The sequence below is a fragment of the Xiphias gladius genome, chromosome 6 (genome assembly GCF_016859285.1).
Source record: "Xiphias gladius isolate SHS-SW01 ecotype Sanya breed wild chromosome 6, ASM1685928v1, whole genome shotgun sequence".
NCBI lineage: Eukaryota > Metazoa > Chordata > Actinopteri > Istiophoriformes > Xiphiidae > Xiphias > Xiphias gladius.
In genome coordinates, this window is record NC_053405.1 from 20,887,627 (window position 1) to 21,031,805 (window position 144,179).

The window sequence follows — 144,179 nt, forward strand, 5'->3', positions numbered from 1 at the left end:
CTTGTCTTGCCTTGAGACGCATATCTGATCTTTGCAGTTACACAAAACTTTGCATTTCAACACCACCAAACCAAGATATAGGTGATAGGCACTTTAGCAAGTGGACTAGTGTTTCATGTATTTTGCAATAAGAACATGCCTTGCAGAAAGATTTCAGTTTGAAGATTTGCAAAGGCGTTTTGTAATTGGAAACAACATGGTAAAGCATGCTCGGTTGAACACCGGTTAAATACAGAGCTGCTGATGTTTTACAGAGCTATAACAGGAATAAAACAATACTATGATAAAATATTGCAATTTTTTCCTCCAAATTAGTGTAGAACATTTTCCTTTTCAATCTGTTTTGGCCTTCCATTCATACCAAAGTGGTGTTTTCATCCCTCCAAAACAATTCACTCTTCGTTGATACACATTTGCTTTTCTTTACATTGATTATGCAATGCAGATATCTGACAACACAGCATGAACTACTTGTGTTAGCTGTTATTGACACAAAAAGATGTGATGACAAAGGGAGCTTTAACCAAACTAATTATTTATTGTATTGTTTTGGCAAATCACTATGAACAGAATTTTTGTAGAAAATAAACCCTGACGTAGATGGCTTCACATTTGGCACAAAAGCAGCATTTTCAAACTTGTCCCCATTCGCGTGAACATTACGCAAGTCTCCCCTGAAGATGCAGAAAAAACAGCTAACATGTTGAGTTACAATCCCTAAGGCCTTTGTTTCTGAATGTCCACTTTCCCAGATGGATGGGTTCCCCTTTAAAAATCAATCCCTCCCCTCCTCGTACTGTAAGTCCTGTGTACTCTCATATCAACTGAGGCGGCCTGGCTGGAGAGGCTGTTAGCCTGGGTGCTGTTATGTGGTTAGAAGCTAGTGCAGACTTCATCTTTCCTTTCATGGTCTATCAAATGGCCTTTTATAGAGCTGGGATTTCTTTTCTTAAATCCTTACATTCAGTGTGACCAGCTTAAACAAGATTGATAGACATTTCCATTTTCGTGTTGTTGGCCATTACTTTATACACTCCGATGGAAACTGGGCAACATGTTAGATCTACTGATGCTGGAATGTATAAGGCAGAATTTCTTTGCATCTGTTGAACTATTGAGCAAACTAACTATGGAGAGGTATATGTCTTGCAAGCTCACAACCTGGGAGGTATCTTGTACAAAATGCACTGTTTTATAATTTGTCTCTAAAATAAAACAGGACACACACACGGGAATTTTTGTTTTTGGGTTTACTTTGTGAGAAAGCCATTGGCCTCTGTTATCCAGTCTCTGATCTATCTTGTTCCAGACTGTAATATTCTTTCATAAAATGTCCCACGTCTGTTTTCGAGGGAGGACCATAGAGTACAGTATGTCCATTTAAGAGTACTGTTATGGACACGTGCAGATCAGTGAGGCTTGAAGTATCCATGAGAGGAAAACTACGACTTAGTTTGGGTCAGGGATGGAATCTGCAGCAGCATCTGTCAGTCCTTTTGATAGCAACAGATGGGAACAGGCTTAATGACTCCCTGGGCCACTTTCAACTTCAATGTTCCAACAACAGTTTCTTTCTCTTTTACTTTCTCTCTAATGGGCCCTTGTTGCTAGCATTTTCTTGGCCAAACTTTGATCCAAATGGGTTTTTAACACACCTGAATCCATGCATCATGTATTGGGTGACTATGTCAACTGATTTTTTTTTAACAAACCGTAATCTCTGGGAAGATTTTTCTAAGATTTATCTAAAAAGTTTCTTTTCTATTCTTTGCCTGCAAAAGTACAAAGAGTTGTGTTTAATTTTCTTTGTTTCATCTGGCTAAATGGGTAGTTGCTTTCATGGCTCACAAGGCGTAATAAATAGCCAGTTTTTGGTCTGGTGGAGTCAAAGTTGTTGTTTGTTGCTGGTCTTTGGAGACCTCAGGGTTGAATATGAATAACATGTTGATGTGAGGGAGCTTGATCTTTTTCCGAGGGTCTGGTATGTAGACGTCTGAAAACTGCGGGAGCGATTATTGGTCTGTGAGTAGAACGCTGTGTCCTGTGTCATGTTTTATAGGTATGGTGTCTGTGTGTGTGTTTGTGTGTGCTTGCGCGTGTTCTTATTTTTATCAGTGCTGTATGCAGGTTTGTGAGCTTCTTGTCTCTCTCTCTCTCTACTACTCTCTCTCTAATCTACACGACTGATTCAGAGATGGTATTTGCGGTTTTTACTTTTGTTTTCGGCTTCATGAATGAAGTAAGTGTTTTTATTGTTTTTCAATGTTTGTTGTTTTTTAATAAATTGTTTTCAACGTCAAATTTCTCTATTTCTCAGTTAATTTCTAAAAATCTTTATTGGCATGCATTTTGTTCAAAAAGCATGTACCTAAGCAGAGTGACAGCATTAGGTAAATAAAGACAATACACAAAAAAAGGCAATGGAATTAAAACGATTAACAGATTTAGATATACTAGAACGAGGAAAGAACAAAAATCTATTTATTGCTCTCTCTCTTTAAGTGACATTGTGACTTCTATATCTCTATCTCAACAGGTATTGGATGGATTGCCATGAAATTTTACACAGACATTCATGATCCCCAAAAGATGAATCCTACTGACTTTGGTGATCCCCTGATGTTTCCTTTAGCACTGCCACGAGACTGACGTTTTTCCCTTTATTGCCACAATTATTAAGTATATTATCCATGGTGCCCAGAGAATGAAAGCTAATTACTTTGGTGATCTCTTGAACTTTAAAATAGCAGGACCAATTGGTCAAAGTTTGACTTTTTTGAAATATTTTGTTTATGACCAGATATCTTCAAAACTAAGGACATTTCCAGCAGCCTCTGCGGTACTTTGTGTTTACCACTAATTAACTAATGTTAGTATGCTAATAGACCAAAAATTAAACATAATACCTGCTAAACAGTAGCATGTTAACATTATTATTGTGAGCATGTTAGCATGTTGACATTAGCATCTAGCTGAAATCATCTCTGTGCCAGAGGAATACTGGCTCACAGAGCTGCTAGCATGGCTGCAGACACTTATGAGACTCTTTATGGAGAAGGAAAAGCAGAAAGAAAATGTTTCATGCACACCTGCCAGATGTTGTCTAGACTGTAATGTTTACATTGTATAAATACTATATATTGTAGCCTGAAATGGCAACAGTGTAGGTTGTAGCGGTGAGATTGTATAACCTCAGCACAGTTTGCAAGTTGTGGTTACTTAAAATCATGAAGTATCGTGTGGTATAGTTGTGTATTATGATTATTTATCCACTTACCATGAACTGATCTCCGGACTTCCTGAAAACTACACATTGCCTACTCAACGGCATATACCTTATCCTATTTCCTCCAATCAACACAATATATCAACACAACCCAACATAGACCATATGGCACGCCGGAAAACCATCATCATAGGCACGTTATGACAGCTACACATCTGCATTTTCAGATGGTGAACTCCTGCCTCACTCTTCAGACCCTACCTCCCCTAACAGTCCGTGTGCTAAGCTAGGAACCTTGAGGAACAAGACGTATTGCGTCTGGATATAATCAGCACTGAGGACATGGAGGAAGGAATGTAACATAGTCTGATCTGTCCTGCAGACATGTATGCCGAGGAGGTGAAGAGAGGGGGGAAGACTTTACAGAGAGTGACTCAGTGGCTCGATGTCATGCCCTTGCTGTTTCATGGGTACAATTAAATGATCTCTTTCCTCTACAAACTGGTTAGAGAAAAACATTCTAAGGTCTATGATGCATGCAGGTCAAAGAAGGTGCACTTTACTGAACGATGCCTTCTAGAAAATTGGCCTGAATCTTGGTCTCAGTCCCCCATATTGTCAGACTGTTCCTTAATACTACACCTAAGGAAATTATGCTGTACAGCATTACTTCATATCACCTTTATGCTGTCAGATTACATCTCCAGGAGAACAGCTCCCTGTATCTATATGTCAGCACTAACCTTTATACTTGTGAAATAACTTTGGTAAGCAACATTTAGAATGTCAAGGTGAGTTTGCAGAGAGAAGTATGTTGAAAGGTTGAGAAAGTAGACTGTGACAGAAAGAAGAGTAGGAAGTATCTGCGTTCACTTACATTTCAACACCATTAATGGCACTAATATGATTGAACTCACAAAGGCCAACCTCGTGAGAAGCAAACAAGACCATCAATCATTATTTCAAACTTTTCTTTCTTATGCTCTGTTTAAATTTTGATCCACACAAGGAATCTGGAATGATAGAGGTAGGGAAAATAACCACAGCAACACATAAAAAATTACCTTGAAGTAGCTAAATCACAGTAATAAATCAGTCTTCATGTGTCACATGTTAAATCGATTGCCAATTAGCAGCAAGAGGTCTGCTCATTGTCCTGTTTTCTGGAAGTTTCCATAATTCAGACGTAAATTTGGTCCAATGAGTAATTTCGCCTTTCACCCTTTTTCCTTCACTCAGGCAGGCTTTATGTTTGGAAAAAGCCAAAGGATGCCTTCAGTCTGCATTGACTGTTGCCAACAGTTTAATATTGTGGATCTGTAAAGGTGTGAGTAGACATCTTGTGTCATTAGATCTGATTATTGCTTTGCATGGTCATATAACAGTCAACAAATTAGACTATTTTACAGGTCCAAATGGTGCAAACACTGTTCCCTAACCATGATCCTGCTTTCCAAGAGCCTGATGCGTCCATAAACACTGCTAAACAAATCAGAGGATGGTCTCATGAACACTATTAAAACCAAGATCCTTCCAAAGCCTCCCCAGTAACCAGATTTAAACATCATCGAATATTCATAAGATCTGGAGCAGAAGGTGTAGAGTTGCCTCCCTCCATCCCATCCCTCACAGAAGTGGAGGATAATCCAGTATGCCACTGCACTTATTCTAGGATTTGTGTGGCTTCCTTCCAAGGAGAGTTAAAGCTATTTTCTTATTATCTGGTCTTTTTATTGTATTGTCCACCCCCTGGATGTAAGACTTGGTATGGAGTGTGGACTCTTTGTGGGGGTGTCCTACAGCACAGGAGGCCCAGTCCTAATTTTAACCTCAGCCCAAAGCACTGAACCCTCTCAAACTTTGATTAACATCGCCTGTGTGGTCAGTATTTTCGTTCTTTGTCTTTCAGTTTTATTTCACTGCCAATCTACTGTTCCCCACTTCTCTCCAGTAGGTGATCAGAATAAACTCTTCAGTGTTGGAGGGTGCAGTGGCTCAAAATGCTTCATGGGACAGCACTTGGTGAAATCCCATATTACCTGGGCCAGAGGCATTTCTAAGTGCCACCAATTTGTGAGACTGATGTAGTTTAAATTTGTGTTCTTTCTTTAAACTGAATGTTTCACTGAATCTAAATGTCTAGACTTCCCTGCATTTGTGGACTCGCCAACAAGCTGAGGGCTATCCACAATTCATCAAGTCCACGAATGGCTTCAATTGGAATTTCTGCTGACTTCCATAGAGTCTGTTTGGGGTGCCATCCGACTACCCATAGTTCATAGGAATATGGATTTGAAAATATAAAAGAAAGCAATTACAATAACAGCAATCTGCTTATTTGAACACATCTTCTTTTTTCACTTTTGGATGTATACATTTATTGATTTAGTAAGATTTGATATTGTAAACACAAATAATAAGAATAATCTCCCCTGTGGATGTGAGAGACTTAAAAAACTTGTGACATTGTGTGACGGTGGAATTGTTCTTCTCCCTGCTTCTCCCCCTGTACCCACGCAGAGAAGGGTGTTATGGGTAACTGCAGGTTACAGAGACTTACAAAGGAGCTAACAAGCATACCTCGAAAAAAGAAAAGAGTATATAAGAAACATAAACGTACTGGAGGGACCTGTGTGCATGCTCACCTACATGCAGCCCGGAGAAGTATAATTCCAGCTTTCATATAATATAAGCAGTGTTAAGCACCTCATGTAAATGGAAACTTTTACGGAGCACATCAACCATCTATATCTCATAAGTAAAACAGCAGACCCTGTGCATATGCTGCATGAATTGCCAAAGTCAGTACCGTTAGGATCCATTGAGACAAATACCATGAAATGGGTTACAGGATTAGAAACTTGATTCATCAGCATGAAAATAAGTGAGGTCTCAAGTCCTGTCTCATCGCACATTTTATCCATTTGTGGTCTAGAGCCCTCACAGACATGACATGAGGATGGTGAACACATCACAGTATGTATGACTGAAGTCTGTGAGGAATCAGTCTGCAAGCCTAGAGGACGGACATTTGGTTTCAGCCTCTGTTGCTCACTTCCTGAATATAATAATAATAGCCTATATTTATTAGTAATATTAGTCATAAGTACAGTAAGAAGAGACCTTGCTTGCTGCTACACGTAAAACTCACACTTGATCATTTCAGACATCTCCATTTTTAGCATTAGAAGGCTATGAATTGCAATTATTCCCTGAAGCTGCAACATTGCAGACTTCCTTGGTATCCGTAAAAAGCTCAGAAAGTTTATGAAAGGGCCCTCAACCACTTATCGTTTTCACAGTAGGGCAGCGCTGAACCTTGGGGCTTATTGGGAATGCAGGTCTGCGAGTCTGTGAGGGCAGACATTGGGACTAGGCTGAGGAGCCAGTTGTGGCTTCAGTTTCCTGTCCACTAAACATGAAAGTTGAGTCTGGATTTGCATTTGAAGTGACATAATGACATTATGGCTATTCATGATCCAAAGTTATAGAGGACATCAAGTGCCAAGCAAACAATAGTGTTATCCTTATACTGTATGAGCTCCTGATTCGAGCCTTAAATCACTCTGTCCTCATATCGGTGCATGAAACCAGAAGCACTTGGATGAGAAGATCTGTTAGAACAAGAAGCAAAGCGAGCAGGTAGCGGTGTTTTGAGTTCAGCCAAAGCATTTGCTTAGCTGATGAAAACCGCACTGGCTGGAGAGCCTTGGCCAATGAGTTAAGAGACTTTTGAGGGTGGTTGCTGGGATGTGGACAAGACGAGGCTAATGATGGATGAGTTTGGGCTCCACTTTCAGTCTAATATCTCATCTGAGCCAGACTTTCTCTACCAAATTTTGCCCCATGCAAATAGTTACACTGTCCAGTGGTCAGAGTGCTGCAATGAGAAGTCAAAGAAATTTATGGACATGGCAATACTCCTGTGATCGTTTTGGCCTGTTTCTCACTGTCAGCAGCTTTGTTTAATAATTCCATCCAGCCTGCTGATTCAAATTTTCCACAACACATCATTTTGATTTCTATAATTATATGTATTCTTTCTATCTAATAACTCAAATCACTTGGAGCTCACTTAATTAGATTCACTGTGTTTGCACAGCAAGGTTTCTCACCTTTCAGCATGCCAAAGCAGAGCTGTTGATGATGACTGTCAGTACCACCTCAAACTTGCAGACTGTTCACTTCACTGCACAGCTTTTTGGTTGAAATTCTCCGTGATCCATCTCATAACCTCATGACTCCACCCTGTCATAAGTAACACTTGGCTGCACTGCTAAAAATAAACACCTTTGGTCATTTTCCAATCTAATCTGCTGTATGAGTTGAGGCTGCATGATTCAAGCCGACCTGTGATAATCAGCATGCCAAAATATTCCCAGCTGTGTGTCATTGCTGGTTATTTGGGTTTTATTATAGGTATTTAAACTGAAATGCTATAATGACGTACTGTTAAACTCTTGCTGAAGTTAACTGAAAGTCATGAAATATTTAATTTTTCATGCTCAATAACTGTCATTAGCCAGTCATGCTTTAAATAAATTGGTCCTCTATCTGTTTGAATATTACTAATTGCTAAACTGTTTGAAAAAAAACCTACATTGTTGTTATATTTTATATATTTAGGGCAGTGTTTTTGAGATATTACACACTGAAAGCAAAAAATAATCACAACGGTACAAAGTCATACTGAGCAACTGAGAAGACAGAGCAAATGTATCAACCAATTGATGTTTACAGGGAAATCTCTGCAAGAACAACACACAAAAGACCACAATACTATTACATTAAATGATAGTCCTTTACATTTAGATTTCATTCCAAACTATTGGCATGTACAAGTTTTTTCTGGACACGCCTCATCAGACTTCACACTTAATACTTAGAAGAGAAGAGAATGAGTTATGATGACAATAACCTTTCTATCAGTCTGTTTAAGCTGTTATCTTAGCACACAACACGCTTGAGAATTTGGTCACTTAGCTCAGGTTTCTTTACACTGGCTTTCCCTATTCTTCAGTGATTTGACCTCACATTTACTTTTGCTGGGATCCAACTTCTGACAAGAGGCAGTGGCATTCGTTCTCCCTGACCGTGACACGTTTTCACGCCATTACAGCTCTAATCTGTGCTCACGCTGCAGCCTTACATAAGTCAGTTTCTCAAAGTCAGGAGTCAGAACAAGTGGCCTCTGTTATGCATCACTCCAGTCTAGACAGTAACTCACATTACTTACAGGCTACACTGGCTGCAGCATTATTACTGGCACAATTAAGTGATGGAGACAAAGTGAATAAAAGCTGAAGAAACACAGATCATCATTTAGGTATTTTTGTTTTTTGCAATTTGCCAATTGGACAAATTTGTAGGTGGCACACAGCTCAACTTCAATGCCACTGGAAAAGTCAGTTTTATACACTGGAGATAATTCTGAGTCATTAATATTCTTTGATCATAAACAGATGGCTGACATACACAAATATAAAAGGTCTCATTGAGGTTAAACTGACAGAAGCTGGAGGTCCTTTTTACAGTGTATCTCTCTGAGGTTTGGTTTGATCTCTCCTATTAACTTTTATGTGCTAAAGTACTTCTGCCTGAGAGGGACTTTTGTTTGCAGTGAGAGACAGTGTCATCTAAAATACTGGCGGAGACACGGAGTTCACGAACAATTTGGTAGTAACGCTAAGAAAGTGTACTGTGGAAAAAAAACTCAGCCTGACGGAATCAGGCAAATACCTGTCTGGAGCACAGAACAGTGTGGAGTCTGCCACGAGAGAACAATAACTGGCTTTATAACTGATAATTTGCACAGTGCATAAAAAAGTAATGTTCCACATTTACCACATACTGCGGGAACAAGTCCAACATCCCGTATATTTAAGTGTTCTCCATAAACTCAGTAGGCCACCAAGATGGCCCAGAGAATGGGTATATTTGCAGAGTTGCATTGTTTGAACATGAAACGGTGAGTTAATGCCACAGATTGACCCTGGTCAAAGACCAGGACGGGTCTGTCTGGGTCCATTCAGAGCTAAACATGCGTTTATCATGGGCATCGGTCCCCACGTTAAGATCTTTGCTAAAGGTTTAACGTGTGTGGCTCACGGTTCACAGACTGCAGCTCGCGGAGCTTTGGGTTCCAGAGCAGCCGCACATTTTCATGTGCAAGTGATAGACCCTTGCTGTGTGTATCTATTTATTTATTGTGAGCACTATGCGTGCTGCTCATTTATTATCTGTGTCAGGCGTCCATTCGCATCTACAGTAGCTCAGAGGGAGAGCGGCGTCACTCGTGCACTGCGTTGCCTCGGTGTCCCGGCTGTCCCCGGCAGTCCGCGGCTCGGATTGGGGGGCATCTTGGTCCGCACGGTTGACCGTGATACCAGTCGGCCCGCTGGTGAACATGGGATATTTACAAAGCGAGCTGCCAAGCGCGCTTGCAGCAGCGGGATAAAGGAAGCCCTGTAGTAGCACAAGCTAGAAAGGCAGTTCATTTTCGCCGTCCTCCATGGCTTCGGGCTCCGGAGACGAGGAGCGCAACGCGGAAGGGGTTTTATGGAGACTCATAGGCCCGACGTCGGAGCTCTCCAAGAGGCGCTGCCGTCTAATGTACTCCTCCCTCGGCTACGACTCTGATGTCTGCCTGTTCTATGTGAAGGGGGAGTTTTTTGCCATGGATGCCCGCTGTTCACACTCCGGTAAAGCCACAACCTGTCAACACCAGAACCCATAATCGCCTAGATTTAACCCTTTAGACGAATTGATCACAATGTGTCCCGTTGTGCGTGCAGCAGCGCGTTGAGCATAGTAGGAAACGGAGCCAACTGCAAATGCATCTGTTGATCACTGTAACTGTACCTACATCAACAGTGGAGGCTCTCGGTGACGATCTTGACGAAGACAAAACGGACAAAAAAACAAAACGAAAACGGGAGCGTCAGTTTGACACCATGTTATGCCATGTTATGAGGAGAAACTGTGTTTTCCTGTCTCCCTCAGGAGGTCCTCTGTGTGAGGGGGACATCGAGGAAGCCGACGGAGTCCTGCGGGTCTTCTGTCCCTGGCATGACTATGACTTTGACCTCAGGACTGGGAAATCAGGGACCTCATTACAGGTCAGCGATGAACTGTGTCCTTCTTGTTTCGTAATAATGTATTATTTTTCCCCCAGAATATCCAAATGTCTCATTATGCTCTGTGTAAACACATAAAATGCTCATTTTAATCTTTAGTAGTGAAAAACATTCATCAGACCTGCTCTCCTGCTGCAAAGGTGCCCATATATGATCATTTTTGAATCTCCTGACATTATCTGAACTCTTCAGCAGGTCAATAAAAAATATGAAAACTTAATTGTGTACCCAAGAGGCAGGAAGCTTCAGTTACCGACTGCAGCTGGGAGTTGATGTGAACAGTCACACTGTAATTCAGCCAAATCATCCACTTTTATTAGTTGTAGGGAGTTCTACCAATTGAAATGAGTCAGAGTTAAGATTCTGTTCCCTTTTTGTTTTATCGAACATTTTTTCATCCCCTCTTCTGCTGTTTGGATGAGTGAATCAATGAACAGTCCAAACAAGAGCCTCACTTTCCATCAACATCTCATCCTTGTTTCCACAAATCATTTTTTTAATAAACTGTTGTGTTCCACTATGATGAAATATAACAGCTAACGTTCTGTTGTCATTGAAGTCATTTTCACAGGAGCATTTAATACCTTTTTATCTTGAATACACTGTTAGATTACCTACTGTAGCTTGCTGCAATTGTTCTTACTGCTTACTCAGCAGCTCTAAGTGGTGTGTTTCTTTTCCATCTTCCAGCTCTTATGTCTTTGCTTTGATTCTTTCAGCAACAAGTGTATGAAGTCAAACTGGAGGACGGCAACGTGTATGTGAAACATTCCAGTCATCTCTCCTTACTGCCTTTTCCTGTAGATCAGAAAAGCTGAACAACCTCAGCCCATCTGCTTCATCCTTCAGCCCTTGGTAAAGCCGCAGATTGCCTGATTACGGAGCCTCCTGACTGTAGCGCACTCACTCGGGCTATTTTTAAGACTTGTTCCACAAACCCAAGCCATCCGAAACATTTCTGAGCCTTATCTGTCATTTTCTCAGAACTGTTTCTACTTTGATTGCTGTGAACTCAGGATGATATCAAGAAGACTGTCTGAAGAGGACATGACTTCATTAAATTGTTTCAGAGTTTTTCTTGCTGGCATTCCAGGTAGAGACTCTGAAGACAGACACTGAACATGAGGAGCTGTGAGTTCACTGCTGACCTTGATAACGCACCAAACTCTGGAAAATATGCAAAATAAAAACACAAAATTTTACCTTTTTCAGCAGATGCTATAGAACTAACCAGCATCTTTGATTATTGGCAGTATAAAAGTTATTTGTCTACTGATAATTTTTCTAGATTTTAGGGATTCCTAAAGAAGATAATATTATCATATCTGATGGAAATATTACAGTGTGAATATGTTTTGAAGTGACTGCTTTTTTCTTACATCTGCGCAGTCAAATTTGCAGTAGCCATTATATCTTTTAATGAAACCCACTTAACTTCCAAAGGGGATCTGAACATTTTTCATCTCAGTTTTCAAACTGTTCTTGTCCATCTGTTGCCAGTCTGAAATGAGTGCGGCCGGAAAAGAAGCCTATATGTTTTGCTGTCTTATTAAAGGTATTGGAGGTCATTAGAATACATGCAACATGCAGTTACAATGACTTGTAAACGTAATTGAAATAGACAATATGGATAAAAATGAGTAGTAGTGATCAATAAAATCGGAAGAGTGCCATTTTGTTGTCTTGACAAGACCTGCAGATGCAAATTATCACTTTGGTATGTCATGGAATGTGGAGGTCCAAAAAATGAGAACCACTGTATTTTAATAAGCAATACAAGTCTCCTTTTAAGAGTATAAACCTTCCACATATTTTCAGCGGAAGACTTTGTATGTAACCATGAAATAATGAAGTATAGTGACAGTTTCTTTCAACCACTACTAAACTAAACTGTCTCATTACATCCTATGATGGTTTTCCTTGTCCTCAACAGGCATTACCTGTAGTCTCAAACTGTTTAACTCACAGAAAATTAGTCTCACTTGCTGAGTCGTGGCCTTTGGATAAATTGAGACACTTATTCCAGTGACATCACGCAACAGAAACTCCTTCTCAGAATTTGAGTTTCTCGATTGTTTTTTAACCCAAATAGAGTTTCAGCACGTAGAAGACACATGAAGGGCACTGCAATTGCGACTGGTGGCAGTCCTGGTGTTAAGATGTCTCCATCAACATTTTGCTCCATTCCTGGCCTGTACACAGACAGGTTTGTCTGTTACTGACGCAATGGGATTTAAAAGAAACAGTTAGCAAGGCGCCAGAGGAAGGTTCACGGGCTGAAATGGACCATTGACTCAAGAAAAATTTATTTTTTCTAGCTTTCAGTGTGTGTGCCCTGATGCAAGTGTGTTTTCTTTATTCCTTAGTGGTCAGAGCAGTCACTCGTTATATTTTCTGTCAGCTCTGTTTTCTGGCAGACACAGAGAGCCCAGTCAAGAAGGTGTCAGTGACAGTGTGGCTCAATACTCCCTGATGTGTTCCCTGTTGTGCAGCTTTATTACAATCATAATTCCTCTGCCTAAAAATGTCTGTTATGTGCTTCAGAGGTCTCACTGTGTGCATTATAACTCATCACCTGGAGGGTAATGGGAATGCACAATGGAGTTGAAGCTTTTTTCGTGTCAGTAGAAAGGTCAGAGTAAACACTGTTCAGAATTCCGCAAAAGCCAAGAGTGGTCTTTGCAACATCTCACAAGTGTCCTACGACACAGACGGAGTCACCATTCATGTCAGACTTTTGCTATATGTTTCCTGAATTATTTCTCATATGTTCAGATAATTTTAATCTGTTTGTTCCTTTCTTGTTTCTTGTGTGAACTATGTATCTGGCCTCTATGTTAAAAATATCTGCAGACTACATACACTGTAACTAGTGGCACATTTCAATTCAGCTACCTATCAGCTGTAAGTTGGCATCGTTGTATTTGACTGTGTTTATTCTAATTTACACAAAGCTGAAAATTCTGTTTATCTGTATTATGTATTTCACAAAATAAATTATTTTGTTAGAATCATTGTGATGGATTTTATATAAAATAGACCAAAACTCATTTTTCTCATCTTAAGAAATGTGAACTTGTTGAACTTTGTTGATTTTTTAGTGTATCCTGAATACATAATACACAACTCATAAAATAATATGACTCAAAAGTGTACACAAAATCATTTATTTACAGTTTCTTTCTCGTACATTATAGTAGATTCCATACAAAACACAATTTACACATTAGAACTTAATTCTGAGGAAAACAAAGAGATTGGCACTACCATGCATTAGAAAAGCGTTTAGAGAGGACTACCAAGAGTTTGTTTATGTAATTCTTTTACTGGAGCACAGTGGCAAATGTAAAACTCTCTTCTTATACTCCAGAAAGTAGTGGAAAAGTTCGACAACCTCCTGAATAAATTATAATCTCCCTGAGACCAGCTGGACTGAACAGAGGAGAAAATGGGTGACTGTGTTCATGCTTGAGTTACCGTTAAATTGTTGGTGGTTTTTCATGGATTGAGTTCTGTGCTATTCTGCCGTTAAGTTAAATAGTTCCATTTAGCATTACATACACGCACTGAAATGCTGTTACACAGAGGCAAAATCAGTCAAAGGGTTTTTGAAAAGAAATAAATTTCAGATTCTTTTTTTCAATTCTCAATCATTACAAAAACAGAATTTTCCCTTCAGTACAGCTGCTATTGTAACAATATATATAGTGTATATTGTAATCAGTAAAAGAAATCATTTGCTTTCTTACCAAGAATTAGATTAGAAGATCAATAGCACTATCAGGTTTCAAGTCTTTATGCTAAACTAAGCTAACCGACTGTTGACTGCAGCTTCATATTTACTGGAAATATGAGAGTGTTATCACTAATGTCATCTAACTCTTGGCTAGTAAGCAAATAAGCACATTTCCCAAAATGATGAACTATTCCTTTAAAGGCGTTAAACAAAAATACATGAAGCTCCATTAATCTGTATTTGTGATGTTAACACTGAGTGACTCCCTGTAAAATGAAACGGTTGTTACGATTACTGTTATTCCCGCAGCGGTTCATTGAGATAAACATGTTCTTTCCATTAAAAATGACTCTTTGTGATGTGTTTTATCGGTCGGATTCAGGCTGAAACTCCATTTAATTGATTCTAAAGACTTTGGAAACTTTTTCTTCAGTCATTAAACCAAACATTACAGAGGTTCTTTAATCTCCTCTGAAGTTCCCGAGAAGACAAAGCAACTGTTTGGAGAGCCCAGCTTACTTTCCCATGCAAAGCCTTACATAATGGTTACTCAGCCTATTATTGTTACCTTGTCCTTCAACCTCCCCTGATAACTTCTCCTCATGAATAAGCCAATTCTCCTGTCAAAGCATTCTCCCCCAGAAAACCTGCATTCTTCCATGTGCAACCACTTTCAAAGCCAGAGACTTTGTAAGTGATGGACTGTGAGGCCAAAAACCACTAATATTTTCCCTTCCTTTTTTCCTTTTACCAAACAGTACCCCAAAATGATTAATCCATCACTAAATAATCTTGCTCCTCTTTATCTTGATGTCTTTGGGCTAACATTTCCTCCAGTTGCTCTACAGCTGTTGGGCCTCCTCAGCTGACTTCACACACCATTGCATTTTTATGGGACTTATCTCTTCCCACACCTGGATTCAATCATCATCTTTCTTAGAGGTTGGATACCACTTCTGCTGTAGGGAGATGTGTGTATTAATCTGGAGATCTGAAGTGTTCAACCTGTAGAAAGCCTGCAGGCCTATGATTAGAGAGGTCAGCGATAATAGTGAAGGTATCACAAGTTGTCACTCTATATTTTTCTGTTTTCTGGAGTGTGCTACTCAGTACATAAAGGAAAGAGACTGTTCTTCAAAGGGCCAAGTTCAAGTGTAGGTTTGGTTCTCATATGGAAAACTTCACAACTTGCACCTTTTATCACATAAATAAACTGTTGCCTTTTGCTAGGAATATAAAAGTAGCGAGGCTTAAATGGATTTAGCTGAAACACCTTTACGAGTTAACTGCACTGTGGGCTGGATGCCATTTTGATGGTAAATATGTTTGACCATGATCCTCTTAAGCCCAGTATAATGTTCATTACTTGGCTTCATCCTTTTTTTCCTGGAAATGAACTTGTTTGCATGTTTGTGAGAGTCAGGGCCAAACTGTTTTATTACTTCTCAAGTGAATATGTAATTTATTTTCTAATTAACAGTAGGCTTATATTTACTTGTCAGCTTCTCCTAGTTTCTTCATGGACCACAGTCCACCTTATTTGGTTTTGGATTAGTTCAGCTTGATAAGCTTTTCCCATGGGTCTGCAAGAGCCCAATTTGCAGATAAACAAGTCTGGAGCTTTTATCACTGAGTGAAGTTTCTTCCTATTACTGACTTCAATTCAAATACCCTGTTATTCTTCTATCTAATTATAATAATGTATCTGTGTGAAAATCTTTCAAAATTTATACTTAAAATTTACTGATACTATTGCTCATACTGTCAAAGTGCCTGTAAATTCATAAGTATGGAACTATGGCACAGATATCATGTAGTGGGTTTTATTAATGAGGAGAAGGCACCACTTAGAGTTTTTAACTTACAGTAACAAGATCGCTCTCTGGAGTTGAAAAGATTACTGGGGTGTACAAACTGTAAAATCAACTGAGTCATGCAGCAAAGCATGAACAGGTTAATAGATTTTATGCAGCTCAGAATGCCAAAAAATGATTACATAGCAGTTAAATTATTTGCTGAAAATTACTCAAAATGAGTCCTGTGCAAGATCTCTTACAAACACCCTAACCATACTGCCGGCTGGATGTACTGAAAAAATTGTTTTTTCATTCACCAGAAGCATTTTTCATGCATTGTAATATTTTGTTACATGCTGATTTTTAATAACTCTCAAGTTAAATTATACCACACAGTTATTGCACTTCATGATATAAAGGCAGCTCAAAAACACATTACCCAAAAAGGTTAATTTAGACCCTGAATGAGCCTCTGTAACAGTTTCTAAGAAAATGAAATATTGGGTAACATATATATTTTTGAGTGACATTTTGTTTGGTGATGTGCTAATTTGGAATGTGCAGAGTACAAAAGGAAATTATGTCATACCTTGCAATTAATTATCCTGATTTTATACTTCTGCTACTAGTGAGATCCATGCCTGTCTTGGTGCAGGCCTTGGTCTTGCACATTCTAAGTAGGACATTTAGCTGAATCACTGTTGGCAATGTGGCATGCTAATGAAAAACATTAAGAAGCATGACTGAAAACATCCTTTGTTCCCAGGATGGCATGCCACACCCCACTGTCTCCTTCGAGTGTGTGTCCCATTGGTGGAGAGAGAATCCCAGTTTGTAGAAAAAGGGCTCAGTGTCTGCTGCAGACAACAAGACCTCATGTTTTATTCATTCTGATCTTGAAGAGAAGTATGAGTTCAGTGGAAAGCAATGGCCAATTATGGAGTGTTTGGGGCCTGGCATAGTATTTACAGTTTTTGAAGGTTTGGTTTCAACTCAAGTATGGAAAGACATCAGCAAAAACAACCACCATGGGGAAAGTGGAATGCCACAAATGAGGTCTAATAAAAGTTACATTCTCAACTGTCAATTTATTCCATTAATTTCAGAAAGTTAGAACAAAGCCAATTAAATAACTGCCAATCACTTTGTTAGGTATAAAAAAAATGATGTCTGTCTTTTAGGAAAGAAGGAAGAAATGAATATATCAATCCCTTCAAGTTTAAGACTAATGAATATCTTCATCAACTTGATGATATTGCTGAATTGCTGAATTGCCTTATGCCTTGGTTTTGAGTTTCATCAAGAGGGAGTTCATACTCATAAACAGATGGACAACTTTTACTTCCTCGACATGATGCCGTCATATCAGTCTCAACAGAATACCTATAAATGAAAAGGAAAGAAAATATAAATCATTCTGATACTACACTCAGTGTAAACATACGTCAAATTATTTTATCTAAACCTACCCCACTATCTCTATTGGCGCTGCTGTGTGCGAATGGACATTCTCCTCCTGGTTGTAGAGCTGACTCTGCGACTCTGGGTCCTGCCCTGCTGCTCTGAAGGATAGGCCACCACCTGGGTGGATGATCTCTGCACCTGTAGACCTTCCAGCTCCCGCATATCCCTTGCCATCTGAGCTAGTGTCTGACCTGGATTGGTCTGCAGGCGCTGGAAGAGGCTTTCTCTGTTAATTTTCCTCTCAGGACAGCTGAAGGTCAATGCTACTCCAGAGTCTGACTTCATCTCCCTGGAGAAACCATCTGAAGTGCCATCAAAGCAGCGCCCAATGGCAATCTCCTTGGCCACCCTGGGATTCTGGTCTGTGACTGTGTAGATGCCATAGTTGTGTCCCAGAGGATCAACAGGAGCTAGCATAGTGAATGCATGGGACTCATTGTTTTGAGCAACTGGTGGATGTTTGATGAGATACTCCTGTAGGAGGCTGTTGGTGCTGATCTTGCGACAGTTCCCTTGTGGAAGGACCGATATGAGGGATCTGTCCACCTCAGCTTGATCAAACAACATGCCGCTGCATTTGAACTCCACACAGGCCGCCGAGGTGTTGGCCTCTCGCATGTCCCGGGTGCTGCGAATGTCTCTAATGCCGTAAAGTTTGCCTTTTGTTTCTCTGTGTGTCCCTCCCAGATTCTTTGACCTGACCATCACCTCCTTCTGTCCATGGATCTTAACCTTAATGAAGCATGCTCTGAACTCCTGTGGATTTGGCCACCAGGAGAGGTAGTCTCCTGTCCAGGTCGTCAAATCATTCTCCTCAAAGGGAACAACATTGTATTCGTACTTGTCCTTTTCCACTCTGAAGAATCTGAAATGATTTGCATTAACAGGGGCATTTTCACAAGCTATTAAATTCTGATACGGGTATATGGGCCCATTGGTCTCATCAAGATTGTTTTGGTTAGGCTTGGCCAAGTTGATTCTAAAGGCTGTTTTCTTCAGAGCTGGATCCTCATGGTCTGAACGCTGATAGTCTATTTTATCCAGATATGGCTGAGACACTCCAATGATGTTTGGATTCATCTTGGGAGAGGAAGGAGCCGCCTCAAGTTCTTCCCCACCCATCATTGCAGTAACATAAGCTGTGTAAGCATCAGGCCTCTGGGCATCACAGAAAGCTGGTAAACAGGCCCCATTGGATCCAGTTATGACACTGTCGAATCGGCCCCATGCTCTAGGATTAGATGAATATCCAGGCTTGGGCTCCAAGTTTATCAGGCTGATCACAACACCTTCCAGCTGTTCGCTCGGAAGGAACTTGTCACTCATGTAGGCCCGGACTTTGACGTAGCAGCGTCTGTTTTCGGGCACATCTAAGTTAAAGAGTCTACGTTCTCTGATCTCCATGTTGCCTATGAGGAATGTGCGCTCCTCTCGTTTGCTCCGCCCATGACCTCCGGTAGTTGTTTTGGTGTACGAAAAGTCACTCTCCTCTTCCCAGACTCCCGTGTCTGGGTTTAAAGACCACAGTTTCATTTTGGGAATATGCTCTTGCATTTTGACGTGCTGTGTGTCAAGGAGGACTTGTACAGCTCCAGCTCCAAGTACTTCCTTGTTGGTCTCATCTCTGAAGTCTACGGAGAACATGCCATAGGTCCTCAAAGGTAGCATATCACCCTCATCGTCCACAAAGTTGAGATCGCCAGGCGTTGCAGCAGCCATGGTGATGTTTCTAGGGTCAATGAATGTGACGCTGGCTTTTACAGTCCCCTCATAGATTTCTCCATTGTCCTTATGGAAGGAATTGGGCGGAATAACCAACTGCCCTATGGGGTCTTCCCCTTTAATTTCTCCGAGATTAATAGAGTTGGTCTCTCCTGCATCGATATCAATTGGTGTCTGCTTTCTCATCACCTTCACGTCATGGTAGATGGATCCACCTTTCTTGTCAAAGATGAACACCTTAGGAGTGTCAAGAAACTTCTGACTGGGGTCAACAAAATTTACGACTAATCTCTGTGTATCAGGAGAAATTTGTAATGTGAAGCCTCCTTGGTATCCAGTGGTGCCGACTCTCTCTTTACCGATGTAGATGTGCCCAAAACGCAGAGGCTCATCATTGTCAGCTGTGACTACTCTGCCACGAACAAGCACAGTCGGCTGCACACACTCCTGACAGCTGCACTGTGTCACAGCCCGGATAGGGAGATTGTAACTCCCACAGTCAATGATTCGACTTTCCATATTTTGGACCCCACAGCAGAATCCGGCTCCATCTCTGCAGCGTATATCAAAGTCTAGGGAGCCAGCACATTTGTTGTGAAGGCAGCGACCAGCATTGTAGTGCTTGGAGTCAGTTCCGGGTTGAACACAGTCCATAGGCAGTCTGATGAGATGCATCTCAGGGGTGGAATTGCATGCTGGTGTTCCTTTTGCTGTCAATTAGACAATATATTACATTAAGGTACGGTTGATATGACACATATAAGAGAGAAAATAGTAATCTTATATACAGTACTTAAAACATGAAAGATAAGTTTTTCTCAATGCAAAAGAAACTGTACAAATGACTGCTGTGAAGTGTCATTTTGCCGCTGCTTTCATTATAGAAATAAAAGCAGAGTTCCCATGCTGAAGAAATAGCTGTTGAAGTTCTGCTTTCTCAAATATACCCTAACTGCTTTTGGAAGCCTGTCAAATTTATTAAGATTTTAATTATAAAATTGTCAGTTACTGGGTTATTGTATAACAATGCATCAGTGGAATAAGAGAGTATAGTGAATAAATTGGAATTTACAAGTGGAGCATTTAAAAATATAATTTCAATTTCTCCCTTTCTTTTTTCACACATGGACACACAGACGCACATATGATGTATTTATACACACAGACGCACACACACACACAATGTCTGCATGGCCTGACGGTACCTAAGAATATCCAAGTGGGACGGTGAAATGTGCATGAAAGGGTAATTAGATGTAAAGTTTATTTACCAACCATCCAGATGGGAGATGGAAAGGAAGAATGCTTGTTCACCCAGACATTGGCAGAATAATTAATATGCATCTTGGTTGAGTTTATAGTCAAGTATCCTTGTTAAGCTCCCCATCTCCCGAGTCAGTAATTGCAGACACATGGAGCAGTGCAATTCGTATGAGATATCATTACTGTGCTGCTGATGGCTTTACTAAGAAATCTGAGTTTCCTTTGATAATGAAGTATGTGACTTCCATTGACCTGAATATATTTTATGGGAAATTAAATTAAATGTCTGCTTAATGTAAAATGTGAAAAACAATGTTTATCGGGGTAAGGGAGTCAGGCATGTTTGTAATCCAGCTCTGAAACACAGGTGTTGTACTGCACACATACAGTGTCTGCTGCCATAGTGACTTTTGGAGTGCAGGGATTTGTCTGCGGCCTGGGATAGATTGCTTTAGCACTCTTCCATAAAAACCCTGTTTTTTAATCGGTGTCTTAGCTCACAATCACCTGGAGGATATAAGCAATGTGTAACTCTTGCAAACAGATGTGAAAACACATACTTGTCTGACTCTGAGAGAGAAAAGAAACAGTTTTTATTGACAATCTTGGATTTCAGTTAAACACTGGGTGTTATGGAGAAACTGGGTTTGAGGTTTTACAGCGTCCAGAGCCATCTCACACATTAAAGAATCCCTGTTTAGAAAGCCATAGCTTCAACCAATTTAAACATAATAAAAACAAACTCCTCTAAGTGCAGCCAGATTCTGCAAGCCCCAATATTTTATTTTTACAATTTTCTTTGCATGTAATGTTTGATTTTTTTTTCAAATGACAGATAGTCTATTAACTGACTTTTCTCTCGCCCTTAGTTGTAGGACACTGTGGTTTTGTTTGAATCCTCTTAATGCATGGACATGATTCGTGGATTACTTAGTTGGAGTTCAGCGCTGACATTCCTCTTGAAGTGTGTATTCAATCTCCGAGGCAGCTGTTCTTCATACAGTGAAATGAATTGCGGTTGTTTGCTTTTTGTCAGTGGTCTTACTTGAATCTGTGACTAAATACGTCATTGCCAAATACACTGGGATAGCAGCCATCCTTAAATATAATCCCCGTGTGCTGCTTGCTATCATCATAGTAAATTATTTTCTCTCATGGCTGATGATGATGAATTACGGTTTACATTACATCACTGTGACATTTACTAGAAGGGAGTTTTTGTATCTTTTTCACTCTGAGAAAAGTGTTTTTTTAGCATGAGTATACTGTATGTCATCACAGCTGCCTCCAAACCAGCAGATTAATGTGGAATGTCCTGTCCTGCACATTGCATCTTTAACTATATGACTGGGTTTATCTGATTGTTTAAGCCTTTAAAGTACTACTCTTGTGTTCAGATACTTTATTCAATTAGAAGCGCTAGATTATACATACCAATCACAGTGAGGGAGGCTGGGGAGGACTTGATGCTGCCTGCGGGGCTGCTGGTTTTGCAGTAATACTCTCCTGACTGCTCTAGTTTCAGGTCCCGCAGTACAAGGTCCTCTTCATACTTGTACACCTTCCTGTCCAGCAGAGTCCCATTGTGGTACCTTGAAAAATAGTGACAGAAATGAAGAAATAAAGAGAATTTAAAAAATAAAAAAAAAGTTAACAATATATTTAAATAATGTGTGTAAAAATGTATGTTCAACGTTTTGATAGAACCAATCTTAGTTAGAAATATGTTAATTTTTCTCATAGTTTTGATATTGAAAGCTGCACTAATTAGTAAGTAAGTAATTTATATTACCAATGGATCAAATGAATACATATAATATGAAAGGGGTTGCCTGTAGTGATGAACCCCCCGAGAATTATCACCCGCAGTTCGCCTCAGCCTTACGGAGCAATTATAGTGTAAATATAGCTTCTTTGGAATCATTGTTTTGGTTTTACAAGTCGGAGCCTCACTGTTTTGGTTCACTGTCACCGCTCTCATTAGTGTAATTTCCAACCACAGTAGATCACAGTAGCAGCTCTTTTCACCTAAAAGGTTTTGAAAACCTAAACGGCATATGGGACTAAGCTACTAGCTGGTGAACGGTTTCAAGTAACTGCCTTAATAATAAGAAATCTGCCTCCATAAGTATCTTGATAAGGGAGATTTGATTTTTGATTTTTTTGATTTTTTATATTTCTCCACATATAAATTTCAGCATATGAAGAAGTAACCTCTTAGATTGTAGTTATTTCTTGGTGTTATACTGTGATTAATAACATGCCAACACTGGTATTCATCTCACCAGTAATATTTGTCAGGTACTGGTGATCCCGTTGCCTTGCAGCAAAACAGCACCCGTCCTCCCTCATATCGCACTTTGTCCTCTGGGTGCTTCACAATGTACGGCTTTTCTGTGGAAGGCAGAAAGGAGCACACTCTTAAGACCTCACTCGGACTGTTGTGAATGGTGCTGCCGAGTATTGAGACCTCATAAAAGTCAGTCAAACTTTTCAATTTATTCTCACATTGGTCTTTTTGCCTATGGAAAATGATTTCAAAAGCAGCATAGGTCTATTTTCATTTGGTTTCCATGCAACAAAATAAGTTAGTGTTCCAGACTGTGTGAAGTCTTACAATAGGCCAGACTGTTTACGTTATAGTTTTGTCAATTTAAATATAATTTATTGGCTCTGTGGAATAATAATAATGAGAATCAGGATACATTTTCTTATAATAATAGCTCTTCCAAGGGTAACTGTACTTATACTTATCGGCACTCACCAGCTGATTTGAGGACGGCCCGTACCCAGGACAACCCAGTGGCATTACTGTAGGTGGAGACAGTGATCGGGGCAAACTTCTCCTTCCTCATGATGATCAAGGTTGAGCTGGAGGAGCAAAATCCTGTGAGCCTGAACTGACCTTTGGCATCTGTACGAGCACGGACAACCTTGGGCTGGCTGGCCAGTGCCACCCAAACATCTGCCACAGGGACACCAGTCACACTATGGACTTCTCCATGCAGCACATGGCCGTCACACACACAGCGGCTGCAGTCCTCACTGGGATGACCCTCGGTGCACACACGCTGACATTTGGCTGCAGGGAGAAAGACACAGAGATGTGAGCATAGACTGATAAAGACACCGGTATAGAGAAAGACATTTGCATTACTAAACTTAATCAAACCTGGGCATGGACTCTTCCCACACTTCTGTATTTCAACAGGCCGTCCAGTACACTGCACTGTTACGGAGGTCCTCACACAGGTCCTCCTCCTAATCCTGCGACCTCCACCACAGGTCACTGAACATGTCCCCCACTGACCCCACGGACTCCACTTGGCTGATCACACAGAGAGCCAGAAACAATGTGAGTTTGAAATTAAACAAGTAATTAAAATTGTTAGTTTCATTTAAATTAATTAATCCAATCATTCGAACTTTACAAAGAGTGGTCTAATGAGTGTTATTAAGTTTCTTGTGCATGGGTGCCCCGTGTACACAAGACAGTAAATGAGTTATGTAATGGTGCAATTCTGCAAAAATGAGGGCATAAAAAAATAAAAAAGAAAGCTGATTAAATAGCAACAACTGAAAGACTGTTGATTACAAGCAGCTCAATCAAGAACACTTGAACTAATGGTTACAAAGGGTTTTTTAGCAGAAGTTTTGCTCTGGAGGGTGCTGCTTGAGAACACAGCAGAAAATGGCACATACACATTTTGTCAGACAACCCAGCCGCTTGTTGTTTCATTTGTGTTCCTACTGTATCGTATAACTTGCAATACTGTCATAAAAGGGCTGGTAAATCTTGTCATTCTCACCTGAACATGGAGGGGTGGAGCACTCCCTCCTCTCTGAATGGTGCCCCTGGCATGCTGGCACCAACAGGAGAGGCATCGGCTGGGTACTGACACATTTCCTCTGGCGGACTTGGATCCCTACATCATTACAAGCCATGGCTGAACAGGGACCCCACTCACTCCAGTCTGTCCAATAGCTCTGCACTAAACAAACAAATTGAAGAACAGAGTGTCACATCCTGAGCAAAGTTGGCATAATGTGTGGCAGAGAGTAAACAGCTAAGAGGGTTTATCACTGTTGAGTCCTCCCTGTAGCCAGTGCTTATAAGCTTTTGAAATGTGTATTCATGCATGTGTTTGACTGCATATTCAAAATGTGAAGTGACAGCTTGTACAGCCCTGAGCCGCTGTCACCATAGGTACCTGGAGGACACTGAAAGCGGACATGGTAGTTGGAGCAGACATGTCCATGGGGCTGTTCCTTGTTGATGCACCAGAAGCCCTTATCTAGACTGGAGTGGACGACTTCCCCAGTGTCTGATGCTGCCACCCAATCTGTAGTGCGAGCCTCCATGGCCATGGGCCGTGCACAAACTCTCTCTCTGTAATAGAAACGAATCGCTTCCAGCCGCTCATAGTCTCCATTGCCCCCGGGATGGTCGATGTTGAACCAAGATGTCCACTCTGTCAAGCCTGGAGGCACATGGAGGGTAGACATGTATGGAAACCAAAAGAATAGAATGCTTATAAAAAGTCTGAAAGAAAGAAAACAATTCAGCACAGGATCCAGGAATAATAAAGGGGGGGGGGGTTGGAGCTGGTCTTACATGGAGGGGAGACGTGTCAGAACGAAGAAAAAGTGAGCAGGAGGAAAACAGTGGAGATGAGATACAAACTTTAAGAGATCTGCTACTGCCATTTGAATCTGACTTCATACACCCCAGGGAGCTTTGCATTGTCCAGGTTCTTTCCAAACCCCTGGCTTGACTGATGAGGCATATCGTCTAGTTTTTTAGTCTGCTGCATGTTCTGAAACCTGAGTATTTCCTCAGGAGAAATATGAGTAATTGAAAATAAAAGGAATGCATTTGCAACATACAAAGGGAGTATTTTCACAGTAACATAGTAACACATTACTTCACTCTAATAAATAAAGTCCTTTGGTGAAATGCAGGAAATGACTGAAGGGACAAGTGCTGCAGGCAGCATTATGGATGCAGACTAATATTGGTGCTTTTTTTGTTCAAGTAAAAAATGGTTAAGACATCAAAATATTATGCTTTTCAACCCCACAATGACAAGACAGTTGATTCTAATTTTCTTTGTCTGTGTCTGTTAGATCACGTCACACAGGCCACTGGCTTGGACACACAGAAGGTATCTTTCCAGCCTAATTAGATGCTTCTGTGTCAGTGCTATTTGGTCTTGTAATACAGTAAAAATCCTAAAGTTATTATGGTGAAAAAACATCTCAGCCATATGTCTTTGGAACAGGAAGGTCATAGGTTTGTAATGTCCACAGTGTGGATTAGAGACGGGGTAGTGTAACTCATGGGTCTTGGGTTTTCAAAGTCTGACTCTGTGGTCCCCCCTCAGACAAAACTGAGATAACCCTGTCCCTGTGTCACCTCTTATCTACATATCAATGAATATTATTATTCTTTGTTTTACTTTGATTCTGGGGATAATCATGCACTATGTTTTCAAACTACAAAGCTGGCGGCTTTGGGGGGATGTAAACAGGAAACATTTTGTTGTCATGGAGTCAGCTATGTTCTAAAATTTAAGCTGTTTTTTGGCCTACATTTGTTTACATTTTTGGCAAATTGCAACCATTAAAAATATTGCGAATGAGCTTTTAGCAGTTCATGTTTGCAACGTACCGATGGATATATAGACAACTATTGCTCGATTACTTTGACACTGATGAAAACATAAAAACTTTTGGAGTTGTAAAGCACGTCTTTTTTCTATGATTTCTGGACATTTACTTGCGATTCACATTGCAGTTGATGAGCCCCCAGAAAGTGTAAGTCACACTGAATCTTAAAGTTTGTGTATCATAACTGTGTGTGTTAATTTTATTGAGTTACAACTTCAAGAAAGAGCGCAATAGTTGACACAAATTACGGCAATTGGACCCTAAGGGTTTTAAAGTACCTTACCTGCCTCCATGAGCTGTGTCACAGCCACTGCTGCTGCTGCTGCTGCAAGTGTTCACTGGGTTGATAAGCGGGCCAACCCAGCAGGTCAAACTACAACAACTGATCCCAGTGTTGTTTTAAGAACACAGGCATAGACCTGTCCTGACCTCATGAAGTATCTTTGCCTCACGTCTCTCCCGCTGCCCTCTCCTTCAACTCTCACAGCCTGAAAACCTCTGCCATAGAATCAGCTGTAAATATCACTGTTGCATTCAGTACCTGTTGTCTGTGTGTCAGTAAAGGTGTTGAGGACCCCTCTCCTGCTCCTGTCTGACTGGCTCCTGGTCCTCACAGATCCTGCAAACAGGAAGAAAACATCTGGATATGAAGCAAAGAGCAAATAGACTTATTCAGTCATTAGGTTTACATTCTTGAATTTATACATTTCTCCCCTCATGCTTTCAAAACTCGAGTTTCAGTACAATTGATCTAACAAAATACATGATTAAACACTCAGTTGCGAGTTTATTAGATACACCTACCTAAAACTAATGAACTCTAATACAAAAGTCCTGTGGAAAATACTACCTTCGTTAAGTCTGACTTAGCTTTACTGAATGTTATAGTTTACAGTTTGTGTGTGTGTGTGTGTGTGTGTGTTTGTGTGTAGTATTTACCACACAACCATGTGTACACACACACACACACACACACACACACACACACACACACACACACACACACACACACACACACACACACACACACACACACACACACTCTTACACAGAGTAATGCAGTCTTAGCACTTTTGCTCTTTCTTCACAGCAAGAAGGCTCTTCTAATTACATGCCTTTCCTAGGCCCTTTACTTTTTATTCTCTCGTTTTTATTTCACCGTGCTTTTTAGGCGCAGGCCATCTGTCTCTTTTTATGTGCTGAAAAAATAGCTAGACTTCTGGGATTACAAAAACAGTGGCACATGGCTTCTCTTCTTCTTTCTTCTTTCTTTCATCTATCTAATTTCTCTTTTTACATCTCCTCTTCCTTCTCCCTCTGTTTCCCCTCTCACTCATCCTCCTCTATTTGCTCCTTCTCAATCTCTAACTGTAGATTTTTCTCAATGCTGCTCCTCCTGCTTCGGCAACACCCCCCTCTTCATTAAAACTTAGGAGCATCCTCTCCATCCATCATCTCCCCCATGCTATTTGTCATATGTTTTTTCATCCTTCCGCTTGTTGTCTCCCCTTCTGCTTGTCCTCCTCCTGTCCTTCCGTCTACTCTTGCTCTTTCAACAAGCAACCACTGCTGCGGTGAGACAAATCAGTGCACGCAGAGTCATCGGTTAAGCGGCGGCCGAGCCTGCAAACTTCACTTTAACTTGCTTCATCACCTCTCACACACTGCGCGCACACACACACACACACACACATTTTTATGCAGCAATTTTTTACCAATTTCTTTTTTGATCTTAATGATATGATTATAATTTATACACATACTTTACACACACTGAGCATGCCTGTGTGACTGAGTCATTCTTATATCATCATCATTATATTTCATGCATGTGCTGCACACACAACAGCACAACAGTGAGTGTAAGAGGAAAGCAAATGTTGCTATATTAGAAAAAGAAAGATACTCAACCTGGCATTCATTGTAAATTTGGCTCTTTGATTTATTAAACAGGCATGACTTGTTCTCCCTTGTGCTTTGAAGTGTAATGATTCATTTTCCTACGATGCTAATTTTTGATGTTTTCAAAAACGTTATTTCGGTTGACATTTCATTGCTGAGGTTCACTCGGGCTGTGTGGGGAAAAATGAATGTCATGGTCTGTGACTTAAACAAAAAGTAGCTTATGTAGCCTCAGTTTGTGTGTGCGTGTGTGTGTGTGTGTGTGTGTGTGTGTGTGTGTGTGTGTGTGTGTGTGTGTGTGTGTGTGTGTGTGTGTGTGTGTGTAATATGTGCAAGCACTTAGCACTTTCGGAGAGACACCGCTGAGTTTACGAGCAGAGACTCCCGGCACAGAGGCCAGTATTGATCCCAGTCCCTGATGGTTTTATGGCTCTCTTCAACTCTTTATTGTTATGCCAGTACATTTCTTTTCAACCCCTAACGTTTTTGATAGATTTAACAAAAGAAGCATAGTAGCTCCATAGAACAAAGGTCTACTGTCCAAAAATGTATTACATAAGTTTTAGGGTAGGCATCTGACCTTCATGATTGTTATTCTTTCTTTCAGCACCTGTCTTTAAAAACCATTGGGAGGCTTCCATATCGACTTTGTCTTGAAAGGCTGGATAAACAGAAGCAAATGCTTTCACACTGATCTGCCGGGGAGATGTGGTTCCGCTTGTGGGTTTAGTTTATTAAATCAAATCAAATAGTTTTCGACCATTGTTCTTTTGTCTCCTGAATTTTGTCTGTGCTGATTGAATTCTAAATGCAATTGAGAGAGAGCGTTTTCTACCACTGGACAAATTATTTCTGTTAATATGACACTAATTCAGTCTGGATTTGTCTGTGCAAAGTACTAGCTCTCATCCAGAACTTCAAAAGATCTTTTTTTGTAGAAAGTACACAACGAGGGATAACAAACAAGCTTTTTGTTTCGCTTAATTAACATTGAGTTACAAACTGGTGGCAAATTAGTTACATTCCCTACTCTTAAGTGCAGCCATGTATTTTCCAAGAAATCATAAAGCACGTTTTCTCCTCTTGTTACATAAAATTTCCTCCTCATTCTCACAACAAAGGGAATTCAAAGCAGAACCATTTGGCTCCTGATTATCATTTAAAGATGTTCGATAATGAAAACGAAATAGTAAAAGATTCTTAGAGTTTTATAGGGTGACTAATAGTTCTAGAGAGTTAAAAAGAGGAAACCCGGATTAGCTACAGCAGAAGGCGAATGTTAGAGTAGTGACCTCGGTTGTGGCAGGTATGAACTGGCCCGACTCCCATGGCACAACTCACAGAGCTCATTGTGCCTTTGAGTGGCATGTTAACACTTTATGAATTTTAAAAGCCAGGAGATTTTATTGGGCCACTGGTTCATGCGGCTGGTATGTGAGTGAATTTAACTTATTGAAAAAGCAAGTAACACATGTTTGTCAAGCCAGAGGGAGCAAGGTTAGAATTTATGATTTCCCCTTGAGTGCTAAAAAAAAATCCACCATTAAGTGCCCCAATGGTACAGTATATCTTGTTTCTCATTGTTCATGTGCTCTTTGTGGGTTTAGTTTTTTTGTTTCGGTCACACAGCTAATGTAATAGAAGAAGTCCTCCAAATTAAACAACAAAATACATCATTTGTCCATGCCCCCTAGAACAATACCAGGACTTGTTTCCTGATCTATTCACAGGATGACATTATTTGTTGTGCCTGCCACAACCCTTACAAATCTCATCAAATCAATCAATCAAGCTATTTTTAAGGTTTGTTTAGGTTTAGGCACCAAAACAACTTGGTTAGGTTTATGGAAAATTTCTGGTTTGGGTTAAAAAAAGAGACTGTCCTAATAGGTTTCCTTAAGCGGCCCACAAATGTTTAAGATAAAGTGATAAAGCCCTCTAGCGGCGGTAGTAATTATGACAAGAGCAAAAGGGGAAGTCAGCTGATGTTACAGAGTGACAATCTGACTTTAGCTTGGGAATCCTGTGTTCATTTCCCATTTTTGCCTTTGTAAAGACTCACCACGATCATTCCCATTCTAAAGCATGTGTTTATTACAGTAACCATGACGACAAAGGTACCCTAACCTTAACAAAGTACTTCTTTTAACCCAAACCATGATTTGGTTGTCGTTTTTGTGCATAAATGTGAACAAACCTCAACCATGGCGTCGTCACATCATAAAAACAGATTTATTTTTCAGTAGTGATTTTATAGCTATTTTGAAAGGAAGAGGCAAATTTTTTTGTGCGCTCGAAATGGTAGTCAGATCAGAAAATGCTTTTATGTTTCTTTTTTGAGGGCGTGGAGAAATTGTGGAGGATTTGTTCAAGTAAAATTACTACTTAAAAATTACTACCTGAAAATTAGGGGACCTTCATGATGATTGTGTTCACGCTTGACTGTCGGTTTGAAGTGGGAAACAAACAGCAGTCTCCCGTGTTAAAGTCCGATGTTTTGTGGACCAAATCCTCCACCCTGAACTCCTCCCTAAGTCAACTCGGTCGCGCTACAATAGCTTGACTTGACTTACTTCTTTGCTCACGTGATAATCCTAAAGTTCTTAGAGGGCTTTGTCACTTAAACTGAAACATTTGTCGTTTCAGTTCCCTTTCAGTTTCACCTCTGACATGAACCCTGCCGCGTGACTGTTGTTATAAACCTCAGCCAGCCTCATCATGACCCTCATAAACCCTGGACAACAGGTAACAAGATACATTAGAGTGGCTCCAGTATATTAAGGAAGACTTCCATCTGCAGGCTGTTTAGCATCTAGTTCCACATATAGCCACATGGCAAGCACCTGAATTCCAGTCTATGTCGGTTACATGCCTAAAACATAGCTTCTGGATTACTTTTCATCCCACATTGCGGTCACTGCCGTCTTTACCCTTCTTGAGTTTGATGCAACAACTCCAAATCTTATTTTAGAGGACTAGCTTCAGACTTAACGATTTACGGCACAGCGGTTCTTTCTGAAACACAGCAGCTGTACTTATAGCCAGGATACAAAGGCAAAAAATCCTTCTATTAATAATCAGCAGTGCCTTTGCAAAGGACAGCCTCTCTCTACTTCACGTTCTGAGTGGGAGTTTTCTGCCTTCACCAGAATCTAACAAAAAAGCTGCCAAAGAGAGGAAGAGGAAGGAAAATGCGGAACTTTATGAAGTTGCCCCCATAATGGCTTTGGTCATCTTAGAGAGGTATGGTTGTGGCACATGTATGTTGGCGGAGAGACGGGGCTTAAATAGAAGGTCTGGATCCTGTTTATAATATTCCAGATCCTTACAAGAAGGAGAAGACATGAAAACACCAGCCCCCTCCCCATGTTATGAAACCTATCAAACAAAGTTAACACAACAAGCTTGCACAATATTTGCCGATGCATGTACTTAAGAACAAGATCAGGAGTGTGTGCTGAAGCATCTGTCACATAAGTCTAGCCATGTTTAAATTTACCTTAACCAGAGGATTCATGGATGTGAGTGTATGTTTTTTTTCTGTGTGTGTGTGTGTGTGTGTGTGTGTGTGTGTGTGTGTGTGTGTGTGTGTGTGTGTGTGTGTGTGTGTGTGTGTGTGTGTGTGTGTGATCTGTTTGCCATGTCATATGGAAGCTGTTTTTGCATTTGGCTAGCTTCTTAGCTGAGGTGTTTGTGATTTCCAAAGAGTCTGCTCTCTCTCTCTGCATCCATCTCTCTCTTTACCCCGACGCTTCTTATTCTCAAAAATCCAAGTCTGATTCCTAAAACATCTGCAGCTCATTAAAATCAGCACATTTGTGCCTGACTAATAATTAACTTAACTGATGATACAAGTCAACCAGATGATTTAGGGATTTACAAAGGTATAACAAAGGTTTATGATACTAGTAAAAACACAACTGGGCAGTGAAATCCTCACTTGAACCTCTGCACCTGTGCACAGGGACAGAGCCAGGAGCTCGAAATAGCTCAATTGAAAGCAGCTAATTAGTCCTGCAATAAATGACATACTGGCACATCCGCATATCTATTTACACATAATTACACAGAGAGAAGATAAGGAAAGAAAGGCTTGAAGGTTGTCATTAATGGGAATTTACACCTTTTCCTTTGATCCATTGTAATCCCTGGTCAGCTGGCCAGACAGCTAACCAGTGTGTGGAGTAGACAGTGGACAGCATCTGGAGAACTAGCCCCTGTGTCTGCAGCTGCTCACATACACCAGCTAGCTTTCCCTGAACATTATGCAACAAGAGAAGAGAAGATTGGAAGTCTCTGATGATGTACCATACTGTTGGGTTAATCAGGCCTAATTACCGTAACTGAAAAAAGCCATGGAGCTAGACTTATGCTAAGGGGTGGTAATGCCACAGTGTTCCCCAGTGAGTTACAATTCAGCAACAGCTGCTGCCTTCAAATAGGAAAACAGCTCATAAATCTGTAAGCTCTAAGGTGTGTGGAGAGAGTGACAGAGAAGAGAGAGAGGGAGTGTTTGATGGAGCAGGGCAGAGAGAAATAGGTGGAGAAAGGAAAAGGAGGGAGTTTGATGGAATGAGGCAGAGACAGAAGAGAGAAAGGTGGGGAAAGTATTTATGGAGAAATAGCTGAGGGAGATCAAGATTAGAAACAAAACACGAACAGATGAAAAAGAATGGACCGATAGAGACATACACTCAATACCTTAGTGGTGGAGTGAATGTACTGAGGGGGACTGAGTGGGCCATACAAAAGGAAAAGGGAAAGAGTGACAAGCTGGCCAATTTGACGGGGAAAAGAAGACAGTTAAGTCATTTAACCTGTGCTCTTTATTCCTCTTTTTATTCCATTTTCTCATTTATTCGAGCACAAACCCAGCAGTTGGGAAAGTGGGTCACTTGGTTGGTGATTATTGCTTCTTGTTTCCAAGGTGACTGGGTTTACATCTTTAGGGACTGCTGGCACTGCATTTAACGGTGAAATGAGGACGAAATGCATCACCTTACTGTAAGATGTGGATGCACTGCTGAAGGAGTATAGCACAAAACATAAAATTATACTATCCAAGGTGAGCGTTCACTCGTGGCTGTAACACAGTGTACTCTTTCAGCAAGAGTCAATCTGAATCGCCATGTCCACATTTACCTTCTATCCACTGCAAACTGTCAGCTAATCGTATAATATAGTCATCAGTAAATGGCACAAAGCCTCTGAAAGAGATTTACGACTCTGAGGCCTCTGAGTCCAACAAGATATGGAGACCATTAAGGTTTATTCACACTCATTTGCTTTTATGAACTGCCAGCTCCTTTTCTTTAGGAAAAAAAAAGTTGTTGGGGAGCAGCTGTAAGGCAGACAGAAAGTGACAGCTTTGGAAAAAGTGCTGCTACTGGTGTCATTCGGGAGGAGTGGTGAGCTTTCAAAGGATGATAAGAGTGCAATCTTGGGACAAAAAGTTGTAATCTGGAAGAAAGAGGTCATTGGGCTTATGTATGTATGTAGCTGACAGTCCACCAGTAAAAACAGGGAATTAAATAGAGTAACTATGAGGAAAAAAGGAAGAACTGGCTTTTCGTCATGTCACAAAAGCCAGTTGGGCACTTTAGCTGCACTGAGACTGCAATCGCAGGCCTTCTGTTAGCTGATAATGGCAGCTACTGAACTGCAGCTTGTCATTATGGAAACGAAACGGTGCCACCAGCACCTTTTGTCATCGACAGAACTTTTTCTTTGATTAAACTACAGCCCAGAGTGACGGAATGCAGAGTTTTCACTGCACATGACCTCCTCCTCCTCCTTCTGTTAACGTCCTCTTCTATCATCATCACATGTTGTTGACTAGCCTGGTGGTGAAACGTTCTGGTGACTTAACATCAGAGATTAGGAACTACTGAGGAGGTCTCCAAAATAACACCCACACGAACAGACACACACAGCCATACACAGCCACACACATAGCCGTATCATATGAGCTCACCACCAGGTATTTCTCTTGAGTCCTCCACTAGTCCTGCTATCCATGACATCCAGAGGGAAATGCCGTCAACTTAGAAAACTCTACAGTTATGTCAGTTGCAGTGCACATGTGCAAGTAGTCATACAGTGACCCTCTGTTCGCACGGTTTGTGATTAGTAAAAATGACAAGAGAGATTAAAAATTGTTCGATTCAATACAAAATTTATCTTAAAAATTGTCTCTATTTCAGATATATCGTTCAGGTCTTCTTTTCAAGCTGTTTCCTGTGACTGTGTTGTTCTGGCATTCACATCTGAAAATAGAAATGATCACTCTTCACTTACCTTGGCCCAGAGCAGCTGAAGCCAGGAAAGACAGCAGGAGTGCCACCTTATTCAATTCCAACATGGTGCCACACTTTCGGATACAGATGACCTTTGTTATTCTACAGCACTGACACAAACTTAAGAGAAAAAGACTACTTGATTCTTGAGCTTTCAGCTGAGTGATACAGCTGAGTGCAACCACTTCAGTCTCTCAGGTGTGAGTGATGCTGCTGGTCGAGCAGAGTCTCGCCCCTGCTCATTTCATGTGAGTTGACTTGCTGAGTTTGAGACAGGAGCTCATGCCTTTTTAAAGAATGGGCATCGGGAGTACACACCAATCCAGCCCCTTTCTGCTCGCCATTGGCCAGTGAAATGTAACATCTGGGTCCCCCAGATCACTTTCCAAAAAAAAGGTGAGGGTATGGTGGGGGTAAAGAGAGAGGGAGACACCCACACACAGACAGAGAGAGTGCGGCAGAGAGTGGGTGCTGTTACTCGAAATAAGGGGGTGTTTTCCTCTTTTTCCAACCAAAGTCTCAGTCAGTTCAGTCGTATTTTCAACAATATTTCTTTGCTTTGTAATCCGAATCTACAGTGTAAATATCTTAATCCAAACAGCAGGTGTGTCTGGTCATCCTTACATTTGTTTCTCTGCTTCTGTGTGTTTCACATCCAAAATAGCATACAGTACTTTCAGATGCTTGAGAAACACATTTTATTTTAATCATTTATTATGTTTTATCTGCTGTTGCTTTTCCATTCAACACATAAGAAACTAGTTTGAAACAAGCTTTTTTTGTCATTCATGATAACAACTTAAGGCTTTGCTAGCTCTTTATTCTGTATTAACTGAAGGACGACACTTCTAATCATCTTCTGTAAAATGCCATGTCTTTCAACCCCCCACACATTCACACACACACACACACACACACACACACACACACACACACACACACACACACACACAGACACGCACACACACACACATGACCCCCACTCCTCCATTTGTCTTTCTATGCCTCAATCTCTGTATCTGTCTCTCCAACAGACACAGGACAGTGCCAGATGTTGCTATCCCCCTGGTGCGACTTCTGGTTCAGTTTTGTAACTTTTTTTTTTCTTTAACAGTCGCTGATTGCAGGCCGATGCACTGCCAGAGAGTGGAAGTGGCGTCATATGGCATGCCATTCAGGAAAAACTCCTCACAACAGAGACACGAGACGTGCTTATGAAGTGCAATGTACCCAGGCTAATTTGCAGCATGTGAATTGTTGGTATTTAGTAATGACGCTTGTAAAATCCTTGGAAATTAAAAACGGTATGTACATTCAACTCTTTTACAGATCCCTCTAGATTGAAAATAAAAAAGGTGTTAAACAGTGACTTTTGAAAGCAGTTCTTTTCATAATAAATGCACCTCTTGAAAAAGATGTTCATACATTTACTTATCGTATATTGAATACCTGTCCTCATCTTGATAAATGTTGGTGTGAAAATGATGGAAATAAATCCAGGGTTTTATTTGTCAATCCCTGACAACGTTTTCACAATCCAGTGGTGGAAAATAACTAAGTACATTTACTAAAGTATTGTATTTAAGTACTATTTTGGGGTACTTGTACTTTACTTGAGCATTTACACTTTAATGGTACTTTTTACTTCTGCTCCAATATAGTTCAAAGAGAAATATAATTTTTACTCCACTACATTTACCTCAGAGCCATAGTTGCTGGTTACCTTTTAGATTAGGATTTTACGTATGTATGTATATGATATATGGTACAACACACAGTTAAATATTAAACCGGTGTTGCCAACCTTTTTGGCCTGTGAACCCTTACAAAAAAGAAGCATCTGGTCAGGTCCCTTTGTTAACTTTCAGATGTCTTGTCATTGTTAGCAGTTACACCAAAGAGACAATTCACCTCTAAACCTCTCATTTGGTTTCATTTAAATAAAATTTCCGATATTTCACACAAAATGCAAAGATTACAAAAAAGTCTGCAAACTTAAAACGGATTTGTGTAGCAAAACGTTTTTCCTTCTTTCTTCTCCTACTAGATTAAGTAAATAATCATCCAACTATCCCTCAGGTTTAACTTGTGACCCTTTGGAGGGACAGACCCCTAGGTTGGGAACCACTGGACTAAACTAGCTGACTTTATATAAAGTAGTTCAAACTAGCTCCACCTTGACAAGCTACAAATGCAAAATGATACTTACACAATTATGCATCAGTATTAACAATCTAATAATGTCATATATAATAATATATCAGTCACTGGAAACACAATTTCCTGCATAATGAGTACTTTTACTTTTGATACTTTAAGTACATTTTGCTGATAATACTTCTGTCCTTTTACTTAAGTAGGATTTTGAATGTGGTGCCTGTACTTGTACATATAATGTAGTATTTTTACATCGTAAAGACTCTTTATTTAAGTAAAGAATCTGAGTATTTCTTCCACCTCTGTCACAATTAAAGGTCACAAGAAGCTTCAATAATATTCAAGCCACTCAAGATGACACATAATCATGCAATTAATATTTTGGATAGGAAGACTATAAGATCTGCTGTGTTCTCGAGGAGCTAAATAAGTCTCATTTCGTTGAATTTGCTAATAATAACAATCAAAAGCACTAAAGTCCTTCAGTTACACTGAGAAAAATTTAGCTTTTGTGTGATGTACAGTGTAACCACTGGATTAATATTTCTGCCTCACTGCTGTTCTCTCTAAATCTTTTGACCACGTTCTCCATGTAAGACTATCTCTCACTGGATATTACAATAAGTGCTGCTGTCAGTTATGACTGTTCAATTCTACAGGCGACCGGCAACTCAAAAAGCTCATTACTCAGCCGCTCTCATGAGAAGCACAAACGACAATGTGGTTACAAGTCGCTGTTTCCTGACAGGGATTGGACGGGCATGAAAGACAAGTCCGCTGAGCGATCAGACATGTTTCTATAACCCTCCTCACCTCTCCTCCGAAAGATTTAATACCACCGAGCAAATGAACGGATTGACATTCCTTTTCAGTGACTTTCTACACCCACACACACATGTGCACACACTCTGGGCATTAGTGAATTAGTATTCCGAAGAAGCTCCTGTGTGTCGTGTAAATACACATTACCTCACCCATAAACAGCACAGCAGCCTCTCTTAGTCATTCTCATTGGAGCCTGCAGCCCTGGGCTCCAAAATAAGAGACCTTGCTCTACAGCTGATTATAGTCCGATCAGACCTGCTTATGGCTTTCATTACCCAATCCATTCCCAGTTGGGAAACAATAAACAAAAGTAACAGTGTGCGCTCATCTAAGAAGCGCAACAATTAAATGCATGTGATCTGCATATAACACAGCTCGGTGGCCTGGTGATTTGTGACAAAACAAGCTGTGTTCCGGGCTAGTTTTGAGGTCTTTGAGCAAGCAAGTGTGGAATCACAACCATTTCACCACAAGGGTAATATATACTCCAGTTTTGAAGATGAATAAATCATTCAAATAAATTAGATTTGTCGGAAACTTGCCACGTGTGGTAGTATGCAGGTTAGCAGCTAAAAGCACGTATAAGAAATGTCTCTTTGTGTCTGAGTTTCTTAAAAGCCTCCTTAACTGAGTTTTCTGGCCACATGGGGGCAGTGAAACAAGCTGAAAACATAACTTAATGACATACTGTAACTTAAACGCCCTATCAGAGATTGTCAGTCATTCTACTATACATAGTTAGCCATTTTATAGTCATCTTAGTAATGGTTAATATAAAATAATGTTTATTGCTCATTGCAGCTGCAAGTCAAGGAAAAGAAAACACCAGGGACCGAACCATTCTTTAAACTGAACTTATTTTTTATTGGACAATGTCTGGACCTTTTGTCACAGCTAATGAAATAACTGAAACAAAAGTAATGCAGAGGTGCAGGCTGACCAACCAAACTAAAAACACATGAAGAGAAAATTTGGAATTGCCAACCCACACCAACTCACCTCAGCAACACACTTCAGTAGAAAGTTAAACATAGGAACGTAAAAGCATCAGAGCATGAACATTTAAAAAAGTGTTGAAAATAAAAATCCAGTGATTGGCATAATAGAAAATTCCTCTTTCTTTGCTTTCTGTGGAAAAAGAAATTTTTGTCTTTTCAAAAGTAATCAGAAAACAGTGTAATGCTACAACTTTTATAAGTAGACTGACACACAAAATCTTCATGCCATTCCCTAAACAGACATGACTCAAACCACAGATTCTAAATATTATCCTTCCACTGTAGCTCAACGGCACATTTGGCCAAGGTGTAACCTCTTCCACACAACTTAGATGTTGACATTAAACCACATGAACAATCTATAAAATACAAAACAAGAGAATTGATTAAATGTACGTTTTTCAAAATGAGGAGAGGCTGCACCGGCCCTTACATTTCCCGTGTGTTACAATTCTATGAGACAGTCTGTGCCAGGGTAGTCTGGGAGGTTAAGCTCGTATTTTTTCTGAATGTCATAGGGCAGGAAGCGTCCGGCCAAGAAATGCTTCCCTGAGAAACCCATGGCGCATTTCTTTGGCGCTGTAAGTGAGATGAGAACTTCTGGGTTTATCCCGTCCTGACATGGTTCTTCTACATCCCAACCTGAGGAAGACAGAAAGAGGCATTTAAGGATAGGAGCTTTGTGATAATTTTCTGCCTGTTGTGCTCACACTCAGCAGGGAGTGTATTTGGGTTAAGATGAGCTCACAATGAGCTGACTGTAGCATAAGATTTATCCTCCGCACGTACTGCCAAATTTGGAAAAGCCTGGGAGCCAAGGCTCCTAGGGAGCTGCCAGGGGGTTCATTTATCATGTTGTGTTTCTGAGCCTCCAGCCTGATATCTACCATTTTGTAAGAAAACTTACCTGAAGGCACATCCACACTGGCAATGGGGATCTTGACTTGCTTCAGGGTGACCAGAATACCAGAGTAAGGTTCCTTAATGTCGGCACAGTCTGCCTCTGGGCCCAGCATGGCATCAATGACAAGGTTGTAGGCATCATTTATGAGCTGCACCTGAACAGAACACACCTTAGTATGCATAAATGAAAAAAACAGTTTACTTCCTCCAAAACAGATGTTCCCAACATTGGGGTGGTGACCCCTCCACACCAGTTGGTCACAAGAAAAATCTGAGGGGTCAAAAGATGATTAAAGTCTTTCATAAAACAATACTCACATGCCCATATATGCATTGTAAGATGTATTGTTTGTTGTAACTGCTCCTGATCTCCATACAGCCTGTATAGAGCTGCCTTCAAAAAGCCCCTACACTCTAAGAGGTGGGGCCAAAATCCTCAGTACAGTAATCATTCTGTCCGAAAATGCATTATAATGTTCAGCTGAAGCTAATGTGAGTCTCCAGCCATCTGAGTTAGCCAAAGCAAATGTGTATCTTCCAAACTTACAGTCTTTCCTGTGCAGGATTTCTTCTTTGTGTTTCCTTGCAGGGCTGCAGTGGAGGGTAACATTGGAAAATACCCGCTCTCTTTGACTACCTCTGCAGATAAACTGTTAAATCCTCATATTAGCTGTGGCTAATATTTTTTGCAGAGAAAGAGGGACTGGATTTTGTCCCATTTCTTCTGTTGGAATCACAGTAGGAGGGGATCTGTTTTCCCAGCCAGAATGGAGAGGAGGAACTATTACAGTGACCAATAACTCTTTCATTCTACATACTCGTATGTGAGTATTGTTTCAAGACCGACTTAAAAAAATGCGAACCTATCCTTTAACAGCAAAGGAATGAGAAGATCCGTTTTTCAGACGGTTCTCTACACCTTGATCTTTTTTCTTAAAACACTAGTGAGTTTTACCTCTGCTGGCCTATGATTATTGCGCAGATTGAACAATATGAGATTTGGGCGAAATGCTCAAATGTCAAGTAGACATTTCTTCATTTTCAGTGACCACAAACTGAAAAAGGTGAGGAACTGCCGGTCAAAGTTGAGTCCACAGTTTAATCAACGCACCACAAACAAACTGCACAGCATATAAAAATAGTACTGAGGTCCTTGTGAAATGTGCTAAAATGTGTTATTCTGTAAAAATGCTGCTGACCTCAGTGGGGAGATAGGAGAGGAAAGGGATGTCCATCTTCTCACATTGAACTGTGATATCCTGGTGTAGACTGTGAGAGGAGCGTTTAGGGTGGTAGATGGTAGGCTCATATTCCTACATGAGATGAGGCAACAGAGAATAAGAGGAGGGGGGCATGAACGAGGAGAGAAAAACACAAAAATACAGACAAGGTTACATAATATCTACACTATAGCCAGTGATTTCAGCCAACGTTCACATCACTGAGTGTGGCTGATGCATCAATGTACATTTGGCCAGGAGTTCACAACAAGTGAAATTACTGTTAACCAGTGATCAAAAGTTATGTTTTTCTACTGTTTTAAAATTCCTTTAAGTGCAAGCTGAGAAGAGAAGAAACCCAGACACTTGCAGACTGAAAGGTCTGTGTTGCTCAGCAGGAAGTATCTGTGATCCATGACCTTTACACAGTCACACATCCTAAAACCTGGGACCCACCGTCAGTAGTGTTTGTGTGTGCGTGTGTGTGTGTGTGTGTGTGTGTGTGTGTGCGTGTGTGTGCATATGTTTGCATGTTTGATCATGTTACTTAAGTAAGATCTGCAGTGCAGGACTTTTACTTGTAATGGAATATTTTTACAATTTTGTATTAGTACTTTTCCTCAAGTAAAGGATCTGAATACTTCAGGAACTGCTGTTGTAGTTCTAAAGCGCTGTGAGTTCCATTCACCTTTGTTGTAATAGGGAGGAGACCGAAATCATAGAGAGACGGTTTCGCAAAAACCTTGTACATGGCTCGATACCCAATTAGATGATATGTTATATGAGGCTATATGTTGTATCTTTGATTCAAAAGGGATTGCATATTATGTCTTAACATATAGCCAGTGAATCTGCATGAATCTTTCGCTTTTTAAGCCAAATAACTATTTCGCAGACATCACATAAACAAATAAATAACTAGAGATTGTTCTTTCAAGCGTGGGTGAGCTGCCCTACAAGGGACGTGATCTTTCAGTTCAGACAGAGCGCTGCTTCCTTGGGGATCCTAAACCAATCAAACTGCCACAGCCACCCATCACCTGACATCATCTCCATCATGATCTCTGCAGAGCAGAGAGCGAGCAGCTGAGCCAAATAAAACCTACTGTGTGTGCGTGTGTGTGTGTGTGTGTGTGTGTGTGTGTGTGTGTGTGTGTGTGTGTGTGTGTGTGTGTGTGTGTGTGTGTGTGTGTGTGTGTATATGTGTGGTGTGTGTTTGTGTGTGTCCGCCTCAGGGTTTGGCCTTGACCTCATCTGCAGTTACACCATCACACCATGTGAAACTAAGGAAGAGCTCTCAATGGCTGTGAGTGTCACTGAGCATGAACAGAAATGAGCCATGAGAAACAAACAAGCAAAGGGTACAGACAGGGTCTTTTTCCAGGTAATGCCCACGTTTAACAGAGTTACACCTCTTCTCATTTAGGCTTGATGTTGTCTCGTAGTACTGTTTTTTTACACACAGCCCATTAGGAATGAAAGAAAACATCCACAGCACAATAAAGTGACTTTGAAGATTTGTGTCAAAATGTTAATTTTTAAATCAATTAAAATGTAAGTGTCTAATTTGTGTGCTCCACTCTGTTTGATTCAGATTTTTAATCCTATACAATGACAAAGCTGTGATGGTCTATAATAAAATATTGTTGCATTTGGTTCTTGCCATTTATAATGTGACTGGCATCAGAAATGTGAAGTTTCCATGCAGCGACTGTCTATAGAGCTCATGCAGTGAGCCAAACATAAAATCATGTCCACTTGTTTTATAGTAATACGAACAATACACCTGAACTAATGTGCATAGGACTTGTTTTTTTATACTCATTCAACATTAGTTTTGATCAAGGAATATCTGTCTCTTCTGGTATGCAGCAATATTTTTTCTGTACACCTATCGGCGGAAAAAGATGCATGACTGACTCAGACACGACCTGATTTTGCGAACACGGACATCTTGGAGTGACGTGAGAAGCAAGTCGGCCTGTTCGCCTGCAGCTGATCATTCATTTCTATGCTCTGTCTAATCACATTCACAGCTCTGCATCAGGGGCTCAAGGCTGCATATGTGTGCATTTACGTGTGTGTGTGTTTATGTGTGTGTGTGTGTGTGTGTGTGTGTGTGTGTGTGTGTGTGTGTGTGTGTGTGTGTGTGTGTGTGTGTGTGTGTGTGTGTGTGTGTGTTGATGTTCCTGTCTCACGTGTGCTTGCATGTCTTCCTGCTGACAGGGATCACATCACACCATGAAAAACATACATTCTTACACCTGATTCACAGTTCAAAGTAGGTACTCAAGTTTCTGCAGCTAGAGCAAACTCAGACAAGTGTGGTCCCAATCAGCCTACTGTAGTGTGCAGTCACTGAAAAAAAAAATTGAATATTATTTATATAGCACATTTCAAAAATACACAAGAAATGGCAGATGTGGAAGGTAAAACATTAGACACAACGCGAAAGGGAGATAAAACAGCAGACAAAACACATAAAAGATATATTTAAACGAGGGAATCAATGCCTAACTGTTTCACGTTTTTTGAGGTTACGTTTTTGAGAAGCTCCTTTTTCATTTCTGGAATGCGAGGGTAAAATATATCTCCCACAGAGTTGACCTCTGACCTCATCCTTGGCCTTTAGAGGGAAAAAGGCAGAGAGTGGGAGGGGAGAGGGGAGAGAAAGACTCCACAGAGAGCCATCAGCCTGCTTAAACAAAGTCTGTCTAACATGGTTTTAATCAGGACTATCAATGCACTGTAAATCTAGCATGTCAGGCACATGTGGTAAAGTGCAAACAGATGCATTCTTTTCTAAACCAAATTCTAAACCAAATTATTTCCATTCCAATAAAGTCATAGACTGGGGCAGGACTACAGCACAGAGCACTTAAATGAACTGCGCTGTCTAAAAAAAAGACTCTCAGCTCCGATCATGATCTGTAATGAGTTTGGAGAGGATGAGTCCTGCCTCCAAAAGCAATTTGTCGTGAAGTGTCAGTCAGTATGTGGCCTGAGAGGCAGACATCATGGTCATGACATCATGTCGTAGGACGCAGACGGCTTTAACGAGAATAACGATAGCATGACATCATGGCTGTCTGAGTGCCACTGCAGAGAGGCTAATGGGATAACTACTCTGAGCTATTTACAGGAGCTGACATTAAATTATGTAAGATTGTTTCTTTTACTTTGGTATCACCTCCGCTGAAAAGTTGCTTCCGTGCACTGTATTACTGGCTACACTACAGTAGTTTACTTACAAATATGCGCAGGTGTCGGGCACACACCAGGCCAATGGAGCCATTTTGATCTGGACCACAAATCACCAGCACCGTTGGCTGCTTCTTTGCTAGAGAGCTGAGAGGGTAGGCCTGGTGGAGAGACAAAAAGAGAAGAAGACAAAGAGGTAGAAATGAGCTGATGACTGAGTGAATGGAAACTGAGTAGGACTGAGGGATAGAAGAGATGTACAGAAGAGGAAATAGAAAGGGTTATTGAGAGACAACAATAGTGAGACCAAAACAAGAGGAAGATAGATGGTCATCAGTATTCAGTATTATCCCTTGGACTTCAGGGTTCTTATTCAGGGCAGGTCATCTGATCTGTGCCTCGGCCTCTCCATCATACTCAGAGTGCCTTGCCACAGCATGCCAGACATGCCAGACGAGGGTGGAAATGGCACCAGCTCCATTGTCTCTTCCGTCTATGAGAAAAAGGTCCAATCTCATTAAAATAACCCTGGCAGCAGTGGACAAAATACCAGTGTCCTCGCCATGGGATGCTTACGTATATATAAAACACTTTCCGTCTCTGCCCTGGCTGCAGCAGGCTGTTGGCAACTACCTCGTTTACTGGCCACAAATTCTCTTGTAAATCACCTGACAGGAATACGCCTACGGAACTGTCAACCTGAATGGCTAATCTTCCATCTCCAACACCTAAACATGTGGTGTTGTGTGTGTGTGTGTGTGTGTGTGTGTGTGTGTGTGTGTGTGTGTGTGTGTGTGCGTGCGTGTGCACTCAGTCATGATCATTACTGAAAGCCCCAAAGGGGCCTGGCTTCATTTTGGAAAGGATTCTTCAAAGCACAAAACTCATTGCCACATTATGGATTGTTAGCTGATGCTCCTAGGGGTTTTTGTTTATTTTAACTGAGAGACAGCATTATTATATTATACAAGAATGATAGTTCATGACTGTAAAGGTCACAGCATAACTTCCTAAACTAGAAGAAGAACTTGAGCTGAGGAAGACAGTTCATGCAGACTTCTGGAAATCCTGTCCAATTAGAGGCCAATAAATGTGTGTCAGAGCACAAGTCGCAAGACGAATTAGCCCAGTTTTATCACTGTCATAAATAATCGGGGACAGCAGTTCACAGTAGATTACAGCCCACAAATTATAGTGAAAGTATTTTTTAATTGGACACATATAAATGAATTACTGGATAATGTGTTAATAGAACAAAGCAATAAGTCCTAACCTATTGTGTATTCATTGGGAACATATAAATGAATATTTATGTAACTCTTTTTACTTAGTGGATACTCATTTAATAATTATGGGGCACAGTAATATAGTTGTGATTGATCCAAAGACTATAATGTGGTATGCCTTTGAATCTATACATGTAATTTACCCCATCTAATAGGTCAGCTACACCTTTTGTTTTGTTTTCCTATAAGATTTTATAGGCTCTTCAAAATAGAAAATAGCATTTTTTGTGTTTTCTCATAACAACATCACTGTACCCAGTAATTAGTGTCCTTTAATTCAAAAATGAGTAGTAGTAGTATCGTTATTATTATCACTATTATCAATATTATTATTATAAGTGTACCATAATTACAAAATAGTTATCGCTATGATGCTATAATTTGCAGGCTGTAATATAAAGCGCTACATAATTCAAATTAAAACTTTTTGAGCTACTTCATCCAACAGTATTGATGCTTGGCCTTGAGATGAGCCTGAAATAGGCCGAAATGCTTCCACTGTGCATAAAACCCATTAGCTTCCACTTCCACTAATGTATTCAAAACAAGATAAAGTTCATATGGAGAAATAGGCCAGTCCCCATTGGATAATTGAACATAACAAGACTCAGAGCGCTTTATCTGGAGCAATGAATCCAGAAGAAGAGACATCAGCCGTTATCTCCATCATAACAGCTCAGCTGAGAAATCATCAGACAAACTCAATGAGATGGAGAAGAGAGTGTTATGGTCACTGAGGGCCACGGGGCTGATGGTAATATTAGGAAAGAGGAGCAGGGATTGACTGAGAGGAAATGAGAGACAGGAGGTAGAAACTAAAACTGGAGGAGTAAAACAGGACAGTGACTTTCATTTTCATATCTAATGAGACAGAGGCCCTTAGTGAGATTCACATTGTGTAACCTGGTCTTAATGACACATCTCACTGAGTTAATTTACAGCGGCACTCCCTGTGAATATGTGTATGTAGTCTATGCATGTACGGTACAATGTCAGACTTTCTGTGCTAACCTGCTCTGTAGAGGGAAATGCCGACTGTCGTTACTGCAACCAGCTATTAAAGACTAACCATATCTGATAGCGCTGTCCCCTGCTGTGAACTCAACCATATACAACAGTCAATGGCAGTATTGTTTAGGTTTACAATATTGTTTATTGTTTACAATATTGGCAGTATTGTACTAGGCTAAAATAAAACATCAAGATATTAAAAAAGCAGAGAGGTGGATGAGTTAAAGTTGCACCAATCAATATTTTTAATGTTGATAAAGGGGCTCAAATAACTGTGTGCAATGTTAAAGGGGTCTATTCAAATGTTCCCACAGAGAATTATCACCTGACTATGCGGTTCCTAACAGATCTATGTAGCATGTTTTGGTTAATTTTTGGACCATTGCTTTGGTTTTCGGGCCCACAATTCCACTCTCATCAACCATTGTTCCAAAGGCAGCAGGAAGCGATTTTCAGCAAATTTCATCCAATACACACCATATGCTTTTTGCTCAATGCCAAGTATCAGACAGAAAAAGTTAGTGATTAGATTAAAGTTGTTTTCCTCAGGAGTTGATGGAAACCACAACAGAACTAAAAGGAGAGTGAATATTGGACTTAAATTCATCTGGTGGAACGAAACTCAACTCAGAATCAATTCTAATGTTGCTCCGTGTCTGCTTGATATCTTCATGAGTTTCAGCATACACAAATTCCCATTAGAAGTTTTAATGGCCTCTTTTCTGAATGTTGAGGACCTGTGAGGAGGAGAGAGGCGGATCGGTGACAGCAGTACTGGAGCCATTTTATGCTGCTGGAGAAACCATTAGAGCCACACACTGTTGAAGGTGAGCAGCTATAAAGGGAGCAGGCTGGAATAATCCAGGCAGCGCTCTGATATGTTTTCAAGCATTTGTCTCATCTCAATTGCAGCAAAAGTCATTTTCTCTGATAGTGGGCCTTAAAACTGACAATTGATTGGGTGTAGGCAATTAGTAAAAGAGGAGATGGAGACCATTTCTATTCGGTTCCTGTCTATGGTGTCTGTGTTGTTGGAGCGCTCCTTTGTTTGTTTTTTCTTGCATAAACAAGGACTGCCAGGGCAATCTTCACGCAAATACTGAATTTCATAACAACTTTAATCACTGTATAGAAAACACCTCACAAGGATGACCTAATTCCTCGTGCTTTTTGATGTGTTATACACTAAAAAAGCCCAACAGCATGGCCAAAACACACCAAAGTAGTGTGGATTTTTAACCAATAGTGATGAAAGCGTCACCCCTTTCTCAAGTGAAAATCAAGTGAAATATATTGATATAAGTCCATGATAAACTTTATTCCGTAATAATGTCACTTGTTTTAATAACATTTAAACTGCCTTGGAAGCAGATGGCACGTAATGGCAGTATTGTTTTAGAAAAACAATACTGCCATTGACTCTGCTTCAGGCTAACAAACTTGTTCAAATGCTTTCCAGTGTTTGAGATATTTATGATATTTTTGATGTGTAGGAGATTCCTACAAGTGCAGACAGATGGTTTGTTGCATCTGTTGAGCAGGTTTGCGATCTGGTTGACTCTTTTCATGTGCTCTCCTGTAGAACTTCTGACATGTTGTTTTAGTTTGTTGTAAAGTGGTTTTCAGGAGAGCTTGTAGAATGACATTTAAGTCCCACAGCGAACCGAAAGGATTACATTTTTGAAATATGTTTTCTATATATCCATAGTTGTAACTTAAAAATGCATTTTAGAAGAGGTCATACATATTTGTTATCGTAACTTTATTTTAGGAAGGGCTCCAATTAGTAGAGAGGTTGGAAGAGTGGAGGGTCTAAAAAAGAGCACTGCTAGGACCCCCTCACACACACTCTTTCCCACACACTCACACATACCTTAAAAACATAGCTATCTTGATTGCAATAAGGTCTCTAAGGGAATGCCCCTTTGAAATAAATGTTAAAGACACATGCGCCTTCACCCCCAATCAACCTGAAACACACAGTGAGCCCGAGAAAACATTATCAGGGTCCTAAAAACCCAAATATACTCACATATGCAGAAAAAATATTGCCTTTAATATAGGGCTAGAAGATCAAACTAAAGTCCAGGGGCTCCTGTAAATTGTAGGCTAATTTATTGCTGTATGGTAACAAAAACATCTCCTGTCTCCACTCAGGTGATAAAAAGCCTCAGACTGATACAGAAACACACACACACACAGTCTGGACCTGGTGGCTGTGGCTGCTGGAACAGTAAGTGGATTCCTTAAAGAAAACCTAAAATCTATCTGGCAACCAGAGGTGTAAGTGTGTGTGTGTGTGTGTGTGTGTGTGTGTGTGTGTGTGTGTGTGTGTGTGTGTGTGTGTGTGTGTGTGTGTGCGACTGAGCACATGCTTGTTTTTGTGATATACTTGGAAGCCAGAAGCAGTAGGCCTGCAGTTAAATCGGGGAAATCAGACTGTCTGCATCTCCTTCTACTGTAATTTTCCTTAAATAGCAGTGATGTCATGTAAGCGGTAGTGTGCTGCTGGCGGCTGTGGGCAGCAGCAATCCAAGGCGTCCGGGCCATGTTTGTCTAGTAAGGCAATGCTGTTGGGGCTGGTGGTGGAGAGTTAGGCATGGGGCCAGCAGTGGCTAATGATAATAGGGGGGGAAGTGGATGTGGTGGGTTTAATCACACACTCTCAGGGGAGAACACAAAGTTTCTGCTTCTGCGTGATGCTGCCACTCTGCCTGTCTCAGTTTTTACTTTTTTTTAGTTTTTTTGTCATGTTTTTTGTTTTCAATTTCACACTCTTTAATATGTTGCTGTCATGTCTGTCTGTCACCCCCTAAGAATGTAATAGCTTTCTTTGATTAAACAATATGTAGTTAATTAAACATTTAAAAACCTTAACATTTAGTATAAGAATTCCTATAAAATCAAACTAATTAAAATCGTAAAATCAGCTTTCTCACTTAAAACAGTTGCATGTTACCGCTGGAATCGAGTTTGATAAGAGTTGTGAGACTGAAACAAAACAGTAAACTTTGTGGGTCGGAAAACCAAAACAATGAGCTGTAAGGTGCTAAAACTCTCCATCTAGCTGAAAGTAAGAGCAGAGCTGAATAACAATTTGTTTTGGATTTGTCATTACAAGCGGCACCTTTCACATTACATGTATTAATTTGGTCAGTTGTTAACAAAACAAGACTAGGTCAAAACCTAGCATGTCGCTGGACTGCCCTTTATCTGTTTGCTTCTCTCCTGCTCCCTATGCTCACAGCATTTTAATACAGCGTAATTCCAATAAAGCTGTTCTATTTTACATGTTTTTCTGTTTCTGTTGTCAGACAAAGGAACAAGAATGAAGTAGTGACTGAAACGGAGCCCATTAAGACCACATGTTAACCAGGAGTCCCTTCCAAGCCATTTCCAAGCTGCTGCTCTGCACTGCTAAAATCCTGATTTTATAACCACAACGTTGTCTAACAAAATTACCATACACATAAGTTAAAGACAATGGCTGTGCTGTAATTTCAGCTATATTAACTTGTAAATTTTCGCCCAGAGAGAATGTTAGAAGCACATTCACGTCTATGTCAGGTGCCATGCGGTCAGTTGAATAAGACGCATAGAGAGGTGTGCCTGTGGAGGGAAAGCCCGACTTCTCGCTCTCGGGGCAATACTGGCAACTCTCTTCCACGGAATGTAGCTAATGTTTGTCCAAAAAGTAGCTAGATTTGACGCTGGGTGCTTCTGTAAAAAAGTTAAAGGGGTCTGAAAAGTCAGTAAATCTATTGACAAAGGCACTAAGCTAGGCACACTTCCTGTAAACCCCCCCTGATGATGCAATAGAAATAGTTTGCACCAATTAATTTTGAATGGGGAACCAATGGGGAAACTCCAACACTCAGTGTAATGTGTGCACCCAGTCAAGCGGCATTTGGCTGACCAATGGCCTAACTTTATTACTCACTCACTCATTCAGTCAATCATCGACATTTGCGTTTTTAGGCCTAGCTCCACTGTTGCAGTCTAGCCAAAAATATTGACTACTGTAGCTTTAAAGAGAACAGGTCATAGTTGACAGAAATCAACTAGATTTTCCTTATCCTTATCCTTGAGAAATCTTTAAATCTCTGATAATTCATTGATGTTTGGATATAGTGTTATTAATAATGCATTTGAAAAAACAATTTTCTTATGTTTATTGTCATTATGCTTCTATGCCTGGCTGTCTTCTTTGCTTTTCCTAAAGCTAGATATTAAAGGTGTCTCATCAAACTGCTGTTACCACTTTTATCAATGTTTTTGTAACATATCTGGGTTTCTGCTTCTGTATGTTTCTCTGTGTCTTTGTCTCTCTCCCTCTTTTTCTCTTTTTCCCTCTTCCTGACAGCGACGCAAGGTTTCATGTGTAGCACAGACTCTTATTCATCACAGCCTGTTGAAGGGCCCACTAAGGAAACCAGCGTGGCATTAAACCAAGCCAGTGGTCTGGTGAAAGGGAACCACATGTGTTCCTAACAGCCCTCCATATGCAGACACACGGACACACACACACAGACACTCAAAAAAATACACACACAGTCTCTCGGCTCGACACAGTCCAGATCACAAGAGAATGAAACTGCATGCACACGAGAGAAGAGGAGCTGCGGTTCTGGACTAGTGTGGCTGAGGAGCCCTGAGCAGAGAGTGAGCTCAAATGTTCTGCCCTAAGGTGAGCTGCTCAAATGTTGGGAAGTAAGTGTCACAGAAAGTTAGATCATTTCCTCCACATAATAATCAGACATTTTGTATGGAAGTTAATGCAAATTAGGAAAGTGTTAGTAACAGCTGTGACTTCTTAACCTCTTTTACAATTGAAGTCACATCAGGATCTCGCTTGGTTTTGTGATGATTACTGAGTCAGACAAATTCTGTGCAGCAGCTTTTCTAAAAAACTGGGAACAAATTTGTGACCTTTACAAATGGTTTGCTGAGCGATACACAGTTTAGGCTATTTAGATTTGCACAGGAGTGGGATTTTTGAGGCCACAGCCTGATTTTATTTGACTTGAACTTGTAACAGTGGTTCTGTATTGGATGTTTTTTTGCAGAAAATGGATATAATTGGAAAAATCTGCATGTCTTCCTTTGATTTATATGTACATATAAATATAATGAAAAAGAAATTGGAATTGCTGGTGTTACAGTACAGCTAGAAAGAGTACAGCTAAACACACTAAAATGCACACCCAAACACACACACACACACATCGTTGTAGACAGCAACCATTGTTCATCGCTTGGTGCCGCTGGTTTCATGGTCCAAGGAAAAGATCAGCACAATCAAGCCTAGGTCCATTTCAAAATAAAACAGCTATTTAAACATACTGGAATGATATCATTTTTCTCAACCATGATTTATAGTGATAGTACAGGGTTGGATCAGCCCGTAACCACACAAATATGGATGGATGGAGATTATGAATGACTTAAAAATAGGAAAAGAGTTTTCCTTGTGCTGTGTTCTGCTTCATACTTACAGTGAAGTAGGGATATGAAGCAATAAAAAATAAAGCTATGAGCAAAGGCAGAAAGACTAACAACCAAGGAGATCTGGAAGACAGAAGGTGTACAGACCTTAGTGATGGCAAGGGCGCATGCTTGTCCCCAGATCTCTATCAGCTGCTGTTGTCCAAACCTGTAGTCCCTCAGTAGCTCTGTCTCGATTGCTGCTGCCTCCCCTTTGCTGTCAGACACAGAACAACATGCAGTGTGGTTGGCAAGAGAGATGTCATGTTTGTTAATCATTGTCTTTCATAAAAACATCGTCAGCGTCTCTATAGGTGGAGCTGTTCAGGGAAGCTGAATTTAAAGTATATATATATTGTGAATGTACCGTAATAGCCACAAGGCCAGACAAACGTTTGGTGATACCAGGTCTACTTACTTGCACTTTAATTTTACCTTTTCACTCATTTAGGTTTACGTTCTGTGACAAGCAACTTCAATAAACAGTGCGTAATTACACAGCCGTCAATATTTGATTTTAAGTGTACTAAAATTTTTTACATATATACAGTAATTTCAAGATGAGATGGGTACATTTAGTTAATGTTGTACTGTCAACACCTAAGTCCTGTCGTTTTAAAATTGTATTAACATAATTTTCTTTTCTTTTCTTCTTCTTTTTTGTTTTGTTTTGAGTTACCACGATGCCGGTCCCCATTTTAATTGTTGTTATATATCTGCTAAAGCAACAAGTGTGGCTCATAACAAACTTTAACAGCTTCTGGGAAGGGTGGTCATGAAACTCAAAATAGAACATGTGACTGATGAACTGAACTGTGGCCTTTACCATAGCTGACATATGCCAGTTTGGGCCTGTGTATATTTGCACACATCCTGACGTTCATGTGTTTTCTGTATGAGTTATTGTATATGTAATCTAATGTTGACACATGTTCATTCTGAACTGCCACTTCGCTTCCTCCGGCTGCTCGCTCCATGGTGACAGCGTGACAAATGCTGCTGTATTAAAGCCTGCTGGTGCTGCTTTTAGCATGGAGGTGTGTCTGTCTGCATGTGTACATGTGTGTGTGTGTGTGTGTGTGTGTGTGTGTATGTGTGTGCGTGGCTGTGACATGGCCACCGCCACAGGGCTATCCAGTATGAAGAGCAGGAACTGGCCAAGTGAAACAATTACAGTCTGCCTTCTTCATTTGACCGGTGATTCTGTAACATCCCTAATACTCTATAGACACCTGGTGGTCCTCCACAGTACTGCAGCTCAAAATCTCCAACATGAAACAATCACACTCGGTTGGAAAAATACTGGATTTCTTTCTTTCTCTTTTTTCAATGTACTGTACTTCAAACTCCCTCAGATAGATGTGAGAAAACTGTACAGCGGAGGGAATACGGCAGCTGCTGAATTACGATTTAAGAGTTATTCCTGTGAGATTAGATATTTATGTCTAACCAATTAAAGATCGTTTATCAGACTACTGCAGAAGAGAGCAGATGACAGCAGGGTCAATGCAAAAAATCAATACTGTGCTTCTAATCAACACTGACTCAACAGGGTCGCTCCACTCTGCCTCAGAGAAGATCAAGAGCTCTTCATGTGAGTGTGTATTTGTATGTGTGAGTGGGCACGCACGCGTGTGTATGTTTGCGTGTGTGTTTCTCTTTAGGTTACATCATTTGTGCTTTTTCTTGTTACATCATGTGTCGACATAATAAAAAATCCACATAAGGAAGCTGGAAAAAGCAAATGCAACACACCAGACACCAACATCTACTGTGTATTCAACCACCACATACAATGGATTCATAATATTACACACTTAGACGTGCATACAGATGAACAGAGCACCCCCATAAGAGATAGAGATGAACTGCACAACAGATTTGTTTTAAATGGGCTTGCAGAATTCTAAGGAGTTCTACATTTTTTAGCATATTTAAATACTAAATCATCATTGTTACTATAAGGAAAGACTTATGGGCTTTTACACAGTAATAATGCTGTATTACACTGCTGTCTCACAACTGTTATTCAGCTTTATCCATTTTCCAGGAACAAACACACAGTAACACTATTACTGTTCTGTTTTATTCTGTTTTTGCTCAACAATTACAGTTAAGGACTGTTTCTGGATCTCTGGATTATACTGTGTCCTTGTGTGGGTGAATATATTTATGTATGTGTGTGTGTATTTATGAGAGGTCGTCTGTGCATGTTTCTGTTAAAAATAAAAGTGTCCACAATCGTTCATTTTATGTCATTTGTCTCTATTCTCTGTGGTGACAGTGTGACTAATGGCTAAGCCTACTTGTGTTCCTTTTAGTTTCATTTAAGATGTTTGTGCGCGCGTGCGTGCGTGCGTGCGTGCGTGCGTGCGTGCGTGCGTGTGTGTGTGTGTGTGTCAGCAAGCTGGTGTGTTCCCAAGTGGGGCTTCTGGCATTTACCTGTGCCAGTGGAGCAACAGCAGCTGTCACCCACAGCTCACCTCAGGGATGTTTCCTGAGTCACTGTGACAAGTTGATCTTTGGAAAGTTCACCTCAGTCCACAGGGTTCCCTCTTTTTTTTCGCTGCACCCAATAGCACCAGAGCCTCCAACAGTTTTCAGTGAGCTGAACTGATTCTACAAGAGGACAGCTTGTTTCATTACTTGCCTCTAAAACCCAATTTGTGTGAAAAAAAATCACAAATTTATGTGTTGTTGTTTTTGGGTGGAGAACCATCACAGTAACAATACTGCTGCTGAGCAGGCAATTACTATCGATCCTTAACATTACTGACAGAACAAAGAGTTGTGGGTGTGCAGATCAACAGCTGCTCGTTTTAGCCAGGAGGCTCTACCACAAGAGAGCAGCACAGTGTTTAGGACAGACTAAAGACAGATGGCTGAGCCATGCCACATACTGCATGTCTTTTCACTTCCCACCTTCGATCGTGCTTATTATAATTTTTAATCGAGCATTTATTTACCTGAAGCTACTGAAGGACACTGGAACACTCCATGTAACCAGTTATTTTTGCATTTAAACATGCAAGGACCCTGCTGAAAACTTTTACACTAAATTGACTCTAAAGGAAAGCGGGTAAGCAGATAGAGCGTCATTTGGGGTCCTCTGAGTAGCAACTCCTTCTGCACCTGGGGCCATGTAGCAGCAAGCAGCCTCTCCCCAGAGGGAGAGATGATTTCCCCAAGCTGGGTGTGGCGTGCTTCTGCAAAGTGTCACCTTCACTGTAGCGCTTCTCAACTGTGATCACAACCTGCTTAATGAGTCTGTTTACCTTACACAGGAGATCAGGTAAAATGAAATGGTAATGGTCTCTGTGGGGAAATTGGGACACTGCAGCGGTAAATGGCAGGAGCATATAAAGCAAAGATTTTTTTTAAATGAATAAATTAATGATTGAGAAGTCAGGGGGGTAAACTGTAACTTATGAAAAAAAGTATATGTGTGGCAATCATACTTTCTAACATTACATCTTACATATGTTACCAATACTTTATCATTAGTTGTTATTGTTTCTGCTAAATACAAGCATATTTCTGGTTGAAAATAACATAATACATAAAGAGTTTTGCAGTGCATGTTGTATGTACAGAAAATGTAGCAACCTACAGTCAGAGTATACGTACAAAGGGAGGATACAACAACAACTGTTATATACACCCATCAGCCACAACACTGAAACCAGTAACTGTTTTTAATGTTGTGGTCGATCAGTGCATAATGCAATCCAATGCAAAAGCCCTGCAATAGATAAAATGACAGTAGCGAAAGCAGCGCGCAAACATACTATATTCATTGTGTAATGCCAGCCAACGAAACACTCATAAACAATATGTAACTGTATATAGCCTGCAGCTGTTAAGCATCTTTGTATCATCCATGGGAGATGAAAACTCCACTGAATATCAGAAGGGCTTCTATTTTTCTAACACTGGAAGACTGAAATAGCCACATTTCACCACCCCCTCCCTCTCAGTTTGCCTAATTTCTACCTTTTCCAGCGTGGTCTGTTTTTAAGATAAGGAGCATGACTAAAATAACCGAAAGTGATAGAAAGTAGTCGGCAACCTGCCATATTATTCTTGCCAGGGGGGGTTCTATGTCATGAAGCAACATAATACAGAAACATACAGATAATGTCTGTTTTATTTCACAAAAATAACAGAGAACTCTTGACATATAAAATTAAGAACATATATAAACAAAACCCACATTGCTCACAATTTTCTTAATATACTGTCTCTACTGATTCTCTAACTTACAACAAGCTAATGACATACCCCTAAGCCTCTCTTTTGGGCCAGACTGAAATATTTCAGACTGAAATATCTCAACAACTACTAAAATGGTCCCCAGGTAACATATCCTACTGACTTTGGTGAGCCCCTGACTTTTCCTTTTGCGCCGTCATGAGCTTGATGTTTTTGGTTTTGGGTGAAATGTCTCAACAACGATTGGATGGATTAATGATGAGTCAGCCTAAATACAGGGAAAGGTTTTGTGTTTGCTACAGTTGTTGTTCTACTAAGTAGCCATTGTTGTGTGCAGTAGGTTTCTCTCCAGCAGACAATAGTGATGTGCTCTACATTCTCGTTGCAAAGACAAAGAGCAGGAAACTGAAACACCCTCAACATGAAATCTAAGGAAGCACCAATGTCTCAGTACTGGAAAACACCAACACACCGACTAATGTCTCAATGGAAAACCATTGCTGCTTGTGCTGTTCATCACCAAATATGTCACAAATACTGTAATACAAAAATTTACATATATGTACATATAGCTTACCTGTGTCATCTTTTTAATTTTTATTTACAATTACACACTGCCGTGCAAACTTATGGAGTGCTTTGGAATCACTCACTGGCCTCACATCCCATGGTTGAAATTCTGAGTTTATTTAGTGAGTCTGGCCTTTCATCTCATATAAACAAGACTATAGAGGCATGCCAGCAGTACTGTGAGGCTGTGCTTTGTGCTACATGCTAACGTCAGCATCCTAACATTCTCACAATGGCAATGCTAACTTGCTGATTTTGAGCAGGTATAATGTTTATACCATAGTCACCATCTTAGTTTAGCATATTAGCATGCTAACATTTGGTAATTAGTAATAAACACAAAGTACAGGTGAGTCTGATGGGAATGTTATAAGTCCTGCATGGTACTTGGTCACAATATATTGGTATTGAAAGTAAATATTGGAATTTTGACCTGGAAGATGAAGAGTCAGGCAATCCCCGGTAGGATTTGTCCTCTGGGTACAATGAATGTCTGTACAAAATTTCATGGTAATCCATCTCATAATTGTTGACATACCTCAGCCTGGACCAAAATGGTAGACCGACCAACATTGCCAACCACAGTGCAAACATTGCCAGTAATGCAAAAGAAATTGCATGGATATATACTGTAAGTATAATGTAGCGTCCACATTAAATGTAGACTGATTGGAAAAGAGTATGGTGCAATGTTTCTTTAACAACCACCAACTAGTGCAGTATGAAATGATTTATAGATACTATTTATCAACTTGGACTCGCTGCCGCTTAAAGGGGATTCCATGTCCAATATGCTCCCTATTTAATCCAAAATGTATTGGCAAATAATATGCACATGTTTTTGAGTGTCCAGATGTAGGCCTATTTATTATCAGATGGTATTGGGGTTCACATACCTTGTAAACCAGACACTGTGTTTTTGAATGAGATTCACTCCTTAATCTTTCAAGATATCAAAAGAAGGTCCTTTTTCTGTCTTGAATGCAGCTAAGAAAATTCTTATGAAGACAGAAACCCCCACATAATTTAAATACAGTATTTAATTTTATATCTTTTCACAGTCTTTTTATTTTAGGAATGTATATTTTGCCTAGAAATGCTCTGAAGGAGAAGCAATTCAATCCTGTATGTAAAATGTATCTGAAAGATAGACTGTGACTGTTGACTCATTAATAACTCAAGTTTCTATGAACTGCAAAGCTGCAAGAGGGTGGGTTGGACTGTGTGAATGGTATGAGTTTTCTTCCTGTCTTTTTTATTAGTTATCCTGTATGTTTTTCCCTGCAATTATCTGTCAGCCAGTTGTGTTAATATATGCTTGTGCTGTTCTGTGTGAACACCGTTAAAACTAATCCAAAAAATTTGAAGAGTCACAAAAAAACAAATACGTGTAAAATAAAAGGTACAAAAGTGCAGCAAAAGGTCCTGCAGTATGCTCCACTCTGATCTTTCCTCTATCTCCTCTCAGTCACACACCTCGCTAGTGCTTCCCCTTCACAGCTCTGTCCTTCTGATCTTCAACTTTACTGATCTCACGTTATCATTCACAACGGTTTACCTTTTTCCATTTTCTTTCTGCCACCCTTGACCTCCTATTCGCCTCTACTCTGAAGAAGGTTCACACTTCACTGAACCAGAGTGATGGCAGATGGAGGGGTGACAGCAAGAGACATGCACAGAGAGAGAGAGAGAGAAAACGGTGACTGAGAGAGCAAATGGGAGATGACTTCACCCTGGGTGATTTAATCTGCTTTGTTTTATGATTTATTTTAATACACAGGTTTTTGACCTGAGGAATGCTGTTTGAGGAAATACTGGAGAAGGTAAATGCAACTATACACAACTATATTGGCAGAGAGGTGAGACTGTAGACCTATCATTATTCATTTTCACAAGTCTCACTTTTATCACTACCCTGGAGATAATCTTGTTGTAGACACTCAGCCTTGTTCCAGCTAAAAGGTTTTGGTAATAATTTTGGCATCATGCTGATGGACAGCCATGCTTATGTTCTACTAAGCATTATAGTGTTCACTATGTTGTTGAAGGATGGATCCCCCGCTACTATAAACAGGTTATCAGGGGGCTTTTCCGGCTGTGTGTGTGCATCTAATTTAACATGTGTCATCTCAGGACACCTTTGATTGTCAGTCAAGTTTCCTGGAGTGTGCCTCCAGGAAGTCCTGCAGCATCCAGCTAAGAGATGATATAAAGGGGGAAAGCTGAGGGGGGAGGGCAGCAGGGAAATGTTGGATGTTGAAATTGCTAAAAGTTTAGAGAAGAGAGATCCATCTTTGTTTGGTAAAAATGAGAATAAAATTGAAAATAACTTTAAAAAGGCATCAGTGGGAATACCAGCTGAGAGTGACACATAAGTGAGGGATTTTCTGAGAAGAACAGGCACTACTTTTGTTTTCAAAAGAAAAACAATGCTATAACTCAAAGCAAGAAAACAAGAATCAGGTTGTTACATAAGGATATGTGAAATGAAAAATCAATGCAATACAGAGATTATGTACAGTATGATTGAGTAGGTGGGTATGTACGTGTTTCTGTACAGACTGTCTAAGTCTCGGCATTAACCGTTTGGATGATGGATGGTTTTTTGAGGCACCTAGCTAGATGTGCAGCATTAGCATTTGCTATTTGAAGTTACTAAAATCTTTGAATAATTTGCGTAATCACAAACCAAAAACACAAATGAGTATGACTCATTGCGAGGTGCTTAGGGTGTCTGACTGCATTCAAACTCACATTTGTAGATTGCTGGAAGCATAAAGATATATATTATGTTTCCCTCTGCATAATTTGATGATGGCAGGAGGATCAGGGAGTGTCTCATAAACAGCCTCAGCTGGCAGATAGGAGGTGGCCCTGTGCCTCCATATGGTCCCGTTCTAAGTGCCCAGCATGAGCCCCTTCATGCTGCTCAATTGTTATCAAATCAGGAGGGCATTATTCACTTTTTCTCAAGTCTCCTAGGGCAATAATTTAGGACTGGCTATGTGTAGTGTGTGCCTGAGAGCCAGGGAGACACACAATCCCATCCATACGACTGTCTCCACTTGCATCATTCTTTCAAATCAGGCTTAATCAGTTTAGCTGTCTCCTCATTTTCCTCATATCCGGTACAACGAGACAGACATTCTTTAGATAATCCCAATCAGTGTCTGCTGCATTTTGCTTTCATAACTCATTTTGTCACCGGGCAGCTACGGACCGTTAGATATATAGAAGATGAACATGGATCCTCTTTACCAAAAACCACAGGTGTTGGCGAACTCATTTCAGCAATATATTTCCTCTGTGCGTGTGTTCTCATGATGCTAAAAATGTCCATCCATGAGGCAGGTCTACTTATCCCTCATTTTTGGATATCATGTGATTTCAAAAGGAGAAGTACCCAGCAAGCCACAGACATGCACAATACACGCAGATGCATCGAGGGGCAAATAGACATTAAGCGCACAAGACATACAGTACATGAGTGCAGGCACACCCACATGCCCGCAGGTTACATAATCCCATGCCCCCTCAGTGCTCTTTAATCCTTTCACCTAGTTATCCAGAATATCCATGTATGACCTCTGCGTCGGTTTTAAACCCATCTCCCTCAGTTTGAGGCCAGGGGCCATCGGCATCACAAAATTATGAGGCGTGTGTTGTCACATCCCCTTCGTTTCCACTTTCACAGGGTCTTGTCCTCCAGGTACTGGAGGCAGAGCGGAATGGCTAACGCAATTTCTAAGGCCGTTGGCCAGGACACAGCAGGCCAGTGACCTATCTGTTTTACTAAGTGACCTGAAGTTTAATAACAAAAATCTATAAGACGCCTTGTGCTTTAGGAGGAGCAGCTTGTCTTTGGAAAGGGATTCAGCCTAGCTGTATATATATACTACATAAATCTTTATCTCTCTAACCCCGTGTAAACTTGGCCAGGTGCTGTATATCCACACGTATCCAGAGAATACCTAAGACTGACTGCATTCATGCACATCATCAACAATTTTCAAAATCAAGACATTGCTTTTCTACTCAATATAATAATAAGCATCATTCCAAAATGTTTCCGTGAGACCAGCTGATGATGGTTCAGTTTACACGAGAAAGACATGACCTAATTTTTCTCGCTAGTGTGCCCCTTATGCACAGCCCTGGTGCCATAGCAACAAAGTTGCCAGAATCATGTGACTACGCATAAAAAGCTTGGTAAAAAGAAGAAGGAGTTCAGATCAGGAGTTGCACTTCCAAGTACACTTTCCACATCAATGTGGGCACATGCCCTGACCACCACTGGATGTTGTTTGGGGGATTGGATTGTCAGTGCTTTGTGGATTCCTTCATATTGATCCTGCCTGGTCATGGTCAATCATCTGAGATGGGACTGTAGTGTCTGAACAGGGCCTTTGACTTCTTCTCTTTATTATTCCAATTGTTCCTGATTTGAAAGCAGCTATGATCAATATCTGTATATTAACAACGAATCAAATGATTACCTGTAATGTGAAAGTGGTCGCTTTGATGAAACTGCAGATAAATATTAACCAACTCTCTGTCAGCTCATTGTACTGTATGCTACCTGCTCAGCTCCAAGCAGCAGATAGACAGTCAGCGCCTAGCTGGTGAACATAGTGGAGCATTTAGCAGCTAAAGAGAAAGATGTTTCTCTCAGGAGTTGATGGATACAAAAAAAGAGGTAAAAGTAGGTCAATATTGGACTTACATTCACCAAGTGACCAGAAAAATGACTCTAAATTAATACTTATGTTGCTCGGCTTCTCGGCTGGACCTGTAACAAGTTCACCATATCAACTTCCATATTCGCTCTAGCCCAAGTTGCAACTGGATTGTCCATATCTGTTTCATTTAAATCACTGCTTGGTTTGCAAGCAGAAATCTATCAGTTAACATTCCCAAATCAACTGGACACGAATGCTAACATATGTTAGCGTGCTAAAATAGGAAATGCACAGATCCATGTTTTGTCGTGCCAGCTGGAGCTGTGTAGCTGAGTGGCATCGTGGTTTGGAGGAATCAGACTTTAACATGCAGCAATCATCATGAGTGCCGGCTGTTCTAGCCAACAATCAGTTTGAAGGCTCCCTCGACTGTTCGAAAAAAAATTGCATTTTCATAACCATAACTGGGTGCTCAAAGCATTCACATTAATGGTGGAACAATGGGTGGAACAAGCAGTCTGTGTTTTGAAACACAGAGTGATTCAGTAAAGACTGATATTGTTAGAATATTGTTAGTTTGAAATAAAAGTAAAAAATTAAAAAAGCAGCTGTAAGAGAGAGGGCTAAACTAATATGGCAACATAATGAAAATAATTGAAGGATAGATGGGGAAGGTGGAGATGCAGCAGACAGGTGGAACAGAGTGGGAGAAAGTGACATGGCATAATTAGAGCCACTGCCACCAGCATGACTGAGATAAAAATGAATAACTCAGACTAATAAAACCCTGCCATGAAGAGGACAATCTTCCTACGCCCTTCTCTGCTGGATGTGGCTAAATAAATACCCTTCTCCAAGGCTGCAAACTAAGAGCACAATGCGTTACTGTGGCAGCATGAGACAGTGTTTAATCAGTGTCAGTGATCTATCATTATGTGGCCAATGTTGACTGGGAGTTGATAGAATCACTGAAACCAACTAGAAGTGAATAACATTCTGTTTGCAGTTTCTCAGGTCAGTCTATAATCTCACAAGGCCTCTGCCTGCAGCTTTTACTCCAATTTGGCTCCAAATGTCATGGCTGGTTAGCTACAGTACACAGTGTAACAGAGTGGGAGGAAATATAGCAGGAAGACAAATGTGGAGGAGGAAGGGGTATAAAAAAATGGGGAGGACACAGAATACTACAGATACATAATGCATCCACTGGAGAAAAAAATGATCTCCCTGTTATTCTGAATTAACGAGATTCCTCAAAATCCTGCAAGAAGCTGTCATTTACTTGAGAGCTTGACTTAATGGAAGCAAAAATGTTCCGCCTGTTTAATTTAATCCAGTTTTATTTTGGTTTAAGTTTGAGACATTGGGAAATACTTGTGTCTTTAGGTAATGTAGATGGTATTGTTATTGGTTCGTCGACTTTGCATAAGCACCTCAGGACTTTGTAGCCGTTCAGGCGGAAAGCAAATTCTGATCTGCTTGCTGTCACTGCCAGTTCTCATTTCGTTTGCTCTCTTCTGTCACATGGGGTCAAGCAAACAGTTAAATGATATAATTTGGCATGTAACACATAATTAATACCTTAGATACCTTACCTGTTCTGAGCTTCTCGCAGGATCTGAGGTATCTCGTTCATTCAGAAAAACAGAGCAAACATTTTTTCTCAAGCGAATGCCTTACGCTTCCGTAGAATACTTATGCAAGATACAACTATGCATATGTATGTACGTATTTATTGCTACAGAACATTACTGTAGAATATGTTTGTTAGTAACTGCTTGTGCACAAATGTTATCCTGACTAAACTGCTGAATACAAAACTTTCACATTAAAAGAAGTGAAATACTTGGTAATGCTATAAAAAAAAAAGTGCTGTGTCGCTAAAATCAAATCATTGAATTCCAACATTCAGTATCATGTTGATCAAGCCTATAACTTCTTCTCCACAGAGGGGTGTTTATTTTACCTTTGTTTTTCCCTGTAGTGGAAGCACTTGCAATTTATCAGTATTGCATATGAGGGTTTTCTCATTGATTGCACAAGAGGGAACTAAGGGTGATACACTGCAAGAATCAGACAATAAGTAGAGAGGATGTATTCTTGCAATTCAAATTTTCCTACATCTGATGATGTTAAAGGCACCAGGTTTTGCCAAGGAGGAGGGATGTGTGTAATAAAAAAAAGATAATAGCTCTGATTCTGTTGCATCAGTTTTGATCCTTTTTATTAAATTGTCCATCGTGGGTTTGACAATTTGATAGAAGCGCAATGCTAAATCTGCGGATTACTCTTTTGAGCTGGTTATGTTGCTATGCCATCATGAGATCTAGTGCTATACTGTACGTAGGGTCAACCATGTGACTGTTAATCATCCATTTCATATAAGTTATTACCAGATTTCAGTGTTACTACCTTCATAATAATGATAATGCACTTTATTCATGATTAGTATAAAACATTTAATAGTTAACGTTTCCAGTGCACAACTTTATTGATGTTCACTCTCAACAACCAGCTGCTTTTACCAAGAAGCTCTAAAAATTCACTGTACACTACTGGAAAAAGTTATCAAGAAGATAGTGAACATAATGGATCATTTAGCAGCTAAAGAGCCAGATATTTGCTCAGGGGTTGGTGAAGGTGAAAAACAGAGCAAAAAAAGAGTGAATATTGAACTTACATTCATCAAGTGGACACAAACCCAACACTAAGTAAATGCTTAGGTTGATCTGTGTCTGCCAGATGTGTAAATAGGCAACTGTTTGCTAACAACATATCCACTTAAGAGGTGATAATACGACAGTGTTCTGTTTAAAGCTTGTTCTGCTGCCTCCAAATGGCTAAAACATAAGTTATTGCAGGTTTAAGACCAGACAAAGATGCATCAAAGGCAATTACCAGCTAATGAAGGAATACAAGTTGAGGTTCAAAGGAATTCTCTAAGGTAGCAAAGCAGATTTCTTCAAAGGAGGCTGTTGGAGAGTTTTCAAGGTCTGGGTGCAAAAGTCATTTTTATTATTAAAGATATAAAGTCTGTTAGAAAGAAATGAAATGAACCATCTGAGAGCAGTGCAACTCGCAGCTCAAGTTAAACCAGCAGAGTCAGCAGCATAAAAGGGATCATTAGTATGACCTTTACCAGACCAGTTTCTTTAGAGTCTGACCGAGAGGTGTTTTCCTGCAACAAAATACTTTTTTGTTGACTTTTTTAAACAGAAGATGGATTTGTTGTTGACGATTGTAGTTTCCAAATAAGGGGTTTACACCTACTGTACATGCAATGTTGTTTTGTATAGTGGCAAAAACAGAAAGCTAAGGTTGAGGTGTTATGAGCCTGCAGGGCTTGTTTGCTGCAAGTCTTGCATCTCTCTCTCTCTGCATCTAATCTCCTGCCAGTTCCTCCGTCGGGAGGGGCAGCGGGACAGCTTCAGTTGTCAAACGAAGGACTCACAGAGGGCTCCGCAAGAGGCCTGCATGCCTAATGTCATTCAGAGTGGCGATCGTGTTTTAATCTGTTCTTTTGTACACTCAAACAAAAGTGTAGAATATATATATATATATATACAATGTATATTCAATATATTCCTCAAAATATGGACCCCCACAATGTGCATATGCTGAAAAGAGGGTCCTACTTCTGTCCTGCACAAGGCACATCTGCAGTCAGACTCAACCGCAGAAAAAACATCTCAAAAAGTGGCTAGTGGTTACTGAAGATGAAACTCGGCAGCATTCATTTCGTTCATTGTTTTCAGCAACGGTCCCCGTTGCAGACTCTGAAGCCCCTGCAGGAGAGCACAGGCTCTCATCTCTTCTTGGCTTGCTTGGACACAAAAGACTAATCTCCTTCTCCTGCTCGCACTTTTTATGGCTCTATTTTGTAGCATCGCCAATAAAAGGCAAGACCGGAGAGTCCCCAGGCAAGCCAGGGGAGGAAGAAAAAGAGAAAAAGATGCTTTTGCTGCTGCTGAAAACTCTCCAAATTATTTGAACTCCTTTCACATAAATTGTTTACTCTCTTCCCAGCTAATCATCCACTGAGCATGTGTGTGTGTGTATTCGCCATATGTATGTAAATGTCTCTCCTGAGTCATCTCTCTTTCACTGGGCAAACCGTGGGGACATTTCATGACGCAAAGGCAGGTGGGTCAACTCAAAGTTAATTTGATACAGAACACACGCCACACATAAACAGCGGAGAGCACATTAATGAGAAGCACAGCCTCAAACCCACACTGCTACCGTCTCTCAGTTTCTCCCACCTTCATGTTTGCCCAGAAGCCTTCACGCCAAGTAAGGTTTTGTTTTTTATGACACAACTGCAGCCCCACACAAGTGAAAATGCACATACACACACACACACACACAATGCACAGGCTGTGAATAATTGATGAGCACAGCAGTAGGGGGAACCATGAGAGGGACCAGAGAGCCATTGCATGGAGACTGGCATTCGGCCGACCTTTTGCGGCTGTGCTGCCATGAGTGTATGTCTGCATGCATATGTGTGTGTGCGGGGGCACATGTCAGGGTGTGTTTACAATGCTTGGGTGGCAGGTGGCAGGTGGCAGGGAGAAATGTGTGAGAGGTGTAAAGACAGCAAAGCAGCCAGGAAAAACCTTGGCAAAACAGGAGAGACTAACTCCAGCTTCAGAGGATGAAAGTGATGCGAGTCAATCGCAGAAAAATGAAACTCTTCTCTCAGTCAAGTGGTGTTTTACACAAGCAATTAGCCAGCCCCTGTGGCATCGTGTTGTGTAATTGACACATACTAACATAAGATATGTAACTGCCTCACAACTTCAGAAATGCATCAGAGTTGATCTTTTAACCGTCCATGAGCGCAGCTGACAGGCTTAGCTGTAATGTATGCATATGTGGCATTTCCCATACATTAGGAACAGAATGTCTCACAAGCTGTGCAGCTTGGGGAGCATAGCAGGGTGTAGTGTATGTAGTGTGTGTGTGTGTGTGTGTGTGTGTGTGTGTGTGTGTGTGTGTGTGTGTGTGTGTGTGTGTGTGTGTGTGTGTGTGTGTCCTGGGACACATGGTGCTTATGTGAGTGTGTATATGTCTGTGTTTAGTCAATCTTCCTCACCTCCCTCTAAGATGATTTGGAGGTAAAAGAGCAACAGCAGCAGGGGGAGAAGGAGGTACAGATTGGTCATCCGCACACTGTAGCGATAGGATGTGGGGGAGGAACCGTCATGCAAAGCCTGCTTCTGTCACTGATGCCTATAAAAAAAATACCCTCATCAACTCAGATTCCACTGGTTTCTCTCAGTATAGCCAACTGGCAGCTATTAGACTGAAAGTTTGCTGTTAGTTTTTATTCACAGGCTTAAATTCATGTCACTACAGCATTAAAAAAACATCTACAGAGACTTAAAACCACCGCAGCGTTCATCAAGACCGCTTCTGCAGCTGGCAAAGTTATTACAGTGTATCATCAATACAACCATTGATGCAGTGCTGCTTTAACTGGCATGCAGCTCATAACACGGTAATTGCATTATGGAACAAGATATAACACAGCCGCACAAACGAAACCCATATCTCTGGTTACTACTGGTCAAGGCAATTATGCACAGTCTAAAACTACTGACCCCAGAACAGCAGTATTTTTAATGTACTTATGCCTAACTAAATGGATGCTCATTATAAAATCTGCTCAACACTGGCTAATGTCATTATTTGACCTTGAGTGCACCGTGGCGGGAAATTAAATCAACAGAGGAACTTAATTTAACTGTTACCACTTAAAAAAACAACCTCTTTTCAAACTCTGCTCTAGCTCATATCCATTCTTCCATACATTCTTTGAGCTTCGTTAAACCTTGGTTTTAAAAATGTATTTGTTTAATTCCTCCTTTGTTGTGTCTTAATTCATAGGTAGATCATAGATGGAATATCTTACTATAGTTTGTTATGATTGTATTATGGATGTTCCAAAGTCATTTGCAGCTAGATACCTTAATTCTAAACTTGAATTATACGTAAGAAGATGGTTGAGTACAGAAGCTCCGAGGCCAGAAGGAAATCTGGAGACGAAGCTCAAAAAAATGACAGTTTGTTGATAAACCATAACCAGAACACAAAGGTAATTTTGCATTGACCATCCACTCTCCTACTCAGAGGTAGAACAGGTGGTGTTTACACTGTGGGGAACTTTGCCTCTACACAGGTTTCATGTTTTCACACTGCAGTGGTACAGAGAATTGAAGGTTTTTCCTGAATGGTACAGTACAATCAGCAGAAGTAATCACACGCCACCTCCCTGCTAGTAGGTATTAGTGGCTTGGTGACTGCTGGTTATTATCAGCCTGATAGTAATGTTTTCTTATTTCCCTTGGGGTATTATTTTACCTTGTTGCCTAAAATGCCCACCCATCCTGACAGTGTTTTTGAGGGATCAGCACAAGGCCAGCTTTTGGCATTGTGGGTGGACCAATTGATATGGATAGTGTTACCATCTCCCTAGTGTGCTGCATTTTACCCAAAGTTGCAGCCTGGTGTTGTGTTGGTGTAGAGGCCGTAAAGCTCTGAGCATGGTCCATGCAGCGACCCACACACAACGTCCTCTGCAGGTACATGCGAACTGTCCGCAATATTTGATGAGTGCACACTCGTCCAAGCCTTGCTTACGTCCTTGCAGGAGTTGCCATCGCCCTATAATTTGTAGTGGGCAATGTGGACCGATCAACAGCAATACAAAGGAAGGCCATGCATGTGTTTGCAGAGGCCGGTTCAAGTACCTAGCAACAACCCTTAGAGGGTCACGGTCAGGTTATGTTCGATTAGAACTAGTTGGAACAAAATGTTGCCCGACCACATTGGAAACCAGGAGTGTTTATAGTTGTTCCGAATAGTCACACTGAACAAAGTAGAAGGCACTCTTTTTTCCAAGCAAGCCATCGCAGAGAGGAGGGAGATGCAATATCATTTAAATATGGGGATAACAGCACCCATGTCAGATTGTCATCTTTGGAAAGTCACAGAAATGGTGGGACACAGAACCCCTCGTCAACATCAGAACGGTGTGGGAGGAGGTGGTTTCCAAAACTACTGACAAGCACTTTTGATGGAGTATACTGGCAGCTTTAAACTTGTGAGAACTGGAATAATTGTCAGACATTGTAACCCCAATTCTATGAGCACAAATCCTCCAAACCTTGTACCTGTGCCTCTCCTTGAGTAGCTGTCTCACCGGATGCCAGGTTAGGCTATTATAGCCATATATAGCCAGTACAAAGAGAGTCTGGTGAGCTTGTCTTGAAATATGTGCAGTGAAAATTTTAGCGGGCTCTGTCTATACTTCCTGCTCATAGAAGTATAGCTGAGAGAGGTAACCACTGTTTTTCCTTTCTTGTCACATTCTCTTCCAATAATTGTGTCTTGGCTGTGTTACACAAGACATTTCTTGAGAAGTGCGCTGACAAGTGGAGTGCTGACAATTTTAGTGCCACCCACTCTGTTCGTCTCTTATAACCATGGCAAACCTTTGGGCTTTACATCTACTAATGTAAAGCCCAGACACCCATGTGCCTCCCCCCTGTCTGTCTGACATAGATCTTAGCTCATAAAACCGATATACAGAACCCCATCTCAAAAAATAAAAGGCTAAGCAACAGCTCCTGTCCATCTGTAAGTGTGTGTCCTTCTCTCATTTTCCCTCCCTCCCCTCCTCTTCTCTCAAGGGACCCGATCTTCTCTCTCAGCGTAAACATTTAGTTTATGTCTGTTGATTCCTCTGTCTGGCTCTCCAGGTCGTTGTCTTTCTCACTGCATGCCTCTCTCAGCATCACCATTAACCCGCTGGCTCACAAGCCACTGGGGAGTCTAGCCTTAGCAACTGTCCATCAAAGCATCTGCGAGGCAAGAATTACCCTGCACCTCTACTGATTGTCTTATTACAGGTGCTGAAAAAAAGGAGTGAAAAATAGATCTGAGCCTGGGCTGAGAGGTGCTGCTAGGCAAGGATGAACACAAAATGCTCAATATATCTACTATATTTTTTCTATGTTATTAATCGCCTGACAGTTCTAGTATCGAGTGTAGAGTGTGAATATGTGTTATGGGGTGTTTTATAGCTGACTGATAACCAGCCTTTACAAACAAACTGGAAGTATCTGATTTACAATGATATACTATTTCCCGTGAGTTTTCATGTACCTTTTATAATCAACACACCAGTAAAAATAGCAAGAAGCTAATTACATTTGTACATCTTTGTTTTCCGTTGGAGTATTATCTTGACTTTCAAAAACCAATTTTAATTTCTATTTATATAATCCATCAGTGAACGGGGACAGGGTGAACAACAACAGAGCTATATAAAAGACAAGACAAGTCATTTACATAATCAGAATTCAGCGACAGTGTTCCTCCAATGGGAAACAAAACAGAACCACAATCAGGGCTCAGCAGAGCAAGACAGTGAACCCAATTACTGGAAACCGGGAAAGACTTCCTGGCTACAAGCAGTGGCACACACTTAGTCACTGAAATGTTCACAAACACACATATGAAGACATAATGAGCTGGAGACACAATACCTGAGGACAAACACAGACTGTTCATTTTTTATAAACCCCCAGGGCCACAAATTTATTTATAGAAATAAAAAGATACATCAACATTTAGAATTTATGTAAGAAGTCGACTCCGTGCTGTCACAGTCAGTTTTTTCGTCTCTCCCCCTCTTTCTGCCTATTCAATTTCATTTTCAATCATGTACTACTGGAATCTGCTAAAATGAAAGAATACTGAGAGTACAATTCTATCACAAAAAATACAGAACTATTGCGAAGAAAACCTATTCAATAAACCTAGAAATTTAACTTGAGTGCTTCGTCCTTGCAAAAGTCTTAAACAAAAAGATCCCCTGTGCGTGTCGCAGGCAGCCAGGCAACATCTCTCTTATTATAAGGTTTCCTGGTCCTCTAACACAGTGTTTTTTCTTCACCCTGTATCTGAATTCATCCCACTCGCCTTTCCTCTCCTCTCTCTGTGTTGGTCTATTTGCATCTTTCTTTCTGGCTTTCCACATTGATTTTCCAGTGGAAAAAACATAAGGCCAGTTGCTATTGGGCATCGCTCCCATTCTGTCAGCATGAAAACACTTCTCTTTCTAGTCACATTCCCCAGAACAGCTCTGACCTCTGTCAGCAAGTTGCCCACAGGGTTCAGGGTTTTTTTCCAAGCCAGCCATCACAGAGAGGAGGGAGGTGCAATATCGTGTAAATATGGGGATAACACCGCTAATTGTCAGACAGTCTCTCCTGGTTTCAAAGTGTTGCATTCGGCTGTTCACCTGAAAATTGTTAGCAACAGCTGTGTCAAGCTAGAGAGAGAAGTTCAAACCCTGGGTCCTTTCTCACTTCCACATGGCTGGCCAATCACGGTGTGAAGTAAGTTTGAATATGGGAGGGTTCGCTTTGGAAGGTTACAGAAATGGTCAGACACAGACCTCTTCAACGTCAGAAAGGTGTGGGATAGTTAGGTAGAAGGGTTTGTAAAAACGCATTACAGTATCTGCCATTTGAGAAAAATTATGTCTATCATTACAATGTGAGTTGCATCACATTAAATGATTAGCAGAAATATTCGAGTAACTGAAAAAATTGTTTTGAAGAAATCCTAATCAGACGCCACTGGAGATACTGAATTTCATATCATTACAGTGATACTGAGCTGAAATTCTGAAATTTCATAGCACTTACTGAAATGTATGTAATTCAGATGCTCTGTGTGTAATGGTGCAGTAAAACAGGATTTGGATCCAAAAGTCTCACTCACAGATTCAGTAGCTGGAGTACAAAAAGGTTAATGAAACAATGAGGCAGCTTAAGGTCAGCAACAAGTAAGTAGTCAAATCTCAAACAAGTCCTAAGGGGAATAAAGTGGCAGGCAAATTAAACAAGACAGGCAAGGGTCCAAAAACTAAAAGGGCAGGCAGTAATCAGGTAAAAAGACTTGAATCATGTTGCTTGGATGACTCTATAGACAATCTTGATGGACTGCTACAACTTGCAAGGTGAGGGTCCAGATCCACAGGGCTACCTGAGCTAGCACCAGGCCCAGATCTGGGAGCCTCCAGACCGGAGTTCTGCCCCAGCAACACACACACACACACACACACACATGCACCTGCACTCCAGACATTGGACAAACTCTATCAAAACAGCTTTTGCTTTTTTATTGTTTCAATTTATCTACTCATGCTGCCTATGCAGGTTCATTTGTGCTGGGGCTGCATAGTGTATGTGGAAATGCAGCACAGCTCTTAGCCTTCAATTGTTCACATGTGTGTGTATGTGCATACTACTGCTACAGTGTGTGCATCATTTTGCTAACGGTACCTCAGCCTTTTTAGTGTGTTTTGCTAGCATTAAATTTTATATAATTTTTTTTTAGTTCACAAACCACGTACTGACCCACAACAGCTTCTATTCCTAATCCTGTGAATCCACTTGAGCGCTTATCCACTAGCCCGAGTGAGCACACCCCCAACCAGTCCTGACAACAGCAAGGTTCCACGGCCAGAACGGAGAAACCCCACTGCTGTTGGTGTATTTTCAGACCAGAGTTTAAACACAGACACACAGACACACCAACACAGCTTGTGCTCAAATCATAATGTGATTACCCAGGCTCCTCGTGCATTTAACCCGAGTTGGTATCACTGTCAACCATGGCTAGAATACTCTGTATAGCAAAACGTAAAAAAGCAAGATGCAAGCCTTTCTCATCCCCTATCTTAAATTTGCAGCCACCACGTCTAATAAAGATATTGTGTTTGCTTTCACCAATTGGAAAAATCTATTGATAAAGGACAGGAGTGACCAAGATTTTAGCATTGACTGTAAAAAATTTGGATCAACATATTTTACTAGACCCATAAGCCAACAATATCACTAGCGAGCTAATCTGCGCTACCACTGAGGAGCTAACGTGCACTGTCTGCTGACCACACCAGGCTTTACAAATATTACGACTTTCAGTATCTAAACAGACCAAACTGGCCGTGAGTTTGACTATTTGTTTTATGAGCTTTTATTTTAAAAACGTTCCTCTTCATTGTGATATGTAATACAGAAAATGGAAAGGGGATGGCTTCCAAAACCTGAGTAGCTACTAGTCGTAATTGTATAAATATTCGTAAGGGATATGTCGAATTTGGGAGGGACGTTGGCTTGCTCCAAGTCATTTGTTTCAAAATCCTCATCGTGTTTACATTTGAAAGTGTTTGTAGGTTGATTAACAAGCTTTAGCACATTTTTCTGTTTCTTGAACAGGGTTCCACCAAGTTTCCGGAACAGTTGTGTTATGCGCTTCTTTACTGTTTAGCTTCCTCTACATTAGAAACGGACAAACTAGCAAGGTTACCGAAAAGTAGCTTCGTGACGGTCATGAAACCCTCTCTTTGCAGGTCATAGCAATCAATCAAGAGTGTAGCTGGGCAGCTGCAGTATATATCCTAGAAGGGGTAACTGCGGAATATGGAGCAGGTGCACGGGTGGATGTGGGGATCGGTTGACTGGAGCTTGTGGGGCACACTGAGAGAAGTAGCTGGTGTGACTGGGAATGACAGAAGCTGGAATATCAGGTGAGTTAGTGGCTGGCAGGCAAAACGGACTGGAAAAAAAATAGCTAAGGATAGATGGAGACTACAATTCTCTATAAAGTCTACTCATGGCCTATTTCAAGGACTCAAGCAAAGACATTGTCACTGAGGAAATATCAGAAGCTTTAAACTGCCTTCCTCTGTCACTTTCCAGTGATGGGCACCACTGCGGGAATTTCAGAATAAATGAATCTTTAAGTCACGTAAATCTTCGGCATTGACTATTCTGTGAGTATGGTCCAGACAAGATTCGATGGATTATTCCTGCGTGCTATTGCCACTAAAAAATAAATGCCTGTGCACATGTGTACACAGCTCAGCCAGGGTTTAAGAACAAAGCCAGTAGGCAATTATAACAATCAATTCCTCACATTATCCCACACTTGAAATCAATAATGCAAAACAAGACTGGAGCTCATGCTGGATATAGAGCACTAATGACTGTTTCAGAGGCATGACAACAAGGATTATTTTTCTTTAGCAGCACAATAAAACATTCATTAATTGCAGCAATCATCTACTACATCTGGTAGTTTTAGGGGGTTTTTTTTGTTTCTTTTTGTTTTTTTTATATCAGGAGTCACACACTTAGCCTGGACATGAGCCTGTATTTTGATGAAGTCTGAACGTTTGGAGAGTTTGGCGAAATAGCAGTGGAGTCAGCTCAAGTGTTCTTGTTGAAATCTGACCCTTAATATTTTTTATGGAAACAGAAGCGCAAGTTTGACAGGTAGCATTCACAATACATATTTTTTAAAACCCTCCACTTTATAGCACGACCCTCATTTACGTACATACACATAGTGATACACACTCCTATAATCCCTCTCTCTTTCCTTTGCTCTCTCACTACTCTCAGCTTTCTAAATGTAGCCAGGTAAACCAAATACCCAACAAAAGCTTTCACATGATGACAATGCATCCTGTCTACACAAATTTAAGACTGTAGGAACATCATCTAAGCATATAAACAAACACACACACGTTCATCCCATACATGCACAAAAGCTCACACATTTACACATGCTATGTCTTGCTGAATCAGATCTTTCTGGGTAGTCTATCTGAATCTGTCATAAAATACTGTATGTAATGTAATGGTTGATGGATTCTTCTGGTTTATGAAAACAAGTATTCCCATTCCCATTGTTCATTATTTTCTTAACTAATTTCATTGTTAATATCTGGGGGACAAACAACATCAGGAACAAACACAAAAAATGGAGCCATAAAGTAGCTCTGGAACATGAAATGGACATTTTAGATGATTTTACTGTTGATCTTTTTTCAGGTGAAAGTCAGGCGAAAATAATGCATAAGAATAAGCAAAGAAAGGCTGTGTATCACCTGCAATAATCATCAAAATGACTAAAATATCATATGAAAAGATCACATTTAAGAAGCAGAATAGTTTAATTACCAGAAGTCAATTGAAGCACAGTTTGGACCTGCCAAATGAAATAATATTGTGTCTCTAATAATAGTTGGGTGCTTTGGTGCTAATAAAAGTTTCACTGAGTCAAATGAAAGCCCTTGTCATCACTGCAAGTTTTGAGTACGACGACTACAAAATCTGCTTGCCACAGTTTTAACCCTGTCTTTTTTGTGTGGCTGCTGTCAACACTGGAAAATAAAATGCATTTTTGCAAAATAAAATCATTTGGGGTCACAAAACAGCTAATCAGCTCAGGGTGAAACACACAAAACATCATTAAAAATCACTGTAGTTTGTGTTTATATTATAGCCCTAAACCATACTATAGATATTTACATCGACGAATATGTTTTCCAGCCTTCCAGGCAACCATTGGTCTCACTTTTGTTTCACTACTCTGTATGCCATTGTGAGTATTTGATGAGAGTGTAGCAGTTAGCGGCCTGGAGGCATTTATGTAAACGAAAGGTTCTCTACAGATGATACATTTGGATACACTCAGCTGCCACCAAAAAGACCCTAGATCCTGTCAAATCAAACCTACACAAATTAACACATATACACAAACACAAACCCTCACAAGCATCATATTCACACTCACATTTATTCCACTTTTTAAGATAAATTACTGTGGTTTTATGTGGCTGCAGGCTTCTGTCTCCATTAATGTATGTGCTTAATTGTTATAGTAAAAGAGGAATAATGCATGAGTTCTGTTTCTGTTAAAAGACACCTCAAAGTACTGTGAATTCCACTGAGCATCTCTCCACTGTACCCACCTCCATCTATGGGTACAAAAATGGAGGTGGGTACCTCCCATCTCCATTTTTGTGTGTGTGCTTAAAATGGAAGTAGTGTCCTCGTGAGAGAGAGTCCAGTGATTCAGAGAGGAGAGATGAGGAGAATAGAGAGGCGCCAGTAGTGGGAGAAAGAACATGAAGATGAGGAATAAGGATGACAAGGAATTTTTTTGAAGGTCAATTTTTCAAGGACAAAACAAATTGAGCTGCTCCTAATTTAGTAAAGAGTGTGAGAGAGGGAGAAACTACCCATTACAATTTGCAACAGTGCCTACACTCAAACACACACAGTCTGTTCTCTAGTTTTGTCATGATCATTTGAGCCAATTTAAAGCTAACAGTCGTCAGAGCTGTGAAGGAGGTAAGAAACACATAAATAAAAGTGGCCTGCTGTGTCCATCTATGTACATTTCCCCATGATAATAACACACACACACACACATACACACACACACACACACACACATATATATACACGCAAGCACACACATCCTCACAATGTGAAGGTCATGCACAGGTGACAAGAAAGCAGTTCAAAAATTGACACATTCTGACCCTATTACATCTTTTTTGAAGCAAAAATGATTGCAATTTTCTCTGCAAAGGAGGAATCATAGGTGGTCTCTCTCTCTCTGTCTTTTTATTGCTATCTCTCTCACTCTCTCTCTCCATCTCTCATGTCTGTCTATACATAAGACACACACACACACACCAACACAATCCAGGTGCAACTGGTGCTGTTTGAAGAACAATCTCTTGTATATGGCTTGTCAGAGCAAACCCTAAGTGAAGATAAACAAACCAAACTCACGCCGTCATTTCAATCTGCAGTAAGTGCTTGAACTTTTCACTCTGCTCTCATCTCCCCCTTCAAACCAACTTGTGCTAAAGCACGATTAAGAAGTGTTTTGCTCAAAATCTGTCATGGTTTGTGTTCTATAACACAATTTGGGGAACCCTGGGGGAGGATATTGCTTTCTCTCACTAGTATCCACTGAAATCCCTTAAATGATTCACAATAGACATAATGTGGTGGACCGAGTCTTGGCTCAGCCTTCCTCAAAAGGCTCTTGTGTTCTCCACTAACAAAGACTGCTACCTGGAGACTAATTTAAACCTGAATCAGCAGGGTTTTGTACTTCGGGGCGGTCAGGCAAATGAAAACAAGAGCTGTCAATACGTAGGTGACACAGAGTTCTTGAATTTATCAACATGAAAAAGTTCCTGCATTTGCACTCAAGTCCTTCTTTGGTTTTGAGACAAATGTCTCAAAAACTATTGGATGGATTGCTATGAAATTTGGTATCTTAAATTCATGTTCCCCATTAGAATGAACTGTTGTAATTTTGGTGATCCCTTAACTTTTCATCTAGTGCTATCATCAGATCAAAATTTTAATTTGTCCAAAACTTGATTTTATGACTAAATACCTGCAAAACTAATGATATCGCTATCAGCCTCAGCTGTCATTTGTGTTTAGTGCTAAGTAGCAAATGTTTAGCTAACACACTAACTACAATGGAGAAGGCAGTAAACACTATAACTGCTTAACACCAAGCTGATGTTGGCATTTAGCTCAAAGCGACGCTGAATGTAGGTACACCCTCACAGAGCTGCTAGCATGGCTGTACACTTTTAGTCTTGTTTTAGCCACACTAGCGGTCCTGCTCTAGTGGCTAGGCTTTAGTGCTAATTAGCAAATTTTTGCATGATAACACGCTAAAATAAGATGGTGAACATGTCAAACATTATACCTCCTGAAACATGCTATTATAGCATGTTTCAGGAGGTATAATGTTGACCTTAGCATTTAGCTTCACAGAGCTGCGAGCGTGGCTTAAGATTTAGCCCTGGTATTACCAGAGAATTGCGGTGGCTTTAAACCATAAAAATGCTATAATCTAACTCCTACTTCAACTTAGGTACTCAGAGTAACTGAATCACTTTGTGTGAATGCACTACAGCTGTCTGGGTATGTCTTTGATTATGTTATCTCACACTTTACCGCAATACAATGCAATTTATGCGGCAAAAATTAGGAATAGCAGACTTATTGTAGAGCCTGTAATTCACTTGAAATCAGCCATCAGTCCTCATCCTGCTTCCCCTCTACCCCACATGCTCCTCTCTCAACCATAGTAATGGGGAACTCATACAGCTAATCTGACTTTAATGGAGGAGGGAAATTATGGCCCAACACTGCACTGGTAACAAATCACCTTTCCTCTCCATTCTCCCTCTCTGCATCTCCACCTCTCTGCCCCAATCATTACAGTTGGCGTATAAATAAATGCCTGAGCTGTCACACAGGCAAATGGAGCTGCCAACATGGAAATTGGTAGCAGAGATCTGAAAGGAGGGTGGCAAGCCAAAGGAATAACAATAATGCCAAGATAGGAGAGACATGAAGGGCAAAGCAGGTAAAGTCAGACAGCTTGACACACTGGCAGCAGAACTGACTGCCAGAAAGGCAGACCAGCAAATGGAAAGACAGACGAAAATATCTCTGACCAGGCTAACATTTCTATGTGCAATTGGTCCCAGGCCCCAGGTGTTGTGATCAAAAGGAGAAAGGTGGACCAAAGAGCCAGAACATTCATAACTGTTAGAACGGAGAGAGAAGGAGGGAAAAAAATCCAGAGGAAGATCCAGAGGAAGAAAACTGTCTAATTACATTCAACAGAGCTTAAGAGAAGTGCAAAGCTTTGATTTAAACAAATGCGGCATATTGTGCTGGACCATTCTACTCTGATTGTTGTGTCACCCCTGAAAGAAAAAATGCCACTGAGAACAGTTTCTACATTCAGAGTGGCTCGGAAAACATTCAGGCCTTTGTACTCAGATATTTTCAGGTCTCCCCCGCTGCTAGGAGGGCATTATTTTCCCTTATTTGACAGTAAAGACCAGATACAACCGAACAACTTGTATTGGTGAGATGTAAACAAGAATGAAACAGAGGTGAGAGCCACTTTATTTTGCCTGAATAAATCATACACACAAGCCCCGGAATTTCTCCTCTGCATTTTACTCATCCGAACTTTCGTAAACTTTACAGGCAGCAGCCAGCGACTGGGCCAGATCCAAGGCCAAGTCACCAGCAGCTCAGAACCACTGCCGACATTTACAAGTTATCTATCTCCTCAGGCTCATCAACTGAGGTGCCTCTGCAAAACCCAGACTTAAAGGTTGGGCTACTTCTGCTTGCCTCCAAAGTGTAAGCATCTTGGTGAAATTCATTTTTATACAAGGTGTGAACTAAGTACATGTATTTCATCATGAACGTATGTAGTGTGTTTAATGTGTAAATCTAGGACAACCCCAGTGCACAAGATGAGTCAATGCTAGGAATTAATTTTGATCTTTCTGCAGTCAAAACCATTATGACACTTAAACAGCAGGATTGTCATGTATTGGGATTTTCATGCATTAGCTTAATATGTTTCTTCTTGCCTCTGGCAAATACATTAGTTACAATTTATGATTATATCAGATCATTGAACAGCTTTATCACAAGGGTTTCTCGGGGCTACTACTATCTCCTGTTTTTTTTACATAAATCATAGAGTTTTCTGTGCATGACAGTAATTATCTCCTTCTAATTTTATCTTTGTTCATAAAATCCTGTAAAGTGAATAAATTACAAGCATTAAGGATATGCATGTTCACACATACAATATGTTTACATGCCTGCACACGTGTACATGCACATACATAGACCCTGATGATGACAGTAGCTGTATAATTAGTTCCCCTGCAGTATTAAGGTATATGGGGGCTTTAATTGACTGCCAGCCAGCCCCAGTCAAGCTGCAAAGATCTGAGAGTTTTAGCACTGGGATGAAGCCTCTTGGGTAATAGTTAATCTGCCGGCCTCAGCTGCGCAGATGTCAACGCACATGGAGAAGAATGTAAACGCAGGCAGCGCAAAGCGTCTAATTACATACATTATTGGGAATGTTTTTTAAAAAATGTAATATGCAGGTGCATGAACTGATTGGCGGGAGTTTAGAGCAGTTCAATCAATGACAGCGAATGTGGGGGTTGCATTAGATACATGAGTCACAGCGGAAATACCGTATTCAGTATTAAGATGTCTTTAGGCACCGTATGTACACACACACACTCAAAAATCAATCAGGGGCTTGCAGAGTGATTTATATTTATAAATGATCAACAGAACAGGAAGAAGCCATCTGTCTAGGCTATATTAAGCACATCATGCTACTTGAAATGCATTATAAGAAGAAAGAGAACAGTGATGTTTCCTCCTGAGTGACAACACACCCTTTGTGTGGTAGATCAAGCACAGACAAAGACAGCAAGGCCAGAACACATTCAGGCATTCACACTCTAATCATATCATCACACTACAGTATAACACTATTCCTTGTATTTAAAGGGCTTTTTAATGTACCACTCTGTCTGTGTGTAAGTGTGTGTGTGCATGTGTGCCTTTCCATAGCTTATCATACCAGTAATATTGCCTATATGGGAGATACACAAAATAATTAAAAGAGTACTCCACAGGTTTGGCATTATACTCCTATACCATTGTTGGACTCATGATGGACAGCTTAAAAAAAAAAAAAGGATATCAATGCAGCAGAACCAGACATATCATCTTTAATATTTCACTTCTTTCTTGTCAAAACGTTGAGGGTAACGTTGGTGCCAACGTTACCCTTTCTTAGTGGTAGACTCAATGCAAGTCTACCACTAAGAAATTTGGCCGGAGATTCGGCTGTGTTATGCTGGTAGTGGCTAATGTAGGCTTGAGCTTCTAGCGTAGAGCAGAGCTGAGGTGTGGGCTACAGAGGTCTAGTAAGCTCACTTTTTTCTAACTCCACACCCCCAGATTTTCTTCATTTTCAACTGACATCGTCAGGTCTGATGACTTTAAGTCGTAACATCACTTGAGGCAGTTTATCAGACTTGCAAACAGACGTTGATGTGTAAAATCGGTGGAGTTGCCCTTTAACCGTGGTGCCCAAATATACATTTAGCTTTTAGCTATTTATTAGGAAATGTGATTTGATTGTAATAATCCATACTTTTTCATTAAAATGTTTTTCCTAATAACAGTAGGGGTCATTTGGCCGCACCACATTCACAAATTCTAATTCTGTGACATAAAGCCGAGACTCTACCTTAAATTAGATACCTATCCATAGAAAACAGTTAAAAACCTTGCTTCTAATATAGGAAACGAAAAACTAATGGGCTATAGATAGTTTTTCTAATTATTATTATTATAATGTCTGGCGAAAATATTCTTACTTTTTGTCATAAGTTTGATCGTGATGACTAAATGCTGTTCACTTGGTGTTCATCCCACAAGGACTACAGACTGTCATTTGGAATCTGAAGTGGAACCAAATAGAGTAATCAGTAGGTGCGTGTGTAGTTTGTGTGTAATTGTGTGTCTGCATCAAAGGCTGGAAAAACTATTTCCCTGTGTTTCAGTATACGTATGCCTGCAAACACCTGCACATACAGATACATCTCTTTTTGTTTCTCGGATTCAAGAATCTCTTTCTTCCTGTCACTCTGAAAGTAACACTGGTGCTACTGAGGCAGCCATGGGGAACAAACGCGCCACACAAACCTTCAATTGCATAACTAACTGATTATTCATCTGATCCACAAAAGTTACTGAATCATCAGATGCTTTGATTGGCTGGTAATATGTGGCCTGAAAATGCATCCTAATTCAATAATAGCTCATAAATGTAATTCAATTTGAGGCTTCAGTGGAGTGGAATGAGAGCAATGAAGAACATTCAAGACTGGCAAAGCAGAGTAGGAGTATTTTGGGATGGACCAAGATACTTCTGCAGGCATCATCATCATTTCCTTCAACATCAGCAGTATCGGTGAGTATATAATTGATATATCCTCTGATCTGATATCTGATATTCCCTCCCATCCCATTATCTTTTAAAAGCTTGCTCTGATTCAAACAGGTTGCTCATGTGAAGACCTCTCTTCGGTCCTACAAGAAGATCTGGATCTTCCTCCCTGTCTCTCCTCTCTAATTCTGCCTGCCCCTATTTATCTCTTTCTGCACTGTGCATTGATTTCAGAGCTGTCCTGTGAATCGATGTCACTGTAAAACCACCAGAATGGAAGAGCAGAGCAGAAATAGGGCATTTCAAATCAGAGACGAAGAGGCAGAAAAGCAATAGAATAGTGGTGAGACCATGAGAGAGATGCAGCAGAAATGGGCAGGTGCCTACCTGAGGTAACGCAGTGGTTCTATGGTTTCAGCCTCTGCCTCAGCTGAGCTGTGGTTCATCTTGTCCATCTCTTTTCACCCAGCACGTCTTGGCAAATATGAGAAAGGAAGAGCTGTGCCGCTCCAAAGAAAATGCTTCTGGTCCTTCTCTCTCTGACTCTGATTGAATAAACACACTTTCTACCTCTTTTCCTGGGAATAGACTGAGAATCTAAATGGGCTGCGGCTTTTGATTGGCTCAGACACTGGCAGATGATTACTAGCTGCTACACACACACACACACGCTCTCTGAATCTAGCCTCTGTATCTCTGCCTCTCCTCTCTGTCTTTCTGTCTTTTTCCCACTGTGGCCCCAGCTCATTCTCTGATAAAACCAGCTGGCTCTCTGTATCAGCTGGGCTCACCGGGAAAGCCAGCCAATTGAGAATCAGGAGGCATGGTCCTCGCTGGCTGATTGGCTCAGGCTGCCGCGGTCATAGCTGTTCAGTTAACCAGGGAGCAATCCCCACCCCACCTCCCATCTCCCCTCCCTCAAATTCACACACAGATACACACGTTCACGCATACTCCGTGGTGGCAAAAGGATCCCTTGATGTAGAATGTAGAATCTAGAGCAAGCATCAGAGTGAGGAAACACTTCACTGCTCAGACACTGACACTGTTCATATGGCGGTGGGAGGTAGCTGAAGCCCGTTACCTAAACTGACATAATAACACAATAGTATCTGAGTGGGTACATAGCAACAATTTGCAGCTCCAGGACAGATGATTGGTGACATGAAAGGGACTCTGAATGACCCCAAACGGACTTTGATGCATGCACAATGATCGTATGGATTTAGGGCAGCTGAGGAAAAAACTTCCTGCCATTAAAATGTTAATAATGTGACACACAAACATACAGTATAAGCACAGACATGTGCACATATGCGGAAGGATATGTATAGTTGTATCACTGGGGGAAAACCTGCAGCTGCCAAGGAATGAAGTCCATAAGTGGGTCGTTGCAATAAACAATAGCTTGTTTTCTTCTTTAAAGGTCTCTCTCTCTCTCTCTTTCTCTCTCTCTCTCTCTCTCCCACCAGTTTGCTCTGAATTCATGACCACTCCTTTACAGCTCAACTAACAGACATAGTTTTATATTACAGATCAGGGTGTAAATCTTTGTTCTTCTACCAGATTACACAAATGTAACTGTTAGCTTGATTTAATTCCTGTAAGGACAATCGAAGACAAACATTTTGGTATACTCTGCCACCTAGGGGTTATATATTACTATTTCAGTTTAAAGCCAGAGTCAAGAGGAGACACTGATAGAAATTTGTTTTAGCTGGTACATAAGTTACTAAAAATGCAGGCATGACAAAGATGTTGCATCCACTACATGAACAGTATGTACCTTTGCCATTAACAGTTGAGAGCAATGGCAATTGTTGACTTATATTATAGTCAACAATTAAAAAATTTTATAACAATTAGAAATTTAAAGGATAGGTTCAAATTTTTTTCAAGTCTGTCTTATCCCTTAGAGTGGCTATTTACATGGAAGAGATGGGAGATGAAAAATGTGAACCTATCCTTTAGCCTCAGCAGTTTTGTACTGAAAAAAAAAAAAGCCATTAAGTGGTTTGAATCCAGAACCTCTGAGGGTTTGGATCAAGGTTTGAGTTCCTTGCTTGATCCAAGCCCCAGTGGGAAAAAATGAAACTTGAAATATTTGGGAAACATTTCAGATATTTCGTCTTGATAGCTTGGTATTTCACAGTGAGAATAACAGTGCTACAAACTGTGCTTTCTCTGTAGTTTTCTTTCAAAATTGCTTTTTTTGGCTTCACACACTGGTAGTGATGTAACTGGTAGAAAGCAATCCGCTTCCTATGTACACTGACTTACGATGTGCAGGTGCTTATGAGCAGGGGATAGAAACAAAAACAATAAAAGCAACTCCTGCATATAATAAAATTCAGCATTACGTCCCTGCATTAATTACTATTACACTGACTGTCTCAGCATCAAACGATACAAGGTTAACAAACATTAACTCTTTTGTTATTGTATTGTACTGCATTCTATTAATGCTTTTGTGTCCACTGAGAGTAGGACTTCAGCCTAAGTAGATATAGGACACTGGGCCTTGTGTGTGCGTGTGTTTGCACCTCAGTGTCTTAAATGCCAATGAAATGTTACTATACTTAAACAGTCTGAATTATAAGGCAAACCAGTCATGAAAGAGGGGTTAAAATTAGTTTTATTATTTGATAGAGCAGAAAAAAAAAAAAAAAAAAAAAAAAAAAATCAAAAAACAAACAAATTTTTCATACAATGTTTTCTTTTCCATTTAGGCTGCACTGCGTTTTAGCAGCACTTCAACCCCAAACAAACGGAATGGTGATATTGTCGTCAAACAGCAGCAGCAGCAGCAGGCAGTAGTCAGGACAGCACAGGGTTACACTTAGCAGGGCACAAAATGATGGGCTTATTCCAGATTGCTTATTTTGCATCCACAAGACACGGACTGCTACCTTCTGCCTGTCAGGAATGTGCAGACAACCTGGAAGATTTCCAATGCTACTTTTGAGACAGAAACACAAAATCTCAAGCAATTTAAATTTTAACTTTGTATGCTTATATTTCTATCAGCAATGCACATACTGTATGTAGCACCATCCTAAACGAAACCCACGTGTACAGTGATGATACCCCAGGACAGAGGGGTAAACTTCAACTGATGCCCATTTACCTAATGCAGTGCACCATCTTTCAGAATGGAGCCTGGCAATGATCAGTGAGCTAATGAGTGCACTCTGGATACAGGATATAAAATCCTTATGTTACATCGGATTATCACATCATGGATGTATTATGAAATCCAGACTTAGACAACAGGGCAGCAAGACTCCATTTTTGTAATGACACAGTGATGAGATAATCAACACTATTGTTTCAATGTGAAATGGATAAAATGGACAGATACAGGATATTAGGAAAATAACAGCTGGGGGGGTTGGTCAGCCTCTTTTGTCAGTTGGGTTTGCATTTTTAAATATATAGCTTACTAAACATCCAGATTTTGATCATTTTACTCCTTTCATTGCTTAATTTCAACACACTGATATTTTATATTTCTAATTTAGTGAAACTTTCAAATAAGGTACATAAATATAACGCAACTGCTAGGCATGAGTGGTAGGGTAAAAGAAACTGGACCACCCCACTGACCGAAATTAAAAGACGGCACATGGTAACTTAACTCCATGAGCAATGGGAATTCCCCGTCTAATGTAGGACATATTGTACACCACTAGCTTATCCTGTGCTGCTGCAACCTGATAAAAAAATGCACTAGAGCTCATGTGAAAGGCATAGTTAGCTCAATTCAAGGACCTGACATAAATCCTACACACCTTAATGTTAAAGACTAGGAAGTTCATGTCATTTGTTGCTATAGGGGTTTTTGCATAACTACATTCTGAAAGCTGTCCAGCTTCTCTCAGACCAATTGTAGGGTGAGTGGGAGCCACTGGACACACAGGAGAAAAATCGTTTAATGTGGAGATCCATTCAAACTTAGGGCATAAGCATATATCTTTACTAACATGACCCTATAAATAAACCCAGAGACAGTTCGTCTATAGAAGAAAAATAATGCACCACAACCTATGACTAAAAGCAAAAAAATGTCAAAAATATGACATTCCTTACACCCCCTCAGTTTAGCATGAATTCATGTTTATATCCAGAGAGGGTTCAAATAAACTAGAAGCCTTCTAGCAGAAGGGATTCCATTTGGGCTCCACTAGTTCTTTGGAAGTTCTTTTTTTATTTATTTTTTTTAAACAATATTCAATAAGAATAGTCCTCCAAACATATGCTCCGTGTTTTTACATGAGTAACTGACATGAGTCAGTGAAACCTTAATCTTTATTCTTCCTCTTCATTTTAGAAAAAACAAAGTATTTAAAAGTAGGCCACAACATGGAACCCAGCAGATGTAAAACCACCTCAACAGTAACAATAGCCTGTAAATTCAGACCTCGAAAAGAGGCCACTTCCAAAGTATCAGGGAGCACAATATTCGAAACACAGTATATGACTTACAGAAGAAAAGACAAAATCCTAACATTCAGCCATACAAAATAATCCAACACACGTCAACTTCTCTACTATACACGGCGTAGGTTAGAGAGAAGAGGCAGTCTGTGTGCAGAGAGAGATCATTTTTTACAGTCCTTTTTTTATTTTATTCATTTTTGCAAAGCTGAAGCAGTTCTTATTATCTCGTGGATGGTCCTTGAAGCTCTACCACAATCCCTGTGATGAGGTCTTCAGTTAAGTTCGGTTGGGCCACCACATGGCCCTGAGTCTGACTGGCTCAGACTGGAGAGGGGCAGGACGTAAGGCGAATATTTTATTGTGTATAATAGTGATTATTATTGTGTCCCTGCCTAATCCAGAGGCAGGGGAGCTCAGGGATTGTGTGGCAACTTCCTCTTGGTACAACTGGGAGGATCAACCAATATAAAGGGAGGGAGGGGCAACATCAATGGAGAAGTTTGTAAAATTGTACACACCCATGTTTACCCCAACCCTCAGAAATGTACCCAAATTCTATTTGACAAACTCCTTGTATCCCAGAAGCCCAGGCTGTCGCAGCACAACTCCTACGTGGGATGGAGGATTCAGGTAGGGCAGATGGTAGCAGAAAGATCTGAAGAGGAGATGGAGGAACACCTCCATCCCAAAAAAGAAAAAAAAAAAAAAAAAAGATGATTCTCCTTTGCACCATTTTTGGTGTCAGAGGCATAGAAGTCCATAGAAAGGATTAGAATGATAATGAGAATGGCTGTTATTGATATTAAGAGGGGTAACAGTTATGGTGTCAGAGGAGAGTAAGACTGCATTATTTCCATGTGTTGGCTGCTTGGGAGATAGAACGGGAGGGAATCATGTCCAGCAGGTACTCTCGCTGACGCTCCACAGCAGAGGTGGTCTTATGGGCAGACAAGCTGGGGTTCACATAGGCCATAGTCACACCTGTCAGGAAAGAAATACATGAGCTGTCAGTGTACTGGATATTAACATCAAGCTGTTTTACATTGATTCTCACGAAATATTAAACTATTACAGTATTTTGACTCAGGTAGGAAGAAGGCTAAGGAAAGGAAAGGAAAAAGTTGGCATAATGTTAGATGAGTGAAGATGAAAAATATTTTGCCCGCTACCAGTAAATCTGCACCTTTGAGGATTTTATTTCTAAGTATACAAAAAATACAAGTAATATAAGGAATACAAAAATGAAAAGGCTTAGGCTGAGGCTGAGGAAATGGGAATAAAGAACAAGGAGTGACGGTGCCAGAGAGGAATCTTCCTTAGAACAGAGTGATTACCCCAAAGAGGAGCAGAAAGCGAGAGCGGGTGGAGCTCGTTCTCAGTCTAACCTCGTCTCACGTTTATCTACCTGTGTTTCCACCGCTCTGCTTCCTCCAGGCAGCCACGTTGCCCTGGTTACTGCTGCTGCTGCTGCTGCCGGCGCTGACCTTTGCCCCCTGCTGCAACGAGCGTGCTGCAGCATGCTTACCTGGCCTGCTGCCCAGCGCTGCTGCTGTCACAGCGCTCTGCAGATGAGAGGAAGAGGTGAATGAGTGGACCACACCCCGAGACCTCACTGCGGACTGGATGCTGTGTGACAGCTGACTCTGTACAGGGAGACAAAGTGACGGGGGTGTTGGTGATTTAACATGGTTTTAAACTTAAACCTCATTGTTGGTCCATCAAAATTAGAGGCAATGCTAACCTGCTTAATGGTGGAGTGGTGGGCAGCCACAGGTCTGTGCTGCATGGCAGCCCTGACCTGCTTGTACTGCTGGGACACCAGCACCTCACTCTTAGACAGTGAGGGAGAGGAGGACGAGGTGGTTTTAGAGACAGAAGAGGCAGAGGAGGAAGAAGAGGCCGCCGCCTGTTGGAGGATACGCTGTTCAATCTCCTGCTCCTGTTGGAGTGCCTTAACGAAGGCTGCCTTCAGCCGACTGGTGTGCTCAGCCTTCAGGGCCTTCTTCTGATTGGACGACATGCATTGGTCACAGAGGATGGTCCCAGCCTTCTCCTTTCTCCAGCGGGAGGTAAAGTCCGTCTTACACTGGGCACAGGTGTGTGGCTCTTTGGGAATGGAGCTGGCCAATGCAGTGGCTGGGCCCAGATTACCTGTGTGATGAATGAAAGAAACCGAAAACTTCGTTTGACTATATGTATACCTTTACATTCTACAGTTAGATCCAACATTGGACTCCAACATCTCCTAACTAACTACCAGAGTGTGAAGATCTACCCACCCCTGCCGTGCATCTCCAGAAGTTTTTGCACCACCTCTTCTAACCCCAACAAGTAAATAAACTCATTATTGGCTGCTGAAGGCAGGAAGTTGAACTCAGGGGCAGGAGGTTTGGGTGGAGGGATCTCCAGTAGCGTTTTCTCCAACTGCTTACGCAGTGCAAGCTTGGCAGCTGCCTGCCGGCTGGCTGGGGAATCATTGACGCTAGAGTTGGGTGACACTGAAGAGCCCTTTAGGCTAGTTGGAGAGGCCTGGACACAAACAATAAAGTCAGATTCAGGGATGCTCTTCTTATGGTTGACAACAGCAGGACAAGAATGCAATGTAGTCTATCCATGGAAAAATGTAACTGCATTTCTATCATCTATGATAGTAACAATACTTATAATAATAATAATTATATAATGTCCTCACCTGAGGGATGTTGACCATGACATTACTGTTGGCCACATTAGCCACCCGAATGAGTCCCTGCTGAATGATCCTCTGGCCCTGGACCTGGACATTGGGCACAGAAGCCCTGGGAGCAAGCAAGAGTGGAGGGGGGCCTGAACCGCTGTGCTGCTGCTGTTGCTGACGTAGACTGGCTATCTGTTGAGGAGTAACTGCAATAGGCTGATAACAGCACGCACCAGAAGCAGCCATCACAGACAAGAGATGGAACAATGAGAGACTGAGATTTTGAAAGCTCTTCAAAAAGGAGTTCATTTTAAAAGGTGGGAATGTTGCCCACTAACCTGGGCTCCTCTGACCAGAGGTGGCATGACAATCTGAGAGTTGTGTTTGGACGGGACATGTTGCCCACCCCTCACTAACGGAGGAGGGATCACCGTGCCTGAGCTACGACCTGTCACCTGATGATACAAGAATACAATTATACACTAAATGACAGAGTTATGCTTTTTACTATTCCGCTTTAAAAACAGCGCACTTGAATTTGTATTTGTGATAGTCTCTGAAAGAAAAACTCAGGTGCTCTCCACTGTATAATGTTCCACAATAAAGTCTGTAGGTTCCCAACATTAATCTATCCTAACTCTAAAACACAAGTGTGGGCAGGTTGCTCATAACCAAGTGTAGTAACTACCTGGAGGGGTCCTTTACTTGATGTGATGCTCCCTCTCACCAGAGGAGGAGGAGTGGCTACAGAGCCAGTCGCCTAGAAATTAACAAGGTATAGTATTAGTCCATAAAACTGTATGTGCTTGAAAACCTTTTAAAAGTCTTCATTAATAATGTTAACTGGAAACGACAAGAAAATTTAAGGAAAACTAGAAGCCATCTGATAAACAGCAGAGTGTGTGTTCATAAAACCTCCAACAAAACAATTCCAATCACTGTTATATTTATCGACTAACAAAACGCAATTTAAAAAAAAAAAAAAAAAAAGACAAAACTCAACACTCTCCTCTTCTGGGGTTTTACCTTCTGTACTGTGCTCTCCTTCTGGATTTGGCTCTGTCGTAGTTTCTTAAGCAGCACCAGTTTGGCCTCTTGGAGTCTCAGTTCTTCCTTCAGCTGTTTGATGATGCGCTCCCTCTCCTCAGGAGAACTCTTCTATATACATCATAACAGAAAAAAAAATTCAGTCTTAGGGGGCAGTTAGGGGAAGTTATTTCAATTATTTTCAGGTCTTCAGTACCCGTTTATCAGACAGGGATAACAAGGATTTCTAAGGTCTGACAAATCTGGCCATCTAAACTCAGGACAGACATCTAAAGCAATGTCAGTAGTAACTAATCCAAAAATGCCTTCAAATTTACTATTGAAACTATCAAAGGTCTGTCTGTGTGGCAAAAGGAGTTCCCTGTTTTATTTTTGCTCTTCCAGTTCAGCAGCTAACACTTAGTGAGAATGAAGCCTTGGAAGCAACAGAGCAAAAACAAAACTGTTTTGTGTGCAAAGTTTAAATTCTGTTTTCCTACCATAAGTTTATCTGTGTCAGTCTTCGTGAAGCAGTGGCCGTTCATGAGAGGACTGGATGGCTCGTTGTCTGATAACACAATCACATCATCTGGTGATGGCGGCTGCCTCTCTTTCTTAATGTCACTGAGGGGAGAAATATTAAAATACAGAAAACAATAATATGGATTAATTATGATAGATAGATGAACTATGTTTTATCATACAACTAAGATTGAACACTATTATATATATTTCAGTCTAGAACACTGCAATTACCAAAAACTGCAACTAACTTGTAGTTTTGTATAATGTCCAGGAGATGGCGATATATAATTAGGATTTTTATCTTCCCTGATGCAGTGCAAATGTGCACTAGGACACACAAAAAGACAAGGACCAAGAGATCAATAATGGATTAATGGCGACGGGGGAAAATTGCAACAACCCATTATTTCCAGCGGAAGGTAACATCGACGGACCTCCTGCTCTCTCCCTTCCTACAGACACAGCAGAGTCAGTCAAAAACAACATGCAAACAAAAGGCAAATAGACTACACTGTTGTTTTTATAGGAGGAAAAGGCTTAAGGCCTTTGATAAAATGTTGCGTGGCTTCTTTTGAGGACTAAGGAGAACAAAGGCGACTAGGCAAGATACATATACATCAATCTGGTGAGAGGTGGAGATAAGAAGTACGGGTTGGTTGTAATTTAACGGCACATGGACTATGGCCGAAGAATGAATCTACCTCTATCACAGCGGGGATCCTGTAAGGTGTTGATGGTTAGTGTGTTTGAAAATAGAAGTCTGAGTAATAACAAGTCCTGGTGGAAGATGAGGTAAGGCAGGGATTTTGATATGACAGTATGTGAGAGGTAGAGGTTTGGGTCATAATGTGGAGTTATGCATGCACGCAGTTATATAATTGTTCAGGCACTGTCAAATGAGAGGCTTCAGGGCTTCAAGCTTAGGCCCAGTTTACCACCCAGACAGGGCCTCACCCCTCCCCTACCTCTGTGGCGAGGCCTGTGGCCTAGCCGGATCGGCACAGCCTGGGCCTCAGCTCTCCCCTCCCTCCCAGCTGCCGACACCAGAGTCACAAGCTGAGAAGAGCGGAGGTCCGCTGGAGACACTGGAGAGGGTGACAGTGAGGGGGAGGGGAATACATGGCTGGGAGCCAACCTATTGTGTACACTCTCTCTCACTCAGTCACTCACTCAGTCACTACTTCACACACCCCTCCCCCATCCTTCCTTACTTGTTCATCTTTTATACTCCAACTCACTGACTCAGTATGTCACACACTTTCTTCCTTTTGCACGCTCCTGTCTTCAGACACGTTTCTCTGCTATCTTCTCCTTCCACAGAACAACTGTCTAACAGTTCCCCTCAAGAGACGTTGCATGCTCAGTTCAACAAGTTCAGCTATATTACAATAACCATGTCGTTTATACTTCCATTACGAGGAGAGATTTTCAGTGGATCAAATTATCACAACATGAACCACAACAAGCATTAGTGTCATAACATAAGTTTGTCATGCTGTTAAGAACACAATCAAACCATGTAAATACATTATACTGCTACTTCCTGGAACGTACTTGTTTCCATTGAAATCTAGAAAGATGTCTGACATCCTGGTACTTTGAGAACACTGCTGTTCTGAGAAAGATTATGCTCCTAAAGCAAGGCTGAAGAGTGAAGGGGCGGCAGTTTTCCTCCGCAGCTGTTTATATTCTACACATATGATATGATAAACTATGCCAGACAAGTAGCATTAGAGGGGAATCAAGAGCTTCATCATCTCATCAAAAGCTTAATGGTGACCCAGTGCTTTGACTGACTTGGCTTCTCTGACAGCATGACATGGACTAGCTTGTGGTAGTTGCTACTACTCTATTGAGAACAGCTTACACAAGCATCACAACACACACCAGCTTGGTTATGTAAGGTCCAGTGTTTCTGCATGCCTCGGCTTCCCCGATCATGGCTTCACACTGACCCCACTATAGGACTGCTGAATCAGTGGTTATTAGGTGCAGTGGGTGCTGTTCAAAATGCAATGCAACAATGCAAAGTGCCATTTGAAGCTATGTAAGGCTCTTAACATGAATGAAATGGCTGGGCTATGAATAGGCAACCGGCATGGCAAAGATGTGTTTAAATAATGACATATTTTTAAAAATGTTTACATAGCATCACAAAGCATGCTAACTACTGAAGAATAGCGGGGAGTACTGCTTCTCGTCAGTGACACTCTTTTATACATTTACCCATTCAAGACATGTTCAGTTTCACTGAATGTATTGCTAACTGGCATTGGAAAGTTGGCTTGCATTACATGTCACTAATATTTTTTCAAAGTTGGCCAACACAGACTAAGTCTTTTGTACACATCAATAAGGTAATCACCTTGCAGTGAATAAGCACACCAACAGATGCTGAGGGTTAAAAGGGGTCAAAGGTGATACTTCAGTGAACTTTTGATATACCAGAGACAGAGCCAACACACTTTCAGTTCAATCCCCACTCTGTTCCACTTTAACTGCCATCACATCACTGTGTGTATTTATCGCTCTACCAAACACGTCACATGACATCAGGCATTTCTCTGTGTGGTCATGTGACACACCCACCAACCCTCCTGGCCCCTCCTTCCTCCAACTGCTCCTTCCAATGTGGAAACCATGGCAACGGCCAGTTGGAACCAGTTTGTGACACATAGCCTTCATTTTGTGTGAAGTGTGAGGCAGAGTTCAGGTGCTGCTGTGGGAGAAAATGGAGCCCAGGCCTCAGGAGCCTCAAACTTTTCAAAATGGGGGCAGGCTGCCGACAACCACACAGCGACTTCCTGTATGACTTCTGTCAGACCACTCGCTAGTGCAAAGTTAGAGAGAACCCTCAGACTCCAATAGACACATCTCTATGCACAACCACGCACTGTACATGCCTGCATTGAATCCAAGGGCTGCAGTACATAAATAATCCTTCACAAGTTTTGAAACAAACTCATACACTAGGTCACATCACCTCCCTTTAACCCTTATAATGATTCAACATCAATTAAGCATAACCGTAACAGAAATACAGCAGCAAACTATTCTTTTCATCTTTTAACCTCACAGACACAAACTAGTTTGTCAGCAGATTATGGTGCATTTTGTCCAGCTGGAAATACTTACGAGGGGTTTACTGTGGAATAGTTGGCTGACTAGGCAATATTGAGGCCCAGTGTTCAGGAATAGACTGTTTAAGGCAAAGTGTTTATAGTATTCCTTTCAATGTTGTTCACAGACTAATGGCTTGGACAGTATCATGTAAACTGAACAATAACATGGTCCTTATTACCAACAAGCCCCAGTCAGCCCCTGTGCATGAACACCATGAAGCACCGTTCATATTACTTTAGAAGTTCAATGCACAAAAACAGAGGGCCAACAAATCAAACCCTGTGATCTTTTCTGTGTCTAACCTTTTGGATGTGCTCATATCAACGGGCTCGTCTCCAGTCTGAACCTCCACCTTGATGGTGGCCTTCACTTCCCCAGCCTTTAGGATGCTTGCTGCTACCTTTGCAGCCTGCTCACTCTTCAGCTTGACACCCTCAGCTCCAGATCCCACCAGAGCCAGGGGAGCTCCAGCTCCATCTCCCCGCTCCAGCTTAACCCGTTTGCCGTCCATGTCCCCCAGGGACCCAGCAAGAGATGCATGGTCCCTCTCCAGAGCCCGCTTCTGGCTGCGCGTTTGACGCACTGCCTCCTCTGACATGGCTGCTCTCACCCTGGAGAGAGAGGAGGAAGAAAACGTTACAAACAGTCTAAATACATTTACAAGACATAGGGTTGAGGTTTGGGCAATACTGCATAGACCAAGGTGCACTGTCACTGTACGAAAACACAGAATTATTATTTGTAGAACTTTTACATGTGTGAACAAACACTGGTTTCCACCAAACTGAATTTTATTTAAACATATTGTACTGCACACTTCAGTGCAGAAATCCCTGCTTTACACTACTGTGCAGGTTCCTTTGAGTTGCGTATCCCCTAGTAGAACTGCTTCTCTCCTTTTGCCATTGAGGTTACCATAACAACCACATAGTAATGCATGAAAGTTGTATTATTTCCAAATAGTGTGGGGCATTACATGAAACATTTTTAACATAAAGTGGTTTATCGACTTTAATTTTAAGAAACATATGCAATCATTTTCTATTACCAGTAAATCGAATGCTAAGATGTCCAGTGAGAAAGAAGAAGTTGTGTACAACTTGTGAAGTAAACCGTTGTCAAGTTACCTGAGGTATGATTAGGACCTATTGTGTCTGCAAAAATTATGGATCATCCATCACATTGAATAACAAAAAAAAGCTGCGACTGCCTCAATTCAATTTCAAATTGAGTGGATAAAACTGGACGACAGCAGTGGCATGTTTAAGTTCTACAGTGATAACTGACCTGAGAGGCTGCCCTTGTCTCAGAGGCAACAGAGTGACTACGGATGCTAAACCAAGTCTTCTTATATGAATCTACAATATCACACAGGTGAAGACGCAATTTAATAAGTTTGACAGGAGAGATACCTAAAAGAAAAAAGGCTCTCAATCAACCTAACCTATTGTCTGCGAATGTTAGTGTCATTTCATTTCAGGTACCTTTACTCACATTTTATTCCATGCATTGCCACTATATTAATCCAGGAACAAAGAAAGACTGTATAACCAATTCCAGCACTTTTTCAATTGTATGAAATATGATTTAGCAGCAGGGCCACCAGTACAAAATAAAAATAAAGAACCCCAAAATTTGGTAATTGCACCCTGAACCCTGACTTGGACCTTACAAAACAAATCTGACTTGAGTCCATCCACTGTATGTAAATGCAGGTTTTTGAAGGAAATAATCTTCCAAACGCACTGGTTATACACTTTATTGTTGAGTTTTGTACATGAAAATGTACAATGTTCAATTTAGAAATGCAACTAACTATTACTTTGTTTATTGATTATATTTAACTAACTGATTATTTATTAAACTGATTAATACATTTATTATTTTATTGATGCTTCAAGTAATCAAAAAACCCTTTTTAACCGAATCCACACCAAAAATTAACTGATTCTTCCCAGGCCCATGCCCCATCCCTTCACCAAGTTTGGCGCAAATTGGTTCAGTACTTTTTGCATAATCCTGCTGACTAATAAACAAACCAATAAACAGACACGGGTGAAAAAAATAACCTCCTTCGCAGAGGTAATTAATCAACTAATCATTGCATGTCCAGTTCGATTCAGCTGATATGTCCAGCTGTATAAACAGGTCCAACCCTGTAATGTATAGGCGTCTCCTGTCCTACTGCCAATGCCCCAGATGCTGAAACAAATCTCATTCAGTACAGTAACAGCACAGGATGGAGAGACCCACTTAATTTTCTGGGAAAACCCTTTTACACAGCAGACAAATAGCATCAACACTGTGCAATAGTCACACCAGTGTAGGCCATGCACTCATTATGGAACTTGCAGACTCTCCTGAACAAACATTTTCTAATAATCGTTATGAAAATATGATGCTTATATACATTTTGCACAATGAGCAAATGAACATCTGTGCATGTTTAAAGATTCTGACATGACAGCCTAATTGGTGATTAAGGCTCAAACCCAGTGCATGTATACATACACACCAAGATTTTGTTTATCTGAAATTCAGAAAGCTGACTCAAGGTCTTTGTAGTCCATAACGTGACATAATGATGACTCCACATGACCCAATCTCAAATTTCCACAAGAGACAAAAAGCATTTCCCTGAAAACTGGTTCAAACTGGTACCTGATTCAGAGAAGGCGCAGGTTTAACCCCCGGAGAGACAGAGTGGCAGAAGAAAAGGAGAGAGACGAGGAGGCCACAGGACATTCCAACAGCCAACAGGGGGGCAGACACATCATTGACACGACTTCTGTGGCACTCAAGAGTCAACAGCCGCTGACAAACAAACAGTCTGTCACCTAAATCCCGCCTTTAATGATTAAAATTAGATAAATGCTATTTCAGTATTGTTGGACATAACAGAAATTTAGGAATGTTTTTTTCTGCTATCCATTAAGAATTTAAAAGGTTAAAAAGCCAAGTGATGGTCATAAGTCATCCGATGTATTTAATATATATAAAAACTCACACTAAGAGTCTGTTGTCTGTGAAGCAAAAGCCTTGAAAGAACTGCAATGTAAGGTAGGAAAATGAAGCTGCTTTTTGGCAATTTCAACAAATCAAAGTCTGCTGTAAGGCTGCAGTTTGTTCTAGCAATTCACATCTGTTAATTCAGCCAAGTTTTGTTTTTACTGGAGATCAGACACAGGCATTCCTGTCACCTTGCAAGCTGTTAAGTGGAGATGCGTGCAATAACTAAACCAACCACATCCAAAACAATTATAACACACAGCTAAAACTTCAGTTCTGTATTTGTGGAACCTAAAATTCAACCTGCTCTGGTACACAAATACAGATGTGCCCTGCTGTACCATCCCTTGACACAATGGCTATCTATCTGCCACAGATAACAGCTTCTGTGTGGGTTTGTATTTGTGTATTTGTATTTGTATCCATACCATTTAAGACTGTACAAATGTTGGCTGCACACTTTTCTGGCTGCAACGTGTGGTGGCGAACTGTGTCAGGTACAAAAATGACTGTAACCCTTTGGGACGATGCAGTGTCAGATCTGCACATCACTAAGAAAACTGTGGTTGCTAGTTTCAGGTCTAGAGACGCGGCTACCTTAGTCGGTTTCTACATCAGCCCTGGAGGCCTGTTGTGTGCTAGCAGGTCATTCACAACCTCCACTAAGAGCTATTGAAGAAGAGAAAAAAACCGTAGGAGATTCATCTAGAGACGGCACCTTAACTATATGGAAGCCAATCTGAGTATAGCCTTCAAACACCTGAGAGTGCTGGAAGGCAGAAAAAACATGGCATCAATACTTCAAGCCACAAGAAGCTGAGATAGTGTTGCACACTTTTCGGAGTATTTTTTGATGGAAGGAGATGACACAGGGACAACGAGCTTCTATAACAACTCATTATGATGAGGACAAAGCTACTTTTCTTCTGTCCTAGTTGAGCTAATCAAATTTAAAAGTCATGGCAGATTGCTGGATCTCTGGTTTTGAAAAACAGCATGTGTTTAATAGAATATGTCAGAGGAGCAGATTTGTATACACCATCCTTTGCTAAAACTTACATAAACAAATTGGGTTTGAACAAGGACATCACGAATTTGTATTCTATGGCCAGCCAACTTCAAAAGGATCCTGAATCAATCAGTGCTAGTCGCCTTCCCGGCAGTTTCAATGCTCCCACAGCTCCATCCATCTAGTGTTTAAAACCAAGTGAAACTGACATTACAATCTAACAAACAAGTCTGACTTGTCCATCATCAGGTCCATTGAGAGATGCCTGGGGGGAACTGGTACCCCAAATCTCTCTGCCTAGGACTCAGCAGCTCAGATTGGCAGTTCTGTTCAAGGATCAGTTCTGCCTATTACTGTCCACAATCCTTGATGAGCACTCCACTCCAGTATCCATTTCAGACTATCAAACTTGCCATTCCACGTTACATTACAGCTCTTTGACTTACACTATACATGCAGCCCATAAATTCCGGAGGACAGGCTCAGATTACAGGAACCTATAAAACGATGACTTTGAAATCAGGTTGATAAATGAATTGCTCCCAAAACAAGAACACACTCACTCAACAAGAGAGGACACTACATTACACCCAATACGTTTTAAAATCAGGATCATTTTGTACTTGATTTTTTAGGTTTTGCAGGTGTGTCACTTTTTACCAACATGGCATGTTTTGTGTTTTTGGACAAGCAATTTAGGCAAGAGTTTAAAAAAAAAAAAAAAAAAAAAAAACTGAACCCTGGAAGATACATCACCTCTACATCACTGCGTCCCTTTCTCTGTTGTCCCTTCAGAAAACGCAGGAATGGGCCAGCCAAAATGACCGATAAACAACAAAAATAGAAGAATGGTAAGTTTTACGTAGTTTAAGGTAAGCTTTACAGGTTTGTCGCTGCTGTGTCGGTGGACTGAATGGTAAGCGTATGTTGCCCACACATATCAAGATGCCTCTCACTGTGAAAAACAGTTCTTTGCAATCAGGATCAGAGACATTACACACACTGTGCCCCTCGTTTTTTTGTTGTTTTTTAAAAAAAATTAGAATAAAGTAGACACTGCACATTTCCAGTACAGTGAAATTACTTTTGCAACTCCTGGAACGGTAGCTACTTTGTGTCTACGAAAGCCACCATCTTCTAGGTGTCCACTTGGATAGCTGCCAAAAGAAATAATCATACCTGCAGCTGTTGTGCAAATTAGTGCCATATACAAGCTAATAACCATATAAATATAATACAATTCAATAAATAAATGCATATTTTTTGCACCTGACCTTGACAGTAGAGCCCCGCTAATACTGGATTTTTGCTGCCAATACTGATATTGATGTGTGCTCATACTTTATTTTAGAAATTTGGAACAATATTAACTTAGTTTTTTTAAGACTAACTTATTGCCTGTTGCAAATGTTTCCTTAATTTTTACCGCTGGACCTATGGCCCAACAGCCACTGTTTACTGTTGACATTTTTAAAAATACATAGATAAATTTTACCCTCTGCATTTCTTTGTCCTTCTCACTATACTGAAAAGGTACCAATTCCACATGTCCATAAATGTGGTTCATACCAAACCATGAATTTTGCAGCCTCTGCTACAACTATTACTAGACATTGTTAATATATCTGAATAATTCTCCGCATTATAAAGCGTATTGTATGCCAGTAACGATCAAACCTTGCGAAGATACATCACTTTGACATTAAAATGCATTATGTGCAACAGCTATGAAAATGACAAAAAGATGCTAAAGAGAGTAGAAGACAGCAGCCAGTGATTAGATATGTGCCTTTTACTCTCAGGAGACTATGGAGGAGGACTAGATGCACGTCCCCCTCGTTTCCCTCACAGTAATAAAGCCTACAGGCAGAGCAGATCTTAAGATAGAGAAAAAAAAACAAAGGATGAGGGAGTTAGGGGCTGCAAGTGAAACAAGACATCTCTACTTCCCATTCAAAATCATCTAAAAACACGTGTGTGAAAAGATATATGCCAAGCTGTTTTATTTCCTACATAGTAACAGCTTTGAAGCATTTGTTTGTGAAGGCTATATGAGCTAACATCAGTCCTCTTATCTATAAATTAAGGTGTATGAAGTAAATCATCCATCCCTGTGTATATGTGGCAGGATAAGATGCACTTGCCTGAAAGAAAATGGAAACCCTGTGAGCTAGACTGACACTATAGGATTTATTCTCAGTCTCCTATTGTGTCCATTAGTTCACAGAGAGCTGATCAATGGCAAACGCTCATCCCCTCAGGTAGTGGGCTAGTCTCTCATGTCCAGCACTGTAATGACCTCCCCACTGCTAGTGGACACAGCCAGCTAACACATTAACAGCCATTAAAAAAAAAAAAAAAAAAAGGGCTTTTCAACTGTGTCCTGGGAGTTCGATACCAAGAGAAACAATTACACTGTCCAATAAAAGAAATACAAGTGTGTATTATTACTGCCCAATAAAAGACACCAGAGCAACAACTCTTTTTCTTGTGTGGCTAAGAGGCCCTGGCCCTTGTAATATTGAATTGATCGCTTAAACTGCCAATGATCTTACTGGCAGATATGACCAGGTGATGCTTATCTAAAATTCAAGGTGACTACTTCCTACCCACTACAATAAAGGTTACTCCTGCCACTTCCTCTATGTCATGTCATGCTCAGTTTTTCCCCCCCAATAACTAAATAATTTCCAGCAATGGGAGAAAATAGTTCTTTTCCTTCGGCATATCGTCTAACTATAAAAAATTAAAAAAAAGATCAGACTACCTAAACTAATCTGTGCTCACCAGGCTAGGAGTGGGGGCAGGGACAAGCTGAGGTGGTGCCATGGTTGGGGGAGGGTGAAGGGTGCAGAGCACATGTGGTTAGCTGAGCCATAATCTAACTGTACCCAAGTGAAAAATACTCTTCCTTGTCTTCTCTCTTTCTCTCACTTGCTCACTTACCGTCCTTCCCTCCACCCCTCCCTGTCTCATACCACCCCCCCCTCCTCCGTTGTTCTGTTGTAGGCTCGGCCAGCCCACAAGTGTGTGTGTGCCCCTACTAGTTGTGTCCCGAACGCCAAGGGTTAAGCCCCTGCCATTTTAACGCCACTGACAGATCAGACCATTAGGGTGTTACCTAACAAAATGGAAGCCTTTAACCCTGAATCTGCCAGATTGCCTGTGTGTGTGTGTGTGTGTGTGTGTGTGTGTGTGTGTGTGTGTGTGAGAGAGAGAGTGAGCAGACGCCAGAGCCACACAGAGTGTATGTATGTGTGCGCATGTCTCCACCTGGATTCTCCCTCAGCAACGTGACAACGACAACAGCAGTAAGTCCAGGAAGTGCAAACCATACTTTTGAGCATGATCATGCAAGAATGCATAAACAAATAGCCACAGTAAAACACATACCACTATGGTTGTTTTAAAAATACAGACAAACTGAGACACACTGATGTACTTTTCAATGTCTCGTTGTTACACAGAGAGCTAACAAATAAAAAAAGTCATTCTCACAGCCCACATCTCATCTGGATTTGGTGAGCATACAAAAACATACATCTCTAATTGATTCACACTCGTAACAGAACATAATTTACTGATTGACATAGGGAGGATCTAAGTTATGAAGCACTAAAACACCTTAAAATATCATGTCAACCTTCTCTAGTAGCTTTCATGAGCCTCTAATCACAAAATCACTGGATACATTTTCACCCACAAATGTTTACTAGCTATTATAAAAAGGAATAGCTAAATGTTTTCAACAATCCTACACAGGGATAATCTCCAATTTCAGCCAAATTGCTTCCAAATGGTTACTCCATAATCCTGTAAAACCAGAAGCCCATACCCACATACAGACGGGAGGGCCAGGACACACGCAGACTGCTATCGGATTACATTTCTCAGAAATGGATGGTAGCAGGAAGTGACCAGAGTAGAGGGAAAAAAAAGATCTTAAAAGGGTGCCAAAAAAAAAAACACTATACCAGACAAGAGAACTATGAGCTAAGCACATCTTCAGTATGCGATACTGAAGAACACAACTGACCGACAACAACACTGAACCTGTCTGAAGTGCGAGTGTTGGCCTATACCTATTGGAAGATGCCCACATTCTTTAGAGAAATGATGACGCCGTAAAAACAAGGATTACAACTAAATGTCTAGCACAAGTTAAGTCTTTTTTCAATGAACACACCCAACATCACTATTGGGTGTGGCCGTGAGTTGTGTCTGTTGCACTTATTACAACACCCAACAGTGATGTTACGGCTGGGAATTGAATCTTGATACACTGGAGGGCCAACCACATGGTGTTAAAAGCTCCTGCAATGATAAAGTAGTGGAATGCTTAAAGTGACACCAAATGTTTGTTCAGATTTTTAGTCTTGTTTACCAATTCTCTTGACTGCCTCCGCAATGTTTGAAGTTGAGAAGTTTACATCTCGTTTTAGTTTTTAAGATAAATTTATATTCTAAGCCATAAAAACCTACCCAAGTTATTAGGTGCTGCTTTAAGCTCAAACTCTACATCATCACATTCACACTGTTTTCATTTTACACCGCATGTACACGATTACAAACAAAATGTGTCATTTTAAGGGACACTCAACCCAAAGTCTTATCTTTTAAGTATCAAAACACCAAGCTTCTGTAGACTTGAATCACGAATGTCAAAGGTCTGTTGTTTCCTCTTTCGTGAAGAGCAACAGTCGTCAACCTGACTTCTGTCAGTTACAATGGTGACCAGCTTTCATGACAGTAAAACGTGTAAGCAGAGAAACCTATAACTCTATTGTGCTTCCATATACGCAGTAAGGTCAAAACATTTATGGCTGCACAAAACTAAGGTTGAACATACTTCTACTGTGTGAGAATATTGTCACATTGGAGCAGATGACCAAAGGAGAAGCAGATTATGTTGCAGGAGTGGTCTGAGAAATTTAGTTGCAAATGTTCCACTTTTTTCTGCCATGGTTAACAGTGGAATCCATTATAACTGACAGAAATCAAGCAAAAGCTCCTGTTCTCAGCCACTGAGGAAACTACACACTTTTTTAAGTGTACAGAGGGGGGTGAGTGATATTCAATACATAGATATTGGGTAAAGTATCAATTAAAACCCCATACTTTCAGTCATTTTATCTGTTTTGAATATAGTAAAACCTCATGATTATGTGCCCAGTGAATTTCTTATCAACATAAAGCAATGGTACTGTACTCTCATACTCAGGATTTCTGGGGAGACTCTTGCATGCCTAAAATATGAAGACTAAAGTTCAATTCTGGAGTCATTATGATGATGTTAAAAACACCATTTGCAACCAAAGTCATTTCTCCCTGATAATGGACTGATCCAACAGATACAGGGCAGTGGGAATGACAGCGAGCTTCAGGAATGATAACCAGGTCATTTTTTTCCTATCTAGTGTGACGTGGTGGAAGACAATCAATGCAGTGTATGGAACACCTCACAGCAATCTGGCACAAGGATTACCATTTCAGAACTATTTTTTACCTTTGTTCATTTAGTGTGACACTATAAATTTAACCTGAGTCTTCATCCTGTCTTTTTCCCCAACACCCTATCCACAACTGTGATTTTAAAAACATGTTTTGCATACTACTGTATACTTTCCATGAGAGAAAGAGATGACTTTGCTAATCATAAATGGAGTAATTGATTAGTGGGTTAAAACTGCCAAATTCAGTGTAGTTAACCTTCATTTTTATGAGTTTTTAGGCCAGGCATGACAGTGCACTGATGAAATACATGAACATACAACCCACACAAAAAAACCATGTGGCAGGGAGTCAGGCAGGACAGTTTGTCCCCTCCTGGACTCATGCCTTGATGCTGCATTTGTCCAAGATGCTGGTCTGCCTGTTTGCTGCACAGAGTTCAAGAGTTGCCATGTCAGCACTGGCCACACAGTGGAAGCAGTTGTTAAAGGCAGACCAAAAAAGAAAGAAAGAGGGGGAGAAAAAAAAAAAGAAAAAAAGAAAAAAAAAACTTTAGAAAAAGTGTATTCCATACTGTGTAAGTGCACTTACTCTTGTTTGTATGAGATGCTATTTCAGGAAAGTCTGGTCAGGCGGGTTGTCATTTGTGAGCAAAAATGTTAGTGGAATACTAGGGGAACCAAATAGAACCATGAATGGCATTTAATTAATTGTCAACTTGATTATTTACATTACCCTACGATAATTTACAGTATTTTCTTGGCAGCAGAACTCAATGTAACCAGTTCCCCATCCTCCCTAAATTTAAAGATGTTTGTTTTAGAAGAGGCCAGTCAAACAGGGGCAAGTAGGTGGCTGCTAAGCCTGCATTCAAAGTTTGGGAAAGCCCCTGTTAATGCATATTACTGTATGTGATGAGTGAATTTTTTGAGGAAATTTTTCTATACAATACAGCTACACACTGAAGGGAATACAAAGCTGAACTGGACACTCCATTTCAATGTTACGCATATGAGTGTTGTTTTCAAATACACCAAGCAGGGATGGGAATACATTTTCAAGAACACACTACCTGCCAAAATACCTGTGGCAGCTGGCCTGGTGTTATTTGTGCCTGCTGACTATCGTTTTAGTCTGGTGCATTTCTTATTTTCATAAAATAACCACTGTGAAATTAGCTCAGTTTGAGTTTCAGTTTGGTTTGTCTAGCTTACCCTCTTTCTTTCTTTCTTTTAGTTTTTTAGTCATACACTAAATGTTGTTTAAAAAAATATATATATATATCAAATAGAGCAAGAGCCATCTTTACTATGGTAATCAATGTTAAAAGAAAACGCAGCCACTGAGCTGGAACTAATTTGTGAATTTCTCTACCTATGAAAATAGTTGCCTCTATGGTTATGCAGGGCGATCTCTCAACAACAAACACTACTTCTTACTATTTATTTAAGGGCCAGTTTATTGTAAGCCAAACGACCCACCTGGTTAACAGGTGACCATTTACTGAAGGAATACCAGTTATCATTCAAAGGGGCATTATTTCATTGGGCGATGGCCAAGCAAATAGCAGCCAATGAGTAAATTTATTGTCGAGGGCAAATTGCAAAGTATGGGAAGTATGGTGGAGCGAGGCTATGAAAAAGTCCTCACTCAAAGTGTGTTTTGTTAGTAATGAAACTAAAATTTCCAGAGGTTAGCTTGATTAAACACAATTACCAACTCATCACTGCATACATGTACCTTTAACTGTAAGACAGGTCGTTCACACTGTAAACACACATGCTTGAGTCAAGTCCAACGGGGTAAACAAGAAATTGTTCAGTGAAAAATACGAAGATTCCTCTACTCCAGCTCCAAGAATTGCCCAAGGCCTTTGGGTGGGACCCCATGGCCGATATGATTACTCCTGTCCTCTGGCATGTAATGCAACAAACAGGGAAACTGAAAGACAGACAGTTCTCAAAGGACATAAAAACATTCATCTTATAAAATTTACAATGTAAATTTACAAAGTAAAAACACTCCTACATGGTCGAAACCAAAGTTCATCGAAGCATCAAGTCACTTTCAGACCTTTAGGAAAAGTTTGTAATTCAACAATGGCTTCTAGTATAAAGTACTTAATGCGGTGTAGCAAGCAATATGTAAACAAAACTGTCAAAAAATTAAAGAAAGTCTGCAGTCTCTAGACACTGGAGAATGTTACAAAGTGAGCTACCTCTAATGAACAAGAGGTCAGTTTTCACATGCAGCAGGATATTTCACTTTTGCATCTGATTGGATAAACAACAATTGATTGCCACTGTAAATAAGCCTAAAATTCCTTAAGTCGATCTTTTTTATATGACATCACTGTGGCATAATCCTAATACTAAAAACTAAAGTACAACGAGGATCATTCATCTCTCATCCACCCTTTGCCGAGACTTCATGGTTTCAGCAGCATTTCCTGTTAACCTTTTCACAGTGACTATTGCTCACACTCAACCAGGTTGCTGTGTTAAACTGTGCCCCACAGAGATACTGTTATTATAAACACCTCAGCGAGATGCGGTTGGATGGAAATAATAAGAGCTATGCCACACTTCCCTGCAGTGCGTTATCACCAGTATTAGGCCTACATGTTGTTGTTAATCATTATAACAGATAAGAAACAAACACCAATGCAGGGAATGTTAAATTTCCTTGGGAATAAGATACATCTCGATTCACTGCGTTTGGTCAAGGTTGTGTGAAATGGATGTGATCTTCATTTTAATCTCTCTCATGCCATTAAGTTATATGTAAAAATGGAACAACAAAACACAGTGGACCGAGTACATCCGTTTTTTTTTTTTAAATTTAGAGACATTAAAATGTGAATTGGATGTAAAAACCTTAAAGTGCTCAGTACAACACTTTCAAAATCCGCTCCTTCACTTTCATGATAACAGCTCAGCATTAACATTAAATGGCACAAGTTATAACTCAGCACAACTGAAAAAACACTTGATTAAATTCTAAAGACTAATATAAGCATGTTAAACTTAACAATGGCAACAATGAGCAAGGTACCTTTGAGCTTTACTTATGACAAAAAAAAAAAAAAAAAAAAAACACAATCTTGTGGGTGGTGGAAAATACAGATGTATCTTTAAAAAGTTTAAGTCCTGATGCAGCAGAATAAGAGTGGATCTTGAGTCATGCCTGTCTGGTCACATCACTCTCAGGAGGGGTTTTCAAAAGAGGCACCCCTCCTCAGGCAAATCCAAGGCCCATCATAAAATGCAAAGCGACATGTGTCCCCCATCACTAGCCAAGGGTGCCAACTGTCTGCTTGCTCTAAAAGGAGGACATTTGCTCAGCTGAGGTAGGGATAAAAACACTGCTGTTCAGCTTTAACACACCTCAAAGACAGGTGAATTCAGTACTGACTTGAAGTGTCCACTCAAACAACATGACCCATGGTTCATAGCTTGCTGTAAATTGAGGTGACTGCCTAAACGAATCCTCTAATGCAGAGCCCCAACAGAGCCATTACAAGGCTTAAAAATTCAGATTTATCTTATAAATAATATATCTCACTATTAATTTAAAATTATAAATATCACAGGAATGTCCTCAAACGATTGAGTTCCACGGTTAATGATCGGCATAGTAGTTACAGAGCATACCCTTAGACTTGAAAGTAAGACATCTCATTACATACATTAAGTGATGCATTTGATTTCAGTTAAGAAACACCGATTTTTTGGTTCAAACACAAAGTAGGCATTTGGTTGTATATGGTCTGACGTGGGTGATAGCTACTAACCAGTGGTGGACAGACACACACACACATTCCGACGGAGGTACAACCGTCCACCATTACGCCTCCATAAAAAGGCTTTTCACGGTTGAGCTAATCTGACAAAGTTCTGAGATCAGTGGCTTATAATACCATAATCATACCCATCCGCGGCTAAGAAGAGCAGCCAGTTTAGCAACAACCGGTGCAATACTGGTTACGGTGTCGATAAACTTTAGTGACCCAACTTTGCCCAAAAGAGTAGCTACCTATTTCCAAATAACCCATCAACAACAACAGGCTATCTCATGCTAACGTTAACTTGGCTTGCCAACAACAACCTGTCCATCTGTCCGGCTACGAAACCAGTGGCTAACTAACGCGAGCTAACAGCCAATTTAGGTTATCAGCAATTACACGGATTAAAGGAAAGTCTGTAGACACTGGAGTATATGCTCCTTTAAATATGATGATGATGATGATATGGATTATCATATTTAGTTTGGATGTCTGCACGCATCCAAATAGCGATACACGACAGACAATGAAACCGACCCCGTCTCACTGAGTCGCTAATGTTAAAACGCTAGCTAGCGAGCTAAATTAGCCTGCTAACGCTGACTCCCTGGACACTCGTCTGCCCAGACAGACAGTCGCTGAATTTATTCACAAATAATCTGGCGTTAATTATACACAGAAAATGACTGTTTTCTCTCGGAGTTTCGTCGCTTCAGCATAGGTAAATAAAAAGAAAAACTTACATTATATCTCACTATTTCTGCATCCTTATACAAGTAAGTCGCGGAACTTAGTCTTAATATTTGCTCGACTTTTTGAGGCGGTCTGTTCCTGGCAGTCCGTGCTCGGTAGGTGTATGTGTGCAGCTGAGCGACACACAAACTGTTACCTTGCACGTTAGCTTAGATCAAGCTATGCTAGCTAGCTTAACTTACGTTAGCTGAGCTAACACAGACAGAGAAACTTCCTTCGTCGTCATAATTTAATTGAAAATTAAAATATAGGATTAGTTGATATGATGATGAAATACATGAACTTACGAAGTCTAGGAGGAGCGTAACCGAGTTCCCCAGCGATTTTCAGATGTTTGATATTGGTATTTCGCTGGCTTCGGTGTAAAAATCCCGGGGATCCCCTCTCCTCTGTCCGCTGCCACTCCGGTTGCCAGATAATGTAATGAGCCACCACAGGCGGCGTCATGCTGCGTTCATACACACCTCGGAAATGTTAAGTTTCCAGCTGCTGAGATAGAGGGAAAATGCTGCGTTTGGAACTACTAGACGGAAGTACTGCAGAAATAGGGACAGTAAAAACAGGGTCAGGAAAGCTATTGGATGGGAACCTGAACTCCTGCACGAAGTTCTGCACGAATCGAATTTAATGAGTAAATTTTATTGTAAGACAGCCTACTGTAAATATAGTCTCATCCCGTATTGTACTCAGTGTGGGCCTGTTTGACAATGATGTGGTCGTTTGTCAAAGAAACATCCAATTTTCTCTCTTCATGCGTTAGGCCTAATAAAAAAAAACATAAAATAATGGATTAAAATAATGAACCACTTTTGCTAAAGAATAAGTAAGTTTGATAAGCTTTCCCCTCATACACTAATAGAAACATAAAAAACATTTTAAAAAATAGAGGAAAACATAATAAGTCATGCATCCATTTGACCCTTTCATCTTAGATGTTTTACTTTCTAGAAATGAAAATGTAGTTAGTTATAGCTGTATGAGTTCCTACATTTAACGTTTTGTAGTGAAAATGGTCCTCATCAACTGTAGTTTAGACCACTTGTTTTCATGACAAAACTCACATGTTGCAATATTACATTTACCATGGCACGATGTTATGTGTCATGTGAGTGTCCCATCTTGGAATGTGTTTTCAGATACAGTATTTTGTATGTCTTGAGGCTTCCTTATGTGCTTGTGGTTTGTGTGTGCATGCTCATGTGTGTACTTTGCCTTTTGATACTGGGCTACTTTCTTAATTGCCATTGTGAGTCCACCCGATCCAAACTGACGCAACACAGTAGCTTTGAACCTGGACTGATACCATACATCATAACAGGTGAGTATACTATCCAGTTTGTTTTTTTTGTTTGTTTTTTTTGCTGAATATGAATAAATATCACTGACAGCATATGCAATACAGTGGATCTTAGCCACTGCCGTCCCTTCGGGGTCTTTCTGAGACCACAGAGGACCCTGCAGTTGCTCCAAGATCAGTGGAGACAGGAGTTCCAAACTGCTGTATGAGTCCAGTATGCCGGAACACCATGTCACCTTCCTTAGGTCCTCTGTCCGTTTCTGAGGTACACTGGTTTCGTCAGGGTATACTTGGTCAGCCTGCTCCCAAAGTATACACAGAGACACAAGCACATCATGAGACATAACTGGACTAGACAACTTGGTGACTATGCCAGGCCACTTCTATATAGCTACAACTTGTAATCTGGTGCTGGTGAGGGAATTCCTGTGGTTATCCTCAATAACTGACACCCTTTGTTTCCTGGCTAATTGCTGAGCTGTTCAGACTTCCCTGATAATAACCACCTCTGAAGCTCAGTTTACCACCCGCAGTCAGACAGCCTTGTAGAGGTTCAAGCCCGGGAGATAACAATGCAGAAGACTTGGGCATCCTTAGCTACGACATGGAGGAAGTGTTCTGAGTTTAATCTCTATTCAAGCTGCTCTATGGAGCCTGCTACATGTGGCAAATGAGGCATGAGAGCAGTGGCTCTTTCCTCGATTCTCACCTCTCTGCAGAAACTTACTGAACAAGTGCAGGAATGGAGGAAGCACAAACGTCCTTGCTGCTGGAATAGCTACTTACTGGATCATAGTAGTCCAGGTCCTGTTTTGTGTTTGTGCACTGTTTACCCCAGAGGATACATAAAAGGCTGAGTGTAGAGTAGAATTAGTTTACTGTTCCACACCGGCCTTAAATAGCTTGTTACATGCAATTCTGAGTGGTTCAAATGAATGCTTTCCTAGTGAGAATGTAGCAACCATAGTCATGGTCTCTCTCCTGTATGACAAGTCAAAAATGTCAAAATGTTTTGGAAATGTGTCAGTTGATCGACTGTAATTAACCACTGAAAAAGTCATATACTGTAATTATTTTGGTGGTACATTCCATTCATAGATATTTATTTTGTCTTTAAAGTCCAAAGACATTTTCTTCTGTTAGTTTTAGTTTCCAGTTAATGTACAGAAAGTTAAATATCTTACAGAGGAGCCATAAAAAGGATTAGAGCATATAAACTTTAAGTGTGGATGCCTTTAAGGTCTCTAGCACAACCTAAAGGCTACTTATAAAACATACTCACCACTAATTCTTATTATAACTACCACAGTAGTTAGTGACTTAATACTGTGTAGAATTAATCAGTTTCTTTCCAATTGTTTTGCAGGGTTTACCATGCCCGAAGGTCATGAGTAGGGCGAGTGGCTCATTTTGGCTTCCAAGTATTTCCAGGCTCATATGTATGTAGATAGTGCAGGTCAGCTCAACATAATTAATCGAGCATGTCTCTAACGCACACAGGCCCTAAACAAGCTTGAAAGTAAAACCTAACAACTGATTCAATATGCTCAACTGTTATGTCTACAAAGTGAAAGGGAAATCAGTAAATTAAAAACTTTCAAACATATTTTTATTGGAAAATTATTGAAAACAATGTAAGCGTTAAAAACATAGGCATTGGATAGAATATGGCTAGTACTCAGGATTAAACTGTGTCCTTACAGAGTGCCTTAAATACCAAGCATTGAGATTTCTACATAAGATAGCTAAAAAATACATATCACACTTTACTAAACTGACTTCATAAAAAGTCACTGTACAATAAAAGGTTCAACAAGTGGCGAATCTATACAAACAGACTGTAAAGAAACCATTTAGTAGATCTATCAAGACAAATTAAAATATAACAAAATAAAATAAATTCACTTTTTGAATATCTGAAGATTATTGTAAGCTCCAAAAGTCTACACATGATTTGTAAAAATTAATACATCAACAGGAATTCATATATTATGGAACTTCAAAAAAAACATTGGTTAAATTGGTTTTGATTTTTTTTTTAAAAAGGTATGTGGCAACCCTCATAGCCACCTAATAATATAAAATCCAGAAGCAATTAAGCGTTGCTCATTAAAAGACCCAACAGAGGCATCTTCTGGTCTAAAGAAGAACTGCACACAGTCGATTGTGCACTGTCCCAAAACAATGTATACTGCCAACTGATCAACTGAGTATTCTGTGAAAATATATTACAAGAGGTCTCTATATTTTCTAATGTGGATTTTGTGCAAAAAATTATCTACGAAGAATTTATTGTTAGCAACCCAGGTCAGAAACTATTGTACAGGGAGTCCACATCAGTAACTTTTATGCATGAAAAGAGAAACAGCATCCATACAAAAAAGGCAAGATGTAAAATATTTACCAACAGTTACAAAAATATCAACATGAATAAATTAATTTCTTCTACATTTTTTTACTGCTCGCCTATCTACCCCCTTGTTTTTCCAACAAATGGAAAAGAAACCTATCAAATGCAGAGAAGGATTCTCTAGATCAGGGGGGCAAAGAAGCCCTTTTACAAGTCGCTGCATGTCCTTTACTACTCTAATGAAGAGTCCAACCCTGCCCCTATGCCCTGTAAGCATCCATGCCATCAGAGACGATGAAATACATGTACAACAGTAGTTGTAATTGTTTTTGCAACAATTAAAATGTAATAGCAGACAATCAGGAAGAAATCTTGAGAAGCTAATAAAGTGAAGGCTCAAAGTTTGTCACCTGGTAAAATCCTCTCAAACCTCAGCTACAGTGGTCTGATAGCAGGTTGTTAGGCATCAGTCTGTAGCTTTTGATAATGTACCAGCTACTGTGATATGCGAGACAGAAGGTTCCTCATAGTAGGCTTGCAAGGCTGGTGGTGGGGCCGTTCTGGGCTTGGATCTGGACAGGAGGAGGGCCATCAGTCCACTGCAAAACAAAGAAATACTGTAATCTCAGCAGCACTACAGAACACAGACACAGAAAATAGACACAACATAATGATTTCTAAATATATGAATCCAATATGTCACTAGGGTAAAAAGAGATAATGGAGAGTAATGATATGTAAAGCTGGAAAACATGTTAATCTGCTTGACATACACTGATGAGGTTATGCTCAGGGAGGCTGCAGGCAGCGATGTGGTCCTGCAGCAGCTGCTGGGAAAAGTTCTGGTGCATCTGGGCTGCTTCGTGGGCATCCATAGTGTTCCCAAGGGCCTTGTTCAAGTCTGCAAGCACAACACATGGTCAAAATCAATCTTCAACCACAGCTTGTATCTTGAAAAAAGAGATTTTGTGCTTCAAATGTGATGGCAAAGTCAAGTATTCTCATAGTTAAAGGTCTGAAAAGCCTGTGCAAGTGACACACCAAAGAGCATAAGTAATGGTTCACAAGATAAGGGAGGAGGTCATTACGTACCTTTCAACAGTGCTGAAGACCAGAGTTGAACAGACATGTCAGGGATCTTGCTGGCCAGCTGCATGGCAGGTACAACCATGTTGTTGCTTTCCTTAAGGAGAAGAGAACAACTTATTAAAGAACCAAAAAGGTGGAAACAGCACAGATGGAGATCCTTATCTATAAACACTGTAAGCATTGAAAGGGTTTTAAATGTGAATGCTGCTTCATACAGAACCTCGCAAAATATCAGGGTTACATTTTTTTCTTTTTTCTTTTTTTTTTTAAATCAAAGTTTCTCTGCCAGTCTTTTTGCTTTGTCATCTTACGTATGCACAAAAATTAGGGCCTGTTTCACCAATTTCATCTGCAGTGCACCCCCCCTCTGTAAAAACAACAGTAATAATAAGGGAGTCTCAAGGGTGTTGTGCTCTGACCCCAAGTCATGGTACCTATGCTAAGCTGATATACAACAGTCTTCCCCACCTCAACTGTCACGTGTGAATACTTTTTCATTTCTAGATGATTCAGCTCCCCTGAGTTGGCTTCATTCACTGCTGCTGGGATATGCTGCCACTCAATTTCCACTTTTAAAAAAAATAAATTTAGTCAATTCTGTATTCACCAACAGATGTAGAATAACTGTAGGTGCTAGTGTTCCAGGTCACTGTTATTTATTATAAAAAGTGATCATATGGGCAATTATACAAAACAGAATAATTTATCAGTCCTCCTACTTTGAGCAGAATGTATAAACGGCTTTATAAATAAGGCCCCAGTTGCACGTGGCACATCAAAAGGGTACACAAGAACAGCTTGGATAAGTAGAACATTTTGTCTTCCCTCGTTACTTGTCAATTAAACAAGGTCATGAAAAATGTCCTGCTCTTGTGACCTGGTTTTTATAATACCTGTTCTAAAAACACCCAATTCATAGACAAAATAGCGTACAGTGCAAACATTCAACCCATTTATTGTGCATTTAGTCTTACTCTGTGGTTGCCCAGTACGTAGAAGATGTGGCCCAGCAGAACAAGAGAGCAGGCAGTCAGTCTGTTCAGATCCTCAGCATTAGACATCTTCAGGGTTTCCCTTAGGAAACGTCTGAAACACACAGAAATACAAATATGTGTCAGTGCAGGGTGGACCTGTGGGTGTGTTTGCATGAATCCATTCAAATGGTGTCATACTTGGCCTCGTTGTAGCGTCCTTGAAAGAAGGACAGGAGTCCCCTGATGTAGAAGGCTGCAGCGCGGAGGCAATGGGAGCTGAATCAAAAGACCAGTTGTTGAGCACTTAATAACATGTACAAGTTTTAACAAAAAGCATTGCTTTAATTTATCGTCTTGTGTTGTATATACACATTTCTTCTTACCTTACTGGGAAGTTGTGGTCTGGATTTATTCTCTCTAAGAGGCTGTAAAGCTAGACAACAAATGCAAATGAAATGTTAAAAACAGCTATTAGTCATTAGTCTTACAGGGTTGTCCTCACTCATGTTCCCTTTATTTCCATTATAAATGTGTGCTTTTAGCCAAGGTTACTGCAACCCCTGTGTGTTTTCCTAGACCTAAGATAAGGGTCACTTATATTTGGTTATCCAAGCACTGTGTGGTGTGGGACACTTTACAGTTGAAAAATAAACACAGGTGCTCTCTGGTGGACAAACTATGTAATGGCAACACTATTTTTAGATTAACAAAAAAAAAAAAAACGAGTATTTGACATGCCTGTACAGCAATTTCTAGTTACTCTTGGCCAATATATACACCAATAACAATTTATCTGTGGTAAGCCATTCACCCTACTGATATATTGGTCAGGCTCTGCAAGAAGTAAACCATAAACTTAATATAGTGTCTACTAACCACTTCTTTTAGAAGTGGTTTACTGCATTACACTGCTATAATTTAAAAGGCATAACCCATTATTACTTAACTGACCTCCTGGTGTCGGTTTCCTTCCCTTATGTAGACACTGGCCAAGTTGGTTACAATGTATGTCCACAGTTCCTGGTGTGTGGTGAGCTGGAACACAAACAACGATAGGGACATGTTTGAGACGAGAGGAGAGAACAGCTACAGCAGAGAGCAGAAGAGGAGGGGAGTAAAAGATAGGAGAGAAGAAAAGACGATATTGCTGAATGAGATGCAGCAAATTCACCAAATACTCACCCGCAAGGCTGTAGTGAACTGTGCCTCTGCATTATCCATACAGTTGACTGAGATACAGTACAGACCCTGGGATATGAAAAGAGCAGGAGGAAAGGCACCCTTTAGATCAATTATTAGAGATGTCAATAATGGTGTTTGTGTGTTCTTGACAAGTCTACTGAAATTTCATGATTTTACCATTGTTTAAAATTGTCATTTCAATATATGTTAGTTTTAGTTTGGCTTTATGGATTGTTTTACATTTCTAAAATGGAACCGTTTAGTTCAGCTTTTTCCATATGTTTTATTTAATTCTCAACTAATTTAAATATATATACACAACAATTAATGCTTGTTTATTAATTCAATAAGTATGTAAAAACTATTTTTGTTACTGTTGCTAACATGATAGCTGTCTATTTTTATCATTTGGTTGTTTACAGTATTTTGAATAGGAACGGGTATTTTGTAACAAAAAATCCTTAGTTATGAATTTAGGATTACTCCAATATTCCAAAACAATTTATTTTCATTTAAAAAAAAAAACAACGTAAAACAGAAAGATAACCACTGAAAATATTTCTCAATTCAATTTTTTTTTTTTTTATTATTGGCAATACAACTAAAGAACAGTTCTACTATTTCTAAACATGTCCTCAAACTGTCTTTTTTCAATTTCTGGCAAGCTAAACGAGCTGTACAATCATATGTCAAAGAAGGCTTAGGTTTAAAATACTCACTAAAAGCGTGTGAAGCTGAGCAGCATGGTTGGTGAATAACCTGGGGGACTGTTGGCACAGCTGACATACCTGTGAGATCTGGGAAGACAGAACAGCCAGTGTTCACCTTCACATGCTTATTCAAGGATGAAAATTTTTGCACTTTTTTTGAGAGATGCTACAAAATTGAGCTCTTGACGCTTCTGGATTTAGCTGGACTGTGTCTTTTGGACATTGCCACAAATAAAATATAACAAAATTCAATATATGGCTATGAAAACAGAAACAATATACCTCTTGTAATGCAGTTGCCTTGTGGCCCGTGACGAGTCTACACATGATGATGTGCTCCAGTAAAATGACTTGAAAGGTAGAGAGGATGGGGCTGCAGTCCAACACTGAGAGATGTAGATAAGATTTAAAAAAAAAAAAAAAAACACAAATAAGTGGTGCAAAATGTGTTTGACTGTTCAAAAACCACAGTTACTCATTATTTAGTGAAATAATGAGTAACATGATGAAATAGATTTTTAGAAAAGCACAGGAAAAGTGGGATTACGCACTTTTTAGTTTCTCTAGCTGCATAAGAGCCTTGTCTGTGTACTTCTGAGCTTTCTCCAGATAGCCTGCTTGCATGGAGTGCATTACTGTCACCTGTAAAATTACAAGAAATAGTACACATTAACACTGTGACCCAATTCCTACTAAAGGGCATACTTTAAAAAAAAAACAAAACACTTTTGTAAGCTCCAAGATGTTAACACACTGCATATGATTTTGCAAGTGAGAGGCAAGGTGTTGTTTAAGGCTGCCACAGTAAACTCTGCTTCACTGCCATTGTGTCACGCTACCAATGAAGATAATACAAACACCCCTCATCAACCGTGTCATTTAAGTTTATAGGTTTTCTATTAATTAAAAACAACAATGCAGGTTGTTGTATTAGGTTGGAAAATCTAGTGGTTTGTTACTGATCTGAAAATATTTAGGATTTTTGCCACTTAGACAATGAGGGAAAAATCTAAGCCAATTTAATTTCTAGTGTCTTATATGTGACAAAGAGAGAGAAATGGCATTACCAAATATACGAGCACACACATGTGCTCCTTGGGCAGCCAGTGGAAGAGGTCAGCTGGATTGCTGGGCAGAATCTCATCATCGTGGAGTGTAGAGATGGTCTGGATACACTGCTGCAGCTGCTTCAGACACGGCTTCACACTCTTCACCTGGGGAGACGTGGGCACGATAAACAATTATTTCTTATCTCCTTGTAGCTTTTTACACTAAGACATTCTCCCTATATCCCTAAAATCAATGTATGCATGCATGCTGATCACCATCTAACTAAATGGAGGAATGCCTGTCTGTCCGTCCCTCTGTCTGAAAAAGTCGATATGGCATCATGAGGTATTCCTTGCTGATGCCCGCACTGATGCAGATGGTAATGTATCAATGCGTGACAGCAGTTTTGAAAGAGACACATGCCCTATGGTGCAGTGCACAATAAAGCCAATAGGTGGCAGCAAAGAAACAAACAGCCCAGATCTCAATTCAAAGCAAACATGGATGAAAACTGTGATAATTTCTATCCACCGCCTGCAAAACATAAGGCAAAGATATGAGAGCATTTCGGATTTTTGCAACCACCAGGAAGTCGGGAGTTGGACATGAGTCATGCAGTATGAAAGCTACGTGGAAACAAAGTAAAATACCGCAGCAACACGACCAACCTACGTCTTCACATGACAAGACACCATGCTGATCAGCCGTTTGCAACAGGTACTACACAGGGCCAACGTGTGCCATCTCAACCAACCCTGAATGAGGCTTTCGACTCAAAATTTCCTAAGCCCCGATAGGCTCAGGAGATCACAAATGCACTTTTACGCTTTTGTATGTAAAGACTTACACCCTTACAGCGTTGTTGATAATGAAGGCTTTAGACAACTGCTTATTGAGTGTGAGCAACACTATACGATCCCCACTTGTAAGTTCGTTACAGAAACTGCAGTTCCCCAGTTGAATACAGATGTGAAGCAAAAGTCATTATTCACAGATGTGAAGCAAAAGTCACTGAAGCAATCTCCTCTGCAAGCAGAGTTGCCATTACATGTGATGCTTGGATGTCGAGAGCAACCTAGTCATACGTAACTCTCACATGCCACCACATTTCTCCAGACTGGGAAATGGTCTCACATGTCCTGCAGACCAGAGCTACGTTTGACAGCAACACCGGGTCTAATATATCAGATTTGCTACAGGACGCGGTGGATGAATGGGGGCTTGTTGACAAGGATCCTGCTTTGGTGGCAGATAACGCCACCAATATGACAATCACGGAACAGATAGCGAAATGAGTGCACGTGAAATGCATTGTGCACAGTCTGAAATTTAGCTGCTCAGCATGCACTCAAGACGCCAACCGTTTCCTGTCTGCTGGGATGAATATGCAGCATTCTGGCTTTTTTTTTTTTTTTAAAGTGAAGTGGACCTTGCCTGTGCTGATGATATGGCTAAAGTCCTGAAGCTGATAAAAGTTGCAACACTTGTAATGTCAGAAGAGAAGACCCCTATGCTGCCTGTTATAGCATCCCTGCATGCTCAATTGCCACGGCGCTCACGTCCAAGCAACAGACTCAGCAGTTATGAGGGACATGACAGACGCCATATTAGGGATCTTGGGAAGAGCTACATGAGCAACAAACACTTTCTGTGCCTCAGCACTAGATCCACGCTCTAAATCGTTGCTCTTCTTGTGAAAAAGCAAAATAGAAGGACACCTTCTCCTCCTTGACAGCAGAGGCAGCACGCATTTCTCAGGTGAGGGGTAATTTACCTTAATGAGAAAACTTGTTTATGTTTAGTTTACTACCTGTGTTTTCACCCGTAAAACAAGATTACCTTTTCACTTGACCTTGGTACAGCAGGTCGTGCAGTATAACATGTTAAGCCTCAGCTACCAGTACAAGGCCACTTTAAGTTTGTTACAAACAGTTTTATTTATTGTTTTATTATTTTAATATTTTTAAGGATTCATTAATAACTCTGGGATTAGAGACAGAATATTTTATTTTACTTGTAAGATCGCTGTAGGCCTGAATAATAAGTGTTTTAAATTGTGCAATCCTTAAGGCTTTGCCTTCACTGTTAAACAGAATAATAACAACTGTTGTAGTAAATTCTCTGTAGGACATTGTCATTATTCAAAATCAATGTGTACTGCGATACGTATCGTAGCCTCGCCTCTTTATCGTGATACATATCGTATCATGAGGTTGTAGGCAATACCCAGCTCTAATGTCTGTCTCTATTTCGATCTTTTCAACAACCGCTCATCCGATCGACTTCAAACTTTGCATGTGTGCTGCTGAGGACCTAAGGAAGTGCAGTGTCGACTGTGAAGTTTTTTGGATGAGCGGCTCTCGAGAAAGAGAGCTTCAAACATCGCTTTTCTACATGTTACTTGGCATCAAGAAAAAGGCAGAATTACACTAGGGCAGTGTAGCTCCCAGACAATTTACAGCAGGCACGTGCCAGGGTTTTAAGAAAGATGGAACAACACTTTCTACGCTCTCACCCAGATACTATCAGAGCGTAGCAGGGCAGCCAATTCCAGAAATTATGCGGTTATGCTCACATTGCTAAAGGGCAAAATTATGTCATGACAGGCGTACTGCTCAGGACCCAAGGACGCGCAGTGTCTACTGTGAAGTTGGTTGGATGATGTTCTAAAGAAAGCTGCAAGACGGATTAACACAGGCCATACAATCAGACCCTACTGACAGGCACATTTTGAACAGGCACTAGTGTGTTTATAAATACTGTATCAATTAAACCCTTACAACTCTACCCTACTTTTTCTAACTCTTCCAGACTGGACTTCCTACCTGTCCAGCATCCAGGTAGTGTGTGACCTGTAGGACCAGGAAGAAGACCCTCAGGGACTCCTTCTGGATTGGATTTCCCTGCCAGTTTTCTACAATAGTTCCGCACAGTGTGAGCAGAGGATGCACCTCCCCGAGCTTCCTTTCCATTAGCAGCAACTAAAAAAGAAGAAAAAAACCATCACCCCAATCTAACATTTATAGAATTTGATGTTTCTTTTGTTGTTTTCCACTTATATGGTGACACTACTACTGTTGTATATGTAAGTGTTGTTATGCTATTGTTGTACATAATAAAAACATTAACATATAAAAAGTAAAACAATAATTAATGTTTTTGAAGAAATCTAGGCTTTAATACTACTATGGTGTAACAGCAAAAATAAAGTATAACAGAAGACTCACCATTCCTTTACTAAGGAGAAACAATGCCCTAAAGAAAGCAAAAACATCAGTCAGTAATTTTTTCCCCCCCCATTTAGTTCTTACACTCAGCCAATATTTATAAATACTTTGTGCCACAATTGCAGTTGGTAGAAAGGGTGCACCAGTGTGAAGTATCAAGGACAACATCATGTTAAAATGTAAGTACTCAGAGATGGTCAACTGTGTCTATCACAAAAGTTTTACAAGAGCAACATTTTACTTTGAATGAAATGCATAAAAATGAGAATTAATTATTCTCTATGCAATGACAACTTTGTGATTTTTAGTGTATGTGATTTGTCTGAACTTGCAATGAAAACCCCATAAGGACAATGTGGTTCTATCTAGAGGTCAAAAATGTAATTTGCAAAACAGCCCAACAGAATTTAGATTTATGGTATGTAATTTGATAAACATATATGACGTTTCATGTATTCTGTGACACTTGCAGTTTTCTAGAGGGATATTGGGACTGACAAGTCCGTAATAAAACAAGTTTGGGAAGGCTTTTAAAATTGTATACCCTCTACATTTACAGACAAACAGAAGCAATAGATTAGTGAGGGTGTAATGGCCAGACTGAGATACTGAAATACTCATACATCTACATGGCCTAAAAATATTTTCTTTTTGTTAGCTCCAAATTAGAAGTGATGTTTGATGAAATTAGTGGTGTCATATTTTAACCACAAAAGCCTTAAATTATACAATCAACAGAGGACTGAGTGATATTTACCTAGTATATTCTGAGCCCACCACTCGGGCGTACTCAGCTCCAACCCCCAGGAGGTCACACGCTGACACCAAGTCTTTCTCCAGTGTATGAAGTTGCTGGAAGAGACAATACGAACAATCCTGTCATCACTTGGGACTCGCTTGCTATTTGGACACAAAGTCAAGACTCTAGCAAAACTAAATCAAAAACATACAAAGTAAGATGCAAAGTGTGAGCAAACTGTGCTCAGACTAGTTACCATATTTCATTTAAGGCTGTTGTGAATCTCCTGTCATTTCAACTCAAACACTGTTGGACCTGCATATGAAAATGAGCTGGAGTGAGTGAAACAAAGTCACCCTTGTAGGGACACATTCATGCTCATACATACCGCCAACTGGAACAACAATCTGCAGTGCCAGTATGGCGTTTGTTGTGAAATCTGGATGGCCTTGCGAAGTAGGGGTTTTGCAGAGTCCACCAAATTCTGAAAATTGAATACAAGGATCAACAATTGATGGTCAATAATAAATACCAATGTTCAGCCTACCCTGCATGTAAAACCATTAAATTGACACCTTCTGATACCCTTTCAATTTCACTTTATGATAAGAATTGATAAACGTACGTCGCTGTAGTGTCGCTCACTTCTTCCTCACGAGAATAATTCATGTTAATGTTACTTAAAAGGGCTTACCTGTTGGCAGAAGAGTTCTGACAAAATGCTGGCAGCCTCAAATTTGACATCTTCAAACTGCGGGACTTGTTGCGATATAAACCACTGCAAAACAAAAGAAACAAGATGTTGGCGGCGTTTTGGCAATCTTTATGAATGAGTAATAATCCCATACAGCGGCTTATTTGATTAACACTAGAGAGAGAACGAAAGCGGTCGACTCGTGACGGATATTTAACAATTCAGCTGACCAAATGAAACGCTAACAAATGTTATATTTCAGCTCGTCTACAAACGTAACCTTCCTGAATCAACAGCTATTTAAAGACTTCCGCCGTTCGCCGTTTTCGCTGCCTGCGGCCTACAACCGTCCCCTTCTCCACTGCATCCCCGCTCTTTCCCAGATCAAACGTCGCTCACCGCTTTCTCCAGGTGGCTGCGGGCCAGCTCGCTGTTCTTGGTGTGGTGGTAGAGAACCGAGCCCAGCTGAAGATGTGTCCGGGCCTCAATCCTCTGCGGAGGCTTAAACTGAAACACGGCCTGGAGACAGTGCACACAGAGCCGGATTTTTGGCGGACTGGAGGTTCGGAAATGCTCCGCAAAACCGAGTAGGGCGAGGTACCAGCGCTCCGGGGCCTCTACGTTTGACGCCATTTTCCCCGACAACAACAAGTTTTCAGCTCTATAGCCAGACTCCCGGGTTGCCAGGTTCGGTCAGGTAGAACCCCTGGTCAAAGCGTCTGAAGACCCAAATGCATCCCTTTTCTTGGTTTTTCTTCTTTTTCATGAACATTTAATCACGAATGACTAAAAGTTTTTACTTGGCAACAATAAACTTCTTTTTACCAGTTTTGTTTCTTTAATTTATTTATTTATTTGGCAGGGACAATGCATATTAGTTACAATTCTGAAAATTTGCCAGAGATAGCTAAAAGGCTAATTTTCATCTGTAGTTCCCGAGCACATACAAAGGATAAATCATTCTCAAGTCAGAATTTACATAAAAAGAACATTTATAAAGTAGACAAGTACAAGTGAATACATTTCCTCTAGGGCTGCAGCTGTTTTATGGTGAGACGATGCTTTGAGTAGTTCATATTTTGTGAAATATAGTCTTACTTTTATTATGTTTCATTCAAAATATACAATAACCCAATGTGTGCTGAGTTGTAGCTGACCATATGGAGTACTGTAGGGCATAACACCAACATCAACATCAAAAGGTTAATGTACAGTCAGTTATTCAACACTCTGAGAGGGATCATTATTAAAACGAATAATTTTACTTTATCTAGGGCTTGATAATGTAGTTGATAATTGACCTTCAGTTGAAAGAAAATTAATTGACAACTATTATTTCAGTCATTTATCAAGTAAAAATGCCAACCATTTCTACTGAAAGCCTCTCAGATGTAATCACTTGCTGCTTTTCTCTGTTTCCAATTATTGTGGATTGAAATATTTAGGATCTTGGACTGTTGGTCTGGCGCCAAGCAATTTAAAAATGTTACCACGGATTCTGGGAAATGATCATGGGCATTTTTTTTCTATTTTTGATTAATACAAAAAAAATACTTGACAGATTAAACAATTATCAAAATAATTGTTAGTTGCAGCCCTAAACCTACCTACCTACTTTACTTGACAAAAAATAAATCGCAACATTTCACATGGACGAGATGTCCTAAGAGATCTGAAAAAAGGAAACTTTGACATATACAATTTGTTTTGTACATAAAAAAAACTCAATCTGTTGAGAAAGATCTCTTGACATTATCAAAATTTCCAATAAAGCTAGTTCATGGAACTTGGTTTCCAACAAGACTTTTAGTTTAATATTTTTCCACTGTGGAACTAATTGAAACCCAACAAAAAACCATATAAAAAGGAATGGTAGAACTCTTGAAAAGCAAAACTAATAAAGTGGTGAGTAGTTTTTAGTAGTTTTTAGGCAAAGAAAGACACATTTAAATTGCACAATATTCATGCATGAGGCAGTGTCAAATGTCAGTTTTCAAATGTGCACCTACATTTAATCTTTAGAATGAATCTATTTCTTTTTTGTTTGTTTGTTTGTTTGTTTAACTGAAAACAAAGAAAATGTTAAGATATATAATTCGTTTAACTGTTGTTGTTGTTTGTGGGATGCTGCTCTAAAAGTCGAAAAGTTCTGTATGTAAGAAAAAGTATTAAAAGAATGGCAAGTTTGTACAGACAACATATAGTCCATGTTGACTCTGTTGAACAAACCTGGCAACCCAATGTGGCAGCTAAACTCGCGAGACTATCTTTCGAATAACGGGATTAGCCCCTGGGTATTGTAGTCCAAAATACAGAAACGCTGTCCCAGTTTCTTTAAGACCTTGGAAAGCTTAAGTAATCTTGACGGCAGACAGCAACTTCGAAAATATCATCGAAGTCTTCGTCTGTAAACAACACAACATACTCTGCTGCAGCTTGATGCCTGTTTTTTTTTGTTTTTTTTGTTTGATTTGTATTTTTGTTGTTTTTTTTTAACAATCATATTCAGAAACGTCTACGACGTTAAAAGAGGTGCGGACACATCGCAGCGTCTGGCAAGTTAGAAGAGCGACTGACAAGCCTCCAGCGAGCAAACAAGAAATGCGTGCAAGAATCTGCAGGGCAGACCGGTGACTGATACAGCACATCGAAGATCTCTACACACGGGGCACTTGTAAACACAGACGACGGTAACAAAATGCAGGAGTTAATCGTTTGCATCGATACATTTAACTGCAATAACGAAGCAGGGGCCTGTTTATACCTACGGTTCGCAGTGTATTTCCTCGAGTTGTGGTCACTAAGTTATGTATCTGCCCCAATTTAGGAAATTGACAATTGGGCCAGTGTGATGATTGTTTAGAATCAAGGGTGTTCGTGGTTCTGTGCTGGAAAACAACGGTGGATTGATCTTTTGAAATGCAACACCCTGTTTACAAGCCAGGCTGTTTCTGTGCGACGCGGTCGTGCGTCCAATCACGTACTGTTGTTATGATAGAGAGACCGAGGAGGTGCGACGCGGCGGGCTGGTGTTTTGCTCAGTAAAGTGTGTGTGTGTGTGTGTGTTTTGTTTTATAATCGCTCCCCTCACATGTTCTCACGTATTTTCATCTTCAGCGTGTTTCCCCGGATGAGTGACCGAGAGCCTCGCAGCCTCGGTGATCTGTGAAGGGCACGCATGGCCCACCGCGTGCACGACCGCCAGAGCCGCCTGCCCGTGGCCCAGGCCACGGTGCTGACTCTGCCCCCCTCCAGCCAGGCCACGGTGAGTGGTGCTCCGACGACTCCTTCGCATGCTCTGATTGAGCGCGAGAGATCGAGTAGCGCACCTGTTTCGACACGTTAGAGCAGTTCGGGGCATGGGCCGCATTTCGCACTTGCCGCGGTGTTACCTTTATCTTGGCCTTGTTTACAAAAGCTCAAGTTGGACATTGATTGGCGAAATCTAGCCACGGCCCAGAGAGTAGAAAAACTACTCCTGTCAGCCATGTGTCAGTCTTAAGTTTAATAATCTTAGGCTGTGCTCAGTGACACGGTGCATTTAAAAGGCACCATTTGAGAAATTGTTCCATTATCCCTTCGAGATAGGATTTATTTTTAATTTCTATAATCGGTCATAAAACAAACCATAGTGTGCGTCTCTCGGGCCCTGCTCAGCGTCATCGGGGTGTTGCTGTGAAATGCAGTAGAGGCTTCGTGGTACTACACATACCTTCGAAGGACATGCCTCTCCCATTGCATTGCTGTAAATAGCAGGGAGCTTCCTGCTAATCTAAAGCTGGCCTTGGTTGCAGAGTAATGCAGTGGACAGCGTTGAAAAATAAGAATCCTGACCCATGTTTACTCTGGTATATCTATATCTAACTACATATATATTCATATGTACAGTATAATTACATATTTATATGTATTAAAGAGATGTATTTTTGAAAAATACACTCAAACTAAGCTCATTTGAAGACAAGAGCAGCACACCCCATGATACCAAATTTTAAAATAAAGTCGGCCTCAAACAGTATATGTAGGTAGGTAAGTTGACTGGTTACATGATACGCTGTAATAGTTACATAATTCATAGAACTAATTGTAATTCTGAATGAATGAATTTCTAAAGCGTGTCTTCCCTCCTCTGGTTTAAGTTTCGCAAACATGTTTTTTATATTTGTGCCAAATGCTCTTCTTATCAGTCAGTGGGATTGTTTAGTGGGTTCAACTGTCCCTTCCAGCTGAATGTATGCTGATGTGCGAATGCAGACACACATACACACACACACACACACACACGTACGAATGGTTCTGCACAGGTTGGTGTTATCTTTTGTGATTCTCTCACAAACAATTGAGTCATTCTGGTGTTAATCCACGTGCAGATTTTGCCGCTCTGTTGCTGTTAACGTTGCTGAGTGTTGGACATGGGAGTGATTGTGCCGACGAGAATATGATTTTGTGTTTCTTGCTTGTGAAAATCGAACCCGCACATAAAGAGAGATAAATGATCAAACTTACTTTCTTTGTCCACACTTGTCCATGCTGTGGTGTCATGAAGATCTCATGATATCTTGTCATGTGACAAAATGTCTCCTAAAGCAATTCAATATAAGCATGCCTGTATGTACAAACAGGACTTGAGGCCCAGATGGACTGCGCTGGACTCTCTGCTGTGTGGTGCGTTTGCTGGAGCTGTGGCCAAAACGGTCATTGCACCTCTGGATCGGACCAAGATCATTTTCCAAGGTAAGAACAACACTCCATAAAACTATCTTTCCAAATATAGATTATAGAGATAAATAGGGTATATGTAAGTGACTTAGCCTACATGGGAGATTGTGCTGTTTAACCCTGAGATCCGCTGTGTCTCTTGTTGTTTCACAGTGTCCTCCAACAGATTCTCAGCTAAGGTGAGTTCAGTCGCCTGTCCTACCAGAAAACGAGTCATTTATTAATTCTATATCCACCTCATTTATTATGAGGCTGCAATGGTAGGCAGGACAAAAGATGGAATGTAATAATGCTGAAAGAATTAATTACTTATTCAATAACAGAGAAATACTTATTAACAGCTTTGTAAAACTGAAAAAAATGTTTTTCATTTGTACAAATACCAAACAATTGATGGTTACAGCTTCTCACATATGTGTATTAACTTGCTTTTCTTCATTTATACCAGTATAAATTGAGTATTTTTGACTGGCAAAACAAGAAAAACATGCAATAAACATAAACTAATGATTTTAAGACAACGCTTGCCATTAATATTTGTCATCACATTAACTTTTGTCATTATTTTTGACATTTTGTGCCAAACGATAAATAAATAACTAAAAAAACACAAACAAAAAATGAATCATAATGAAAATCATCTATAGCTTCAACCCCAGGATGTATGCAGTTGATCTCTGCTGTGGTATTATTTCACACCCTTATTCACACACTCACATGCAAACTTAATACGTGGTTGCACACTTAATTATTTCAGTGGGAATATCTTGAGCACATTATGATTGCTAGAATATTAGATGTCGAAAATGTGAAGGGCATCTACCTCCGCTCCTAACCCAACATTCTATATATATATACTCTCCCCAGGAAGCCTTCAGGCTCATTTACTGTACGTACGTGAAGGATGGGCTGCTCAGTCTGTGGAGGGGAAACTCTGCCACCATGGTGAGGGTCATGCCCTACGCGGCCATCCAGTTCTGCTCTCACGACCAGTACAAAAGACTACTGGGGAGCTACTACGGCTACCAGGGAAAGTGAGTGAAGAATTTCTCTTTCAATGATTTAACTTAAAAAATAAATATCTATTTCGAAAAACATCATGGAGTGGTTTTCAGTCGTGCTAGTGGCGTGGCTCTGCGGATATCACCACAGGTCAGTCGGTTGTGGTCCAGACTGCAGTAAATCTAAAGTTAATGGATGCGTTGCCATGAAGTTTGGTGCAGACATTCATGCTCCCTGGAGCATGAATTGTAATAACTTTGATCCTCGGACGTGGTCTAATCCTTTGGTTTATTACCAAACACCTGCAATACAAATGATTTTTTGTTTGGTTCTAACAAGAAAATGCTACCATGCTAATGCATGAAACTAAGATGGCGAACATGGTAAATATTATATCTGCTAGCATTTCCATCGTGAGCATGCTAGCGTGCTGATGGTCCATTGCAAAAATGCCCCGTCAGATTAAAGTGAGAACATTTACATTAACTTTGCTTGTGTAGCATTTAGCCAGTTGGGTTTTTTGAACCAGTTTCTTTTTTCACTCTGTTACTCACTATAGTTGATTGTGTTGTCTGTTTCAGAGCTCTGCCCCCTTTCCCACGCTTCCTGGCTGGCTCTCTGGCCGGCACAACCGCTGCTATGCTTACCTACCCTTTGGACATGGTGCGAGCCAGGATGGCAGTCACCGCCAGAGAAATGTAAGCTCATTTATGTGGTTTAACAAACTCAGTTACTAAAATGCTGGAGCATCAAAACTGATTTTTCCAATTACAGGATACCAGTCGGAAAAAGTCTGTAAATTAGCTTTAGCTAAAGCTAGCTGTGATTGCACTCCAGTTTGGCCTCTGGGTACTATAGTAGCTGAAGTACATATTGTTTTTTTTTTTATCTTTGTTTTGTAGTTCTTGCAAATTTTACATGAAGTATTTTTTTGCAAATTACACTTTTCTATGGAATAATAATAAATTTGATGTTTCAAAAAGTCAGATTCTGATCTTAGCTCAGTGTTGACCCAATACGTTGGGAGATGGTTTTGAGCAGTTGTTAAACAATGTCTTTGTCTTGTCTGACGCTTCCTTTTCCAACAGGTACAGCAACATCATGCACGTTTTTGTGCGGATCTCCCAAGAGGAAGGTGTGAAAACCCTGTACAGAGGTTTTACCCCCACTATTCTGGGTGTCATCCCATATGCCGGGATCACATTCTTTACATATGAGACCCTCAAGAAGCTACACACAGGTGATGAACAATAGTTCCTCTTTCTTTTTCTTTTAATGCCTGCATTAAAGTGAATCTTTTGATATGTAGCTGAATATGTTGAAGATGTTAGATTTTGAACTCCTTTCTTTGTGTTTTTCTCTCACTGTAGAAAAAACTAAGCGGTCCCAGCCTTACCCTTATGAGCGCTTGGCCTTTGGAGCCTGCGCAGGCCTGATTGGACAGTCTGCCTCCTACCCCCTGGACGTGGTACGTAGGCGCATGCAGACGGCCGGCGTTACCGGCTCATCCTACGGCACAATCCTGGGGACCATGCGTGAGATTGTAACACAGGAGGGAGTTATACGAGGACTATACAAAGGCCTGAGCATGAACTGGCTTAAAGGTCCCATTGCCGTGGGGATTAGCTTCACCACATTTGACATCACGCACAGCCTTCTAGTCAAATTGCATCAGATGGGTTACTTCACACACTGAATCAGTCAGGAGCAGCAGAGGGGAAGCGAAAAGCACAGATGAGACTGGCATGAGGGAGGTGGTTAAGTCTGTCACATGGCAATAATGAGTCTCTGCACTCAGCGCAGGGCCGTCCTGCCGCACACTCCTGTTCCCTTCAGAGAGGATATCGGAGGAGTGGATGAGTGGACAGGAGGTCTGTTGTGCACACAGAAACACAGCATCTCAAATTTTGGTAAATGCACAGTCAGCTGAGGGAGGAGACAAAAGTGTCTTTAAGTTGTCGTTCACGCAATCATATCTTTGTTTCTAAATCATGGTAACATTAAGGTGGCTAAAGTGATTAACAAGGGAACAGTGGATAATGACTATTTTGTTTTTGATTGATGAATATGGAGGAGTTTGTTTGTGTTGTATTATTACGTTAAAGCTTGCACTTTATTTGTCCTACAATGTTCTTTCAACTTAATCCTGTATCAACAGAGAGAACTCTGTGTTAATCACTTTTAATTGCTTTGAATATGAATTTTATTTTTATCACGTTGCTCTTTTTCTGTTTTTAATTATTTCAAATAACCTGATCATGCAGGATGTAGAAGGGTGATTATGCAAAATGTTTTGTTTTAAGTGGAAATTGTATGACAAATGTGCAAATGTGGTTTCAACTGAAACTGATGGAACAAATTATTGTAGGAGGGTGATCATGTCAGCAGGACCACACAGTTTCACTGTCCATCCAGCACTGAGGTAGTGTGGTATAGTATTATAATGTCTAATAAGTATAGGGTAATCAAATATGAAGAATAAATCTATATATATATATTACAGAGTTTGGTTTATGTGCATATTGTTACGATTTCATTTTTATACTGCTCTCAAATTGTGCAGATTCTATCATTGCTTTAATTTGTTTGTAAGGCACTGTTTACGTAAAACATCTAAATATGCCAAAGCACCTAACTCAGTCATACTTTTCATGTTAAGTAAGGAATAATCGTATCTTCACTGCTAATGTACATTTCAAAGATATGGTATTTCCAAAGATGTAAGTCTGCGTACAGTTGTCTCAAGCATAACTGACCATGCAATAAAATGTCGATCCACAACACTGAACAATGAATCCTTTTGTCCACTTGAGGGGGCCATGTGATAAGCAAAAGTCATCGCACCATCAGTGACATTCAAGAGCAGTCCTAGATTTGAAACCTGAAATTTGAGGGTTGCATAGTTACAATAGGTTTTTATTAAATGCACGACAATCTTCAGCCTTTAGATGTACAACCAGAGTTTTAAAAATTTAGCTGAAAAATAATTTACAAATGATCAATTTACAATATTGCAACATCACACAGATGTAGTGATTATGTATTTTGCGCTTTTTCTGCTGAAAGAACTGAAGCTGGACTTGAGATAGAGATAAGCAATGATATCCCATATGTCACATCTCTTTATGTAAACATGCAATCACCACCAATTTGATTAATCATTTCAGACCTGCGTGTGTGTGTGAAGCCACCTATCACTTCTTTTGCAGTAGATGGCAGCATTGAGTAGCTGGTCTTCTCCCTGCATCCTGGACCATTATGGAGGCTAGTTAGGCTCTGATCACCTCATGGCCTGAACTTGACCTGCCCTCTGCTCACTGAGGCACTTTTACTCCTATTTCACTCTTGTATTTTCATTGAAGCGTTCTGTGTGAAATTTGTGTTACGTTGATAATGGTGCCAATATTGTTTTTTCATGTGTCTAAGATACTGGACAAAATAATGTGAAAAAGAGAACCAGTGAATTCATATAATAAAACGCTACGAAGACACATTAGTCACTGAAATATGGTATAAATAATTTATGTGTTGTATTTTTTTCTTTAATTTTTATACACAGATATTATGATGACAAAATTATGGTGGACGTACAGTTGAAAGAGAAAAATGATCATTTACATTTTTAAGAAAATTCAGATGGTACCCCTTCCTTAAATAATGTTTTTATTTGGTGTTATTTATTTATTTAACCTCTATAATAAAGCAAATGCTAGAAAAAAAAAAAAAAAAAAATCCTGGTAGCACAGTCAACAAAAATACTCAGAAATTAGTAGCCATTATATTGTAGGTAAACATGAATAAAACAAAACTAATTTTCAATTACTCATTTATTGAAATTTTCCATCACACACTACACACATTCAGGACTTAAAAAGCATTGTTTACATTTCCATCAAATAGATTAAACTTGACTGAGGTAGCCACACACATCAAGCTAAATCCCTAATATCAAAATTTGTTTATTTTTGATGAAACATTACTTTATACTATACCATTATTCTATTTTTTCATTTAATAGCGACTGATTACTGTTTTCAAATAAATTAAACTAAATTAGAAATTTGGCAAATGGTATGCTGCGTTCAAAGGCAATGTTTTTTTCTGTGCTCATCCTGTTTTGCTGCACTGATCCGTGTGCATGAGCTGTGACTAGATCTGAACAGTAGGTGAGTGTGTGCCCAGTCTGTCGCATTGGTGATAACATCATTCACCACCTGAAACTGTCGTCTCCTGAGCTTCACATCCCAGCGGCTGGCTGGACGGAGGGATCCTGCCTTCCTTCCATCTGTCCATGCCTCCGTCTCTCATCCTCCCTGCCTATACGACCTTGACTGTGAATTATGGGATATCCTGCCACCCTACAGTGTGCAGCCACCCGGCCTGGTATTGCAACAATCGAAACAATACCACTGGGTGGATAACATGGTCGGAGGGCGGGTGCCTGAGAGAAGCAGGAGGAGGAGGAGGTGGAGGAGGGGTGGAAAGATGCTTCTTGAAGGCGCCGTTGCCATAGGTAACCTGGATCTTTGCCAGGAGAGGGGAGTGAACCATTTGCATGTATTCAAATCTCGCATGAATAATTCACTTTGAAGCCCCTGCTGGAGCGCTGGCAGACAATAGCTGTTCACACACACACAGATGCGAAGTATACAGGCGAAAATGCACACAAACGCAGCCTGATCCTGTGTGAGAAAGGTGAGGAGGTTAAACTGGGAGGTACACAGGAATAAAACCTTTTTCAGTATTAAATCAGATTCGGATGCGTTGAGACTGTGGCTGCTGCTGTAATATCATTTTGCGTGTATTTCAGAGCACTTACAAACGTTCTGTTCTGGTCGGATGAGGCCTGCTCTACCTAAAACACAGCAGATGGTACATAACCAGGCTTAGGGGCTGTTTAACTTTGAGCTTATACTGTAGATGTCACAACACAGGAGGTTCCGGGGGGAATGTATGATAAACATATGCATATACACACATGTTCACAGCCCTTTATGTTGCTCTTCAGAAAACCAGACTGGCTGGGATCCAGTTCAAAGGCCTGCTCAGAGTTAGTTTCTCCAGCACCTGGCCCTCACGGCAGCTGTCATAAATTCAGCAGCGTTAAAACACCTTGACAGATATAAACGGGCCTGTAAAGGTTTCCTCGTAAACGTCCCTTAAAAAAGCAGAGAAATGAGTACGAAAATATCAAATCACGGTGCCGTGCCTATAAAACTCAGTCAAGAACAGCTGTAATCCCACCATGCATGCATGCCGATATTTACAAGTGCTATAGGGACGTCATCCTTTCCCGTCGCCACCCTCCGAGCTCCCTCTCCTCATAGCTGAGTCTTGTTAATTTTATAAGATCCAGCATATTGCCACTTAACGGCTGGCAGCGTTGTAAATGCTCTGGGGTCAGTGCATTACTGAGCTGCTGGGCTCCACTCTTCCATTAGAGGGAGTGTTCAGGCTGCGTTGGCCTTCACTCAATCAAATCCAGGCTCCAAAAGGCTGCTCCAAGTGCAGATGAGGGGGCACAAACACACACATTTTCACATACACACACACACAAATGGAGACTCCTTGAATGCCTGGTTGTGAGACTATAGTACGCATAAATCTGAGCACATAAATCCGGGCACCAACACACACACACACACACACACACACACACGGAGTATATGCTCTCTACCTCTCCTCACTGTTTCGAGGGCGAAGCACATTCATTTGCATGGAGTGTTTGCATTTAAAGAGACTAAATGTATAGGTGTATGTGATTTTGCTGCAACCGACATTTTCACCATTTGGCGTTTGAACAGATTTAACACTAAATGAATTGCAACTTCCCCCGATCTCTGGATCAGGTGAAACAGATGAGAGATGAGTGGTGGAAACTACTGCAGCAAGCAGAAATGAGAAATCAGGGAGTACGGCTGATTGAATAGAGATGCCAACAGAGAAATGTAAATAGAATTTGTGTTTGTTGGAACATGCAGAACACAATTATTTTTTCACAATCAGACAGGAAATGAGGTCTGTTTTATGCCTGCGGCTGTGAAGGTAGTGTCAAGGTCACAGGAACTTAAAGATGAGTGTTAATGTGAGTTAGGGTCCATTCCTTTCTCTCAACTAGTAATTATGGTATTGTAAGTAAGTGCCTGCCTTGATTTTCCTTCTTTTTCAATCCTTCTGTTGTCCGAAATGCTGCAGAGATTCAGGGTTTCAGTCCAAAATGTTCTCACATTCAGGACCAGCTGTTAATTCACGTTGCTTCATATTTTAAATATAACCTTTATTGTCTAAAATACAGTGTCTTATAGTTAAAAGCTGTAAGATTCATTTTAATTTCAGTGAGTCAGTCATATTTTATGTAGGGGTGTCATGTTTTTTGTAAGGATTTTTTTCAATTGTTACTCCATGTAACTTCACATTTGTGCACACATAGCATGCATAAAGAAAGGGGCAGCTTATCCTGGCTTTAGTTAGTGTGTGTCCATTTATAAACATGTATGTATTTCTCCTACAAGAGTAAAGGCTGGGGGTGGGTGGGTGGTTGAGTGGGTGGACACACGAGGGAGAAGGCTCTGACAGACTTTGCATGAGAATGGCTGGGGTCCTGTGAACCTTCTGCTCCCTGTGTCCACATTCAATGGCATCACTGCAGTTAGCATGACAAACTAGGCTCCAAGTTCTTGGACTCCCTTCCCCTCAACTTGCTCCTCTGTGTGCACTGTGAGCTGAGCCTACTGATTTTATGAGGTGTCTGGGGGGGGGGCTACCAAGTTCAGGGGAGCCAGTGAGACAACTCCTGCATACACAAACACACACATGCACACGCACACACGCACACACACAGCGATACAAAGAGCTACTAAGCATTGGAGAAAGTTCCAAATTATGACAACGATGGATTTATTTCAGTTATTCTTACGTTTTTAATTCACCAAATTCAAAAGAAGCTCAGGAATGAATTCTAAGCTGCAACTGAATTTTAGTCCTGCAGGTCTTTTTTTTTTAATGTCCTGAAATTTTTCGCTGCTGTACACTTTAACATCACATCAACACGCTTCCAATACTCAGCCTTTCATTACACGTGAGTGTGAGAACAGTCACTGGGGTCTGAAATTAGAACACTTACATAAGAACTTAGTGTGTGTGCATGCTGGGATGAAACATCAGTGGGCCACAGCCAAACTCTACGAACTCAAATGTACTGGCTCCAAATGCATTAATGTGAAGTTTCAAAAAATAGATTAAACCATTTTCACATGTACTGTATATACCGTCTGCAATGTAAAAACATCTGCTTTATTATTATACATAATACACATTTCATCATATTTGCTCATTCCAGGGATGCACACACATTGTTTAGTGTTTTGTGTAAGTGCTCTGGCTCCAGTGGTTTTGCACATTACCGTTGCTTTGCAATGTTTGTTGATCAGGCGTATAAACTTATTGTGTCAATGAATTCATAGCATCACCATAATGGGAATGTAAAATAAATAGATCCAATAAACACTGGACTGTATTATGTAAATCGATGCTTTAGATAATGGTGGGTATAATTGCATGTTGTTAATAAGAATTGTATATTCTTACAGTGTAAATCGTCTCAATGTAAAACACAAATCAGTCCTGAGGGCCTCGCACACACTCCACACTGATGCACTCTGTTTATCTCACGAAGGACAATTAAAATACTATTCAATGAGACCGATTTGGAAAATGAAATTCTACTGTATTTTAGAGTATATTGCAGCGTCTAACCAAGAAGCCTCAGACTCGCATTTTTAACGTTAACGTCTCACAAAATGCAATAACATTCAACAACTGTGGAATTAAAAATATAATTGCATAATCTCTGTAATCATGAATAAAAAAAATATGAAACACATCTTTAAAAAACTTCTGATTATCAAGGCTAATCCGAGTGCAATTTGAGCACAATAGTTTTTACTCATCTGAACCAATATCAATATTTTATGTCTTTATGCGACAATAATTTAACGTGCTTGGCTGATTTGTTTCTTCTTCTCTTTCTGTATAATTAATTTAATCTCTCTTGCTTAGTGCATCTGCCTGTGTTTATGTAACTTGCCTCATGAGCACATTTAACCAATCAGAGATTGTGCGTGTAAAAAAAAAAGGAAAAAAAACAAAACAACAAAAGGCCAACATTTATTACAATAAAATAGTGGGAAATGTTTTATTCTTCACATCACACAAATAACATAATATAAATTATTGTATCTTGTTTATGCTAAATAAACAATCTTATAATTTTAATGACTGCCTGTTGTTTTATCGTTTATTCCAACACATTTAGCTTGTCATGGTAAAACAAATCAAAACAGAGAAAGAATAAATGACATGATGTTATTTCCATTGCTTTCTTGTGACAGCATACTTCCTTAATCATAGTTTGCGTGCAGTAAAATAAATACACACTCTCTTATTTGTTGTTACTGCTAATGAGCTTTGTGCAGCTCTGTCCTGCTGTCAAAGGCCTTTGTGTTGTTAATGCGAAGGATGTCGGCATCTCCATTGACAAACAAACAACATAGCAATTAAAAGACAATTAGCTGACCCTTGAGGGTTTGTTTAGGTCAATAAGGGGCTGTTTTTACAACTCAAGGAGCTGCCACAAATCAGTGTAATGAACAGGTTAGAAAGACTTTTGATCAACTGTGAGAGGCTGGGTTTATGATTATTTACCCACATGTTTGGGAGCTAAAAGCTTGGAAAAATTCTCATAATAATGTGTTCTATCTCCTTTATTTCTTGGTTTATAAGAGGCACCATCAGTATATGTAGAACAGCAAAAACATAGGAAAAAATACAATTAATTTTAGAGTGATCAAAAGGATGTTATAAGGATATATTAAATATTAAATAATTTTATGTATGAATATAGATGAGTTAGTAGTCAAAAAAAAGGTAAAATATAATTATATCTTTCAACGCAAGATTAATTTTTTACACTCGTCTTCACCATCAGGAGTGAGCTGGCCTCGCTGTTTGAGTTGTACACTGTGTACAGGCTGCATGTGACATGATCCGTAACTCTATCTATAGGTGTTATGGTACTATTCCCACCATTAAAGAGGTTTTCCACCTTCCCAATGACCTCCGCCTCGCCTCACAGGACACAGAAAACGACCTGATGGCAATGTCTTTCACTGTACAGAGGGTGTGCTGAAATGTGCGAGTGTGTGTTTTTGTGTGTTTGTGTGTGTGTGTCCCTGCGTATGGAGGGCTGCTCACTCCGCGTACAGACTCTGGTGCCTTTAGAAAGCGTCCAGCCTGTAGGGTTCGGCCTTCTCCCTGGTGAGAGTGGGGGAATCTAGCATGGCCAGTAAGCATGTATATCAGGCCATCTCACGGCTGGCTGGACGCTCCCTGGGTGGCCCACCTTGGTCAATACTGCACTGGTGACTGGACACACAGAATGGGATAATCTCCTACTGTCTTTCAGAGCCGTGGCGCACACATGCAAACACACACACACACACACACACAGATCTCCTTTTATGCTGGCCTGGCCATGGAGGCTTGCCTGGCCCTAATTTCAGGTCAGGACCAGTCAGGGGGAGGCAAAGGGCTGGGGAGCCCAGAGCGAGCGAGGGGACAGTGTTGTTGGGGGAGAGTGGGGGAGCCAGAGGGGAGCAGGGAGCCCATTTCAGCCAAAGCAGTGGAGCACACTGGGGGCACTGGGGCATCGCCTCTACTGGCTGTTGGGGGAAAACAAAAGGAGGTGTGATCTCCACAAAACACGGGACCAATGTGTGTGGGTGTGTGTGTGTGTGTGTGTGTGTGGGGTTATGAATGTGTATCATTGTTTGGAGCTTCCTTCAGCTCCAGCAACTCACTTCAACGCTCCTGCTGCTCACACACAAAGGCACCTAATTGACACCAAAGATTTAGGCCACTAGGTTTAACTGTTCCCCTTCCAACCCTTCAGTCACTGCTGGAATAATCAGAGTAATCAAAGTGAACAGGCTCCTATAGCTTCTCATAGCACCTCCTAGATGATATTTGTACATGAAGCATCAGTGGCTGGAAAAGATCCCATGAAAAGACCAAAACCCAAAATGTATTAGTCCGTCTGGTTCCTTCTAAAGACAGTTTTTTAAAAACGGGTCAGAAATATACAGCTACATTTTTATAAAAGGCTAAACACTTTCTTAAGACACCTGGGCACTGTAGTTTTTAGCAATCAGCACTAAAAAAAAAAATCTTAAATCGTGCATTGTCAGGGGACTATTTTCAGCTGCAAATTAATACACCTCTGGATTTTCTAGTAAGCACTGTATTTACAACACTAGGACAGTTTGTGGGATTGATTTAAAATAAACTACAGTGCCCACGTTCATTGTAATGAAGGAACATGTCACCCAGTGCAACGATGAGGCTCACTGATGTGTTTCTAATAGTTTTTGAACAATGGAGCTCTGTGGCCCAGAGGAATAAGATATATCAAGCTTTGAATACACAGCCAATACCAGTTGGTGGGATCAAATTCATTGCAGGTTTCCGAAAAATGCAGAATATGACCAGATGTATCCTGTAACTGTACGGCTCAACTATAATCCCAGCAATAAAGCAAACATTGCCAACATTTATAGAAACAAGAATTAAACAGGAGAAAAAAAAAACATCCAAGGCAGTTTTTCATTTCACAAATTGTTCAGTTTTATTGAAAATACATATCATATCAGGGCAGTACTTTTGGCATTTGGCAGTCTCATTTAATGATAAATTAGTTCATTGCAGTATGAAAAAGATTGTATAAATATGTATGTGTACATAATGGCTAACAGAATAGAGGAAAGTAATTCAACAGTGACAAACTCTTGTCAAACAATTTTCCAGTCAAATACTTGAATGTAAATTACCGAGTGAAAAGAAGGACCCCTTGGGGTCTCATCCAATCTCCCGCCTAAAATTGGTCTCAAATATAGTAATACATATCTAATGAAACTAATTTTGGAAAATATTGCTCGGCAGCTCCACTTTGCACTTCAGACAGCTCTTAAATTGATTCAACCTCTAAACATACCTTTTAGAAGCAGCTCCAACTTACCTGTCCACATCCACAAAGACCGCAGACAAGACAACTGATAATCACACTCTAATGACGTGTGTCTGTGTTCTTGCGGGTGTCTGAGGTTGCATTCTCCCTATGTAGCCGAGGCTAAACATGTACAGAGAAACTGGCTACAGAAAACGTGTGCTCTTGGAGAGTCAGCCCCAACGGCGGAAGCTTGTTCGCAGCTTTTTCATGGTGGCACCTCTGACTGCATCTGTAGAGACATAATCCGACAAGAAAAGAGTGATCAGTGAAAAGAAGACCCTGCAAATGTGCAATTAGACCAGAAATATTTTCCTTATTTTGCGTGTTCCTAATTAAATTACAGGTTTATTATGCAGGGGTTTATTTTAAAATGTCAAAGCTTGACTAGACAGGTATAGCTGATAGACGAGGGCTAATACGCTGATGATGAGGAATCACTATCTGCGCTTAAATCACATGCACATGCGCTCTCAGCATACAGCTAGCTGGGATGATGCTGTCTGTGTCATCTTCTCAGCAGACACACCAAACTGTTAATTTGAGAGGGGCGGGGGCCTGTGCCTTCATGCATGTTACGTGTGTGGATGTGCGTTTGTTTGTGCGTTTATCAGCTGTCTGTATCAATGGTGTGCACGACCCCTGAGCTCGCAGACAGTCATGGGTCAAAGGTCAAGGCAGAGCCTGTCTGGGCTTCCTGGCTGACCCCAACGCCTGCAGCACATGCACATACTGGAGGGAGGATGGGTTGCCCCCTACCAGACTAATGTCACCTTTGGGATTAGGATCCAGACAGAAATACATTGACCCCAGAACACACACACACGCACACACACACACACACACACACACACACACACACACACACACACACACACACTGTTTGAGACACTGGACTGCTTGGTCATAAAACAGGACTCGGTGCAGTGCATGATGCAGAGAGGAGCAGCAAAGATGCTGAGTCTGAGAGGGCCATCTAATTATCTTTCAGCGCTGAGTTAAAGAGGAGAACAGAGGAGGCTGGGGAGGTTCAAGCGTCACCATGGTGAGCAAAGAAAGGAGCTAACACAGTGCCAGCTAGCTACTGTTAATGTTACAAGGCCATTTGGGACATACAAAAAAGAATCAGTAAGGCAGCTCTGAAAGTTCAAATATGAAAAAATGTAAAGGACGTGGATATGTACAAACCATGTTACACCAGCTGAAGATGCTGCTGAAAAACGAGAATTGTTTGTTGTTAAAGCTATGTACTCCCTGTCATATGTCAAGCAGTTTGCATTTAACCCAAGCACTAATATAGCTGCAGGAAGTGAGAGCCCAAAGCACCAATCTGGATAAAACAACAACAGCATCCCAGACGCTTGTAAAAAATCACAAATCAAAGAGAAGCAGGACTGCAGGATCTCAGCACAGAGTGAAACCAAAAAAAGGTCAAGTTCAGAAGAGCTGACAGGCTTCACTGCCAGGCCATCGGGAAAACTCCCCAAATAAACCCAGAGTGTTAAGCCTGCTAATCCCCTGTATTATTGCAACATCTGTGAGGTCTGGAGAGGCTCTGCCAGTGATTAGCAAGACAGATGTAAACAATATCCGGGCTGAAGACGAGAGGAGAGGAGAGGAGAGGAGAGGAGAGGAGAAGAGGAAGTGCTTGGTTGATCTAGGTAACACACTGCTAGAAGGATAAGACAGGTAAAGATGGAGAGAATGTCAAGAATATAAAGCAGGTAAAGTGGGACTGAGTGTGTCAAGGGATTAAGGGGGGGAAAAAAAGAAGAAAAGGAAGTGGAGGTTTGACGAAAAAGAAGCAGGAGAGGAAGCGATAGTGATTCTGGAAGAAACTACAACCACAAGAAAGGAGATGAGAATGAAGAAAGCTGAGGATTGATAGAATACAGTAAATGGGGGAGGTGGAGGGAGACAGAAGGTGACAGCAGCATGAGGGGAGAAGGAGCAGCAGATTGGGAGACGGCAGACCCGGGGCCAGGCGTGCCCAGACCGGCTGACGAGACACCAGGGAGACGTGCCTAATTTATGCAGAGTTAGGCTGAGGGGCGGAAGAGTGGAGGGTGTCTGGGACCCCCTCAATAGCCCTGAGAACCGAGAGGAGCAGCTATGGGTGCTAGCAGTGTGAGAGCAAGAGGGGCATGGGGGAAGGAAGGGGGATGGGGGAGTTTCTCCCTTTTTTTTTTGGAGAGACAACAAGGGGGGTGGAGGCTGCTCTCCCTGCTCAATTCAGGCGAGGCTGTCCGTCTGACGTCCCATTAAGGTTTGGGACAGAGCATGGGGAACGAGGCGATAAAGGGGAGAGGGAAAGAGAGCAGGAGGATAGGAGGAGGAGGAGAAGAGAGGGAGAGGCCATACTTAACCCCCTCTCCGCTAGAGATGCTCTTTCCCCCCACTCGTCTTCTTCTCCAGTCTGGCTGCCTATTAGAGCCACAGGGCCGTCCGTCTGCTTCTCTGCATACTAATTTCCCATTACCAAAGCCCTGAACGTGAGCAAAAAACAGAAACTGACTAAATCAGAGACAAGTAACCAGGCTGATGGGTTGGCTGCATGAGAGGTTAGAAGAGTGCTTTAGCAACCAAGGAGGCCAGACAAGTGTGTTGTAGTGTTAGCCCAATCCTGGCCAATGGAGGCTTTATAACAGACTGCAGATGCATTTTTTTGTTTCTGTTTTATTATATTTAATTTTAATGAAATGAATTTATTTACTCGTTATCATTTTGTAAATAAAAGCATCAAAGGTTGCCACTGAGAGTGGTAACCCTGTCTTATAAAAATACTAATCCATCCTACATGAACTTTGTTAGTTGTTGGGGTTTCAATCGAAACAGTTAGTGTCACACAATGATGTAAACTCGTGGTTCCCAACCTCGGGGCTGGGACCTAGGGGTCCCTAAAAATCTAAAGGACCCCCAGATGATTAAAGGGATACACACACACCCACACACACACACACACACTCACACAAACATATATATATATATTTTTTTTTTTGCTTTTTTTCTAATACAATTGTAGTAAAATTGTAAAATACTGCATACTGTCATTCTTTAGGACTCAACAAAATCCTTAAAATGAAATAATCTTACAAAACAAAATCACTTTTCAGTTGAACTGCTCACAGTTCTTTCCACAGGGGGCCACACGTAGATGCTACTTCATGTTAAGGGTCCACAAGCCAAAACAGTTGGGAACCACTGATCTAAAGTACTGTATCAAAGACCTTTTTCCCTTTATTAAGAAATTACCTATCTACAGCATTAATATCAAAATATCAATATCAATGTCAGCCTTCAAAATCTTGTATCAGTTGTGTGTCAAGTGTGAGGATACATATTGTGCACTTTGTGTACGTGAATTCTGGCTGACGGCGAAGCGAATCTGAATGTGCGTGTGTTGTTCGAGGGCCCAGCGAGAAGCTGAATGGACGGCCAGGCAGGGTGATGGTTGAGTCTGGTGATGCAGGCAGACAGTTTAATGACAGTCCTCACCCCTGACCATACAAGCCAGTGAGCGTCTGGCACGCTCACAGATGCACACACACCGTATGACATGGTGCACATATATGTGTGATATATGGTGTGGCGTTTTCTGAAAAAGACACAGGTGCCGGTGAAAATGAAAGAGAAAGAAATCTCACTGTGTATGACCCTGGAAAAAATAACTGGAGGGGCTAGAAACGACTAACAGGCGTCACTTTATTCTGTTAAAAAATGAAGAAGAGTTTTGAGCTTGTCCTTCAGCACATTTAAACCTTTCATCCCAGATTTTTTAAACAAGTTTAAATAGAAGACAACAAACACTGCATAAAACTGTCATTAGTAATAATAAATGAAATCTAATTATCGTAGTCTCATAATGGCTGGTAATGATGCATAGGAACAGTGCAAAGTAGGAAGCTATTCACTGGCTCAACAGAAGCCAAGCTCTTTGTGTATTTTTTTTTGTAAGTTGTGCCTGACCATGGCCTTGCAACTTACTCAGCAGGACTTGCTCAGGTCTGGACTTGAATTTGGTGCCTAAACAAAGACATAGAGCCACCTCATTAAAAAACATGTCATTGGATCAGGCCTGGGCTGAACTGTGTGATTTTCCCTCCTACCATAAGTGACCGTGACTGAGCGTTGGGCTGAATGAGAGGCCGGATAGAGGCCTACCAATGGAGCGCCACGCTACATCCCTATGGGAACCACCTCCTCACAGAGGGGGGCACATTTAAAGCTTTGTTCGTCTGTTAACACAGCTTTTTAAAACGCCTCTTTATGGACTCAGCTAAGCAAACTGCAGCCCCTGGTTTTCCTGCGCCAGAAGGAGATAGTAAAAAAAAAGAAAGAAAGAAAGAAAGAAAGAAAGAAAGAAAGACAGTGAAGGGCAACGGAATAACAGGGGAAAATTTTTTGAAGAATTTGGGTCATTTTCATTGGATACAATAAAAATTTTAAAGTAATGACAACAAGCAGCAAAAAAAGTTCAAGTGAGAAATGATTCTTTCTTTGATTTTATGTGATATGAAATTTAAATATTTGCAGTCGAACCTAAAATTCAGATTCTAATATTTCAAATGCACATTCAACACCTTGCTGAAATAAATCCTACGCACTCTATGCAATTTAATCACCTGAGAACTGAACTTTGGATGCAGCGGAACCAGGTCATTGACAAACTGCAGCGTCTCAGTGTGTCCTCTGATACAGTCAGCACTCACGTTAACCCAGGGGACTACAGACATTTTGCTGCTGAAAAGACGGGTTTGTGTGTGTGTGTGTGTGTGTGTGTGTGTGTGTGTGTGTGTGTGTGTGACGAGACTGTGAGACGGGTGTTCAGGATGACAGTGAAACGAATAACCATAAACTTGCTGAGAGTCAAGTTCAGAACATTAGAGATGAACCAGAGCTGAGGATTACGGCCGTACACAAACGAACAGAATGTGTGTGTATGTGTGTGTGTGTGTTTGTGTCTGTGTTTGTGTGTATGTGTGTGTGTATTTGCGCATAATTGCATCAACACGCTCAGGAAATATCTCAATATGAGCAGCGCACTGGGCTCCAGAGGAGAGCACCCACTAAGATGAAAATGCACACACACACCTCCTCTTCTCGCTCTCTTGCTCCCCTCCCCTTCCCATCTCACCATGCACATGCAGCAAGGACCCCATCCTTGCTATTCTATTGCTGTCTTCTGCACGCCTGACGAAAAAGCAAAACGACATAGGGGGTACACATGCCTAAAGGCAAGAAAACGCACAAAGGTAAATCACAGCCCCAATATAAACATATGGTTTAATCGGGGTGTCTCGAGCGCGTTGGCAGGGATCCACCTCCCTGTGTCCTTCCCCGGCTGCGTTGCACGTTTTTCAGCCTGCTACCCTGCAACAGGAGAAAATGTGACTGCACAGCCTCAATCGCCACCCAGCAGAGATGATGGTCTAAGGGGGTGAGAATGCATCTGAATACATTTACATAAAGATTGTGCTACGTTGTCAGAGGCACTGCTGAGAATAGACCGTGCTCATCATTGTCCCCAAAAATCAGAGTAATGACTGAGGGTGGTTCGGAGGGGGAGGAGGGAATAAAAAGGGAAACGGTCACTTTATTCTGAGATGAAACAACTCTGTCTGCTGGGAGCTCAGTGTTTCCTGTGTCCCCTTATGTTAATGATATCAGCAGTGTATATGAACAAGAAACACACGGAGGGGAATAATACAGAGGATAGAAACTTAAGGCTTCACCACGAGAACAAAATAAACACAAAATACGTACGTAATTTTTACAACTCCTGAATCTCAAACGTTGGTTGATAGGAGATTAGATCAGGAAATTGGGAAGTTGTTTGTTTCACTTTACATGAAAAAGAGAATCACTTTGCCTTAACTGAGACGCTAAAATAAACTGGACAGATATACAAACACTCAGGAGACAAACACAAAAACTCTTTCTCTGCTAGGTAAATCTGATCTCAGAATATAATAAATATCTTAATCACAATGTAATCTTACTTTATCATGAAACAATAACATCTCAGTGAGATGTTGTTTTGTAGTAATGATGTTATATAGCTGGGGTAGATAATGCAAAAGAATGCAAGGATATTGTAAACACAATTTTTCTAAAAAAAAAAAAATGTAGAAAGGAGATTAGGGAAAACTTGTGTTAAAGAATGTTCTTGGGTGAATTTTTTGCCTGCTCCTAGGAAAAAAAAACCTGCAAGGATATTTGGTAGTAGACTTTGAAATACTTCAGATATGAGATCTTATTTCTTAACACACAGCACTGGTATTTCAGCTGCAGATTGTATTGAAAGATAAACTGACCAGATTTTACTATAACAAATTTAGATAGGATTCCACTAACCTTTTAATCAAATTGATGGGATGTAAAGGTGAGCATGAGGGTAGAGAGCAGCTTTTGGAGAAAGCACTTTAATTTTGAAAATAAAACAGGTAGGCTCCAGAAGGAGCCCAGTGAAGCCCTGTGATAAACCTCTTGCAGATATAGTCAGCTAGCCAAACCATCCTGTCAGATCAGTGCCTGAGGAGAGGCAGAGGGGGAAAGAGAGACAACGAGAAGGGGAAGAGAGCAAAACACGGGTGAATAGGGTCAGCAGGGAGGAAGGCTAAACCCCAGAAGCAAGCCAAAGATTGTGTGTGCAGTGCATTTATTTTTCAGCATGGATGTGTGTGCGTGTGCGTGTATGTGTGTCAACCCCAGCTGGGCAGACATTTACTTGACATGCTGATAGGGATTTAAGCAGTGGGTGGGTGGTGTGTCTGACCAAGGTGAGTGAATGCGCAGAGAAGGGGAGCTGGTGGGGATCGGAGGATTGCGGGGGGGGGGGGGGGGCTCACAAAACTGCCGTTACTAAGCTTGATTTCAGCGCGAGTTGAGACGATTAGGAGATGGGAGCAGAAATGAGGAGGCAAACAGGGGGTAAGGGCGGTGGGTTTTTGTAGGAGAACCCTCCAGGCTATGGAAGAGAAGGGGGACTAGTCTATTGAGGTGATGAGGGAAAGCGGGTCTTTCTTTCAGACAATCTAATGAAGCATAAGTCCCCGATGAAGAATGGAAGCAGGCTACCGCAGGGTGGGTTAGCTTGTGCCTATGCTCCTCTCCATTTCTCGCCTTACCCCTCTCTTCCTCGGTCCTCTCTTTTCATCATCTCCTTCCACATCCCCTCTTTCTCTTTTCCCCTCCTCATGCCCTGCAGTCCCTCCTCTTAAAGGGCTTACTCTGTTTATTTCAAAGTGGCATAACGTGCCGCAAGCTCACGCACTTGCCTCTCAGATGATTTGATGAAATGGCAATGATCCAGTGGCCAACTGCATTTCACCAATAAAGAGGATAGCTATTGATGGGAGGCTTCATCAAGAAAATGTGACACATGGCAAAGCAACATATGAAATTAGCAAATGGCCCAGACTAAGAGACAGCACACTGTGTCAGAACAGAAAATTTGATCTGAATTTTAAAAGGTTATGATATAAAATGGTTTTTGCATGGATCCAGACAAAGCATCTGAAACAGGTACATGAAATGAATGACATACATTTCTCCCTGTGGTGTTCACATACGATGAACCCCGAGCCGACATGTTAAATTACAGGAGGCAGCAGACTGAGACAGACCGGGGGGGGGGGGGGCTGTCAAAGTGTCTGACTGGGTTTGACTGTGTTTGGCTGGGGGTTGTTTGACCAGGGGGTTGACTGGGCTGCAGGACTGATTTCTGGCTCGATTTGGCTCAGGGCCGGCTGGAGACTGGCCAGAGGCTGACTGAAGGGGGTTGGGTTCCCCTGCTTCTCAGCTCAAGTTGTCCCTGGAGCGAA

At 40.7% G+C, this 144,179-nt stretch overlaps 6 protein-coding genes across 11 annotated transcripts; 2 read left to right on the plus strand and 4 right to left on the minus strand.

The window, feature by feature from the left end:
- Nucleotides 1-9,433: 9,433 nt before the first annotated feature.
- On the plus strand, nt 9,434-14,323 carry si:ch211-212d10.2 (uncharacterized protein LOC557710 homolog). Of its 2 annotated transcripts, none has more exons than XM_040129364.1 (3): nt 9,434-9,927; nt 10,229-10,344; nt 11,167-14,323. In XM_040129364.1, the coding sequence occupies exons 1-3, from the start codon at nt 9,738-9,740 to the stop codon at nt 11,236-11,238; spliced, it is 378 nt and encodes a 125-aa protein (XP_039985298.1). In that variant the 5' UTR covers nt 9,434-9,737; the 3' UTR covers nt 11,239-14,323. The 2 variants fall into 2 exon arrangements, with proteins under 2 accessions (XP_039985298.1, XP_039985297.1); XM_040129363.1 differs by having other exon boundaries at nt 9,436-9,927; nt 11,082-14,323.
- Nucleotides 14,324-14,868: 545 nt separating this feature from the next.
- Nucleotides 14,869-34,276, minus strand: cilp2 (cartilage intermediate layer protein 2). The gene is made up of 10 exons (XM_040129361.1): nt 34,213-34,276; nt 26,555-26,632; nt 24,555-24,824; nt 24,153-24,335; nt 23,516-23,671; nt 23,108-23,425; nt 22,629-22,737; nt 21,778-21,935; nt 17,364-19,790; nt 14,869-17,277 (listed from the first exon to the last, which is right to left on the minus strand). Exons 1-9 carry the CDS (start codon nt 34,274-34,276, stop codon nt 17,374-17,376), a joined length of 3,753 nt encoding a protein of 1,250 aa, XP_039985295.1. The 3' UTR covers nt 14,869-17,277; nt 17,364-17,373.
- Nucleotides 34,277-38,073: 3,797 nt separating this feature from the next.
- On the minus strand, nt 38,074-81,191 carry yjefn3 (YjeF N-terminal domain containing 3). Its single transcript, XM_040127926.1, has 6 exons — nt 80,855-81,191; nt 51,405-51,513; nt 43,566-43,676; nt 40,294-40,407; nt 39,099-39,249; nt 38,074-38,833 (listed from the first exon to the last, which is right to left on the minus strand). Exons 1-6 carry the CDS (start codon nt 80,920-80,922, stop codon nt 38,637-38,639), a joined length of 750 nt encoding a protein of 249 aa, XP_039983860.1. The 5' UTR covers nt 80,923-81,191; the 3' UTR covers nt 38,074-38,636.
- Nucleotides 81,192-84,757: 3,566 nt separating this feature from the next.
- Nucleotides 84,758-106,763, minus strand: gatad2ab (GATA zinc finger domain containing 2Ab). 3 transcript variants are annotated; one of them, XM_040128731.1, is made up of 11 exons: nt 106,552-106,763; nt 92,561-92,869; nt 89,111-89,234; nt 88,611-88,742; nt 88,273-88,344; nt 87,923-88,039; nt 87,600-87,800; nt 87,187-87,436; nt 86,649-87,058; nt 86,313-86,550; nt 84,758-85,888 (listed from the first exon to the last, which is right to left on the minus strand). In XM_040128731.1, the coding sequence occupies exons 2-11, from the start codon at nt 92,854-92,856 to the stop codon at nt 85,755-85,757; spliced, it is 1,974 nt and encodes a 657-aa protein (XP_039984665.1). In that variant the 5' UTR covers nt 92,857-92,869; nt 106,552-106,763; the 3' UTR covers nt 84,758-85,754. The 3 variants fall into 3 exon arrangements, with proteins under 3 accessions (XP_039984665.1, XP_039984666.1, XP_039984664.1); XM_040128732.1 differs by lacking the exon at nt 106,552-106,763 and adding an exon at nt 106,255-106,379 and having other exon boundaries at nt 86,313-86,469; XM_040128730.1 differs by lacking the exon at nt 106,552-106,763 and adding an exon at nt 106,255-106,378.
- Nucleotides 106,764-109,591: 2,828 nt separating this feature from the next.
- On the minus strand, nt 109,592-120,286 carry LOC120790597 (MAU2 chromatid cohesion factor homolog). The gene is made up of 18 exons (XM_040128314.1): nt 119,976-120,286; nt 119,577-119,660; nt 119,271-119,366; nt 118,901-118,995; nt 118,144-118,171; nt 117,742-117,897; nt 114,934-115,080; nt 114,418-114,508; nt 114,149-114,252; nt 113,876-113,953; nt 113,157-113,222; nt 112,926-113,009; nt 112,358-112,407; nt 112,173-112,250; nt 111,975-112,086; nt 111,004-111,094; nt 110,685-110,812; nt 109,592-110,510 (listed from the first exon to the last, which is right to left on the minus strand). The coding sequence occupies exons 1-18, from the start codon at nt 120,207-120,209 to the stop codon at nt 110,436-110,438; spliced, it is 1,797 nt and encodes a 598-aa protein (XP_039984248.1). The 5' UTR covers nt 120,210-120,286; the 3' UTR covers nt 109,592-110,435.
- A 1,614-nt stretch (nt 120,287-121,900) lies between these two features.
- LOC120790599 (mitochondrial coenzyme A transporter SLC25A42-like) lies at nt 121,901-128,085 on the plus strand. Of its 3 annotated transcripts, none has more exons than XM_040128315.1 (8): nt 121,901-122,266; nt 122,694-122,841; nt 124,199-124,310; nt 124,449-124,474; nt 125,163-125,329; nt 125,879-125,995; nt 126,386-126,537; nt 126,668-128,085. In XM_040128315.1, the coding sequence occupies exons 2-8, from the start codon at nt 122,755-122,757 to the stop codon at nt 126,991-126,993; spliced, it is 987 nt and encodes a 328-aa protein (XP_039984249.1). In that variant the 5' UTR covers nt 121,901-122,266; nt 122,694-122,754; the 3' UTR covers nt 126,994-128,085. The 3 variants fall into 3 exon arrangements, with proteins under 3 accessions (XP_039984249.1, XP_039984251.1, XP_039984250.1); XM_040128317.1 differs by lacking the exon at nt 121,901-122,266 and adding an exon at nt 122,313-122,624; XM_040128316.1 differs by lacking the exon at nt 121,901-122,266 and having other exon boundaries at nt 122,638-122,841.
- The last annotated feature ends 16,094 nt before the right edge of the window (nt 128,086-144,179 follow it).

Excerpts from the sequence above, each read along its gene's own strand:
- cilp2 (XM_040129361.1), bottom strand. The coding sequence starts at position 34,276 with ATGTTGGAATTGAATAAGGTGGCACTCCTGCTGTCTTTCCTGGCTTCA. Across the intron at positions 21,936-22,628 it reads GTACCTGACAAATATTACTG|GTACCACAATGGGACTCTGC; the intron begins GTGAGATGAATA and ends CTATTTTTCAAG. Across the intron at positions 19,791-21,777 it reads AGCCTCCCTCACTGTGATTG|CAAAAGGAACACCAGCATGC; the intron begins GTATGTATAATC and ends TCTAATTGACAG.
- LOC120790597 (XM_040128314.1), bottom strand. The coding sequence starts at position 120,209 with ATGGCGTCAAACGTAGAGGCCCCGGAGCGCTGGTACCTCGCCCTACTC. Across the intron at positions 119,367-119,576 it reads CAGAACTCTTCTGCCAACAG|AATTTGGTGGACTCTGCAAA; the intron begins GTAAGCCCTTTT and ends TTCAATTTTCAG. Across the intron at positions 110,813-111,003 it reads GTCTTCAGCACTGTTGAAAG|ACTTGAACAAGGCCCTTGGG; the intron begins GTACGTAATGAC and ends TTGTGCTTGCAG.
- gatad2ab (XM_040128730.1), bottom strand. Across the intron at positions 88,345-88,610 it reads AGGAGAGCACAGTACAGAAG|GCGACTGGCTCTGTAGCCAC; the intron begins GTAAAACCCCAG and ends GTTAATTTCTAG. Across the intron at positions 88,040-88,272 it reads CAAGTAAAGGACCCCTCCAG|GTGACAGGTCGTAGCTCAGG; the intron begins GTAGTTACTACA and ends TTGTATCATCAG.
- yjefn3 (XM_040127926.1), bottom strand. The coding sequence starts at position 80,922 with ATGGACAAGATGAACCACAGCTCAGCTGAGGCAGAGGCTGAAACCATA. Across the intron at positions 40,408-43,565 it reads CCCGACACCTGCGCATATTT|GAATATGAGCCTACCATCTA; the intron begins GTAAGTAAACTA and ends CATCTCATGTAG. Across the intron at positions 38,834-39,098 it reads CAGTGTGGATGTGCCTTCAG|GTTGGGATGTAGAAGAACCA; the intron begins GTAAGTTTTCTT and ends TGTCTTCCTCAG.
- si:ch211-212d10.2 (XM_040129363.1), top strand. The coding sequence starts at position 9,738 with ATGGCTTCGGGCTCCGGAGACGAGGAGCGCAACGCGGAAGGGGTTTTA. Across the intron at positions 9,928-10,228 it reads TGCCCGCTGTTCACACTCCG|GAGGTCCTCTGTGTGAGGGG; the intron begins GTAAAGCCACAA and ends TGTCTCCCTCAG. Across the intron at positions 10,345-11,081 it reads AATCAGGGACCTCATTACAG|CAACAAGTGTATGAAGTCAA; the intron begins GTCAGCGATGAA and ends TGATTCTTTCAG.
- LOC120790599 (XM_040128315.1), top strand. The coding sequence starts at position 122,755 with ATGGCCCACCGCGTGCACGACCGCCAGAGCCGCCTGCCCGTGGCCCAG. Across the intron at positions 124,311-124,448 it reads GACCAAGATCATTTTCCAAG|TGTCCTCCAACAGATTCTCA; the intron begins GTAAGAACAACA and ends GTTGTTTCACAG. Across the intron at positions 124,475-125,162 it reads CCAACAGATTCTCAGCTAAG|GAAGCCTTCAGGCTCATTTA; the intron begins GTGAGTTCAGTC and ends TACTCTCCCCAG.